At 41.9% G+C, this 126,572-nt stretch overlaps 3 protein-coding genes across 4 annotated transcripts; 1 reads left to right on the top strand and 2 right to left on the bottom strand.

The window, feature by feature from the left end:
- Positions 1-8,225: 8,225 nt before the first annotated feature.
- LOC139470264 (ras-related protein Ral-A-like) lies at positions 8,226-83,766 on the top strand. 2 transcript variants are annotated; one of them, XM_071252611.1, is made up of 6 exons: positions 8,226-8,352; positions 19,767-19,911; positions 20,763-20,971; positions 48,260-48,434; positions 75,597-75,780; positions 81,166-81,240. In XM_071252611.1, the coding sequence occupies exons 2-5, from the start codon at positions 19,804-19,806 to the stop codon at positions 75,750-75,752; spliced, it is 648 nt and encodes a 215-aa protein (XP_071108712.1). In that variant the 5' UTR covers positions 8,226-8,352; positions 19,767-19,803; the 3' UTR covers positions 75,753-75,780; positions 81,166-81,240. The 2 variants fall into 2 exon arrangements, with proteins under 2 accessions (XP_071108712.1, XP_071108713.1); XM_071252612.1 differs by lacking the exon at positions 75,597-75,780 and having other exon boundaries at positions 81,166-83,766.
- A 26,469-nt stretch (positions 83,767-110,235) lies between these two features.
- LOC139470107 (progranulin-like) lies at positions 110,236-114,629 on the bottom strand. The gene is made up of 2 exons (XM_071252401.1): positions 114,544-114,629; positions 110,236-113,003 (listed from the first exon to the last, which is right to left on the bottom strand). Exons 1-2 carry the CDS (start codon positions 114,550-114,552, stop codon positions 110,742-110,744), a joined length of 2,271 nt encoding a protein of 756 aa, XP_071108502.1. The 5' UTR covers positions 114,553-114,629; the 3' UTR covers positions 110,236-110,741.
- A 6,105-nt stretch (positions 114,630-120,734) lies between these two features.
- On the bottom strand, positions 120,735-123,596 carry LOC139470465 (calphotin-like). Its single transcript, XM_071252872.1, has one exon. The coding sequence runs from the start codon at positions 123,594-123,596 to the stop codon at positions 120,735-120,737; it is 2,862 nt and encodes a 953-aa protein (XP_071108973.1).
- Between the last annotated feature and the right edge of the window lie 2,976 nt (positions 123,597-126,572).

The raw sequence follows: 126,572 nt of genomic DNA, 5'->3' as shown, positions 1-126,572 counted from the left end.
GAGAACAAGAAGCGAGAAAACGTTCCCTCTTTAGGGACGACACGTGGCGACTCAGTGACATTCTGGAGGGACCTTTTCCTTCTTACACCCTGTGTCATCCTTCTCATCCTCACTATGATTCATTTCAAGAACGTCTGAGATCTTTTAAAACGTGGCCTAAACAGATGACCCAGACCCCGTATGACATGGCCATGGCTGGCTATTTCTATCCAGGACAAGGTGACTGTGTGACCTGTTATTGCTGCGGTGTGGCACTCCGCCAATGGGAAGCCACAGACCAACCCTGGAAAGAACATCTGAAGCACGCCAAAGTGCCCTGCGAATACTTGTGTGTGTTTTGTCCTGATGGAGAAGTGAACGAAAAATACAGACGTTTGGTGTCCCAAGAAGCACGGAAGAGAAGAGTCGAGTGTCTTGTTCACTCCAAGTGACAACGTTTCTTTTTTCAAAGTGTACAGACGTTCATACCCCCAGTGTTCACAAAAGTCACAGGGACGGCCCCCTCATCCTGTGACTTTTTGTTTTGTGGTGTTGGTTCATGTGAGCGAGGGGATTAAATTTTTTTTAAAAACTCATAGTCGTGTTCTGTGGTCTGTAGGATGAAGAAAAACAAAACAGGATCGAAATGCACACCCCGATAAAAAAAACCGGATCGAAATTGGACCAATCCGAAGCCTGGGTTGTCGACCAATCAGAGACCGTGCTCGGGTCATGCGGGACTCTGAATGGTCGAACCGGGCTTGTGCTTTCTCTCCCATGGTAAAATCCATTTCCTATGGAAAAGAAACACAGGGGTCGGTCCGTTTTGGAAAACCGAGGTGCAGACCAGGCCCCGAAACGAACCAATCGGGGGCGCGGCCTTGGGGACCAATCAGGAGGGTGGGTGTCAGTGACTCTCCTATAAAAACAAAACAAGAGCGAAGCCACTCACACACACACACACTGCATTCTATGAAACCCATCATGCCAGCTCGATACAGTTGTATGAAGTGCCAGACCGACAGTCACAGTTACCTGTACTGCCCTGAAGTGACATGTCTCGAGTGTGGCACTCAAGGTCACCGTCACTATGTCTGTCCGAAGATGAACAGTCAAGAGAAGCAGGAGAATCGGAACCTGGGTCCCTGTTACAACTGTGAAGCCATGGGTCATTTCGCTGCAGATTGCCCAGAACCCAGTCGAAAGAAGACTTCCCATCGCCTGGACCACTGTTACAACTGTCAAGCCCTGGGTCATTTCGCTGCAGATTGCCCAGAACCCAGTCGAAAGAAAACGTCAGCAACACCGTCCACGTCGACACCCGTGACACCCGTGGCACCCGTGACACCCGTGACACAAGTGGTTCATCTCATCGAAGACGTGCACGTCGATGTCCTCGACCTAAAAGAATGCCTCGCACAACTCCGGGCGGACATCACACCTCTTGTAGAGAAAAGAAAACGGGCCAGAAGCCTCTCAAGAAAGCACGCTTCAAAGCGCCGACGACACCTTCAGTCCGAGGATGAGATGGAAGTAGAGGATGAAGAAGAGAGATCATCTGAACAAAGTGACTAACGCATGGGGCCATGCTACCCCACTGTTTTTTACCAGTGTCCCATCGTTTGCAGTTTTTCCAGTGTTCCAGTGTTCCAGTGTTCCAGTGTTCCTGACGTTTCCTGTCGTTTCCAGTTTCCAGTTTCCAGTTTGTTTTCCAACGGCCCTTTTCAGGGCCACCCATCTCTCCCGAAAGACAACTTTCCTCCTTTGCTTTGACGACCCTCCCACCCACCCACCCACACCATGAACCCGTCTCCTCCTCCTCCTTTCCTTCCTCCCTCCCTTCACCACCACCACCCTCCCTCCCTCCCTCCACCACCGCCACCCCCTGGAGGCGCGCGCCACCGGACACGGAAGCGCCACCCTCTTGGAGGCGCGCGCCTCCGGACACGGAAGCGACGGCCTCTTGGAGGCGCGCGCCTCCGGACACGGAAGCGACGCCCTCTTGGAGACGCACGCCACCGGAAACGGAAGCGACGCCATCTTGGAGGCGCACGCGCAGAGTCCCATCATGCACTGCGCAGGTCACGTGACCGGAAACGGATGTGCCGCCATCTTGGTTCCAGAATCCTGAGTGGTTCCAGAATCCTGAGGGGGTTCCATACAGAGGTCCACAACTACTTAGAACCTTCGTACCCCGACGTGGATCGTTGTTCACAATATCGATCACCGGATTGACTGGTCGGACTGTTCCAGACTCGATTATCTACAAATAGCTGGAATATAGCTGAGAGCGGCGTTAAACAAACAAACAAACAATCAAACAAACAAACAAACGAACGAACATAATGCTGTCATCTTTCATTTACCACCGGCATATGTTAAAGTTAACGTGCAACGTATATAAAGTTCCGATGTGTTATATACAGTAAACTACGGCTATAACGAACTCAAAGGGACCACTAATTTTAGTTCGTTATAACCGTAGTTCGTTATAAGCATATATACAACAAATGGCCGGGACTAAAAAATAAGTTCGTTATATCGGTCAGTTCGTTATAAGCGTGTTCGTTATAACCGTAGTTTACTGTAACACGTGATGAAGATCCGGGTGAAGCCCAACAACAAGATGATATTCTTCTCATACACATCCGGGATCCGGAGCTTGCGTGGAGTTTAAATACAGATGCATCTTGATAAATAAACTCACATAGCAATGCCGTACAATGATCCGGAATGCATGCTTAGAATTCAGGAAGAAGGAATGTCAGGAATTGACAAATCTCACTTTTCTTTCAAAGCGGTGTTTTTGAAAAGTGCACAGGTTAGTGTTTCTGTCTCCATTATTGTGTTGTTGTTTGTTTGTCGTTTATCGCCGCACTTAGAAATATTCCAGCTATATTTGTTTGTTTGTTGTTTAACGCCGCACTCAGCAATATTCCAGCCATATGACGGCGGTCTGTAAATAATAGAGTCTGGACCAGACAATCAAGTGACTGATATCATGAGCATCGATCCACGCAATTGAGATACGATGACATGCATCAAAAAAGTAAGCGAGCCTTACCACCCGATCCCGTTAGTCTCCTCTTATGACAAGTTTAGTTCCCTGTTAGGGCAAGCCTTGGTGCTTAAGACCAATTCTAGCCCGCATCTTCAGGGGTCTCCAGCTATACGACGGCGGTGCATTAATTTATGTTGAATTGTATCTATTTTCCTCTCTTGCTTTACCGTATAAGGTGTAAATATAGTGCATGGTATTGTAACCAGTAAAACATGTGCATGTTATGCTAATTGGTGACATCAAGCGAAACGTTGCATTCTTGTATGCATGTATAACGCATGCATGATTGTGTTTTTTGCACAGACGCAAACACGAACAAACATTAGAAGCCTGCAGAGTGAGTGAGATTCTGTTTATCGCTACATGTACGGTAGTCCTACAGTCATCGGACGGCGATCTTATACATATACACTTCCGGGGGGCACGGGGGGCCCAGTCGTCTAAGGCGCAGCGATTCGCTGTGCAGAGTTGCGTCCCTTGGGCACGCCAGAAACCTATAATTATGGGTTCGAATCCCGGTTCGCCCCGATTATGTTTCTAGGTTTGTCAGCACCATACCCGTGCTCGTGGGTTTCACCGAAGTGGTAAACGTCTGAGACCTGCATCACTTCGGGCTTTCCTCCCACATTTAGCTGACACGCCGTGATATAACTGGAATAATGTTAAAAGCGGCGTAAAACCCAACTCACTCACTCACATATACACTTACGGGAAAAGGTAAGTACATACCCTTGTTTGATGGTGGCGAAATATGAACAAACACAAGATGGTTATTCGATGGTGATGTATTTGATACAGGTATCTTAGTTGTGTATTGGGTAAGGCCCAGTTTGCAGTGTTCGGCGTCAGTTTTCATCTTAGTTCAGTAACGTTTTGATAACATTTGTAATTTTTTGGTCAAACAAATTCAATTTTCAAGTGTTTGCTTTCCTTCGCCCGCAGTTTATATGAGGGAAAGTCTCATAAGAATGGATTTTATATTCTCTTTGCCCACCAAGTAAAGGAATTTTCTGAAAAAATAATTAAATGAAGACAGAACAGAAATAGAATATGAATCGGGCGTGTAAGATATTTTTTTTCAGGTTAATACTAGTAATACCGTACAAATAGCCGAAACGCCATATTCCAAGGTGTTGTAATTTGTGAGGGGATATTTTTCAAATGTCTCCACATAAAACTAAATATTGAAAAAAAAATGGAATTTGATATGAATGTAGTCATAATGAATAGCAAATATGAGCCGCTGATCATGAATTATTACAGTGCAGTGGTTGATAGCAACTTATGCCTGTCGTAAGAGCCGACTAAACGTAAACTAGGTTGAAAATGAATTCCATATTCTTTTCGTGTGTCCAACGTCCGAACAGTTAAGACAACGATACATTAACACGAATTTTATCTTCATCCTAACATCGATCAAATTAATATTGTGACGGGATCGGGTGGTCTGGCTCGCTGACTTGGTTGATGAATGTCATCGATCCCAATTGCGTAGATCGATGCTCATGTTGTCAATAACTGGATTGTCTGGTCCAGACTCGATTATTTACAGACCGCCGTCATATAGCTGAAATATTGCTGAGTGCGGCGTTAAACAACAAACAAACAAACAAAAAGATTTTAATGCCATCGCCACACTCTAACATTATTACAAATCTAGCAAAAATATTTGTACTATGTACATATGGAAAGAAATGTACGGTTAAGTGCAATTCTGCCTGTACCATAACGTTTGTACACAATGGCCTGAGGCCAAAAAGTACTGAATTAAATAAATTGATTGATTGAAAGAGGCGATTTAATGGATCGGGTGATCAGGCTCGCTGACTTAGCTGACGCATGTCATCGTATCCCAGTTGCGTAGATCGATCCTCATGCTGTCAATCACTGGATTGTCTGGTAATGCCTCATTTTTTTTTATAGCCCGTCAATTGCTAAGTGCGACATTAAACAAAAGAGAAAAGACCTTTCTTTTACAGATTGGGTTGCATTTCATTTTTATTGTAAGGGATCACGTCAATTTACACACTAAAATAAATCCAATGTCCGGAATTATTCTTATATGATGCATAAAGTATATAAGTTTAACCAAAAGTGTCAGTAGTGAAAATGGCGGGAAATTGTCATGTACCGATACACCAGTTTGACAGCGAGGACGTAGAGATGGCGCGAGTTGTGGCGTCACGTGACTGTCATCGCCCTCCGCAGGCAGAGACAGCTGAAAGATCGTCAGTGGGTTTGTTCGGTGAGACATATTCGTCAGGGTGGGTTGGGCATGTGTGGCCATTGGAGCGTGCATGTTACTTTGTGTGGGGAGTATAATGTTTACAGGCTGACTGACACATAGCAGTCAAAGGACATATTTGCCAGAACATTGTGAATCCGATTTCTATCGATTTACGTTGAATGGGTGTGTGTATAAAGATGGGCGTGGTTGACAGAGTGACACCGCAATACCTGACACCGCTCTGAAAACCCCACAGAAACTTGCCACAATATGTGTCTTTTCAGTGTACGTTTTTTTTCATTTGAAAAGGGTTTGTGAATTTTTCAACAAAAATGGAAAGGAGCTTGTGTTAAGAATGAATTTACAAAAGAATGAGTGAGCAAAGATAAGCACCCTCGATTATCCAGACTAATATATTTCCATTCTGTTATGATAAATATTTGCACTGTTTGATAAACTGGATAATCGAGTCATATTCCAGCATCGACATACGCGACAGTTAAAAGACAGGGTTTCACACATTGTACTCATGTGGAGATTCAGACCCGGGTCTTCAGTGTGAACGTTTGTTTGTTTGTGTGTTGTTTAACGCCGCACTCAGCAGTATTCCAGCTATATGACGGCGGTCTGTAAATAATCGAGTCTGGACCAGACAATCCAGTGATTGATATCATGAGCATCGATTCACGCAATTGGGATCGATGACATGCATCAAACAAGTCAGCGAGCCTGACCACCCGATCCTGTTAGTGGCCTCTTACGACAAGCAAAGTCGCCTTTTACGGCAAGCATGGGTTGCTGAAGACCTATTCTACCCCGGATCATCACGGGTCCTTGTACTAGTTTGGAAAAATGGCGGTTTTGCAGTGCTATCCCTCTGAGATACATATCATTTCGCAGTTTAACATGAACATCCCACATAGACACTGTATACTGACTCCGAGCCGAGCAGTTCTTGTTTTGCCCCTTAATGTCGAGCGCCAGGCGGGGTAACAACAAGTACCATCTTTTTAGTATGACTTCGACTCTCCGGTGAGCTGTTATAGCTACAGGAAGAGAAGAAAAAAATAAACAATTTGATTTCAAGATTTTGACAAAGTGTATTTCAAATTAAGTACGGGTGACCAAGTCGTCCATGGCGCTGCAAAGTGCCATGCAGAGTTGCGTCCCTTAGGCATGCCACGATCCCGTGATCGTGAGTTCTAAAACCAGATTCACATGATAATGGTCACTGGTTTGTCAGCACCATACCCCTGCATGTGCGTTTCTCCTTACTCGTGACCATCTACGACCTGTTTCACTTCTGCTTTCCTCCCACACAATCATGAGTGAGTGAGTTGGGTTTAACGCCGCTTTTAACAGTATTACAGTTATATCACGGCGTGTCAGCTTAATGTGGGAGGAAAGCCCTAAGTGATGCAGGTCCCAGACGTTTACCACTTCAGTGAAACCCTGACAAACCTGGAAACGAAATCGGGGCGAATCGAGATTTGAACCAAAAATCATAGGTTTCTGGCGGGACACAACTCTGCACAGCGAATCGCGGCGCCTCAGACGACTGGGCCACCCGTGCCCCAACGATTTGGCTAAAATACTACCGATGTGACGTAAAGCGTAAACTCACTCACTCACTCAATCCTCCCACACAAAGCTGATACGACGTGATATAAACACGCTCACTCAAAAATGAAAGTTAAAGTTTCTTAAGCTTTTTTTGCCCAGAAAAATAAGAAACTCGGAATACTGAAAGATTCGTGAATACGCTTTTGTGTTCACTTCAATTAATTTTGCTCTTTTTCTGGTATTATAATAGTTATCAAATTTCAAATATATTTGAAAAGACATGTCGTCATGGATATCTATACTGCATGAGTTAATCGATGGATTAAAATACTGATAAATTATGTCCATTTTTTTTCAATTGGAAAAAACCATTTTGTTTCATTTGGAAAATAGAAAACCTGCACGCTGACAAAGCGCTGAGGCCGTAGAACAAGGGAGCTAACTCCTACTATCGTAGAAGCCAATCATGTTGAAGCCATGTTTCACCATCGGGCTCCAACTCTTCAAATAGTCAGGGGACAATAGTTTGCAGAAGAAAACAAAATCGGAAAACAATAAATACAATTGTAAAATTGTAAAGTACACAAACAATATGTTGTTGTTTAACCGCAATTAACCGTGTTCTGTCTCATCACGTAAGAATGTTTTGAAATGAACAAAGACGCTTGTCTTCACCATTCCCAACACTAGGTCGGAGAGGCCACGTGAAAATTAACATGGAAGGATTCACCTGAGAACGAAGGGAAAAATTATCAGATGCCTTGTGCATATGTTGTATATTATCTACCATACAGCATTTCCCGTGCTCAAAGGATGTACGTACGTTTATTTAATCAAAAATCAAATAAATAATTTGCACCTGTCTAAATAATAAACACATATAGTAAGAATCTAAATTTATGAAATATCGTCATCCATATTTATCAATTATCGATTTTAATTTTAAATAACCAGTTTGATGACCAGAATTTTTTCATACATCATATAATATTTGGAAACTACACAACTGATAATTTTATTTTCGTATTTCTTTCTTTTTGTTGTTGTTATTTTGTATTTTTTATGAAAAATGAACATTCGTCATTCAGAAGGAAATACTAATAATACGTAAATATTATTTTAATCAGAAATAGTAAATATTATAACATTGTGCTAAATGTGGGGCTAAATGAATGGAAAAAACACTTTTACAACTGAATATGAGTAATACATAATTGTCCGGTCAATTCTGTAAATTTATCTCTTACGAATAACTTTACAACAAGGTGATATATCGCTTACAACCATGAAATTGTGTCGTGTAAATACGTTGTTTACAACAGACGCCTATTTGCATGAGCCACTAGATAAAAATAGCCGTGCGGTATATAGGATCCGTCCCAGCATTCAGTGGATAGTGCTCGCCATTTCCACTTCGGGAAAGTTAAAGTCTAATGAAAAGAGTTGTACACTTAAGTGATATTTTAAACCGCTCGCTGGTTATAAACAGCCTTTAAAGGTCACGAGGCTGTTCAATTTTCATGTAAGTATTTTTTGGTTAAATTAGATACAATCTGTTGCCTTTTCTTTTCGTTTTGCGAAGAAATATCAGTGTGCTGTCAAAATTTTGCGTGGGCCGTTCGCCAAGTTCCTATTTCGACCGGGACAGGAAAAAATGATAGGACCTGTAACTCAATCTGATTCGATTTAACAAAAACCTTACAGTTACTTAACTGTCAAAACATTTCATGGCTTCCTCCGATATAGCGAATCATTCACTGGATTATTTAGGTCACGTCGAATGGTTTTGGACACCGGTTCAACTTTTCAATGGAATATTTCATCAAAATCGAAAGCTTTTGTCCCAAAGCAGAAGTTTCTATCTAGCCACTGCGACAGTTCTGTCTAGTCTCGATATGATGTTCGTGCATTCCGTTAGTTGATGCAGTGCATTTAACAGTATGAGTTAATCAGGGCGTTGTCTTTGCGGTTTAGGCTGATTAGTTGATGTAGGGTAGGCCTATCACTGGTTCTCAATGAACATGATGAAGTCCAAGCTGATACATTATTTGAGAAGCTTGTTGACATGGGCTCATTTTGATCCATCTGCACACTAATTGTATTGTTAGTCATAATTATTTTAATGATTAATATTTTTATGTAGATCTAAATGTTATCAACTGTTTGGAGCAGAGCCTTTTTACAAATACGTTATTCTTACGATATATCGGACCAATTCATTTTCTAGGACATTGATTTATCGTCATTCAAAATGTCCTGCAGATATTTTTCATATGGGAAGAGATTATAGAGTAATGTCCTAGCAAAAATAGATAAAATAATAAAATATCCTACAGACATTTGTCTCCATCAAAATCCCTGCTTACAGATAATTTCAAGTAGTGTGAAACCGAAAACTACCTCTTTTGACTTGTTGACACTAATTGTCCTTCCTGCTTTCAAGTTTGTTGAAATTTGAAGGTAGATTAAATAAAGACATGACTTTGAAAATGTCATTCTGAAAAAGGGAAATAAATCGCCACTTGTCCAGAGCAATCAGCCTAGGTCATATTAATGTGTGAGTGGCTAGGTTCTTGAAGGTGTGAGATGGTATTCGTGGTTTAATAGGAATGTGATGTAATTGTTATCCAGTTTAACTTCCTCGGATGACATTTTTCATATTGGAGAGTTGAATTTTTCACACTTGCAGTATTTTCTTCACAAATGAAGCTTTTCCACTTAACACACTTTCTGTGTCCAGGTAAATATTTTACTTCTTATAACAGTATTTGCCATTTGAGAACAAGTTTATTCATCATCCCTTGAAGCTTATGTGTCATTGTATGCCCACCAATTCTCGAAAAAGTGCAGCACTTGAAATGCAGTGTAACCTTGTTAACATGGTTAGTCAGAACCCTAATAGTCCAGAAACTGCACCTTACTTCCAGTTACCATGGGAACGGTTATATTTAATTAATGGGTAATTTGTTTTCTCTTACCTGGCATGTTAACAATGGTTAAATACTTGTTTATTTGTCAGTGATGTTTTGATAACTTTCCATGTTCCCTGCTAGAGTGGTGTACAACTGGAAAACTATGCATACCCAGCATGCATTTTGCCTGTCTGTCATAAAGTGGAATGGCATCCTTTAATGTTGATATACATTGTTTGTTTGACTTTAGATGTATGTAATGCACAGAGCCTAAAGCTTTATTTGGCAATGTGGTGACTAAACAAGTCACATCGCAATTCTTCGTTTGTTTCCAAATTGTGGTAAATGATAAACATGGCAGAAAGATAAATTGGTTGTATACTTATCATGCTCATCCCTCAGGGTATAATTTGATGTACCTCTGTGTGGCAGTGGGGGGCGGTCGGGTAGCCTAGTGGTTAAAGCATGTGCTCACCACGCCGAAGACCCGGGTTCGATTTCCGACATGAGTACAATGTGTGAAGCCCATTTCTGGTGTTCCCTGCCATGAAATTGTTGGAATATTGCTAAAAGCGGTAAAAAACCTCACTCACTCACTGTGGCGTGTACACAAACCCACAACTTACAGTATCCATGATTCATTATCTGGAAATTTGTTAAACCAGATGAACTTAATAGAGCTAGTACTATCTAGAATAACTAGGCTTCAGTGTATCTTGCCCATGGCAACCAGTGTAGAGTGTGTCCCCCTCTGCATTGCTAGTTGGGAATCCCAGGTTAAATACAACCTATGCTGACCTTAAATGAAGAGTTAATGGATGAGATGGTCAGACTCGATGACTTGGTTGGTGTATTGTCAAACCCAGAATGTGTGGATAGTTGTTCATAATGAAAACACTGTTAAGATTCGGGTTAGAATAGGCCTTCAGCAACGCATGCCACTAAGAGGCCACTAACGGGATCAGGTGGTCAGACTCGCTGACTTGGTTGATGCATGTCAACATATTCCAATTGTGTAGATCGATGCTCATAATGTCAATCACTGGATTATGTGGTCCAGACTTATTTACAGACCGTCATCTTATTGCTGGAATATTGCTGAGTGTGGCGTTAAACAACAACGAACATACAAATAATAATGTAAATCACTGGATTGTCTGGTCCACTATCATATGTATATATATTTATATATAGCTGTAATATTGCTGAATGCGACATTAAAACAATATCACACACACATACTGTATCTGTTATTTACTTCAGTGTAATCAGTTCTGCATAGCCTGCTTGCAAAATCTTGCATCCATTTCCGTTTGAGATCTATTCATATATAATTCGCCGATGGTTTCAGTTAAAGGTTGTTTGTACTCTCTTGTCCCAGTCAAATATTTGGGAAATAGGTGTTAGAACCAGTTGACAAATTGCATGCGTTTCCCTGAGTGCACTTTGCCAGTCAATGATCATCTAGAATTAAACTGGGATCAGGCTGGTTTTGGATAGTGCACTATTTTGTTGTTGCTACAAGGATGAGTTTGTAACATGTCTTTGAAAGGCTTTTAGAAGTGATTCACATAAGAAGTGGATTTATGGATGTCAACTTGTTTATTATGGGGAACACAATGTTTCGGAGTTTATACTTACTCCTTCATCAGGTGAATAATTGCTATGAGGCAGAGAGCATATATATATACCTGTAGGAACAACAAAAGTAATAAGATAACAAAGGTGGAAACTTAGCAAGGGGGAGCCAGCAGATAATTGGCACTGATAGGCGATTAGCAATGGACAAATGGAAGCCAACACTTAACTTATCACTGATTGGTAATAGGCAATGGACGAACGGTGGTAACTAGCCCTCCATTTGTCCATTGTCAGTTTCATTCTATTGCCTATTATTAGAATGAAATTGACAATGGACAAATGGAGGCCATCTAAATAATTATCACAGACAAAGATCAAAGCAATAAATCCCAAGCACTAGGCACCTGATAAAGGAGTAAGTATATTCTCCAAAACATTGTGTTCCTTATAATAGCGAAGTTGACATCGATAAATTCCCATCTTCAGTTTGAAACTGCCTTGAAAATGCTGCTGCTCTATATGACTGCTGACATTGTGATTGTACATATGTCATGTATTTGTACTGTGAGTTGGTATGTCGAAATCCCAATCTTATAACAGATCATGATGAACATGTAATCCTTGACGAGTCTGATCGGAATGCCATTGGGGTAGATTTAAATTCTGGTATAAACTGTTATTGCACTCACGTCAGATGTGGCCCGGTAGTTTACGATGCTGAAGTGTTCCTTAGTCATGGCAGGATAAACTTCTCTGTGGTTCGGGGCGGTCGGGTAGCCTAGTGGTTAAAGCGTTCGATCATCGCGCCGAGCACCTGGGATTGATTCCCGACATGGGTACAATGTGTGAAGCCCATTTCTGGTGTTCCCCGCCCTGATATTGCTGGAATATTGCTAAAAGCGGCGTTAAACCTCGCTCACTCACTCACTCTCATTGGTCAAGATTTATACTGATTATGAGCATTAGTTTGTCAGCATGAAACCTATCTAACAGCTGTATCCCTAAAAACTTTCCTGTCGCATTTGTTGTACACCATTAGCTATGATAATGTTCCGATAAGAGTAAGTCCCAAATTGTTCATTGTTTATCTTGCTGAAGTGCAAGATCAATTTTGTTTTCAGATTAGGTATCTCACTTCATCAAAAAACTTAATGATACTTGTGTATGTGTACATATAAATATATATGAGTGTCCTCTTGTGGGAAGTAAGCTGACTGCTGGCGTTACTTAAAACGAAAGGTATAATGTAAATATATATATGGAAAATGTGGCACGTATACATGTAGTTGAACATATGAGCAAATATCACCATGAATGTAGTGACATAATGGCATACTATTGACCAAGCTGCACGGTGTGGCCGCATCTAGACCACCCTCTCCTAGGCATCTAAACCCACCCTCTCCTAGGCATCTAGACCCACCATCTCCTGGGCATCTAGACCCACCATCTCCTGGGCATCTAGACCCACCGTCTGCTGGGCATCTAAATGCACCCTCTCCAGGGCATCTAGACCCACCCTCTCCTTGGCATCTAGACCCACCCTCATCTGGTATCTTCAACGGGTTCATTTTCTTCTGGTTTAGGGGGTGGTGCAGTAGCCTAGTGGTTGAAGCATTTGCTTGTCACGCCGATCAATGTGTGAAACCCTTTTCTGGTGTCCCCTCCGTGATGTTGCTGAAATATTGCTAAAAGTGTAACACCATACTCCCTCACTCACTCACTCACTCACTCACTCACTCTTCTGGCTCTTGTCATTTTGAGGATCAAATTCCATTCCTTATTTTGGGGATTTGGGGATAGATAAGATTCCTAGCAACTATGCTTTTCAATTGAAGCGACAATGTGGATTTGGTGGTCAGGTTCAGTGACTTGGTTGATTGTGCACCTTAAGGGTATAGCCCATTCGGTCAGTCACCGGATTGTCTGGCCACGACTTGGTTGTTTACAGGCTATTGTCTCAAAGCTGTAATACGGCTTGTCTCACTAGCTTGATTCAGTAAAACCTCTTTAGTCTAGTAAGCTTAGCTGTGACAGTAAATCTACTAAGGTGTCACGATACACCTGCCTAATGCATTGATATCTCCCGAAGCTTACGTCATGATAGCAGCCTTCGAAATTCACACTAGTCATCTCGCCAAAGGCTACTAGGACAAATGAAAATCCAGTGATGGTAGTCACCATTGACTGGTAGCATTTGAGGGCTATAATCTGAACCAGTTCTCAATGTCAGCGGTAGAAACTAACATTTTTAGGCCTCTGGCCCTTATGATGATAACATATAACAAAACCCTTAAATATGGCAAATTTCTACTAGTCCTTTTGATAACTTAATCTTGGGCAGTTTGGCAAGACTGGTACCAATTTCTAGTGGCTGAATGTTCAATTTTGCTACAAACAGAATAAAACTGACAGAAAATGTTAGCATAGTAAACCTTTTTGTTGTGTTCAAGCAGGACTAGCTACAAACTCTGAGGACAAGTGAAATATGGTTTCTGTGAGACTTCTGGACTAATTCAGAGCACAGAACCTCTGAGGCTGAGATACATATCGCAATATTTAATTTGCACCATTCATGTTTCATGTGGCCAGGCTTGCAAGTGGTTGTTTCTGTCAACCAGGTTATTTTAAAATCATTTCCAGGGGTCCATTGGCCTGTGGCCAGTTAAAATAACAAAGGGCTTGCTAAAACGTAAAGAAGATGAACATCTGGCTAGTCAAACTTTCACCCCTTCTCCATGTAGATTTAATATTTTTAATTGGGTCATCATTGTGGAATGACAACCGGCCACCATTTTGTAATGTTGTGTACAATAACTTTATTTTCTCATAAATCATCATGGGGTCATGGGTGGCCAGGTCGTTTTATAACCCGCGATTCGCTGTGCATAGTTGTGTCCCTTGGGCACGCCAGAAACCTATGATTGTGAGTTAGAATCCCGGTTCGCCCTGATTATGTTTCTAGGTTTGTCAGCACCATACCCGTGCTTGTCTGAGACCTGCATGACTTCGGGCTTTCCTCCCACATTCAGCTGACACGCTGTGATATGTCTGGAATACTGTTAAAAGCAACGTTAAACCCAACTCACTCACTCACTCATAAATCATCATAAAATGAGGCAAATGGAAAGCAAGATTTAATCTCAAGAGTGCAGGAAAAAAACATTTTAGGGACGAGATATTTTCAGAGCCTTGCTAAGTGGCTATGGGACCTCCGGTTTGGCCACTCATGGCCTCAACCAGTTAGTTTGGAGAGGGCCAGTGACGTTTAAAAGGACCAAGGCCTGCTGGCTACAAACAAATTTGTTGGTAAATCTACCCCTGATTTCTAGTATTACAGAGCTCCAGATAAGCATTTTAAAATCACTGGGTATCAGTAATTCTATCTTGCTATTCAAATTTCTGTTACCCACTAGTTTTTACACATGTGGGTATTTAAGTTAAATATTTAAAAACACTTTTCATCTAGTCCCTGCAAACTGGTGTCGTGTGGGTTTGAGAGCTTTATAGGACTAAAAAATACCACGATACTTCCACAAGAAAGTGTCATGCCAAATGATCATGACGTAACTGTCATCGTGGAGTTTGGCAAGGTTGACGGAATGCCCGTTTATAATTTCAAAATAAGTTGCTGATTTGGTAATTGAATACGCAGAGTTACTTCATAATATTTTGTTGATACACACAAGTTTTATTTTTGTAGCGTATCTGTAATGTTCGTTGCGTACTTGATACGCTTGGATTATATTTTACTGTGTATTTCTGCATTTCTGATGCATATTTCACGCAGATACGCAGCTTATCTGGAGCTCTGGTATTAAGTATGGTATGCAATCAAATTTTGCCTTTTATTTTGTGTTGGGCAGTGGGGCAGTGTTAAAAATTGGCACTAGTCCTGTAGTCCTGGCCAAACTGCCCAATAGTTAAGGTATCATAAGGACTAGTAGAAATTTGCCATTTTTAAGGGTTTTGCTATATGTTATCATGATAAGGACTAGTGGACTAAAAATGTTAGTTTCTAACCCTGAGAGGTATAAGGATCGGCCAATAAATCGGCCTTGTGCAGAACTCCCTATCTTTTACTTGTAGAAACTTGAAACAGCCTCAAAGAAGGATTTTGTTCATGGACAAACATATCGTGTATCATCAGGTGTAAGACGGAGATGCATCGTTGAGTTGTGAGTCCTGACATCCTCAGTGAGGTAGGAGTGACTTGGTGGGGGATCACCAGGGAAGTTCATGCTGCCACCTGGCTAATTGATATGTAATTATTCCCTTACTGTAATGCATGCTTACACGGTGGTAAGTAGAAAAGATGGCCGTTCCTTTCATCACATATTACGCTGATGATCAGTGTTCTCACTGGCTTTTGAAACTGGCAGTCCCAGTGGAATGGCAATTCTGAAAATTACCAGTCCAACCCAATTTTTGTCAGTTCAAACTTTGAACAAATTAAAGTGGTATGAAATTTAACTGGTTTTAATTCTTTCAACAACAATTTTAATGTAGTATATTTCTGAAGGAACTTATTTAGATCTGCACATCATTTACACATTTTTATTTTGAATATTTCACTTTGATTGATACTTAAGTCACTACAAATAGATGTTTAACCTTGAAGCAAAGCAAAATATAAGTTTCTTGCACGAAAAATAGACAATGGGAAACCCTGATGATAATAGACAAGCTGACTTCGTTAGAAAAATATACTTATTTGATTATCGACAGTGTATTGTTCAACAACAAAGATTTACAAGATACCTTATTTGCTGGTCCACAGGGACCAGCAGTCACAAGATTTCCCTGTCCATGCCTAGTTTTACTGGTAAAAATATGGTAATTACCGGTAAACGGAAACACTGTATGATGTTGAATTGAGTTTAACCTCTTGTACCCTGGGTTGACCATGACCTCTAGTCCATTAGTTCGAGCCAAGTGAAAATCTAGAGGGACTTGTAATTTTCTCCCCACATCTAAAAAATCAGAAATGAGCTGTATTCCCGATGTGAATCTTTGACATCTCTTGTTTTGTATGCTGCTGAAGCTTAAAACCTCATTCACTCGCTCACACATACTGACTCTATCAACCGCTGGTTGTCCGGGTCAAAGTTTCATGTCACTGTGACCTATGGCATATATATCGTTGTATCTACTATCTGCGACTTCAACCATTTGTCCAAATCCCAAATGTAGTAGTAGGGTCTAGTAGTAGTAAGCTTAGCCTATGATAGATCATAATACCCGTGAAGGTCTGGGTTAGAATTGATATTCAGCAACCTCTGCTTGTTGTAAGAGGCAACTTAAGGGACAGGGTGGTCAGACTCGTCGACTTGGTTGATGCTCGGCATTGTTTCCCAATAGGTCGATGCTCATGATGTCAATCACTGTATTGTCTTTGCCAGACTGGATTATAGATGGATGACTTTCATATAGTTGGAATAATGGTGATATACAGCCGAAAAAAGTACATATAATTACACTAACTTGTACTGAAAATGATGGTAAGAGCTCTGTTAGGGCAAGTGGATATAAACGTTTTTGGCCATTTTAAGTAAGGGGGATCCTGGGGTCCTTGAAGGGCGGTTGGGTAGCCTCGTGGTTAAATGTATTCATTCGTCACACCAAAGACCCAGCTTCGATTCCCCACATGGTTACAATATGTGAAGCCCATTTTCTGGTGTCCCCCGTCGTGATGTTGCTGGAATATTGCTTAAAGCGGCGTAAAACAATACCCACTCACTGGGGTCCTTGGGGGCGTTCGGGTAGCCTAGTGGTTAAAGCGTTCGCTCGTCACGCCGAAGACCTGGGTTCAATTCCCAACATGAGTACAATGTGTGAAGCCCATTTCTGGTGTCCCCCGCCGTGATATTGCTGGAATATTGCTAAAAGCAGCGTAAAACCGTACTCACACACTCACTCACTGGGGTCTTTGAGGTTTGCTCCCATAGTATTTGAGTATATATACTGTCACACAATAGGAAAGCCCCTGCACACATGCCGTGACCTGGAGGTTAAGTTTGTCTACCATTCCAAGATTGTTGCAGATTGATGCGCATGATGTCAATCACTGGATTGTCTGGTCCAAACATGATTATTTACAGACCGCTGTCATATAGCTGGAATATTGCTGAGTGGTGTTAAACCGAACAAGAAAAAAATGGTTTGACTGGAATCATTTGATTCAAATTTCTGCTCTCTGGTCACATGATAATGTTAATCTTGATATACCATCAGCAGTAGATGGAATTCAGAATGAAATTCGATGTTGGGGAGTGTGAACTCTGATGTTAAAAATTCCAGATTTATGGGGTCTTGAGATTCAAATACTATAGAGGCAGACCACAGTGACCCCAGGAACCACTTTAATTGTGAATGCTGATCAGTGTTTGAAATTAAGCCTGAAAATCAATGGGCCCTTCCCATGACCCTAACACTGTGTTACACATTCTTCTAGATCCACATATTGACCAGTGAAGATCCGAGGTAGAATCGGTCTTCAGCAACCCATGCTTGTCGAAATAGGTGACTATGCTTGTCGAAATAGGTGACTATGCTTGTCGAAATAGGTGACTATGCTTGTCGAAATAGGTGACTGTGCTTGTAGAAATAGGTGACTATGCTTGTCGAAATAAGTGACTATGCTTGTAGAAATAGGTGACTATGCTTGTAGAAATAGGTGACTATGCTTGTAGAAACAGGTGACTATGCTTGTAGAAATAGGTGACTATGCTTGTCGAAATAAGTGACTATGCTTGTAGAAATAGGTGACTATGATTGTCGAAATAGGTGACTATGCTTGTCGAAATAGGTGACTATGCTTGTAGAAATAGGTGACTATGCTTGTAGAAATAGGTGACTATGCTTGTCGTAAGAGGTGACTAACAGGATACATATGTATTCACAAAATATGATGTTTATGACACTGAAACTTGCCTAGCTAACTGGCTAATAATCTCTGTTTAATTGCCCTGGCCTGATGTTTGTTGTAGCTTTATAGATTTGTGATCATGATCATGATGATAATTTAACGAAATTGTAATTAAATACTTTGCCCAACCGCACAAGGATCAACGATTTTATTACTAACTGGTTACAACAGTGTTCAGACTTCAGAGGGATTTGGGGGATGTGCTCCAATAATACTGGAAACTAGGGTCCCCTCAACCTGTAACAGCGGCGGTCGGGTAGACTAGTGGTTAAAGCATTCGCTCGTCACACCGAAAACCCAGGTTCGATTCCCCACATGGGTACAATGTGTGAAGCCCATTTCTGGTGTCCCCTGTCGTGATATTGCTGGAATATTGCTAAAAGCGGCGTAAAACCCAACACACTCACTCACTCACTCAACCTGTAACGTTCACGTTTCAAAATTAGGATGTCTTCAGGGTAATGCAGGGCTCAAATTAAGGGGGTGGGGGTGGGGGTGGGGGTGGTTCCTTAAGCATGTTGAGGTTTGCTACTGTAGAATTTGAATCTCATGAAAACATCTTTAACTGTTACATTGGGGTCATGAGAAGGACTTTCATGCTTGGTTCAAACACTGCTGATTTTTTAACACTGCCTGACACTGATAACAAGAATTAACAAAAAGAACTGCAACATTGCCTATTTTGATGAAGCCTGTGTTGTATGTTGTTACTGTCGCTGCTGTTGCAATGATAGTCTCTCCTGTGACTCACATATAAAATCAATAATGATTCAATGATTCAATGATTCATGCTGTATCCAAATGGAACCATATTGGAAATTCATAGCGCTACTTGGCCAACATTTCAAACAAAATGGCTGTTTTGCATCTTGGGTTACATTTTTTTTATACTGTAGATATATGCCATGTTTGTTTTTCTCTTTATGTTATGACTACTATTATCATTGTAATATGAAATTAATATTTTTTTCTTTTTTTTCTTTCTGTAAAATTGAATGTTCCAGTATTGTATTAATGATCAGTTTGTTGTCATTCACGAAAATCCTTGCTATCCATTGATGTTCTTTGTACAGATATTATGAATTGGCTAATTATAATCCAGCCATTTCTTCAACATGTTCAAGATGATTGGTTGTGCCGTAACCCCAAGGCCTTATGTCATTGCTACTGGTTCCAGAAATAGTGCTCTGTACTCTGCAGAAGTGCCGATCTGGCACTTTTTGACTGAGCCTATATGTGGAAGAAAGATATTGGCATTGTTGCTTTGCACATTATTGATTTTCTCCAAAGGTCTAGCACCATCTCTACGTTGTTCTCACAGTGACAACCAGTTGCAGGAAGACAGCCTCTACCGGCAGAGCTAAAATTATCTCATTATTTATACTAGAATGTGTATTAGATCATGCTGGATTTGTCACAGTAGGGCTGTCTCGTGTTCTCTGAGGTCTGTCTGTCTGTCCGGACCTGCATACGTTTCACAAGTCTAATTTTCCTCCCCTTTTCCACCATGTTTAGCTGTTGGCCAAAGAAAACCCGGGACAATCGAGACATCATGTCGAAGGCTAAAACGCAGCAACCGGCGGTGATACATAAAGTCATCATGGTTGGAAGTGGAGGCGTGGGAAAGTCAGCATTAACATTACAGTTTATGTATGATGAGGTAAGAGTTGAATTTTGTCATTGAAATACTACAGTTGTGAAGATCAGAGTGAAGGTACAGGGTTTATTCAGACTGCTCAGGGATGATATTCTGCTCCACATCAACCGAAATGTCATTAAAAATTCCCAAATTGAAATTTTAAAATTCCATATTCATGTTAATATATATAACTAAAAACTAATTTTATAACATGGTGGTTAATTAATAAGAGACCAAAAAATAGAGAGAGGTTTTAATGCTTTGTTCTATATAATGGCAATGCAAACTCAAAATACAATGTTAAAATACCTCTGAATTAAGGAAATAAGATCAATTCTTTTCCCAATTTTCCTACAAGGAGCACTTAATTTAAGATCCTAGATCAACCCTTGAGCTGTTACAATATGCATTGTAAGGCATTCCAGGTTTAATTGGATATGTTTCTTTAAAGGGGAGGTAATTTAAGATTCAGGGCGACAAATAAGGTTTTAGTTTTCAATTTGCATAATTAATTTTAGATATTGTCAATAGCACTGTTTTGACTTCAAAGAAAATTGTATACCAATCAGAAATAAGAGATTTTCCTGTGTATCCAATTAAAGCTGATGATGAAAGTCCTCATGGACGTGATTTGAAGTTTGCTTCCATTATGTGGAAAGAGGGGTTGTAATGAGGGAATGATAATGGCAGCTCCAGTCAACAAGGTTCTTACTAGGCTGGTCAGATTTAAAATGTTACTGTTTTGATGTGAAGCCTCGTGTCCTCCAAGTGTAATAATGGCTGGAATATTGCAGAAATTGGTCTCACACATTACTCTAGTGATAGATTCAGAAGCTGTTTTACTCAAAGTCTTGATGCTTTCTTTGCTTCAGTTTGTAGAGGATTACGAACCGACAAAAGCCGACTCGTATCGAAAGAAGGTAGTCCTGGATGGAGAGGAGGTGCAGATTGACATCCTAGACACTGCCGGACAGGAGGACTACGCAGCAATTCGGGATAATTACTTTCGTAGTGGGGAAGGTTTTCTCTGTGTCTTTTCTATCACGGAGCAAGAATCTTTTCAAGCCACGGCAGAATTTAGGTAAGAATGTTTAATATACACATTCTGCGTCATTTGAGTGTTTCAAGATAGGAAGGGAATGGGTAGTCCAGTATCTAAGGTGCTGTGCAGAGTTGCCTCCCTTAGGTGTACCAGAATCCAGATGCCTGATTATTTGCTGTCGGTTGATGTGTTTCGATAAAATGTGTTATGCTTTGAGTTATAAGTATTATCTGACCCAACAGTATACAGGTCTCTCAGTAAGTGGTGGTACGTGGTCATGTGTACAGTATACAGGTCTCTCAGTAAGTGGTGGTACGTGGTCATGTGTACAGTGAACAGGTCTCTCAGTAAGTGGTGGTACGTGGTCATGTGTACAGTGAACAGGTCTCTCAGTAAGTGGTGGTACGTGGTCATGTGTACAGTGAACAGGTCTCTCAGTAAGAGGTGGTACGTGGTCATGTGTACAGTGAACAGGTCTCTCAGTAAGTGGTGGTACGTGGTCATGTGTACAGTGAACAGGTCTCTCAATAAGAGGTGGTACGTGGTCATGTGTACAGTGAACAGGTCTCTCAGTAAGTGGTGGTACGTGGTCATGTGTACAGTGAACAGGTCTCTCAGTAAGTGGTGGTACGTGGTCATGTGTACAGTGAACAGGTCTCTCAGTAAGTGGTGGTACGTGGTCATGTGTACAGTGAACAGGTCTCTCAGTAAGTGGTGGTACGTGGTCATGTGTACAATGAACAGGTCTCTCAGTAAATGGTGGTACGTGGTCATGTGTACAGTGAACAGGTCTCTCAGTAAGTGGTGGTACGTGGTCATGTGTACAGTGAACAGGTCTCTCAGTAAGTGGTGGTACGTGGTCATGTGTACAGTGAACAGGTCTCTCAGTAAGTGGTGGTACGTGGTCATGTGTACAGTGAACAGGTCTCTCAGTAAGTGGTGGTACGTGGTCATGTGTACAGTGAACAGGTCTCTCAGTAAGTGGTGGTATGTGGTCATGTGTACAGTGAACAGGTCTCTCAGTAAGTGGTACGTGGTCATGTGTACAGTGAACAGGTCTCTCAGTAAGTGGTACGTGGTCATGTGTACAGTGAACAGGTCTCTCAGTAAGTGGTGGTACGTGGTCATGTGTACAGTGAACAGGTCTCTCAGTAAGTGGAGGTACGTGGTCATGTGTACAGTGAACAGGTCTCTCAGTAAGTGGTGGTACGTGGTCATGTGTACAGTGAACAGGTCTCTCAGTAAGTGGTACGTGGTCATGTGTACAGTGAACAGGTCTCTCAGTAAGTGGTGGTACGTGGTCATGTGTACAGTGAACAGGTCTCTCAGTAAGAGGTGGTACGTGGTCATGTGTACAGTGAACAGGTCTCTCAGTAAGTGGTGGTACGTGGTCATGTGTACAGTGAACAGGTCTCTCAGTAAGTGGTGGTACGTGGTCATGTGTACAGTGAACAGGTCTCTCAGTAAGTGGTGGTACGTGGTCATTTGTACAGTGAACAGGTCTCTCAGTAAGTGGTGGTACGTGGTCATGTGTACAGTGAACAGGTCTCTCAGTAAGTGGTGGTACGTGGTCATTTGTACAGTGAACAGGTCTCTCAGTAAGTGGTGGTACGTGGTCATGTGTACAGTGAACAGGTCTCTCAGTAAGTGGTGGTACGTGGTCATGTGTACAGTGAACAGGTCTCTCAGTAAGTGGTGGTACGTGGTCATGTGTACAGTGAACAGGTCTCTCAGTAAGTGGTGGTACGTGGTCATGTGTACAGTGAACAGGTCTCTCAGTATGTGGTGGTACGTGGTCATGTGTACAGTGAACAGGTCTCTCAGTAAATGGTGGTACATGGTTATGTGTACAGTGAACAGGTCTCTCAGTAAGTGGTGGTACGTGGTCATGTGTACAGTATACAGGTCTCTCAGTAAGTGGTGGTACGTGGTCATGTGTACAGTGAACAGGTCTCTCAGTATGTGGTGGTACGTGGTCATGTGTACAGTATACAGGTCTCTCAGTAAGTGGTGGTACGTGGTCATGTGTACAGTATACAGGTCTCTCAGTAAGTGGTGGTACGTGGTCATGTGTACAGTGAACAGGTCTCTCAGTATGTGGTGGTACGTGGTCATGTGTACAGTGAACAGGTCTCTCAGTAAATGGTGGTACATGGTCATGTGTACAGTGAACAGGTCTCTCAGTAAGTGGTGGTACGTGGTCATGTGTACAGTATACAGGTCTCTCAGTAAGTGGTGGTACGTGGTCATGTGTACAGTGAACAGGTCTCTCAGTATGTGGTGGTACGTGGTCATGTGTACAGTGAACAGGTCTCTCAGTATGTGGTGGTACGTGGTCATGTGTACAGTGAACAGGTCTCTCAGTAAGTGGTGGTACGTGGTCATGTGTACAGTGAACAGGTCTCTCAGTAAGTGGTGGTACGTGGTCATGTGTACAGTGAACAGGTCTCTCAGTAAGTGGTGGTACGTGGTCATGTGTACAGTGAACAGGTCTCTCAGTAAGTGATGGTACGTGGTCATGTGTACAGTGAACAGGTCTCTCAGTAAGTGGTGGTACGTGGTCATGTGTACAGTGAACAGGTCTCTCAGTAAGTGGTGGTACGTGGTCATGTGTACAGTGAACAGGTCTCTCAGTAAGTGGTGGTACGTGGTCATGTGTACAGTGAACAGGTCTCTCAGTAAGTGATGGTACGTGGTCATGTGTACAGTGAACAGGTCTCTCAGTAAGTGGAGGTACGTGGTCATGTGTACAGTGAACAGGTCTCTCAGTAAGTGGTGGTACGTGGTCATGTGTACAGTGAACAGGTCTCTCAGTAAGTGGTGGTACGTGGTCATGTGTACAGTGAACAGGTCTCTCAGTAAGTGATGGTACGTGGTCATGTGTACAGTGAACAGGTCTCAGTAAGTGGTGGTACGTGGTCATGTGTACAGTGAACAGGTCTCTCAGTAAGTGGTGGTACGTGGTCATGTGTACAGTGAACAGGTCTCTCAGTAAGTGGTGGTACGTGGTCATGTGTACAATGAACAGGTCTCTCAGTAAGTGGTGGTACGTGGTCATGTGTACAATGAACAGGTCTCAGTAAGTGGTGGTACATGGTCATGTGTACAATGAACAGGTCTCTCAGTAAGTGGTGGTACGTGGTCATGTGTTCAGTGAACAGGTCTCTCAGTAAGTGGTGGTACGTGGTCATGTGTACAGTGAACAGATCTCTCAGTAAGTGGTGGTACGTGGTCATGTGTACAGTGAACAGGTCTCTCAGTAAGTGGTGGTACGTGGTCATGTGTTCAGTGAACAGGTCTCTCAGTAAGTGGTGGTACGTGGTCATGTGTTCAGTGAACAGGTCTCTCAGTAAGTGGTGGTACGTGGTCATGTGTACAGTGAACAGGTCTCTCAGTAAGTGGTGGTACGTGGTCATGTGTTCAGTGAACAGGTCTCTCAGTAAGAGGTGGTACGTGGTCATGTGTACAGTGAACAGGTCTCTCAGTAAGTGGTGGTATGTGGTCATGTGTACAGTATACAGGTCTCTCAGTAAGTGGTGGTACGTGGTCATGTGTACAGTGAACAGGTCTCTCAGTAAATGGTGGTACGTGGTCATGTGTTCAGTGAACAGGTCTCTCAGTAAGTGGTGGTACGTGGTCATGTGTTCAGTGAACAGGTCTCTCAGTAAGTGGTGGTACGTGGTCATGTGTACAGTGAACAGGTCTCTCAGTAAGTGGTGGTACGTGGTCATGTGTTCAGTGAACAGGTCTCTCAGTAAGAGGTGGTACGTGGTCATGTGTACAGTGAACAGGTCTCTCAGTAAGTGGTGGTACGTGGTCGTGTACAGTAAACAGGTCTCTCAGTAAGAGGTGGTACGTGGTCATGTGTACAGTGAACAGGTCTCTCAGTAAGTGGTACGTGGTCATGTGTACAGTGAACAGGTCTCTCAGTAAGTGGTGGTACGTGGTCATAGGTACAGTGAACAGGTCTCTCAGTAAGTGGTGGTACGTGGTCATGTGTACAGTGAACAGGTCTCTCAGTAAGTGGTGGTACGTGGTCATGTGTACAGTGAACAGGTCTCTCAGTAAGTGGTGGTACGTGGTCATGTGTACAATGAACAGGTCTCTCAGTAAGTGGTGGTACGTGGTCATGTGTACAATGAACAGGTCTCAGTAAGTGGTGGTACATGGTCATGTGTACAATGAACAGGTCTCTCAGTAAGTGGTGGTACGTGGTCATGTGTACAATGAACAGGTCTCTCAGTAAGTGGTGGTACGTGGTCATGTGTACAGTGAACAGGTCTCTCAGTAAGTGGTGGTACGTGGTCATGTGTACAGTGAATAGGTCTCTCAGTAAGTGGTGGTACGTGGTCATGTGTACAATGAACAGGTCTCTCAGTAAGTGGTGGTACGTGGTCATGTGTACAATGAACAGGTCTCTCAGTAAGTGGTGGTACGTGGTCATGTGTACAGTGAACAGGTCTCTCAGTAAATGGTGGTACGTGGTCATGTGTACAGTGAACAGGTCTCTCAGTAAGTGGTGGTACGTGGTCATGTGTACAGTGAACAGGTCTCTCAGTAAGTGGTGGTACGTGGTCATGTGTACAGTGAACAGGTCTCTCAGTAAGTGGTGGTACGTGGTCATGTGTACAGTGAACAGGTCTCTCAGTAAGTGGTGGTATGTGGTCATGTGTACAGTGAACAGGTCTCTCAGTAAGTGGTGGTACGTGGTCATGTGTACAATGAACAGGTCTCTCAGTAAGTGGTGGTACGTGGTCATGTGTACAATGAACAGGTCTCTCAGTAAGTGGTGGTACGTGGTCATGTGTACAGTGAACAGGTCTCTCAGTAAGTGGTGGTACGTGGTCATGTGTACAGTGAACAGGTCTCTCAGTAAGTGGTGGTACGTGGTCATGTGTACAGTGAACAGGTCTCTCAGTAAGTGGTGGTACGTGGTCATGTGTACAGTGAACAGGTCTCTCAGTAAGTGGTGGTACGTGGTCATGTGTACAGTGAACAGGTCTCTCAGTAAGTGGTGGTACGTGGTCATGTGTACAGTGAACAGGTCTCTCAGTAAGTGGTGGTACGTGGTCATGTGTACAGTGAACAGGTCTCTCAGTAAGTGGTGGTACGTGGTCATGTGTACAGTGAACAGGTCTCTCAGTAAGTGGTGGTACGTGGTCATGTGTACAGTGAACAGGTCTCTCAGTAAGTGGTGGTACGTGGTCATGTGTACAATGAACAGGTCTCTCAGTAAGTGGTGGTACGTGGTCATGTGTACAGTGAACAGGTCTCTCAGTAAGTGGTGGTACGTGGTCATGTGTACAGTGAACAGGTCTCTCAGTAAGTGGTGGTACGTGGTCATGTGTACAGTGAACAGGTCTCTCAGTAAGTGGTGGTACGTGGTCATGTGTACAATGAACAGGTCTCTCAGTAAGTGGTGGTACGTGGTCATGTGTACAGTGAACAGGTCTCTCAGTAAGTGGTGGTACGTGGTCATGTGTACAGTGAACAGGTCTCTCAGTAAGTGGTGGTACGTGGTCATGTGTACAGTGAACAGGTCTCTCAGTAAGTGGTACGTGGTCATGTGTACAGTGAACAGGTCTCTCAGTAAGTGGTGGTACGTGGTCATGTGTACAGTGAACAGATCTCTCAGTAAGTGGTGGTACGTGGTCATGTGTACAGTGAACAGGTCTCTCAGTAAGTGGTACGTGGTCATGTGTACAGTGAACAGGTCTCTCAGTAAGTGGTGGTACGTGGTCATGTGTACAGTGAACAGGTCTCTCAGTAAGTGGTGGTATGTGGTCATGTGTACAGTGAACAGGCCTCTCAGTAAGTGGTGGTACGTGGTCATGTGTACAGTGAACAGGTCTCTCAGTAAGTGGTGGTACGTGGTCATGTGTACAGTGAACAGGTCTCTCAGTAAGTGGTGGTACGTGGTCATGTGTACAGTGAACAGGTCTCTCAGTAAGTGGTGGTACGTGGTCATGTGTACAGTGAACAGGTCTCTCAGTAAGTGGTGGTACGTGGTCATGTGTACAGTGAACAGGTCTCTCAGTAAGTGGTGGTACGTGGTCATGTGTACAGTGAACATGTTTTAAATGAGATGGTCGCAGTGTCAGATGGGTGACTTTGTGTTGGAAGCTTGACTCCTGAGAGTTTCTAGGGCTTCGGTCCTGCTCCACGCTGAAGCACATTCAGCACAAGTAGTGTCTCTTTAGTCAAGTGATTTTGTTTGAAATATTTTTCTGTTCACCAATGAATGGGTACCTGGTAGGATGAGATGGTAATGTGACTGTTAACTATCTAGTGCCTCACAGGCTGCTTGGGTTGTATTCTCCCCAGGGAGCTGAGAATGAAAGTCGAGTGCACACTGATCAAGTAATAAGGTAGTCCTTGAGCTTGCTTGATGGTGTGGATTTGGTGCATTATAATTATGCACATTGCCATTATTATTATTAGCTGAAATATAATTGTTGTAAATGGCCACTGATATATGATGAAATTGAAAGGACATTCAGCGATTTCCACTCTGAAAAGTAACATCGGTCAAATGAATTATAGTCATTCGTGTCTTTGCCTTCATTTGGAGTGTTTCATCTTTTTCACCAATGCACAGGCTTCTGCAGTGTAATCATAGGACTTGTCTGGCCAAGTCTCCATTATTTCAAGGCTACTAATATTTGGCTGGAACATTGTTGACTACAGCCTAAAAAAGATTCTCCCTTGAAACACTTCATTATATGTTTCAGGTTTTAATGTTTCATATCTGTTTTTTTTTACATGATTTGTGATAAATCATATTCTATCATGACAACCGCAATTTATTGGATAATGTTAAAAAATATCATCCAAACATCGCAGGCTTGTGATAAAACAACAAGTATAAAGTCAGATGACTTGGGTTTTGCCTTGACCTACAAAACTACAGATCCAGAGGACTCTAATTACTAATTTCAAGGTCCTTACAGGAAATATGAGGGTCCTGTAAAGTAAGGACGTGGTGTCGTGTACTGTAAGATATAATACTTACTTTTACTACAGGAGCCATATTTTTCTTGTCAAGAATTTTGTACAATGAATATTGTTGTGTGTCCCTTGGGACGCAATATATGTATATATTTTTTGCGTCCATACTATGCCTTTGTGTGCACTGGACGCACATTTCTGCATCATGTACCGGACACATATTTCTGCATCATGTAACGGACACCCATTTCTGCAGCATGTACCGGACGAACATTTCTGCGTCATGTACCGGACACACATTTCTGCATCATGTAACGGACACACATTTCTGCATCATGTACCGGACGCACATTTCTGCGTCATGTACCGGACACACATTTCTGCATCATGTAACGGACACACATTTCTGCAGCATGTAACGGACACACATTTCTGCATCATGTAACGGACACACATTTCTGCATCATGTACTGGACACACATTTTCTGCTTCATGTAACGGACACACATTTCTGCTTCATGTAACGGACACACATTTCTGCGTCATGTAACGGACACACATTTCTGCATCATGTAACGGACACACATTTCAGCATCATGTACCGGACGCACATTTCTGCGTCATGTACCGGACACACATTTCTGCATCATGTAACGGACACACATTTCTGCATCATGTACTGGACACACATTTCTGCATCATGTACTGGACACACATTTTCTGCTTCATGTATCGGACACACATTTCTGCTTCATGTAACGGACACACATTTCTGCTTCATGTAAGGGACACACATTTCTGCATCATGTACTGGACACACATTTCTGCATCATGTACTGGACACACATTTTCTGCTTCATGTATCGGACACACATTTCTGCTTCATGTAACGGACACACATTTCTGCTTCATGTAACGGACACACATTTCTGCTTCATGTACCGGACACACATTTCTGCATCATGTACAGGACACACATTTCAGCATCATGTACCGGACGCACATTTCTGCGTCATGTACCGGACACACATTTCTGCATCATGTAACGGACACACATTTCTGCATCATGTACTGGACACACATTTCTGCATCATGTACTGGACACAAATTTTCTGCTTCATGTAACGGACACACATTTCTGCGTCATGTAACGGACACACATTTCTGCATCATGTAACGGACACACATTTCAGCATCATGTACCGGACGCACATTTCTGCGTCATGTACCGGACACACATTTCTGCATCATGTAACGGACACACATTTCTGCATCATGTACTGGACACACATTTCTGCATCATGTACTGGACACACATTTTCTGCTTCATGTATCGGACACACATTTCTGCTTCATGTAACGGACACACATTTCTGCTTCATGTAAGGGACACACATTTCTGCATCATGTACTGGACACACATTTCTGCATCATGTACTGGACACACATTTTCTGCTTCATGTATCGGACACACATTTCTGCTTCATGTAACGGACACACATTTCTGCTTCATGTAACGGACACACATTTCTGCGTCATGTACCGGACACACATTTCTGCATCATGTACAGGACACACATTTCAGCATCATGTACCGGACGCTTATTTCTGCGTCATGTACCGGACACACATTTCTGCATCATGTAACGGACACACATTTCTGCATCATGTACTGGACACACATTTCTGCATCATGTACTGGACACAAATTTTCTGCTTCATGTAACGGACACACATTTCTGCTTCATGTAACGGACACACATTTCTGCATCATGTAACGGACACACATTTCTGCATCATGTGCCGGACACACATTTCTGCATCATGTGCCGGACACACATTTCTGCATCATGTACTGTACACACATTTCTGCATCATGTACCGGACTTACATTTCTGCATCATGTAACGGACACACATTTCTGCAGCATGTAACGCACACACATTTCTGCATCATGTAACGGACGCACATTTCTGCATAATGTACCGGACACACATTTCTGCGTCATGTACTGGACACACATTTCTGCATCATGTACCGGACACACTTTTCTTCAGCATGTACTGGACACACATTTCAGCAGCATGTACTGGACACACATTTCTGCATCATGTACTGGACACACATTTTTGCATCATGTAACGGACACACATTTCTGCATCATGTACCGGACACACATTTCTGCATCATGTACTGGACACACATTTCTGCATCATGTACTGGACACACATTTCTGCATCATGTACTGGACACACATTTCTGCATCATGTACCGGACACACATTTCTGCATCATGTAACGGACACACATTTCTGCTTCATGTAACGGACACACATTTCTGCTTCATGTAAGGGACACACATTTCTGCATCATGTACCGGACACACATTTCTGCATCATGTAACGGACACACATTTCTGCATCATGTACTGGACACACATTTCTGTATCATGTAACGGACACACATTTCTGCATCATGTACCGGACGCACATTTCTGCAGCATGTACTGGACACACATTTCTGCAGCATGTAACGGACACACATTTCTGCTTCATGTAACGGACACACATTTCTGCTTCATGTAACGGACACACATTTCAGCAGCATGTACTGGACACACATTTCTGCAGCATGTACTGGACACACATATATGGGGCCCTGCAAGTCTAAATCTTATCTGAACAGTTTGGATCTGTCACCTGTTCAAATGAAAAACAATGAGAACCTAATAATTGTATTTACCAATAAAATTTAGGCGAGATTTAAATATTTTTTTTTATGGATTCCTATGACCCTAAAAAAGAAAAAAATCAAGTTAGTTTTATTACCCGATTTCAAACTTACATGTTGACCAAAAAGCAATTGTACATACAAAGGTTAAACTGCACTATTTTGACTTGAGTCAATGACTTTTTGTAGAAGTTTTTGTCAACCCATTATTAGTGGAAACATGGTAAACAAATTCAATGACTAGTCTGAAAAGAATGAGGTTGCATTTCTAGCTGTCGGTTACTCACTAGTGGGCAGTACGCTATATGAACCCAGGTCTATTTTTGTCCTCGAGTCATGCTTGTGTACATGTAGACTTATCCAGTGGGAGATAATGCTGAACACTGCTGTAATAGATATCCTTGTCACTGCCTAGGGCGGTCCTTCTGATGTGAAAGGCCTTCGACTAATAAAAAGTTCTACTTTATGAGGTGTTACTCAGTGACTGGGAAAGATGTTAACAAAAGAAGAAATCAATTAACGATTGTCACTCGTGTTCTCTGGTTTGTTAGCTGTTGGTATTAAACATGTTTGTTTGTTGTTTAACGCCCACTCAGCAGTATTCCAGCTAGATGATGGCGGTCTGTAAATAATAGAGTTTGGACCAGACAATCCACGCAATTCAGATCGATGACAATTAATACATGTCACCAATTTGGTAAGATCAACAAGGTTCTAATTTTCCAGATAATGTTATAACCCTTTTGAGGGGTTCTTCATCAATTGTTTTCAAAATAGTAAAAAAACATAAGCCAACTAGCAAAACAGCACTGTTGGCTGACCCATGAACAGAAAAATAAAAAATTGGAGCATCAATCATGTCAATCAGCAAGAACTGGAAGTTTAACCTTTGCCCAAAAGGTCACAGGATGAATGTGTAAAGGTAACGGGCTTGTTAGATTCAAATGTGATTGAGGTGTTAGACTAACATCTAGTCTCTGAAAGGAACATATTTAACAGAAAAAACAGTTGTAAGTTTATAGTTTATAGTTTATAAGTTTATAATAAAACAGAGCCCAAAGACTTTCTTCTAGACTTGTGGACCTGGTGGAGATTCCAGGTTAGAATAGGCCGCTATGTTGGTTGTAAGAGGCAACAAAAGGGAACAGTTTTCCAGGCTCCGTGATTTGGTTGATGGTTGTCGTCATATACTATAGCATGCCAGGGATGTAGCTCTACAGGTGATGGTAGCATGCCAGGGATGTAGCTCTATGGGTGATGGTAGCATGCCAGGTATGTAGTTCTACAGGTGATGATAGCATTTCGGGTGTAGCTATACAGGTGATGGTAGCATGTCAGGGATGTAGCTCTACAGGTGATGGTAGCATGTCAGGGATGTAGCTCTACAGGTGATGGTAGCATGCCAGGGATGTAGCTCTACAGGTGATGGTAGCATGCCAGGGATGTAGTTCTATGGGTGATGATAGCATGTCAGGGATGTAGCTCTACAGGTGATGGTAGCATGTCAGGGATGTAGCTCTACAGGTGATGGTAGCATGCCAGGGATGTAGTTCTATGGGTGATGATAGCATGCCAGGGATGTAGCTCTACAGGCGACTGTAGCATTCCAGGGATGTAGCTCTATGGGTGATGGTAGCATGCCAGGGATGTAGCTCTACAGGTGATGGTAGCATGCCAGGGATGTAGCTCTATGGGTGATGGTAGCATGTCAGGGATGTAGCTCTACAGGTGACTGTAGCATGCCAGGGATGTATCTCTACAGGTGATGGTAGCATGCCAGGGATGTAGCTCTATGGGTGATGGTAGCATGTCAGGGATGTAGCTCTACAGGTGATGGTAGCATGTCAGGGATGTAGCTCTACAGGTAATGGTAGCATGTCAGGGATGTAGCTCTACAGGCGATGGTAGCATGCCAGGAATGCAGGTGCTTGTGTAGCTCTACAGGTGAAGGTAGCATGTCAGGGATGTAGCTCTACAGGTGATGGTAGTATGTCAGGGATGTAGCTCTACAGGTGATGGTAGCATGTCAGGGATGTAGCTTCACAGGTGATGGTAGCATGTCAGGGATGTAGCTCTACAGGTGATGGTAATATGCCCATGATGCAGGTGCTTGTGTAGCTTTACAGGTGATGGTAGCATGTCAGGGATGAAGCTCTACAGGTGATGGTAGCATGCCTGGAATGCAGGCGCTTGTGTAGCTCTGCAGGTAATGGTAGTGTGTCAGTGTTACATACCGTGCAGGAAGGACGATTACACCGAATGCTTCAGTTGCAGCATACTTCCCGCTTGTATGTTAGGTGCATTCATGGGATGTCTTCAGCTGAGTGATGATAACGCATCAGGTGTGTGAGGGTATGTGCAGTTGGTCAGTACAGTGCAGGTTAGCGTGTAGATCAACACATCACGCGTGGGATGGCATGTTGCAGATGGCTTGTGAGGTGCAATGTTTCAGCTTGGAGGAGGATGTTTGATATGATGTGGACAAGTATTGAGCTTTATTGGGGATGTGATGATGAAGACATTGAATCATGATGATGATGATGCCGATGCCGATGATGAGAGGATGTAGAAGCAGGGTGAGACACAGCCACTGGTCCACTAGTCTGACACTATTGAAAATCTAATTTAAATGGACCAGTTGTTTTCTCCTAAAATCGAATTAGTTTTTAGGAACCACTAGTCTGGAATGAGCTGTGGACAAGTATAGGTTTTGGTTTGGTTTGGTTTGTTGTTTTACGCCGCACTCAGCAATAATCCAGCTATATGACGGCGATCTGTAAATGATCGAGTCTGGACCAGATAATCCCGTGATTTACATCATGAACATCAATCCACGCAATTGGGATCGATGACATGCATCAACCAAGTCAGCGAGCCTGACCACCCGATCCCATTAGTTCCTTTTACGACAAGCATAGTCGCCTTTTATGGCAAGCATGGGTTGCTGAAGACCTGTTCTACCCCGGAATCTTCACGGGTCTAGTCTGGAATGAGCTGTGGACAAGTAAAGGACCATTGTGTCAACCCCTGAGAAGATATTGATGTATGGAGTAATGTGATGGTGCTCAAGATCCATTACATCTCCTCAACAATGTCATGTATCCCTTTTAATTATTCAGGGCCACTACCCGAAATAACTGCCTGCCCACCTGCCCGTGACTGGTAACTTTTCTGTTTGGCTGCTTGAAATATTCCTCCCCCCCGACTGTCTGGCAGATAATTTTAATTTAAGACTACTTACATATTCTGTTCTATTATAACTCCTTGTAGATTCTCAACTAATTGTTTGCATTATTTAAACTGAATCAAGACAGGATTTATCTCTTATTTTTCATGATTGTTTAATACGTAATATGTCTCAATGCGGGCAGGGAACATTTATGGGTCACCTGCCCGACTGTCTTGTTGGGCTTTCAAATTATTTCAAACAGTGTTCAGGACTGATGATTCCATGGACTTGACCAGATTCCAATGTTATTGATACCAAGAAGTATACTAACTTATTTGACCAGCACAATCTTTTTTTCAACTTTTAGGACCCGTGAAGATCCGGGGTAGAATAGGTCTTCAGCAACCCAGGCTTGTCGTAAGAGGCGACTAACAGGATGGTCAGGCTCGCTGACTTGTTGATGAATGTCATCGATCCCAATCGTGTGGATCGATGCTCATGTTGTCACTCACTGGATTGTCTGGTCCAGACTCGATTATTTACAGACCACCGTCATATGGCTGGAATATTGCTGAGTGCGGTGTTAAACAAGAAACAAACAACCTCAACTTTTAGAGTCCTGATTGCATAGTGTCGAGACAAAAGATTGACGGTATAGATGTACAGCACCACACGGAACCTTCCTATCTGACCCGAATACACAGTTTTCTCTGACTGCTGGATGAGAACCTGATATGCATATTTATGATGTTATTGGATTCTATTTATGACTGTGTAGGCTAATATACCACAGCTATTTCATAATGTTCCAGTGTACATTCTTGAGATTGTCCATAATGAATAGTTTTTCTCATTGTTTTTTTCCACATCAACATTCAAAGATAAATGTTTTTATCTTGATATGTTAAATTCCATCACACCCGCCAACAAATATTTGAAATATCAAGCCCTTGCGATGTTTACATTGTGTTTGTGTCTTAAGGCAAGGTAACAGCGTTGCTTGTGTATTAGAGGTTGGTGAGGTTTATGGGACGAGGAAAATATTTATCACTGCATCAGCAGATTCATAGCCAGTTGCAGCTAGTTATCATGGAATTTGTGAAATACACATCATGATTCAGTCTAGGTAGAAATAACTTGGTCTGTGCATTCGCAAATTTTTTTTTTGCAATATTTCAGAAATAAACAATGAGTTGTTTTTGTGAACTTAAACAGCCCATCATGGTTTATTCTCCCTCCAGTGTTTTATTGTATCATAAACAACGACCACAAGTCGTTTATGTCTTATATGAGATATCAACATTACATACCGCCTGTTTAAGGATGTTGTTAAATTGGCAAATTTTAATAATGATAGCTCTCCTGAATAGAATCTGACCTCGGCAGTGTCGGACAAATCCATTTTTATGAACAGGTGGGTTATGTTTGGTATTTCCTGCATTTTCTCTTAATCCTCACGTTGATTATCTGTACCTTTTATCTGTATTGTGATACGTATTGCGATGTTTTGTGAGCTAAATGCTTCACAGTGATTGTACATGCAGATCCTATTTTCTACATACTAAAGTCAATATTGAAGTCAACATGGTCAGTCACATCATTTCGTAGTCGTGGATAGAGGGATTGGTTGGTTGGTTTGTTGTTTTACGCCGCACTCAGCAATATTCCAGCTATATGACAGCGGTCTGTAAATAATCGTGTCTGGACCAGACAATTCGGTGATTGATATCATGAGCATCGATCCACGCAATTGGGATCGATGACATGCATCAACCAAGTCAGTGAGGCTGACCACCCGATCCCGTTAGTCGCCTCTTACGACAAGCATGGGTTGCTGAAGAACTATTCTACCCCGGATCTTCACGGGTCTGGATAGAGGCAAGATAACAACGTGAGGGAAAAATCACTTAATTGTTTCTGCTGTTTTGTCAGTCAATTTCGAAGGGAAACATCATCTATGTGTAGATTTTAGGCTAAAAGATTCAAATAATAATGAAATTTTTCCCCAACATAATGGAACACAGAACAAATATTTCAATATGTATTGTTTGAAAAGCATATTGCATCGCGCCATTATATTGGTATATCGTGCCATCCTAGAATGAACTGGAGTATCAATGAAGGGAAGGTCATTCAGGACACTGAACCGTTAGTTCAAACCTGGCCCTGTTCCAGTGATGATCATATTCCAATTATGTCAGTGTATTGCAATGAAGTTGGGGGAGATTATGAAATATAATATTCCAACTCAAGAGGCTGGTGAGGACCAAGCTGCCCAGGCCCGTGTTGCTGATGTGGTGTTACCTCATCCATGTGGGACCTTTTGTTGTACAGTATTCCAGAATAGGATCAGCAGAGTTTTGATATTTTATTGAATATTACTTAAATAGGATTCTCATTTCTCTTTCATGATTTATCCTTATAATTTTTTTTATATTTTTTATATTTTTTATAATACTTGGCCAGAGTAATAGTTTTCTTTGTTCATCCTCAGCGTTTGCTGCTAGTCCTGCTTGAATTTACATTTTCTGTCAATTTTATTCAGTTCCGATTTGTTGCAAAATTGAAGCATGGAGAACTGGTTGAGAATTCCAGCCCTCAAATTCTACTTGTCAATGAGGACTACCATCCTTTCACTGGGCATTCCACTGGGGATTTTCTATTTTCTATTTAACAGTCTGATAGGTATTAAGGGTTGATATGCATCGATCTATTAAATCTATGAAATTAGAAGCTTTCTTTGTATCAAACTACAGATAATTCTTTTAGTTTCATAACAATTGTTTTTCCTTATATTCGTTTCTGTAAGTGCGTAGGTTTGAAATTTGATTTACAAAAAGAAGTTCTTATGTTGTCAATGAAGTTAAAGCTTGAATAAGGTCAGTTCCCAAATTGAAATAAGGTAGTTTTTAGTCAGGAGCACTTGAGAGGTGTGTACACTGAGAGGGGAGTTACTGGGTGCAGCGGCAGCAGCTATTGTGATGAGAGATGGAGTAAGACACTGACCCCATTCCTGACACCTGACACCACACAGTAGCAGTACACTCATGGCCGACACTTGTGCAGGGTGGGATGGATAGGTCATATTCACGATCCTATCATGCACTGGGAACAAGGTTCTAAAACTGGGATTCATTCTCACCCAGAGCAAAGGATATTATATACGACAGGGTTAGAAGTTAATGATCTGGCCATCTACTTAATGGTGCAAGTGGTAGTCCACAAAGTCACGAGGCTGTTGAATTTTGCTTGCTCTCTCAGTCTTCAGGGGTTGTTTGGGTCCTTGACTGTAGCTGCGATAGTACTTCACTCATGGGTCCCCTTCCAGGCCTACCAAAGAAAACCAGCAGAGCAACTGACTTTGTTGATGCATGTCATCGTATCCCAATTGCGTGGATCGATGCTCATGATGTCAATGACTGGATTGTTAGGTCCAGACTTGATGATTTACATACCGCTGTCATACACCAGAATTTGCTGCTATTGTTACAAATATATCATATGGACATCATATGGACATTATGGACATTCTTTATCAAACTGAGTTTTAACCAACAGGCCAGAGCCAGGGTTTATGAAATTTATTTTCGGTCTTGTCAACTTAGTTAATAATAGTTAGGGCTAGAACGATACACCAACTGAGCGATCTGATACGTATCACGATACCTTGCTCACGACCCTATATGTATCACGATAATTGTATGTGCTCCTATATGTATCACAATACTTGCATGTGCTCCTATATGTATCACGATACTTGCATGTACTCTTGAGCCATCATTGTCATAGACAGGATGGCCAAATACCTGGTACACTCTTCCCAGCCCTAATAGGATTTGCCCTGGGGTCCAGCGTTGCCTCTGGAAACTTAGACCCTGGATCATAACATGGAAATGGTTCAGATCTTTATGCTACGTTTGTATCTAGAGAAGTACATGTTCATGCTGTCAGATTTCCCATCCACCCATTTTAAATCCTGACAGAGTCAAAATTATGAACTATTTGCAGTCTTATATACATGTGCAATGCAAATGTATATATTGTCATGATAGCGTAAATATCCAGGTGAGCGATACCGGCCCTATGGGCCTCTTGTTGGACATATATATATCATAATATTCACAGTAACCTCTACCAATATGTTTCTGGCCTACAATATGCCATCTATGATCTCTGAAATTTATTAACAAATGATTCGGGGTTGTGATTCGTCTGCAAAAAGAAAGAGTATCAACTTGTGACATAAAAGTACTGTATTGGGATACGAATCATATTGCACCCAGAGTATCTGGATACATATCTATTGACCTCGCTGTATCGTTCAACCTCTACTGGCCAATATGTTTCTGGCCTACAATATGCCATCTTTGATCTCTGAAATTTAATAACAAATGATTCAGGGTTGTGATACCCCTGCAGAAAGAAAGAATATCAACTTGTGACATAAAAGTACTGTATTTGATTTGATTTGTATTGCACCTATTGTGTCGGGATATGTATCGCGACCTGACCGTATCATTACACCTCTACATAATACATAGTCTTAGTCTGTAGTTCCATAAATGCCAGACACACCTAGAAATGTTGCAATGACTGCTGAAGTCAATTATTACACTGAAACATAATCTCATCCAGTTTCTTTGTTGTTTGGTTGTTGACTAAATGCATGAATCAGTCTTAGTCAATAATGTTCCTTTGTCACCATCTCAGCTATAAATATATGTGAGAAATGTTGAGTTAGGTGTGTGTGCTGTTGAATGTCACACTGACCTGAGTGTAGGAGACTGTTTGAATTACGTCAGCAATGTTTCAATTTGTGTATGAAGTGACCACAATCCTTTCATATTGTTTTTATACAGGATGAGGATGTTGAACAAGTGCATGATCTTAAACTTGAAATGAAACTTAAATAACTACATTGATAGCAGGATGTATTTCATGTTGACATTATTTAGTAAACTTAAAGGTCATCATCGAGTGTAACAAATAAACTTCCAGATATAAAAGTACAAATGTGTTTCAAGTGACTTTTCACAGGCAACTATGTGACGTAATTATTGATCAAGTCTTCTGTTGACAAATATGGCCAAATTTTTAAATGAATGCCTTTTAATGAATGCCTTTTAGTGAATAATTATGACTTGCTACTAAACACTGAACAGTACTGCAAATAAATTATTTTCTTCTGAAGCCTGGGGTACAGTTAACCTCCGGTTGTTGGCGGTGTTCTTTAATGTCAGATAGTTACAGACCCTTTGTGGGGATTCTGTGTTAAAATAGGTTCTTAGCACCTTATGCTGATCGTAAGAGCCTACTATATGGATTGGGTGGTCAGACTCGGGGACTTGATCGAATGTATGTCATACCCCAACAGTATTGTTCATAATACCGTATTTGACGCCCCGCTTTAATATCCGCCCATGGCGATATTTGCTTATATATTGGCTAGTGAACAATCCCAGTTAGCACCCTTTAGATTGATCAATGTACACAAGACTTATATATTTGTGTGTAATATGCACTCATGTGTTATATGCAGCCTTTATTATCGGCAGTTAAATTCTGGATAATATATCTGTCGTGTATAATACGCAAAGACCTTTCTTTTGTATCCTGTCAGACTGTCCTCATAAACCATGATATTTACAATCTTTGAACTTTTTTTTTTTTTCTCACAACATTATATTCCAATAAGAGCCCCCTATTTCTCATTTTGAGAGCACCCTGGGCGTTTATTACGTCAAATACGGTATCCTCTCTAGTTTGTTTGGACCAGACTAGATTACTCCAGCAAACAGGCTGCTGTCATGCAGCTGATGTCAGGGATAGACACAGCCACTTGTCCTTTGGTCGGAGACTAGTTAGTGAAAATCTTCGTGAACTTGTAGTTGACCCCCGCCGTAATAATGCTGGAATATTGCTAAAAGCACCGTAAAACCTCACTCACTCACTCACTCACTCGCTCATCACTGTCCAAGGGGCGGTCGGGTAGCCTAGTGGTTAAAGCGTTAGCTCGTCATGCCAAAGACCCGGGGTTGATTCCCGACATTGGTATATATATTGCTAAAACCATACTCACTCACTCACTCACTCACTCATATTGCTGAGTGTGGCTTTACAAGAAACAAATAAGAGTTCTAATAACGAACTAGATTATGGTCGGTTTGACCACGTTCTTGTCTCCAATAGCAACATTTATATGTTTGATGAACCTGTACACAACAGGGTCGATTTCATTTCTGGCCTGTTGTTGGCCTGTGGTCAGTTAAAATTACAAAGGGCTTGCTGAAACGTAACGTAGATGGCCTGCCTGGCTTGTCAAAATTTCACCCCTTCTCTGTGTATGTTTTCTTTTTTTTTAATTGGATCTTCTCGGTAGAATAACATTTTGTAAGGTATGTGTACAACAACGTCTTTTTTTGCTCTATATCGCCATGAAAATAGGCAAATGGAAGCCAAAATTTAATCTTGGAGTGAAAAAACATTTGGGTGGGGAGTATGGCCTCCACCATTTAGTTGTAGGCCAGTTCGTTTGGAGAAGGGCCTGTTACTTTTAAAAGGAGCAAGCCCTGCTGGCTACATGCAAATTTGTTGCTAGATATACCCTAGACTAACATTTAGTCTCTGAAATCTTATATTACACAATATCCTTCTTGACTCTAAAGATAAAAAAAATTCCCTATGTGGAATAGAGCTAGCTTGAGCTGGCTAGACTTGCTTTTGTATGCATTTCTAGATGATTTTTTTTCATAAATTAAATATATTCCACGGTCATGGTGCAGGACTAGATCTACCCCAGCACAATAGTGTTGGCTGCTGGGACAGGGTCAGATTGTCAGTCAGGCTGCCATGTGCTGCAGTACCTGGAGAGGATGAAGCTACCACCGTCAGTCAGCCAGCAGGAGGAGGCTGTATCATGACTCCAGACACTGCAGATCAATGACCAGCTGTCCAGCATCAGTTGCTAGGCCAGCAGTTCACTCCAGGTCACAGTGACATGGCAGGGATGCTGCCGACTGAAGACATGTGTCATCTATCATTGGAGATTTCAGATCACAAGAACATCTGTGATTGAAACAGCTGACTTGACAACTGTATCACTGCATCCGTTTCTCTGTCATTGTCAGTAGGCATTTTGAAATAATTCCATGTACAATTTGGTTTACAAAATGAAGAGGTTAGGTTACTGCAATATACAAAAGGCACTGTTCACCATGTTCACTCTTGGAATTTTCAGACATGGGCCCTTCATGTGAAAATTTCAAATATTCCAGAGATACACCCACACTTGCCTACACAGTACAGTGTTAAATTGCCACTTTGTATTTGAAAATGTGGGCCTTTTTTTCAAATTTAGGGTCTAAAAGCACAAGGCCCCTACCCTAGAATTATTCCTGTAAAGGCGATAGATGTTAGGAAGAAAACATTTGAAATCGTCGGAGAGATAATGGAAAGGCAACCTATGCTTGTTGTAAGAGGCGACTAACAGGATAGGGTGGTCAGGCTCGCTGACTTGGTTGATGCATGTCATGGTATCTTAATTGGGTGGATCGATGCTCATGTTGTCAATCACTGGATTGTCTGGTCCATACTCGATTATTTACAGACCACCGTCTTAAAGCTTGGATATTGCTGAGTGCGGAGTTAAACCAGAAAGAAACAAACGTTATTATTGTATTATTTTGTCTTGTCTCGATATGGCTGAAATTTTGCCAGTGAGGTTAAATTGTTACACTCTCTCTCACTCTCACTCACTCACTCACTCACTCACTCACTCACTCACTCACTCACTCACTCACTCTTTCCTGTCCAACAAATAGTTGTTATTGTGTCAGTAGATACCTATCTAAGACTGGAAGTGTAGCGGATGTACGACTGTACGACTGATGTGAGCGTGGGCGTCAGAAGGAAATCCATGTCTATACACACACTAGCTCCAGTCTCTTTAACAGGAGGTAATATTGCTTGTTCGACTTCTGTAGTGAGGTCATGGTCATGAGTGAGTGAATGTTGTTAAGGGGCACAGTCAGCAGTATTCCACCTGTATCTTGGTGTCCTGTTAATCAAATCAGGGCCTTGCACACCAGTGACTGGAAGCACAAGCAACTACACATGCAATCAGGGTACATTGAAAATCAAAAGGACAAATCACAGAGCCTGACCAAGACAAACCCTTTGTGTCTGAAAATGTATAATTTTGATAAAAACATGCAGCTGCATTTAAATTGAAAAGGAGCCCGGGTGAGATGGGAAATTCAGGAAAATGTAGACATGCTTCATTTAGGGTTATAGTATTGCAGTAAGGACTGGGTGGAAGGAGACATGATATGGTTCAGGGACTAGTGTGTCCATCCTTTACACATTTGTGGGCCCTTACAACAAGCATGAGGTACAGGGGTCCTATTCCACCTGGAATCCCTACAGGGGATGAGAATTACGGAAACAATACCAACAGTGACCCGTTGAGGGTTCATGTTAGCCTCCTCCATCATCGTCCAAAGGTTTAACACAGAACACATCCTCTTCGCAGTGTGTACTAGCCCCGCAGCAAGTACACTAACCCAAGGACCACTTTCAACATGCAATATTGCCCACAATACACAACTTGAGTTCAAGATGTTCCTGTTGTGTAGAAATAGTTACAGAAGCATTACCTGCTGAAACAACAATAATTCAGAATTTGGTTGCAAGATGCTAAACGACCTCAGTGGCCTTGTACCAAAATTTGATAGTGCCTCAATGGGGGAAAGGTTGTTTGTGTAGCTGTATCAGGGTAAAGGTTGGGGCAGGGTCGGTGTGGAGGAGGAAGGGGGGGACGGTACACAGACAAGAGAAATTCTAGCTACCGAGTCGCTTCCCTTCCTCTCTGCCCGATAAACAAGCCCTTCTGTTGATACCATAGCCATAAACCGCATCTAAATACTGGAACTCAAGCCTCTCTCTCCTCTTAAATATTCAGATCGTTAATGCCTTTGTTTTTCTTTGGGACACTCATGATTTAGATTGTGGGTCTTTTACTCATAAATAGTTTGTGTATTGAGATATATTGGGGTAAACTGTCTTTGTGTTGAATATAGCTGAGTTTACTGGTCCGCCTATAAACCTGGTTAGCTTGGATGAAGATTCGTCTAAAGGATGCTGGTTATGTTATCTGGTCGCTATCTCTTAATTCAGTTTGTGGGTGAAGTATGGAGCATGCAGTGAGTTAGGCCTACACTATGCTCCTGCCAGGTCAGAATGAGATCAGTTGTAGGCAAGTAGCACATTGGCTTTATTTGGAATGGCTGTGCTGATTAAGGCTTTAAATAGGAAGTTTAGGTGTATCATGTTTACAGGTATCTATGTTGTGTGGACATTCATCACCTATGGGCAGGGGAAAACTAGTGGTGCGAACTTCGCTGGTGATGGGAGCCCCTGGTGGGGCAGGATACACTCACCTTTTCTTGAACATGTATCATCACTATTTGATAGTGATTCATGAACACATGTCTATCATATAGTTGGAATCGTACTATGGATTCTACGTTTTACAAAGTCTTCTGGGGGCACGGGTGGCCCAGTCGTCGAAGGCGCCGTGATTCGCTGTGCAGAAACCTATGATTGTGGGTTCGAATCCTGATTCGCCCCGATTATGTTTCTAGGTTTGTCAGCACCATACCCGTGCTCGTGGGTTTCACCGAAGTGGTAAACGTCTAAGACCTGCATCACTTCGGGCTTTCCTCCCGCATTAAGCTGACACGCCGCAATATAACTGTAATAATGTTAAAAGTGACGTTAAACCCAACTCACTCTCTCACTCACAAAGTCTTCTAATGATTGTGGAAATGGTTTTGTTGCTTGGTATATATTTTCATGTGTCTACCACTGAAAAAAACATGATACTTCTGTGGAATTGACCTCTATTAACTGCTGGAAAAATATTTTTGTTGAAGTCTGAAGCACTGGGTTCGCCACATTGGTACACTTTCCAACTGAATTCATTGTTGTGGGTTGGAACCTACACCCTTCCGTACTGTTGAATGGTTCCTGACTAGACAAGGCTTTGATTCCAAGCTACACAGGAAACTGTATAATTAGGAGCCAGTGTGCCTGGTTATCTCTGCAAGGGGGCCTCCTGGCCACAGGTGAGACGATCCCCCCTCGATCCCCCCTCGATCCCCCTTAGTTTGCGTCACACCTTGATTCGGCTCCCTTCCACCTGTTGATTTTTGAATCTCCCTGGGGTCACCTGGGATTAATTGTCTGTCAGTCGGGGATGAATTGTTTCAGTTGCTAGGCGATCTGGGAGTGCTCAGATCTATACTGTCTGTATTGAGTCAATCATTGAGGATGTTCTTCAACTGGTCCTCATGTTAAAGGGGTAGTTCATTGATAAGAGGATGTTGACGCATCAGTGACCAAAATGATGTCCAGTGCAATTCCCTATTTTGACTTAAACCATATGTTCCCATGTTTTTTCAGGTTAACAATTGACTTGATTTTGCATGTGTTTGTGATGGGTACAACTGGTGGGGCAGGATACGCTTTCCTTTTCGCGAACACCTGATATCATTACTATTTGATTGTGATTCATGATATAGTCGGAATTTTACAATCAACTCTGCTTTATGCAGAGATTTCTATTGGATCTTGGGTCTTGTCGCTTTGTTTCTGGTAGTCGCGTTTAAGGCGTAGGTCATTGATATATATGATATGATGTTGGAATCTCTCTCTCTCTCTCTCTCTCTCTCTCTCTCTCTCTCTCTCTCTCTCTCTCTCATTTTAAAGCATTCGCGCACAGACACACACCGTCCAAAAGATTTAGAGCTCTTATTACAGCAAATACGGTAGCAGAAGTATTCTTTACAAAGGTATTAATGGAACCGTGGGGTTGCACAGTGGTTAAAGCGTTTGCTCATCACGCCTAGGACCTGGGTTTGCTTCCCCACATGGGTACAATTTGGGAAGCCCATTTCTGGTGATGGAGTATTGCTGAAATTGGCATTAAATCATATTCACTCACTCACTAAGGCACCCTCTGGAGTTACTGACCCATACTCACTTTAATGAAATCAGATATCTGATCGTCCAGTTGTTTCATGGTGATCTGTTTTGTTGTAATCAGAAGGTCAAGGTTGCAGTTAGTTATCAGGAAGTACATTACTGATTTAACCTTTGTGAAATTCATTGTTTCTGTTGCTGTGTTCATGTCATGATAACCGGATTTTGTGTGAATCAGTGTAACCAGTTATTCACTACTCCATTTGAACTTCATTTGCAATAGCCTGGACTCGTACTTCAATATTCAGGCTTTGCTGGCGTGCGCGTTGTGTGTTCTTCAAATCTATATTACAATATTTTGTACATTGGTGGCATCAACACAATGACAAATCAGGTTGACATCAGGTGTTCACACATCTGTTGCTGCAGATAATATAGGTTGAATGCAGAGCTCCAGATAAGCTGTGTATCTGCGTAAAATACGCATCAGAAATTCAGAAATACGCAGTAAAATAAAATCCAAGCGTATCAAATACGCTACGAACATTACAGATACGCTACAAAAATAAAACTTGTGCGTATCATCAAAATATTGTGAAGTAACCCTGCGTATTCGATTAGCAAATCAGCAACTTATTTTGAAATTATAAACGGGCATTCCGTCAACCTTGCCAAATTCCACGATGACAGTTACCACGGAGCTAATTTCTGAAACACAGTTACGAGCTAATTTACTCTCTGAAGTCAAGCCTATATTTAGAACCGTACATCTAACACATTTTTTTATATTTTTTTTAAATCTGAAAATGTCATTTTGGGAAAAACCCAATAGAGTGATGAATAGATGAGTGAAAAGATATTGGTTACCCAATGAAAAATGTAATGACCCAATTAAAATAAGTAAAAACTCATTTTAAATATAAAATCACGAAAATGAAAATGTCTTTGTCTCCTAGAGAATCACTGCAATTTCACAATCATGTGAAAGAATAATCACTCATAACACATCATTCCTGCACCATCCTTCCTGCACCAACCATCAGCAGCTGAGATGGGATGTATACCATGGACATAAACAGATTACATTCAATCATGCAGACAAATTTTTCACCCCTGGGAAAGACCAAATCTGTCATACCTTCCTGTAACAGCAAAAAAATGTCCTTTGTTAAAAGATCATGCTGGCAAGCAAGTAAACTTGCAGCCAATGTTAAAACACCTGGGAAGGAAACAACCTGTTACCATGGTTACAGTTTAAAATAGATAAGGCCAAACATGTCCAGTCTGGTATGTATCCTCTGCAGAAGGGTTGCTCCGCCTTCCTGATTTGTAAACAAAAGTCAACATGGACACACACAGAAAACATGAGGTATATAAGGGTTAAGGTGAGAAAGTTGGGTGTAACGCTGCTTTGAACAGTATTCCATTTGGATCAGGGTGTGTCAACTCAATGTGGGAGGAAATTGCGAAGCGATGCAGGTCCCTGATATTTACCACTTTGGTGAAACCCACGAGCATGGGTATGATGCTGACAGATTTAGAAACGTAATCAGAGTAATTCTGGACTGAACCCACAATTACAGCAGATTGCGGCAACTTAGATGTGTTTGTTTGTTGTTTAACTCAGCAATATTCTAGCTATATGACAGCGGTCTGTAAATAATTGAGTCTGGACCAGATAATCCAGTGACTGACATCATTAGCATTGATCCACGCAGGGATCGATGACATGCATCAACCAAGTCAATGAGCCTGACCACCCAATCCCGTTTGTCCTATCCTATCCTACCCCGGATCTTCACAGGTCGAGGCACCTTAGACAACTGGGCCATTCGTACCCCAAGAAGAGTTTAGAACAGCTCCAGACAACTTTTTGAGCAATGGAACTTTTTATTGGGTATTCTGTTTTGTCATTACAGAGTTTGAAAAATATTTTTAGGAGTTTTGAAAAAATGAAAATCAGCAGGGGGTGGTGGGGTAGTCTTTCAGTTAAAGTGTTTGCTCGTCACACTGAGGACCCGGGTTCGATTCCTGACATGTGTACAATGTGATATTGCTGGAATATTGCTAAAAGTGGCGTAAAACCTCACTCACTCACTCACTCACTCACTCACTCACTCACTCACTCGCTCACCCATCCACCCACTGCAGGCTCGCTCGCTCACTCACTCACTCACTCACTCACTCACTCACCCACCCACTGCAGGCTCGCTCACTCACTCACTCACTCACTCACTCACTCACTCACTCACTCACTCACTCACTCACTCACTCACTCACCCACCCACCCACCCACTCACTCATTCACTCACTCACCCACCCACCCACCCACCCACTGTAGGCTTATAGCCTGAATGTGTCAGACCTTATAGACATCAACTTTGTGGGGCAGTGGGCCTTGTGAACTCCTCAAACTGGAGTCCTGGGTTCGATTCCGGGCAGTGGTGTGGCAATACAGTATTACATCCAGGTACGAGGCCCACGATACAATACTTTGATTTACAATCCCTTTGTGAGTTAGACAATAAATTATGTTTGAAACAAGAGATCATGATTTCATGAAGATTTGATTTAGCCAGCAGGCTGGTGCCTTTTTCATGCCACTACTTTTGAAACTTGATTTGCCTGGGCTTGCAGGCAAGCATGAATACTTAATATGTCAAAATGTTTGAGCTGACTGGGGGGTGGTCGGATAGCCTAGTGGTTAAAACGTTCGCTCGTCCTGCTGAAGATCCGCGTTCGATTCCCGATATGGGTACAATGTGTGAAGTCCATTTCTGGTGTCCCCCGTCGTGATATTGCTCGAATATTGCTAAAAGCGGTGTACATCTATACTCACTCACTTGAGCTGACTGGTCCGATTTGGGTCTCAGCATCACTTTCAGTAGATTTTAGTCTTGATATATGGACTATTATTAGCTGAGCTTACTAGACCAATTAGACTTTTATTAGACTCAGGCTTCAGACTAGTGGCTTAGCCACAGACTGCTCTCATGAGACTGTGTCTGAAGACATTTCTGAGAGATAGCATTTCCTAATTGACACTCAACTAGAAATAAAGAAGAAACAGAATCTTATCGCTGTACAGCTTCATGTATTGCAAGAAAAGAGGAAGATTCATGGTAAATAGAGCTTGGAATATATTTGGTATAATTTCCAAGTTTATATCACAGAGACAGACACTGAAGATGAGCTTCAGCATCATATGGGAAAAAACTTTGCTTCATCGGCTCTCGGGAGGAGATACACAAAATTTAATTAATTTATCAACTTTGTCTTGAGTGTAACCATGGCAACAAGACAAACACTTACTGAACTTGAATTCTTGATCATGTCATCAGATAGAGCTTCTAGGATTTATGGGTGACATGAAGATTGTGACATAGTAAAATAATCACTTGTTTGTTGCAGTGGGAATTAAGGGAACAAATTCAATATTTTTTTGTCCTCAATGTGGATGAGACATGCAAGTATGTGTTTAATTATCTTTGTTTCTTTCAGAGAACAAATTTTACGAGTGAAAAATGACGAAAACATTCCATTCCTGTTGGTTGGGAACAAGTGTGACTTAGAGGAGAAGCGACAAGTTAGTAACGATGAAGCCACAAAGCGGGCCCAGGAATGGAAAGTGGTGTACGTGGAAACCTCAGCAAAGACAAGGACAAACGTAGACAAGGTAAAATATTCTATCAAGTCATGGTTTTCATCGTTAACATTTTGTTGGCTGATTTTAGGTACTAAGTTTTGTTATCTTTTGGGTTTTGATGGTGTTGCATTCTGGGAAGAATGTCGGCCATTTTGAATATTTTCACTTTATGTGTCTTGCATGTAATTTGGCTAACAGTGTTAATAATATGTTTTCATTTGATCCTGATTTATTTGAGTAGCTTCGTTATCTTTCTGTTTCACCCCGGAAAATATCAATAACATATTCTGTTTCAGTAAGGGATGAGCTTGTTACATGCTCTCCGTTTGCACGCAGAAACGCATTGGTGTCTGCAAGACGCAGAACGAGATACACTTGTGATCCATTTTCAGTAATCGCATATACCAACCTGGAAGTGGTTATATCCTTGGTGTTTATCTAATTATGATACCGGACACATCATGTAAAGACTGAAGCTGATGTATTATGGTTGCAGCCACTTGTTGTATAATTGATGAGTCGGGAGAACTCCCTAAGCTGCTAGTCCAGTGCTTGTGTGGCACCCTCTCCTTATCTCATTAAGACAGTGACATGACCCACAACTTAATTAAGCGTCTAGTTAGTCGGAATACCTGGCATGACCCATGACCAGTTACTGATCGTCTTAGAAGTGGCGTTAATGCTCTTACCGGGCTCCTGGGTTAATATACCAGAGTGGGGTTGTATTGTCACTGGTAGGATTGATAGTATTTCAAAAGATTACGGACAACATGGTCATTGCCTTTTTTTGTCCATATTTGTTTATTTTTTTCTTTAATCTTGTGTAATGTTCCAAACCGTTTGGATACGATGACACACAATCAACAAGGTTACCGACCTGACCACCCATCCTTTTAGGATCAGTATTGGATGCTGGGGATCGATTAAAAAACATTTTACCTGGAGGTGTCATTGATTGGAAATTTTAGTATTGATATTGATTAATAATAAAAGTGATCATTTTAAATGTTTGGATGTATGGTTATGTGGTCCTGCTATTAATCAATTAAATGCTAAATATGAACTAGGCTGACCGATTATATGCATAAAGCCTTCTCATTGTCCATGAAAGTTGGTACTTAAAATAAATGTAAACGTTTCTCTGGCAGTTAGTTAGTAATTTAGTATTGATATTCATAAATTTGTATCGATATAGTATCGACATCAGTGATTTATGGATATCGTGAAATATGATGACATCTCTTGTGCTGCCTCATAGAAATACTGGAAGTAGGACACAATTGTAGTGGCTTTCTCATTGTTGTGAATAGCTGCTAAGTTGACATAAAACATCGTTGGCTCGCACAGCTTCGAGCTGAAGTAGTTCCTGATTAGCTCTCTCAGGATAACTTGTGATGATGAGGAAGAGCAACTTCCGCCTGTCAGGCCAGCCTGCATTCACATGCACACTTTCACATCAACTGCTGAAGGCCATGGGGTTAAAGATGCTCCTTGAAGCTTCCTATATAGGATTTGTATTCTTTCAATATTTAGGTAAAAAGAGTCGCCAGAGTTGGAATTAAGCAGAAAATTGAAGGTGTCCATGTCATGACTCTAATGTTAAAAAGTTGAAGATTTAGGGGGTCCTGCAATTCAAATATTATAGCAGATATATATCAAGAAGCCCTGGACCCTCCTTAGTTTGGGACACTGCCAGTTACCATGTTGACAGACATGCATGCAATGTGTCTGTCTTTCTGTCTGTCCAGACTTATGCCGGTATTATGGTTCTATCCCATTGAAACCCTAGCCACAGTTTAACATGGATAGGCACAGTGTACTTCGGCCTCGGAGCAGACCAATCCTTTTTTTATCCCGTCAATTCCAAATGCAAGGCATGGTAACAAGTACCATCTTTTACCTTTTTTTGGTACGATGCAACCAAGGTTTGAACCACTAACCTTCCACTCACTGGGCAGCTGGTCTATCCACTAGACCACAGAGACTGTCTACCAGCCAGGAGATAGTTAGTTATGTGAGACATATCTTTCCTTCTGACGCCCACACATCCAAGTCATACATCTGCTACACTTCCAATGTAAAAGATAGATATCTACTGACGCATTAACAACTATTTGTTGGACCATGGCACGGCCTGGGGATGGAACCACTGACCTTCCACTCTCTGGGAAGATGCTCTATTCACTCGACCGTGAGTGATGAACTGTAGCAGTATGAAAGAATCAGTGCCCACTTGCACAAAGTGATCTTAGCGCTACAACTATTGTAAGCCTATGTTAAAGTATGGGAGTTACGACCATCTTAGCGCTACAACTATTGTAAGCCTATGATAAAGTATGGGAGTTACGACCATCTTAGCACTACAACTATTGTAAGCCTATGTTAAAGTATGGGAGTTACGATCATCTTAGCGCTAAGATTGCTTTGTGCAAGTGGGTCCTGGTGTTCTTTTACTTCTCTTTAGTAGAATATTTAGGGATTAGGGATTTTTTTCACTCCATTGAGGTACAAATTGAAAAAACGATGTTGAAACGTTTGTAAGAATCCAAACAGTTTGTAAGAATCAGTTTTTCAGTTCATAATTCAAGGAACTGAAATTCCAATGAACACACCAAAAATTTAATTGTATTCCAATGGTAGCACTGTGGTAAGATGAATATTTTCACTAAACCGTGAGTATTTGACATGCCACTGGTATGGTCGACAGTCCAGCTACCTTCTAGGCAGTTTAATTGGTAGCCTATCAGGAGAGCTGTGGCTTCCACAGGCTTATCACTGCTAGTCTATATGCTCCTGGAGTGAGGCTTTCAAATCCAAGGTTTTTGTAATTGTGCCCATTAAATCTATGATGGATCCGTAGATCAGGACGGTGGGATTGCAGTTGAAGTAGGGCTGTTTGAAGTGATGGAGATGGTACCAGAGAAGTAGTAGATACGAGTTTCATATCAAGATGTGTTTTTCCAAGATGTCATTTTCAGTGCAGTTTGTGCCAAAAACTTTGAAACTACTGGTCTGAACCTGGCTGTGTCATTTTCAGTGGAATTTGGTGTTATTGTATGGATTATTATTATCTGCGCTTACGAGACAAACAGAATTTTACTTGACGCAGGCTTCAGCATGTTCAGCTGAGTGGCTAACGTCTCAGACTGTTAATGTATGTACAGGACTTGCACTAACCTGGATTTGGAATTTTTCTTGAAAGTGGATGATGTGCTTTGAAAAAGTTTTGAATTTGGATTCTTCTCAAAAAGCTTCATAAAGCCCCTGAATTTTCCAAACCAATGTAGTTTATCTGATGTAAATTACACACACAAAAAAAAATTACAAAAAATATATGTTGAAATATGTTAAACATATCATCACCTGTTTGAAGTTGGGGAAGGGAGCCTTGTGTTGTGTTACTGGTATTATAAGCCTGAATTCTGTATGAACCCTGAATTACAAATCCTGCTTTTGTGAGTCCCTTGTGGTGGCCGTGTGGGTCAAGTGTCTGCCTATCTGAAGGGAATGCCTCCGTGGTCTAGTGGGTAGAAACTCTGCCCGGAAAGGAGAAGGTTTGGGGTTTGATCCCTGGCCGTGTCGTACCAAAACGTGTTAAATGATTATACTTGATGTTCCCCTGCTTGATACTCGGCATTAAGGGGCTAAAGCAAGGACTGGTCGGCATGGGGTCAGAATAAGCAGCCACACGCACACACATATACGCACGCACGTGCATGCTCATCACTATGGAAGTGCAATAATCTTGAACGCAACATTAAACCCCATTTCACATCATCTCTCACTAAAGGCCAGACCCGTGAAGATCCGGGGTAGAATAGGTCTTCAGCAACCCATGCTTGCCATGAAAGGCGACTATACTTGCTGTAAGATGCGACTAACGGGACCAGGTGGTGAAGTTGCTGACTTGGTTGATTCATGTCATCGATCCCAATTGCGTGGATTGATGCTCATGATGCCAATCACTGTATTGTCTGGTCCATAATTTACAGACCACCATCATATAGCTGGATTATTGCCGAGTGTGGCGATAAACAACAAACAAACACACAAACTAATGTAGTTGCCGTACATATCATATTGTGGTATACTGGTAATACTGCACAAGTCTAGTTAATGAAGACCAATTCTAACAAGGATCTTCAAGGGTGTGTTAATGTATAGACAGTGATGAACATTTTACTTGGACTTGGGCTTTGGACAACTGGCTAAAGACGCAGACTGGCAAACTGGGTTTCACCGAAGTGGTAAACGTCTGAAACCTGCATCACTTTCCTCCCACATTAAGCTGACACGCCGTGATATAACTGGAATACTGTTAAAAGTGGCGTTAAAACCAACTCACTCTAATGAATCAAATAACTGCCTACCTTGGGGATATTTACATCAGGAAGCAACTGATTATGACTTTGAGACGGATTTAAGATTCTTCAAGATATTTTCAACTTTACAACTATACTACCCCGAAAACAAGGCTTGTGTATGTTGACCACAGACGTTGCTAAAAGTTATTTCAGTGATCACATTACTGGACTGACTGACGTACATGGGAGCAGAGATTACATACCAGATGCTGGATATACACTTGTAGGAACTGGTCTTATGTTTTCGTAATGTGGCCTTAAAGAGTTCCCGGGGATGGGTTGGCAAGGTCAACATGCCACTCACTCACCTGTTACAACAAAGCGGCACCAGACAATTTGCCACTCTGCGTCTTTAGCCAGTAGTCCAAAGCCCGAGTCCAAGTAAGATGTCTTCCAGTCTGGTATAACAGCTCATCACTGTCTAAGGGGCGGTCGTGTAGCCTAGTGGTTAAAGCGTTCACTCGTCACGCCAAAGACCCGGGTTTGATTCCCGACATGGGTTCAAGACCTATTTGTACCGAGTTCTTCACAGGGTTCTCAGTTGTAATGATCCACGATACAGGGGTTCTGGACTAATAGGGTTTCAGTGTAGATGGGACCCGTGAAGATGCGGGGTAGAATAGGTCTTCAGCAACCCATGCTTGCTGTAAAAGGTGACTATGCTTGTCGTAAAAGGCGACTAGCGGGATCGGGTAGTGAGGCTCGCTGACATGGTTGAAGCCTTTCATTGTATCGCAATTCGTAGATCGATTCTCACTCACTCACTCATCACTGTCTATACATTAACACACCCTTAAAGATCCATGTCAGAATTGGTCTTCATTAACTCGAGGTGTGTAGTATTGCCATTATACCCCGATATGAAATACTGATGAATAAGTACCCTATATGTTGGGGAAATAACAGCATAGGGTTTGTCTAATTCATGCATATTCATGCATATCTTGCAGTGTTCCCGTTTCCTGCTAATTACCAGCTTTTTGCCAGTAATATTTGGCTTGGTTTGGTAATTCATGTGACTGCCAGTGACAATCAGGCCAAAACCCATTACTGTCATTAACCCATTCTTGTCATAAGAGGCGACTAAAAGGGGCAGGTGGTCAGGCTCGCTGACTTGGCTGATGCATGTCATTGTATCCCAATTGCTTAGATTGTCAATCACTAGACTGTCTGGTCCAGACATAATTATTTTTGGAGCCGGGCGGTCGGGTAGCCTAGTGGTTAAAGCGTTCACGCGTTATGCCGAAGACCCGGGTTCGATTCCTAACATGGATACAATGTGTGAAGCCCATTTCTGGTGTCCCCCGCAGTGATATTGCTGGAATATTGCTAAAAGCGGCGTAAAACCATACTCCCTATTTTCGGACCGGTGTTATATGGCTTGAATATTGCCGAGTACGGCGTGAAACAAACAGATGAAAAACTATACCTTAATACTAAAACCTAAGGAAATGATACAAAGAAATGTATTTGGGCTAAAGGGCACTGAAGTATTTGGCACAGATAGCTTTGGATGAAATATGAACGGTATGTTCCGAATAATGTCAACATTTATTGACAAGTTCAGCAATCCTGTACCTGTGGCTGTTTATTCCACGCCCTGGTTGGGGAGGTCTGGAAAATAGACAACCGGCAGTGTTGAGCTGGGGAAGGGATTTGTAGAAACAATCAACATTCTTCCATTTGCTATAGTTATTTTGTTTTGGAAGACATTGAGCTGTCAAATTACCAGAGACAAATGAGAAACGAATGATCCACTCCTTTCCTGGTGCATTGCATTGCCTCACAGGTAGCCTCGAGGACAGATTCAGCAAGTCCGAAAGAATATTGAATTTATGTTAGAATGAATAATAATTCCGTTGGTTTCATTGTATATCTTGCCATATTTTGGACTTTGCATTAGCATATTTATGTAGCTGTCTGCAAGTTCCTGGTACCTTGAACGAGGTCAGCATGAAGGGGGTTGTAATATGCGCAGGTAGATCTTGCATTTTTTTTACTAGCTGTTTCGGGTTCGCATTTTGACCGTCATAATTATTTTTCGAAATATACTCTTGTCTGATTTTCTACAAATAAGGTTATTTACCAATAGTTTCATAGTTCAGGGTTTCTGGTTTAACAGGGTTTCTGGTTTAACAGGGTTTCAATGTAGATGAATAACGCCCCAGAAGTCGCTTGTCATGCAGCCAGCACAGTGTGGACATTCCCTGTTGTTTTGTTTGTTTGTTGTTTTACGCCGCACTCAGCAATATTCCAGCTATATGGTGGCGGTCTGCAAATGATCAATTCTTGAACATAAACCAGTGACTGATATCATGAGCAAATGGGATAAAATGACATGCATCAACCAAGTCAGCGAGTCTGAACACTGATCCCGTTAGTCGCCCCTTTCGACAGACATGAGTTGCTGAAGACCTATTTGTACCCAGTCCTTCACAGGGTTCTCAGTTGTAATGATCCACAATACAGGGGTTCTGGAGTAACAGGGTTTCAGTGTAGACGGGACCAGTGAAGATCCGAGGTAGAATAGGTCTCCAGCAACCAATGCTTGCAGTAAAAGGAGATTATGCTTGTCATAAGAGGTGACCAACGGGATCGGGTCGCTGACTTGGTTGGAGCATGTCATCGATCCCAATTGTGTGGATCGATGCTCATGATATCAATCACTGGATTGTCTGCTCCGGACTGGATTCTTTACAGACTGCTGCATATGGCTGGAATATTGCTGAGTGCGGTGTAAAACAACAAACCAACCAACCACATCAGTGTAGATGAAAAACCTCCCAGAAGTCGCTTGATGTCGGCCATGCTCCTGCTGCCAGCAGAGGCTGTGTAGGCAATAGAGATAGCTGTGGCAGGCAGCATGTCAGGAATGCCTCCTCAGCTGTGATAGGCAAACCACTTCAGTCTCCACAGATCAATCCTTGATGTACTTCCACATGGACTAGTCTGAATGGTAGCAGTGATAGTGCATCTGTTGGAAGTGAGCCTCACGTCTCTGTGGTGATCTGTTGCTCCAAGCTGACCCTACACCCTTGTTTTTCAGGGGACACTTGCATTAAGCTCTACACCTGACACTTTTGGTAGGGCTCTATCCATGCAGTGTGGGCTTAATAGTCACAGCAAGGGCTGTAACTTCAAACATTCCCCAAATGCACTGAGGTGCATGTTAATACTTGTGACCCTTGCTGAGGGAATTCTTCAGAAGTTTGATGTCAGATTAAAAAAACATGATTGTTGAGGGGGTGCAGGTCTGCAAGATTTCCACCAAGTCAACTTTGTGTCAATAATATCTTAGAACATCATTGGACTCATTGAACAGCTACATCACGCTTGCTAAAAAGTTTGAAAAACTATTTGGCCAAGACGAAGCTTACCAAACCTGAAGATTCCAAACTATTTCTCCTTGACAGGCCATTTGTGGAAATGAATAGTTATTTTGCTCAGGTTGGTCAGTTTTTCCTGAGAAACCTTAAACTAAGGAAGTAGTATTTAGCATGAATTGGGAAATTTGTAATGCCAATTTGGGAAGTTTTGCTGACATTTGCCTAAATTTTGGGCCGAATATCGGGCTCTGTAAATCTCTGCAAGCTTTGTCAGCTTTGAAATTAATGAACGTCAAGGGCACAAGTCCTATAGTCCTTACCAAACTGCCCAATAGTTAGGTATCCCTAGTATAAATTTGCCCTTTTTGATGGTTTTGTGATATATTATCATTATAAGGACTAGTGGGCTGAAACTGTTAGTTTCTATAGCTGTAAGGGTTCCTTGTGAGAATCCTAATGTTAAAAATTGAAGATTTAGGGAGTCCCTATAGCCACAACAACTAAGGACCCCCTTAACTCTTTCATCACTGGCTGCCCCAGAGTTATGTCCCTTGAAACCCTGCAGTCCCTGACACTGACAAGGCCTGTACACTGGCCTCCCTGGCAGTATTATTGGAAAATCACACCATCATTTTTGATGCACTTTTTCTACCAGAAACTTGCTTTTAATATACATTGATCATATACCATTGTAAAGAGGATTAAGTATACTTTAATATTCTTTGTTGTTATTGTCTCTAACCTTTGTCATTATCTAATTACAGGTGTTTACAAGTGAAATAAAACTTGAAAACACTGAAAAAATGAAAACAGACAATGAATTTTGGCTCAAATTGTATTAAAAATCACAAAACTAAATCACAGATACAAGGTAAACATAACACAGTGGTCTTGTCATCTTGGACGGCACAGGTAATCGCAGGTGTTACAGGTAAATTCTCTTCATGCACATCTGTAAACAAATAAACAAGTTTACAACTCTTGGTACTGACTTTGTTTTCTATACTGATGTCACATATTACTTATGATACACCTACAGCCTCTTAGGTAAACTCGTTAACACAGGTAAACTTGTTAACGCAGGTAAACTCGTTAACACAGGTAAAAACAAATATTTGATTTATTTTGTTCTTTTTCAGGATTTGAAACAAAAATTAAGTATTTAAGTTTTTAAAAAGTAATTTATCACATTACATGAACATTGAACCACAGCTACTATGAGAATGACATCACAGGGAAGATATCACAGATTGATCTGAAGAGGGAAAGATTGTAAAAGGACAGAAAGATTGTAAATTCAAGTTCTGCAAATATAAAAGTTGTGATAACATATTTACAATACACTGCTATTTACAACTGCATAATAAATTAAATCAGTACTTTATTAAATCAATTAATAAATAAATAATTTATACAGTTACTAAAATTTAAATTAAGATGTAAAAAAACAAGAGAACAAACATGATTATAGAAATAAATTTTATTCAAATTGAGCGAAATATAAGGACATACGACAAACCGGCAAACTACAATTCGGATTGCGATCAGAAAAATAAATTTAAAAAAAAAGAAACAAATACGTCATGCCACTCACCTTTGTTGTTGTTGTGATCGCTCGTTCACGTGTAGGCTGCATTCTCATTGGTCGCACTGATAATCTGTTCAAACACAGAATCATTGTAAAACAGTTGGAAAAAATCAATAGCATGACTCTTCACTCACCGTACGTGTCAATATATATATATTCTTGAGTCCGGTCGCCTCTTCAAAATCCCTCATGTCTCCACTGTTGTGGTCCCTCTGCCACTCCCATTCTTGAAAGTTGGCGGGGGGGACACCTCGTCGAAACCGTCAAAATCTTCACCAAAATATTCGCGAAATTCCCTCTCCCCTTCGCTTAAATTATTCAATTCAAACACATTATTATTCCCGATAGAGTCGTTGTTAATCATCTGATCGCTATCCGAATCGTAGTTGGCCGCCATTACGCTTGATTTACGATTCAAGCGAGAAAAATACCTGTCGCGAAAACAGGTGCCATCCGCGATTTTCGCGCCAAAAAGACGGGGAAATTCCATAGAATGACGTGTCAATCACGTGTAGATCTCGTTTCCATATTTAGAACGAGATTACACACGAGAAAGGAAGTAGAAAGAGCGATTTTGTAAACACGGTCGCGCCGCCCGATTTATCGGGCAGCCGGGTGTGGGGCTTGGACAGTTCTCGCCCGATTTTTCGGGCAGCCGGGTTCTGGGACACGGTTAATGCTGCCCGATAAATCGGGCAGTCGGGGCGAAAGGGTTAATATTGGAGGTGGTTGGGTAGCCTAGTGGTTAAAGTGTTCGCTCGTCACGCTGAAGACCCGGGTTCTATTGTCAACATGGGTACAATGTGAGAAGCCCATTTCTGGTGTCCCCCGCCGTGATATTGCTGGAATGTTGCTAAAAGCGGTGTTAAATCAAACTCACTCACTAATATCGGACACTGAGTAGGGAAGTGAATATTGTTTTATCTGCAATTTTACATCTGAAGTCAATGTCACATGAAAAGTGTATATGTGATGATAGCATGATGCAGTTTATCATATTATAACAGTTCTGGGATATGTTTTCTTGAACAAAGTGGAAATAATTATTTTTGAGGATCATATATGAGTTGACTCCCTGTTCTGTTACTCATTATTTGTTCTTTCCCACTGCAACACGCTGTCCCCTCAAGCATCTTGTTTCAGATGTAGAAGCTCTTGGGCACATTATGTAACTTGATGTCTGTAGACTAGAGTTGTGGAAGGGTGGGGGCTCAAAGGTGTTTGTTTAACACTGAGAAATATTAGGCTTACATCTTTGGAATGTTTTCAGTGTGTTAGAACCAATTCCAGTATCCGTGATACTGCCTTTCATTAGTGGGGAATAATTGTGTGAAATGCCTTCAGACCATTGTCCCACCCTCCCAAATGTCCTGTAAGATGGCAGAGAAGGAGCAGTGGCCATACCTGAAGCTTATTAGAAGAGAGTGAGGCCAGTGCTTGACATTGTCAGGACTCAGAAAAAGATACATGATCCTCCAGACTACCCTTTATCTCGGAAAATTTGAAATTTTGATAGAAACAAGCAACTACATTTAAATTAATAAGGAACCTCAGTGAGATGGGAGATTTGTACCTTTGTAAAATCTAGACTTCCTTCATTTGGAGCTATAACATTTCAGTAAGGGCTGGGTGGAATGGTAAATAATATTGTTCAGAGACTGAGACTGGCTAGTGCTGCGCCATTGGGGAAAATATGCATGCAAGTCAAGGGATCCTTGTCATAACCGAGGTGATAATTTTTTTTTTCCAGGTTTAGGTGAGGCGAAATGGGTTTTAACGTCGCATTCAAGATTATTGCACTTATATAGCCACATGTGTGGTTGGGTGGTTGCTTGTAATAGGACTAATACCAATTTCATTATGCTAGCCCACTGAGACGCCATGCCACAGTTTAACATGAATACCCTACTCAGACATAGTATAGGGACTCTAAGCCGACCAGTCCTAGTTTAAGCCCCTGAATGCCGAGCGCCAGGCAGTGTTGCAACAAGTTACAAGTACCAATTGACATCTTTTGGTATGACCCGGGCAGGGCTCGAACCTCGGACCTACCATTCTTCAGGCAGACACTCTACCACTAGACCACGGAGGCGGTCTCCAGATTTAGGGATCCTTTGATAAATACTGAAGCAGAAAGCCCTTGGACCCCCTTTTGTTATAACACTTCCCACAATCCTAAGTTCGTATAATTTGGAACTTTTCTGGCATAGACTCTACTGGTCACTTCAAACACAGCTCACTTTTCACCAATCATGTAATTATGATGTTGAATTCTTGCTCTTTCCCCTGTGACGGAATATCTGTCAACGAGAGAGATATTGCATGTTATCTTTTGCCAGTCCAGACTGCACATGGATCTGCTCCCAGACACTTCATCGTGCTGTTCCCAGCTCATCATTTAAAATTTGTTGAATCTGTTTCTTCTTGTATATTCAGTCAGAAAAAAAGACAAATGGTTCGTATGAGTTGTGGTTTAGTGTTAACTTAACTGTGTACACAAATAACCAACTTCTTTCCGGAAAAAAATCCAGATATGCTCCTCATGCAATCTTCATGATTCATTTTATAGCAGAAAAAATGTGCGTCTTTATCGTTACCATGCAGAAATAAACAGAGAGTCATTTGATGCCTGGAACATCTGATAGCTTTTAGAACAGGGAGGACCCCGGCGTGCCAAGCCGTGATGTTGATAAATGTAATGCGTTCACTGAAGCTACTTTCTTTGAATTTCCTATCAACTGTATGTATGTGCCATTGTTCCTCATTAAAATGTCAATTTCTCAGATAGCTCAAGAGAATTTAGAATTTTAATATTGGAATTAATGCTTGAGTAAAATGGGCTTTATTCTAATGTAAGTGCCAAGAATAAAGAGGCAGTATGTTCTGCTTAATGAATGTTCTGTACATTCAGTATATAGACAGTAAATGTGAAGCCTGTTAAAACTTTGACGTGGAAGAAAGTTTGACTTGGGTGAGAGTTTGGGCTGGGACGAGTCCAAATTTATTACCAGGTTACCAAACCCCCTATTACCCGACCCTACCCGAGCACCCGCTGTAGGCCTCAGGAGATTGCCCGATTGGGAATAGTTTCACCATAGCCCTGGCAAAATATGTTTAGATTTATGTATAAAAGGATCTAGTCATGCATACAATGAAGTTGACTGAAGTTTTGTCTTTATTCAAACAAACATATGAAAGTCAACTGGAATGTGTGCATAGTCAGAAAGAAACATCAGTGACTTGTAACCATGGAGTTCCAGATAAGTTTGGTCATTAAACAATATGTCACGTGACTAACCACGGGTTCGGGTAGTCCTGTGGGTACCCAGGTCCTACTCAGTACCCACCCGATCCGAGTACCCGAGTTCCCCGTCCCAGCCCTAGTGGAGTGTCTACTTCATGGTGGCCGTGTGGCGATGTAGGGTATGAGTCTAATGGTGATGGGTTCAGAGTGACTACTGACCGCTGGGCGGTCACAAGGCTGGGCTGGGCAGTTTCGCATACCCTGGTGGTGTGGAATGTGCTCGTGCTATCAACTGCTAGTTTAGCTGCCTGAGGTTTGATTATTTGCAGGCAACTGCATTAAAGTGTGAATGTAAAGTGCAACAGTGTTGCGAACAGATGGGTGCCATTTGATAGTGCTATCAACAGCTAGTTTGCTGAAATGAAACTGGATTATTTTGCACCGCGCTAAAGTAGCTGCTGTGTTCAAAATAATGGGGACTACTGCATCCTTAAAGTTCGCTCCTGTAGAACTTGGTTTCTGAGACTGTGAACATCTACAGGGGTAACTCTAGGGTTGGTCCTTGTGCCTAGTGGGTTAGCCCCTAAATTTCAAAAAGGGCTCCCATTTTCAAATACAATGGGGCATTTTAACATTGTGCCTCTGGAATATTTGAAATTTTCACATAAAGGGCCCATGTTAGAAAACACCTACAGTGAACCCTGCATTCAACATTAGGGTCATGACAAGTTCCCTGTGACTTAATTTCAAACACTGTGACTGACTGGCGTAAAACAACATTCTTTTGCCCATATCAAGAACATGAAAATACAACAGGCTGTCAACGTCTGTCTTTAAGGACATGCTTTGTCATGATATTGATATGGTTGGTATGAAGACTTACTTACATCATTTCTGCTTTACAAAATAAATTCAATTTACTTTTGGTGCATCTGTTAGTCTCTGGAGTGTTTCCTCTTGTTAGAGGAACTTGGCATGAGCTAGTTGTGTATGTTCTGCACGCCGTAACACAGGCAGTATTCATCTAATGACTTCCTCATTTGTGGAGGCACAGACAGTATACAATGTAGCATGTGGTGGCTAACTCGGCCTAATTGTTGATACTCTATATAAACTTGGGCGCTAGGATGTTCCAGCTTTGATGAACTGGTGCCATTGAATGTAGTAGATGGCCGAGTTAATTCAAGGATGATCCCAGTGGCACACTGGTGCAAGGTGCCATATTGTGTTTGGCACAGTTATGTCCCTTGGCAGGACAGATGGATGTGAGTCTGAGGATTGCCACTGATTATGATCCCTGGTCGGTCCACACCATACAATATTGAGTTTGACCGAGGTACAACGTTATGACCAGCTTCCAGCCTTTGAAATTCTTCTTTTTTTTTTCAAAATGCTTGTCTTCCCGACTTTGTAGCTTGTCCTACTTGAACGAGGGAAAATGTTTTACTATGTGTACATTTCCTGTCAGTTCTGTTTCAGAATAATAGGACTTAACTGCTACTAGTCAATGAGGACTGCTATCATTAATTTCTTTTTGTCTTTCGGCACAATTTAGTAGTCATGACTGGCATGAATTCGAAGACTGGCACCATTTTGAGCTTTCTTCCCCAATTAAGGAGATGTGATGTTAATGAAACTATGGCATCTCACTTGTTTTGCTTCGATTGTGTGGACCCACACTGGTAAGGTTTAGGTGTGGCCAAGGGACACAACTCTGTGCAATTCGCTGTGCAGAGTTGTGTCCGTTATGTTTGTTTGTTGTTTAACACCGCACTCAGCAATATTCCAGCTATTTAAGGGCATTTCTATCAGTGGTAGGTTCCTGAAATCTCATTTGCAGTTTGTAAATAATACTCCCCTACAGCTGTCAAAATGTCTGGCTTGCATAGGATAATGGTTGTATGTTCTTGTACAGCAAGATCCAGTATAGTTCACTCGATATGTTCCTTCCTTGCACTGAATGTGCTGGCGTCCCTTGGGCACGCCAGAAACCTATGATTGTGGGTTCGAATCCCGGTTCGCCCCGATTATGTTTCTAGGTTTGTCAGCACCATACCCGTGCTCGTGGGTTTCACCGAAGTGGTAAACGTCTGAGACCTGCATCACTTCGGGCTTTCCTCCCACATTAAGCTGACACGCCGTGATATAACTGTAATACTGTTAAAAGCGGCGTAAAACCTAACTCACTCACTCACTCACTGAATGTGCTGGAAGGTGACTTGAGCTAAAATGTGGTTTAACATCGTGTTCAAGATATTGCACATGCATGGGTGTGTGTTTTTGTGGCTGCTGGTACTAGTCCTGACTAATAGTTTTATAGTGCTAGGTGACCGCCTCTGTGGTCTAGTGGTAGAACATCGGCCTGGAAAGCAGAAGGTCCGTGGTTCGATCCCCGGCCGCGTCATACCATAAGTTGTAAAAGATAATACTTGTTGTTACCCTGTCTGGCGCTCGGCATTAAGGGGCTAAAACAAGGACTGGTCGGCTCGGAGTCAGTATACTGTGTCTGAGTGGGGTATTCATGTTAAACTGCGGCATGGTACTAGGTACCATGAGATACCATGACACAGTTTAAAATGAATACCCCACTCAGACACAGTATAAGGTGTCTATGCTTGTCGTAGGAGACTAACGGGATCGGGTGGTCAGACTCGCTTACTTGGTTGATGCATGTCATCGATCCCAATTCCATGGATCAATTCTCATGCTGTCAATCACTGGATTATCTGGTCAAGACTTTATTATTTACAGTCTTCATATAATTGGAATATTGCTGAGTGTGGCGTTAAACAACAAACAAACAAACAAACAAACAAACAAACAGATAGAGTATAATGTCTGTGAGCCGAGCAGTCCTTGTTTTTTTTCCCTCTATGCCAAGCGCTATTACTTGCCTGAAGCTGACACAGAACAAACAGCTATTTTATTTAAATATGCTTTCAGTTGAAGATGTTTTGTGGGCAGATGCAACACATTACTGCAGTGATGCCTGCTGTCATTGTGCCCATGTTTCCTCAGGAAGGAGGGGAGACATTAAACTTCCTGATAGCAGAGGGAGTCAGTCATGATAGGAATGCTTCAGCACATGTGGGAGATAATTGATTTTGTTGAGTATTGATTTTCTCGTGCCAGAAAATGCCACCAGTTGTGTTGAGGTGCTGGTTTGCTTTGCAGAGTTGTGTCCCTTAGGCCTGCCACAAGCTGATGATCATGGGTTCAAATCCCAAATTTGCCCTGATGATTCTGTGAACACCAATTGATGCTTGTACTTCACCAAATAGATAAACTTAATGGATCTTTCCTCATGAAGATCCGGGTTGGGACAGACAAATTGATGATATTCAAGGGCGAGGGGATTTTATTGAAGAAAATATATTGTCCCCGAAAATTCCCAAATATCTCCAGAAAAATCCCCAGAATATCCCAGCCCAGCCCCCTGGCTATCAAATGGTCAGTCCCTTAGAATTGGTCCAGCAACCCATGCATGTGGGAGAGGTGATTAACAGGATTTATAGGTCAGGCTCGCTGACTTGGTTGATGCATGTCATCATATCCAAATTGTGAAAAAACGATGCTCATGATGTCAATCACTGGATTGTCTAGTCCAGACACGATTATTTACAGACTACTATCTTTTAGAGAGTCGGTCGGGTAGCCTATTGGTTAAAGTGTTCGCACGGGTTCGATTCCTGACATGGGTACAATGTGTGAAGCCAATTTCTGGTGTTCCCCGCCATGATATAGCTGGAATATTGCTAAAAGCGGCATAAAACCATATTCACTCACTCACTTATTTTTGATATTGCTGAGTGTGGCTTGAAACAAATAAACAGACTTTCTATACAGCAGTGTTATGGCTCACTTACTCCCAGTGTTATCTCTGTAACACATAGAGGGGAAACTTCCCCTGGATCACAGGCAGGGACCAGCTTCCTCACCAGGGATCTCTGACTCACAATACTCAAAACCTCGTCTCTGTCCAACTTCCTTCCTAGAACAAGATTAACACAGGCCACCTTTCCACTGGCTGGGGTTCCCCTGTGATAAAGAGCACACATGTTTCGGCTGCAGGAAGAAGCTTCACTGGTGATGACAGCATGATCTGCGAGACACACCTGTGACGGAGCCTCCACAGGCACTGTAGCTTTCTTTGTTACCATGGAACTAGGCTTAGGTTAGGTTTGTTGTTTAACGCTGCCCTCAGGAATATTCCAGCTATATGACAGCGGTCTGTTAATAATCGAGTCTGGACCAGACAATCCAGTGATCGATATCATGAGTATCGATCCATGCAATTGGGATCGATGACATGCACCAACCAAGTCAGCGAGCCTGACCACCCGATCCCGTTAGTCGCCTGTTACGACAAGCATAGTCGCCTTTTACGGCAAGCATGGGTTGCGGAAGATCTATTCTACCCCGCATCTTCACGGATTCATGGAACTAGGCAGAAACTTAACCCTGTCTGTCAATATTTCTGCCATGGAACTAGGGAGAAATATTGACAGACAGGGTTAAGTTTGAACATTGTTTCTGGATTTTGATCTAAAAGATAGGGAATAGTGATATACTGTGGTAGAATGTTAGATGAGTATTCCATTCCTGTCTCACCGTTTCATTCAGTGGAGATCTTCTGAAAAAAAGTCTAAAACTTAAGTTTACAAACAATGGTAAATTTTTAACATTTTGTGTCAAGTAGTCTTTGTGATGATTTCTTCATTTTTTATCCCTTTTGAATGTAAAAGAACCTGTCAGGCTCTGTGAATGATCGCTTGTCATTGTGGCCCAATAATTGCTACTGCTTTAAGTCACTGGTTTTCCTCAGGCAGACATAGATTTCCGAGGCTCCCTTGATATTACTTGAATACTCCTTGTTCATGCTAATAACCTGGTCACCGTTTCACAACGAGATCGTAGCACTCAGACGATCGTAACTCCGATACTTAACATAGACTTACGACTGTCATAGCCCTACAATCACTCTGTGGAACAGGGCACAGAGACCCAGTAGAGCCGATATCTTTGATGTTGATATGGGATGGCATCATAGGTCATCTTGCTCTCTCCTCTTATCAGAGAAAGAATACAAGGTCAGTCTGCTCCTTTTTCGTTACAGGTAAAAAAAATAAACTGAAAAGGCTGCGTCACTGTTTGTTCTGGGGTGTATTGATTGTTCCACAGAGTGGTCTGAGTATCATCCGCCAAGACTTCTTCAGACCACGCTGATTAATGGCACTATTGTGGATATTTTCAGGCCAGTCTTTTGTTGCATTTCTTTGTTTCTGCAACCACCAGGTGTTTTTGCTGATGAGCAGATTGCTGAGTGAGGCAACAAAGATTGACCTGTTGGGGATTCCGGTTTGAATAGGTCTTCAGCAACCTATGCTGGTCATAAAAGGCGGGGGGCACAGGTGGCCCAGTCGTCTAAGGCACCGCAATTCGCTGTGCAGAGTTGCATCCCTTGGGCATGCTAGAAACCTATGATTGTGGGTTCGAATCCCGGTTGGCCCCGATTATGTTTCTAGGTTTGTCAGCACCATACCCGTGCTTGTGTTTTTCACCGAAGTGGTAAACGTCTGAGACCTGCATCACTTCGGGCTTTCCTCCCACATTAAGCTGACACGCCGCGATATAACTGGAATATTGTTAAAAGCGTCGTTAAACCAGACTCACTCACTCACTCACTCACTCACTCACTCACTCATAAAAGGCGACCAACTTGATCAGTTGTCAGGCTTGTTGACTTGCTTGTTGACGTGCTTGTTGACGTGCTTGTTGACATGTCCTAGTACCCCGGCAGCATTGATTGTTGCCACACTATCAATCACTGGATTGTTTGGTTCAGACTCAGTTATTTTCAGGCTGCTGTCATATAGCTGAAATATTGTTGAGTTTGGCGTTAAGCTACAAACAGGAATGAATTGTTTGATAGGCATTACTTAGAAGTTGACAGATGACAACGTAGGGATAATTTATGGATAACAACTTTTTTATTTACTCTAAAGAATGATTGTGTAGACAGTGAATATAAAATATTTTTCATGGATTAAAGTTTCAAATTCAAGTCATTCATCTGTCACATATCTAGAAATTGTTCAAAATTCAAGATGATCTTAAAAGGAATATTATACTCATGTTAGAGATTATAAAATATGGGGATTAAAATACTCAAAACCCTGCTTTGTTATAATCACAATATTGAGCTAAGTGTACATGCAAATGCATTGATTTTTTTATTTTAGATTGATTTAATTGAAGTGTAGTCGTTGGACCTCAGGGAGTTTTTCGATCAATCTTGTGTTTATTTGACACACAATATGACAAAGACGCTTAAGTTGGTTATTTATCACATAGTTCTAGGCTAGTCAAGCATTTCTACTGAGTGGTAAAATAGCTAGAAGACTTAAGGCTTATATCGATCATTATGTGTCATTAGCTGTTGCCTAATATTGAGGATCGATTATGATTCCTAACCCTAGTCATATATTGAAGCTGCTTCTGTCAAAGGCTTTCCGTTCAGCTAATAGGAATTGGTTGACTAAATAGATTGCGTAGTCGGTGACTTGGTTAAAGGCATGTAATATATCCCAGTGGCATGGACCGCTGTTCATAATGTCGATCTCTGGATTGTCTGGTCTAAACTTGACTATTCACAGGCGTCTATCATATTAATGGAGTGTTCCTGAGTATGGTGTTAAGCAATAAAGACCTTTCCAGCTTCCATTGTTTCGTGGAAAGAGTGGCTGCCTGAACAGTACAAGGTTTGTGGTTCGATCCCCAGCCATGTCATTCCAAAAGATGTAGAAGATGGTGCTTGTTACCCAGCCTGGCACTTGCCATTAAGGGGGTATAACAAGGACTAGTAGACTCACTCAGTATGCTTTGTGTGGGGTATTCATGTTAAACTGCAGCATGGTATCCCAGGTTAGTGGGACAGCTCTGTAAAACAGTCATCTGTCTGAACTAGTAGAAGCAGCCTCACACACAGACGTGCTAGCATGTTGCTATGTGATATTATAAGTGCAATAGCCGTAAACGTAATGTTAAACCCCAGTTCTACTTCTCCCCAAGTCACACTTGTTGGCCAGTACATAGCTGAGAACTATTGTGTGCTAGCTACTATGCACTGTAGGGGGCACGGGTGGCCCAGTTGTCTAAGGCGCCGTGATTCGCTGTGCGGAGTTGCGTCCCTTGGGCACGCCAGAAACCTATGATTGTGGGTTCGAATCCCGGTTCACCCCGATTATGTTTCTAGGTTTGTCAGCACCGTACCTGTGCTCGTGGGTTTCACTGAAGTGGTAAACGTCTGAGACCTGCATCACTTCGGGCTTTCCTCCCACATTACATAGGGACATGCTGTGATATACCTGGAATAATGTTAAAAGCGGCGTTAAACCCAACTCGCCCCAAGTCACACTTGTTGGTCAGTACACAGCTGGGAACTATAGTGTGCTAGCTACTACGCACTGTAATACTCCACTGTGTACGCATGAGTAAGGAGGATTGATGAAAGACCATGCCCCACTTCTTGGCTCTGCCATTCATTTCTTGCGGCTGTTCTGTTCCTGTACAAGCTGTCAATTGCTTGTCGGTATTCTGCCCCGATTCGCCTCAGCCCCAGACTCCAAAGATTGCTGTTAAGATTTGGCTGAGGATATATTTTCATTAAATTGCTCTACAGTGTCGAGTTGTGATGACAAATTGGAAACTGTTGGAGCTGTTTGTGTAGGGAACTTGTTGTTAGAAGAATATCAGGTGCGAGCTATTATTGTGAACATTAATGTCGGCTTTAATCCCACCAACTTACCTATGTAGCAAGCGTGTATGGATTAGTTTTGCTGAAAACCTAAGCCATTTTGTCAGCCCAGTTCACTCAGCCTGCCCAAGTGTTTTCATTAACAAATTGTCCAGAAAAGATGGAATAGTTTTATATTGCTCTGTGGAAATTGAATGAAGTGAAATGGAAAATTATTTTGAGGGTGAATCTTTACAAATATCCCAGATGAGATAACCTACATAAGCCCATTGTCCCTATGTGTCATTGTATGGCGATGTGTCTGAACTTGTGAGTGGTTGATTGTGTGTCATCGTATGGCGATGTGTCTGAACTTGTGAGTTGTTGATTGTGTGTCATCGTATGGCGATGTGTCTGAACTTGTGAGTGGTTGATTGTGTGTCATTGTATGGCAATGTGTCTGAACTTGTGAGTGGTTGATTGTATGTCATCGTATGACAATGTGTCAGAACTTGTGAGTGGTTGATTGTATGTCATCATATGGCGATGTGTCTGAACTTGTGAATGGTTGATTGTATGTCATCATATGGCGATGTGTCTGAACTTGTGAATGGTTGATTGTGTGTCATTGTATGGCAATGTGTCTGAACTTGTGAGTGGTTGATTGTATGTCATCATATGGCGATGTGTCTGAACTTGTGAATGGTTGATTGTGTGTCATCGTATGGTGATGTGTCTGAACTTGTGAGTGGTTGATTGTGTGTCATCGTATGGCGATGTCTGAACTTGTGAGTGGTTGATTGTGTGTCACCGTATGGCGATTTGTCTGAACTTGTGAGTGGTTGATTGTGTGTCATTGTATGGCAATGTGTCTGAACTTGTGAGTGGTTGATTGTGTGTCATCGTATGGCGATGTGTCTGAACTTGTGAGTGGTTGATTGTGTGTCATCGTATGGCGATGTGTCTGAACTTGTGAGTGGTTGATTGTGTGTCATCGTATGGCGATGTGTCTGAACTTGTGAGTGGTTGATTGTGTGTCACTTATGGCGATACATAAGAACTTGTGAGTGGTTGATTTTGTGTCATTGTATGGCGATGTGTCTGAACTTGTGAGTGGTTGATTGTGTGTCATTGTATGGCAATGTGTCTGAACTTGTGAATGGTTGATTGTATGTCATCGTATGGCGATGTGTCTGAACTTGTGAGTGGTTGATTGTGTGTCATCGTATGGCGATGTGTCTGAACTTGTGAGTGGTTGATTGTGTGTCACTTATGGCGATACATCAGAACTTGTGAGTGGTTGATTGTGTGTCATTGTATGGCGATGTGTCTGAACTTGTGAGTGGTTGATTGTGTGTCATTGTATGGCAATGTGTCTGAACTTGTGAGTGGTTGATTGTGTGTCATCGAATGGCGATGTGTCTGAACTTGTGAGTGGTTGATTGTGTGTCATCGTATGGCGATGTGTCTGAACTTGTGAGTGGTTGATTGTGTGTCATCGTATGGCGATGTGTCTGAACTTGTGAGTGGTTGATTGTGTGTCACTTATGGCGATACATCAGAACTTGTGAGTGGTTGATTTTGTGTCATTGTATGGCGATGTGTCTGAACTTGTGAGTGGTTGATTGTGTGTCATCGTATGGCGAAACCATGGGATGTTCACCATTTCAGACACTGGTTTGCCTGGTCCAGGGGCAGTGCTGGTCACCCAGATATTGCTGGAATATACAACTACATTGTTAAACAACATTAGTTAATTAATTATGGAGTTTAACTGTTTCAGTATATGAAAATGCTGACTTGATATTGGGTCAACGTTGTGTAGTAGGTCGACATATGACGTGTGTTATACACTCTCATCCTTACAACATGCTGTGAGTCTGAGCGTTTGGTATGCACGGGAATAAAAACACATGCATCTTTGACTTTTCAAAAGTGTTTTTCCACACTTTTCAGCTTCATAGAAAGAATCAGCATATTTCCGTATGTAGTTTTCTGTTGAAGGTATTAAAAAAATATTTGAGTTATTCATGAAGTAAAAAGCTGTGACCTCTTATTTTTTGTAATTTTGTATCAATTGTCAGTATAATGTGTCTGAGTGGGGTACCCATGCTAAACTGTGGCATTATGTCTCAGTGGGTTAGCATTAATGAGATGGACGAAGGACAAAAGTCCGGGTTACTTCATGTCCTGGAGTGTGCATCCTTGCGTATTTATTTTTTGAATGAGTAAACATTAAGCTGTTCTTGTACCTTGTTTTTTTTTTCCATTCATGAACTACTGGTACAATTCCTGCATTGATGTTTCAAATCGCTTGTGATTTCACAATTTTGAATGATACAATATATTGTGATACGTTTTGCAATACTGCCTTATGCATTGTAAAATATATATTGTGTATACTTTATTGTGATATACTTTAAACATCAAATACCAATCTCTAGTATCTATATCTCTGGTGACACTGACTCCATGATGTGTGTATATATAGAGTAATTAGCTAGTGGTGTCATGTTTCTTGTGAGTAGTGTCATGTTTTTCGCTAGTACCTGTCACACTGTTGACTAAGGAAGCATTCTCCACATGCTTCTCATCCCTCCTGACTCACTCAATCACTGGGCTGATAACGCAGTGCTCCGATTCACCACATCCAAGCCTCCATGTAGATTACATTCAATATAATCGTGTGAGTAGCCTCCCCCTACAGGTTTGGCTTCTGTTAGGTAAATGTCCATTTGTGTAGCTCACCCGAATGAAAGTGTAATGTGGGTAACCCCTTCGGAATCAGGGTTAGAACAGGTCCCCGGCAACCTATGCTTGACATATGTCATGGATCGGGTGGTTAGGTGTGGTGGCTTGGTTGATTGCGACTTGGTCGTAGCTGACGATCCGAGTTAGAATAGGTCTTCAGCAACCAATGCTTGTCGTAAGAGGCTGGATCGGGTGGTCAGGCTCATTCGTCGCCACTCACCCCTTTCCGTAATCTGCAAGAAGACTCGTCCCCCTATCGATGTATGTTATGTGAGTAAACATGACAAACCAATCAGAATGCGCGTATGACTGCAAGTTGTTCGTCAAAGAATCCCTCAGAAATAATTGTGATTTTACATATGTCTTGCATCTAAAAATATACTCTAGACACTGTTAAATGTGTTCAATTATACTGTATAATTCCGGATTTCCATATGTGCTTTAAATTGCATCTGAATAAATATACTATAAAGGGGAAATATATGTGAACCATTACGCAACGAGTTGACAATTGTTTTAGGTATGCCCATTTGCGCTAAGACGGAACCCGGTCGCTAAAATTGCCACGAGAGGGGCACAAGTCGCTATTCGGCTTGTCCTGGAATAACACGAGTTGGTAACGAATGGGTCAGACTCGCTGACTTGGTTGATGCATATCATAGTTTCCCAGTTGCGTGGACTGATGCTCATGATATCAATCACTGGATTGTTTGGTCCAGACCCGATTATTTACAGACTACCTTCATATGGCGGGAATATTGTTGAGTGTGGCGTTAAACAACAAACAAACAATCTGGGCTGAGGAATGGGACGTTGCTCCTAACCTCGACCGCTGGTGTGTCTGGCCATGACATGATTACTTGCAGGCTGGGTTGGTTCAGCTTCGGTGTTGCTAGCGGCAACATTAAACAACAAACACTGCAGTCAGAGAAGACAATGTCTTCTTTATTTGTGAGTTTTGGCAGGACACAGTTATGCTTTAAATAACCTCTACAAATGTATATATGTACTTTAAATCTGGTTGTATGCAGATTGTCCAATGCATTCAAAATGACTGTGGGCCCCAAATGTTATATTTATCTTTAGACTGAAGTACAAAAAAGTAGAGGCTTACTTTTAATATTAACATGCATGCATAGGGATGGTATGAATCCTGGTCCCTGATAGAACAAGCTGATGAAGTCCTGGCACCGACAGTTACCTAATGTTCCTGGGAATGGAAAAATCTGCTGTTTTTGTACTAAAACCCAGCTGATGTTGGATAAGGCGCAGTACCATGGGAAGACATGCTGTTAGTACACTCAAGCCTGGACTGAGGTGAACAGGGACTCTGCATCTCTAGCCTTGCTCCAAGGCTGTACTTACTGAAAGAAATGTCCAAGGATTTGTAGTAGTTCTGTTCTCCTAATCGGCAAGTCTAATTCAAGCCTGGAATAGGGTGAACAGGGACTCTGCATCTCTAGCCTTGCTCCAAGGCTAAACTGAGAGAAAAGTCCAAGGATTTGTTGTAGTTCTATTCTCCTAATCGGCAAGTCTAGATGTTGACAGAACAACTCCAGTCTCTTATAGGGACAACTTGTTCTTATTATTTACATAATCTAGAAATTATTATTTAAACTTATAATTATTTCCTCAGAGACATGTGCAAGACTAACACATCTCTAGCCTTGCTCCAAGGCTGTACTGAACGAAAAATCCATGGATGTGTAGTTATTCAATCCTCCTAATCGGGAAGTCTTGGACTCCAGTCTCTTATAGGGACAACTTGTTCTTATTATTTACATAATCTAGAAATTATTTAAACTAATACTTATTGCCTTAGAGACTTGGGCAAGTCTAAGGCATCTCATGTGCTTGGTGTTGGTTATCTACCTTGTAGATACTCGCCCCAAACCTGCTGATTTCAAAGGGCAAGGTTGGGGAGTGGAGGTCTGCTAGGAGGGAGTAATTACATTAACAGCCACTAGCCCGCAGACATGGTCTTGTCAAATGTCTTCGGTCTAGTGAGCTTAGTGAAATAAAATTCCTTACATCAACACTATATCTACTGAAAAGGATGTCAGGTGACAAGTACAGGCCACTTGACTCCAAGAATTTGGCCTACTTTTCGTACACTCTCCTGTCATTCCATTTGACATGGTTTGGCTGCTGGTAGGTAGGGCCCACTTAAACAGTAGTGTAACAGTCTGTGCCTAAAGCTTTTGACTCTCCCAGCCCGATCCTGTCACTCTACATCATTTTCAGTATACAGTCAAGTCATGTTAATCTGACACTCGTTAATCTGACAATCGGCTTTATCCTACACTAATGATGGGAACTGATTAAATGAGTGCTATTTAGACCCGTTTATCTGACACTCTCGCACTCCGACTCCGACTCCGATGCATCTAATTTGGAATGAATTTCCAAAATCACTCATTAATGAGTCTCGTTAATCTGAGACACAGTATACCGACTCAAAGCTGACCAATCCCTGTGTTATCCCCTTAGTGCCGAGTGAGGCCCGTGAAGATCTGGGTTAGAATAGGTCTTCAGAAACCATGCGTGCTGTAAAAGGCAACTTTGCTTGTCGTAAGAAGCGACTATCGGGATCGGGTGGTCAGACTTGCTGATGTGGTTGAAGCATGTCATCGTATCCCAATTGCGTGGATCGATGTTCATGATGTCAATCACTGGACTGACTGGTCCAGACTCGGTTATTTACAGACCATCGTCATATAGATGGAATATTGCTGAGTGCGGCATCATACAACAAACAAATAATGCAGAGTGCCGGGCTGGGTAACAACAAGTACCATCTTTTAACATCTGTTGGTATGAAATGGGCGGGGATTGAACCACTGACCTCCCGCTCTCCTTGCAGACGCCCTATCCCCTAGACTACAGAGGTGGTTATACAGTTGTCATTAAACAAGGCCCCTCCTTCATGTTTAACACTGTTATCTGTGTGCTAACAGACATCCCAGGTTAATTGCGGTCCCTGTGAGCGCTATCTGTTGTGTATGGCTGAGGGTTAGCCAAGGGATCTCTCTCAAGCCCTAAAGTGGAGGAAAAAATCTGGAAATCGTGTATGTGTCTGTAGTTTGCAGTCTCTTGAGCCAGAACACTTTCAGGTCTCAGTGACTAGGTTCATTTCTAGATAATTTATTTTTTTTATTTACAGGTATAGAAAGCTACATAGAGATTATTAGCCAAGTTTTTCTGTGTTTTAAATATACATTAGAAATAAAGACTGTATTTTGCAATCCTTTATCGTATCATGTAATTCTTTGATTAATGGATGTTGAAGATGTAATTTTATTCAATGAAAGAGCTTCAGAAACTGGGTATGAATACAATGGCGTACAGTGCAAAATGTCTTGCAACCATGTTTGTCTGTAGAAACACAGCATCACATTGGCAAACCCCTGTCTAACAATATTTGAAATTCTGTCAATAGTTTACTGGTAAAGAATGCATTGCACGGCTGTTTGGAGCTTGAAAGTAGTTCCTGCTAGCTTCCTCATTTGCATATTGATTGGATCGGATTATCACATTGATTACATAAAGCATTATGCGATAAAAATATTTGTTAGTCATTTTCACCAAGCTCATCCAGCTCTGGGAATCCTCGATGTTTAATAGGCCTCCAGCATCTTGTGCTTGGTGTATGATGCGACTGTGTAGATTGGGGTGAGGATCACTGAGTTTGTTGATTGCATGTCATCCTTCCTTAGTGGCAAGGAACGATGCTTATTTTATCAACCACTGGTTTGTTTAGTCCATGTGTGACCTCCATCATACATCTTAAATATTGCATTTAACAACAACAAAAACTTTGATAGTTAAAACTATGTGAGTGTTACAATGGTTCCGTCTTGGAGCATTAATAAGAATTGTTTTTGGAAGTGATGAAAAGTCCCAAACTTTTGAAGCAAGTTTCTTGTGTGAATTTCGGACATTGTAATTTAAGGCATGATCATCAACTGCTAGCTTGATGTACATCAACATTTTGAAGTTGGCAATAAGAGTGGTGTTTGAACTTCTTGAATCAGACTTGCCTCTTCTGCCAAGTTCCTAATCTTCGTCCCCATTGAAGGTGGAAACTGGCATTGTCTCTCATCATTATTGATCAGCTTTTTTGTTTTATCTCCAGTGTAACCTTTAATCCAGATTGCAGATATATTGTGACAGTTCTCTTCCAGACGTTTTATGACCTACTGCGCACGATGAACAAGTTCAAACAAGAAAAGCGATCTGGTAAAAGTAGTTCTGGGCCCACTAAACAGAAGGCCGAGAAAAAGACCGGTGACAAAAAGAAAACTAAGAAACAGAAGAAAAAGAAATGTGTTCTTATGTAACACTGTTCCACTTTTGGACCGACGCCATGTAACTCCTGTTTTGGTTTCCCTTAAACTCACCCTATCCCAAATTCTGCATACCCCTCACAAGTAGTTAAGTCGGTGACTCTTTTCTTAAGAACCATTCTCAATAAGTGTTAAATTGTAACTTGGTATCACAGTCATATTGAATTAAATGGTCAATATAAGATAACGTATTTTATTTTTCATATTCAGAAAATGTTCAATTTTAGCTCCTTGAATATGAAATTGTTTGAGAACTTGATACTGTTTAAGTTCTAAACAGTGATGATATAGAAGCACTTACCATACCAACCACAGAACTGACTTAACCAGTAATAACTTCAACTGGTGTCAGGTTTTCCTTAACAACTTTAATCCTGGTTAACTAAAAACACCCCCACCGATTTACCTTGCACACTAACGAAATGTATGCTATAAGACAGCACTTTGTTTTTCAGCTGGTATTAGGACTTGCCGATTCATGTTTTTTTTTAATTTGATTATCCACATTTGGAAAAGAAATATATTTATGGAATATTTTACATTATTTTTTTGCAGGCTGAATGGCATTTCAGTATGCTGGAGATGTGGTTTCATGCTCCACAGCCATGTTAAAGTTGGCTCTGTCAAATTAATTCTTAAGGAAACTTAGTTCTTTAGTTTTGTCGTATGAGTTGTTTCCTTCTCAAATTGTTCGGAAGGAGGAAGATGTCAGGGTATTATGCATATTTGATGTATAGTACCCAAAAGTTTTAAAAAACAGCCGATTCTTTTTTCATTTTTCTTATGACTAGAATTAATCTGGCACACTATGACAGTTTAAGCGTAATTTGAGTGGTTGTGTTTAATACCACTTGGAACAACTTTCCATTTATATCATGGAGTATCAACTTGATGTGGAGGAAAGCTCAAAGTGATGCAGGTCTTGACGAATAGTAAAATAAAAGAATCGGTTGTTCTTTAACTTCTTATGAGTAGTATGTTTCAACTATCTTTCAGGATAGGTTTTTAGATGTTTTGCAGGGGAAGGCCTGAAAATGGCAACTTAGATATATATCATAACCATTTTGTGGACACAGGTAGCCCAATCATCAAGGTTGCCACAATTTGGTGTGAAGAGTTGTGTCCCTTATGTGTTCCAGGATCCAACATTTGTGGGTTTGAATCTGAAATTGGCCCAGTTTGGGATCCCTATGCTTGTGTGTCTCACTGAAGTGGTAAATGTCTAGGCCCGGAAAGACATTGTTTCAAGTGGCATGAACCACCTCATTCACTCAATACCATTTTGACCAGTGCAAACTTGTGTGTTAAAATATCTTCCTTACAGTTTTGTATAATTTTCAAAAAAAGTTTCTTTTTAATTAGTGATTCTGATTTAATAAAAGAAAATTCTTTCATCTTGCAAAAGAATTCACAATAAAGTAACTTAAAAAGGAAAATTCTATTCTCATTAAGGGTCGGTGGGGTAGTCTAGTGATTTAAGTGTTCTCTCGTCCCGTGTTCAATTCCCCACATGGGTTCGATGTGTGAAGCCCATTTCTGGTGTCCACCGCCGTGATATTGCTGGAATATTGCTAAAAGGGGTGTAAAACCATACTCACACACTATTCTCAATTATCTTTTTGTGTAGTTTAATAATTTTAGTTACAATATTCAGGTAGAAGATTAACAGTTTCAAATGTTTTGAAAGAGTATGTAGTCACCGATACAAAGCGAAACAGTTCTCTAAGTTCAAGATGTGTTTCTTGTGGTAATAAATAACTTAAGTGTGCTTCTAAAGCCTGAAGCCTTTAATCTTTGTCCTGCTTCCAGAATTATAAGTTCAAGTTCGATCTAGATCAGGGCAGCCATATTGATTGCCAGGTTGGAAATAGCCTATTTGTGGTCGATAGCAATTACCCTGAGCTAACATTTCACATCTTGCAGTGAAGGAAGCCGTTTCCGGGCCGATCCAAGTCCCGATCCAAGTCCCGATCCTCGTATGTCTTGGTTTATTGTGTTCACTGGTTCTCTTGAAGCCGACTTAACACTTTCCTTGAAAATATGACCATATTGACCGTCACCTTTGTGCTTGTTGATTCTGGACCTCATTTGGGAAGCACAACCGTCCAAATTCAATTGACTTTTATCTTGGGAAACCATTGCGTGTTGACTGCGTGGTATTTGTCTCCTAAGAAATGTTACCCTGTAATTGTAGGCATTGGAGGCAATCAAAGTGGTCCATTGATGTTTTTTATTTTTTAGTTAATTTGTCTTCTCTGAATATATATACTACTCAAAATATGTTAAGGACCAGTTTTTTCATATTACTATAGTTAGTCTGACAGGAACACTTATTTTTCATTTTACTATAGTTTGAAAAGTATATTTGAGTAAATACTTTTTTAAAAGTTATATGTTATCAATTATACTTTTATGCAAAACTGTTAACACAGTGGTTTCTTGTATGCCTCTATGGTTAAATGTGAATTTGGTATGGTATTTTATAAAAGTGCCAAGCACAATACATGCTCTACAAACTAACATGCCTGTTGACAAGAGAATATGCAAAATATGTAGCTTAACAAGATATGAAAAACACTTCCTTTTGTAGTCATAAAGACCGTTACTTCTTCAAACACTGGGTTTATTAAACTGCCAAAATGATAAGAAAACTTTTGCAAGTATCTTAAATCCCTGTTCTGAAAAAGCAAAATATGTTACGCAAATTATCTCTGACATGGTTATTGATAGAAAATCTTATAGACAACATCTAGATATGTTGTTAAAGCTTTACTGCAACTATTGTGGACCCGTGAAGGTCCGGGATGGAATAGGTCTTCGGCAACCCATGCTTGTCGTAAAAGGCGACTAACGGGATCGGGTGGTCAGGCTTGCTGGCTTGGTTGATGCTTATCTTCGATCCCAATTGCATGGATCGATGCTCATGATGTTAATCACTGGATTGTCTGGTCAAGAGTCGATTATTTACAGACCGCAGTCATATAGCTGGAATATTGCTGAGTGCTGCGTTAAACAACAAACAACAACTATTGTGACTTATTGTGTATGCTATAAATTTATTCCCATATGTAGATATTAGATTGAAGTTGGCACCGGATTTTAAGAAGAGAATGTTTTCATAATCTGTAAAACTGTTTGAATCATCAGAACAAAATTTTAAGTTTAGAAAAGGAGCATTGATTCAGAATATTTTCATTGATTTCATAAAAAGAGTTAGTGAGTTGGGTTTTACACCGTTTTTAACCGTATTCCAGTTATATCATGGCGTGTCAGCTTAATGTGGGAGGAAAGCCCGAAGTGATGTAGGTCTCAGACGTTTACCACTTTGATGAAACCCACGAGCACGGTATGGTGCTGAAAAACCTAGGAACATAATCAAGGCAAACTGGGATTCGAACCCACAATTATAGGTTTCTGGCGTGCCAAGGGGACGCAACTCTGAATCGTGGCGCCTTAGACGACTGGGCCACTGGTGCCCCCTTCATAAAAAGAAATATCACCAGTTTGTCATCTGGATACATTTGAAGCTTGCACTGAAACTCCCCTTCCTGAAAAGAGGAGATAACTAAGAATGAGGTTACCTCTCTTTATCAAGTATCCTCTGTGTTGATGTGTCCAGTGGCAGGTTGGACTATCTCAGTATCTCTGCTATCGGCAGTAGTGTGAATTGATGTACTAGCCCCAGAAAGGGGAGATAACCAATAATGTGCTTCCTTCCTTCTTGCCTGGGTCTTGTCGTGTCAGGCTGGACGATCTGTGAGCGTTCCCGCTGCCAGCAGTAGGATGTACTGAAAGCTACCATCAGTGTATTCAATCTCTCCAGCTGTTCCTCCAAGATTCCCTGAGCCTATCAGTACACTACCTGCCAGTGGCACTGGATTTGACCCTTCTTTGTCACACACCTCCCATTGCACTTGATAAATAAGTCACAGGCAGCTGCAATGCGTATATGAACTGTCCTGTGATATTCAAATACTCCATACACTTTCATTATTGTGATATATATGCGCTTACTGCAATATTAATGCTGTATCAAATGAGCAGTAGAAACTAACATTTTTAGTCAACTAGTCCTTATGATCATAACATATAGCAAAACCCTTAAAAATGGCAAATTTCTACTAGTCCTTATGATACCTTAAGTATTGGGCAGTTTGGCAAGGACTAGTGCCAATTTCTAATGCTCCAAATTGTTTTTATTGTCTTTGTGACTGTTGATTTATGAAGTAATTATTTCAAGTCTTTGGAGAAAATTGTCTTTGATGAAACCATTTGTAGTTTTTGTAGTTTTGAGAATAGAGGTTGCAAGATGCCTTTTCGTAATGACCTGATTGTAACGGTCACGACAGTAGGTGGTTTTAAGCCGTCAGAGATTACACTTCCGTTTTGTCTTGGCCAGTGCTTTTAATATACTCAGAAATAGAAAACAAATTGTTGACTCAGAATTGTGTGTGCACTTTGGCTTTTTGGCTCATGGGACCTGCATAAAATATATGTTTGATTCACTTAATTTGTACAGATTTCTTTTAGTGATACAAAAGTAAATATAGTGTGTCATTATCCCTGACTATCTATAATTACAGGATACTAATTCATTGATCTATTGTAATTGTCTGATATCTATTGTTGGGAAAATTTTGTTTGATATGATGTATAATTCAAGATTGAAACAATTGATTAAATCTGCTTGTTAACATGTCAAAAAAGGACATTTTGAAAATTTAAAATTATAATAAAAGCAGGTGCTTTGTAAATTTCCTAGAAAGTGGTTCTCGTTTCTTGAGTCTGAAACAAGTTTGATCAATGATAGGTGATCAGCTTTCAATTGATTTCAATTCTTGTACACATGTTGACCTGTGAAGATCTGGGATAAAAATAGTCTTCAGCAGCTTGGCGCGGGTCACAGTTAATCCGGCGTGCAACCTGCCTTACGGGCATCTCTGCATCACTCATACCTTTAATCATGTGAAGATCCGGGTTAGAATAGGTCTTCAGCAACCCGTGCTTGTCTTAAGAGGCGACTAACGGGATCGGGAGGTCAGGCTCACTGACTTTGTTGATGAATGTCATCGTATCCAAATTGTGTAGATTGATGCTCATGATGTCAATCACTAGATTGTCTGGTCTAGATTCAATTATTTCCCGACCGCTGTCACATAGCTGGAATATTGCTGAGTGAGGTGTAAACAGCAATCAACAAACAACTTAGTGCATATTTCAATCCTTTATCAGAACATATCAAGTAATATTCAGTCTTTGTTGTGCCTGTAGTAGACTTCTGTGATTGTGGGTTTGTGATTATAGTTGTCAGTATGAAGACCATGTTGGGTTCACCATGAGGTTTGGGAATATTAAGGAGGTGTTTTTAAGTCTTCTCAATTGTTAATGATGGCTTTTTATGTTTCAGGTATTCTACGATTTGATGAGGGAGATTCGCTCACGGAAGATGGAAGCAAGTCGACAGAATAATGGCAAACAGAAGAAAAAGAAAGACAGTCGCAAAAAGAAATGTGTAATTTTGTAACCAACACCCCTCGTTATAACTCTCCCCAACTGTGCAAAAGACATCTCCACATCAACGCCCAAACTAGGGGCTCGGAAATCAGCCACACTGTGTCCAGGCAAGTTTTCTGGACCTGGGGTTAGTGAAAGACCTAGGATGGCTGTCAACAGTTGGCGTATGTCCTAGGACTGTCCCTAACCCGGGCATCTGTTCACAGACACAGCGTCACTTTTTCAGGAACAGTTTCTGAACATTTGATTGGAAACAACGATGTGTTTTGATAATTAGAGAAATGCTGAGGGGACATTGGAAACAGCATGTCAGGATTCGTGCTAACTTGTATGTTTTAATAATGTTTTAAACAAAATTTGAATGTAAAGATCCGAATATTTTCAAGTTTGAAATTGTTACATTTGTTTTCGTGTGTTGATAATTACCGAGTAATGAATAGAAGGATTGAAATGTAAAGTGGAAAATCTGAAGGACCTTTTGTATGCTTCATTATATTTGATAGGACCAAAAGTGTACTTTTCAATATCAAATGTACGCGACTTGTTGAATCATTGTGCTGCTTGCATGGGAAGCAATGTATTGCTTATAGTATAAGGGAGGTAACTCTTCATGCAGAGCTACTGCCAGTCACGGCAACAAGGCTTTTGAAATCCTTCAACACAGAAGATTCCTTTTTAAAAATCTTTTTGGAGAACCTGATGCCTTGTGTTAATCTAATTGTACAAATATTCTTGTATTAAAATATATATGAAAGTTTGAGAATTGAACTTAAATGACCCTTTTTTTCTCGTAATGAAGCGGAGTAAATTCAGACACCTGTTTCTGCTTCGTGGTATCTTGTTGCATGTACAGCCTCATTGTGTTGAATAAATTACCATATGTCCACGTCCAGTCACAAGGAACATTCAGAATACTGTGTCCGAGTGGACTTTGAATAGATTGAGTTGACTCCACTGTTGAATTCATATTTTGATATAAACTTGTAAGATGTATCTCTTTTGTTGTCTGTGAGCATCAAGGCAAAAGTGTCAGATCCATGTTACAGGTGATACGGGCTTGTCACATTATCATCAGCATTGGTTCTTATATTTGTCGGTGATTCTATGTGAAACAATTACAACAATGTTCAATTTACCGTATTTGACGTAATAAGCGCCCAGGAAGCTCTCAAAATTAGAAATAGGAGGCTCTTATAAGAATATTATTTCGTCAAAAAATACAGAGTTGAAAGATAAATTTTGTGGTTTATGCTGACAGCCTGAAATGTTTATATACGAGAGATATATTTTTCCAGAATTTAATTGCCCATAATTAAGGGTGCATATAACACACAGGTGCGTATTATACGCGAATGAATTAGTATTGTGTACATTGATCAATCGAAGGGTGCTATTTGGGATTGTTCACAAGCCAATATATTAGCAAATATCGCTGTGGGCGCTTATTAGAGCGGGGCGCTTATTACGTTGAATACGGTAAGTAAAGAGTTCCTTGTCATAACCTGAAATTTAAAAGTTTTAGAGTTAGGGGTCCCGAGGTTCAAATACAGCAGACAACCTCAAGAACCCCCTTAACTTCAAACACTGCGTCAATATGATCTGATTGATAAGATTATATACTGCTCAAAAGAAGTACGAAAACAGACAATGTGTTCATATGACTATCGTTAAGCTGTCATATGGGTGTTCCTTAACTTGTTTTGAGTAGTATACATGTGATTTTCTTCTGAAAGCACTGTTGATTTACGAATGATCTCTGAACTCGCTCGATCTCTGTTACTGTTCGACAGAGCCAAAACACATTTTATTGTCAATAGCAAGTGTTTACTAGAATTCAAAGCGTATTATTTTTGGTTTTGAGCAGAGCTAGTTTTTTTAATCAGCATCATATGAGTATTTATCTGCTTAAAAAGATTACCTAGTTGTTAAAATATATTGTTGTATTTCGCTGATATTAAGGTATCTTTGAGCAATGTCTTTGGACACAGTAAATTAGTCATGCCATTTTCGTTCATTGTTTATTTGTCAAATGAGGTATATTTAATGAGTCATTCAGGGTGAAACTTCAGTTAATAAAGAATATTGAGGGTAGGCTAGTTGTTAAAAGTCTGAAGGGGGGCACGGGTGGCCCAGTCGTCTAAGGCGCCGTGATTCGCTGTGCAGCAAGGGTGGAAACTGGACTTAATAGTCGGTTAACTCCCTTGCCTCAGGAAGATGCAGCTCTGAAGATGACACTGAACTTGAATCTTTGATTTATTCAGAAATTAAACATCAAATTAAACCTCACAATATAATTTTAATGTTTATACATTTCCTTCTTCTATCTTGAGGAAAGAAATAAGCAAGAAAAATTATATAACAAGGAAATAAGTTGGTCTTGCCCAAAGTAATAATATTACATTTTGATGTTTAGTCTATGAAACTCTCTAACACAGGTCTGGCAAATAGGACATCAGATTGATATCGTGATGCGAGGATGGATGACGACATGACCTTAACCTCTAGGTTCCTTGTTCAAAAGATGAAACGTGTCTTATTGGAAGTCAATGGTATTTGGATACCATTAAGATGGGCCGTGGTGACTGTGATTTGGAATATGATCTGCTGGTATTCAGTGGGACATTTGGCATTCTTGTCATAAATGTTATTTATTAGTCGGATGTAAATTTCTCTACAGTCAATAGACTAGCATCTTGTACCAATTGTATTTAGACCAGTGCTCACTTTGTATAAACTTGTATAAACCTTCCCGTTAGCATGCTGTTGATAGGACTTGAACTTGATGATTGTGTTCACAAGCAGACATCCTTGATCATTCAGGATGTTTTATCTCCGTTCTATGATGATAATACCCTGGACCCATCCCAAATGATAGTGCTCAGAAGTGATGTCACATCTAAATCTCTCCTATCTCACACTTCACACAGAATTTATTTTCCTCATCACTGATTTGATTTGATTGCTATTTTTAGCATCGTGCCATTTCAAATCGGTAGTGAGTGAGTGGTCTTACACCGCTTTTAGCAATATTCCATCAATATATCGGCAGGGGACACCAGAAATGGGCTTCACGCATTGTACCCATGTCGGGAATCGAACCCAGGTCTTTGGCGTGACGAGCTAATGCTTTAACCACTAGGCTACCCAACCGCCCCCAAATCGGTAGTGAATGGTCTATGGTACTTACCATAGAATGGAGATGTGGTACACTGGATAATCGTGGGTGACAAGCAAGTGGTTCACTGAGAACTGTATCATGGGGGGGGTTGCTTGGAGTTGTCTCCCCTCGAGCCATAATGTTCGTCAGTACAATGTGGATGTAGACAGGAAAATTAGGATGTACATTCAGCATAGCCGGAGGTAGTTTCTCCAAGGAGAATAAAATGACTTGGTAGGTAGTCTATCAGCAAGTAGAAAACATTCTGAAGTGAAGGATGGTATGTATCTTACAGATCAGTATTGAAGTAGGGTTTGCCCAGATATTTCAAGAAATAAATCTATGACTGGTGTTAAAAAACAAACTCTCATGTTATCATGTTTGACCTAATGTTACCATATTTGACATGTGCCTAGCATATACAAAACTTTCCAATGTGCTTCTCAAAGATCACCAGTCCCCTTTGATCATATGACATTCAGCTTTCGACTAAATTTTGCCGTGCAGAGTTGCGTCCCTTGAGCATGCCAGAAACCTATGATTGTGGGTTCGAATCCTGGTTCGCCCTGATTATGTTTCTAGGTTTGTCAGCACCATACCTGTGCTCGTGGGTTTCACCAAAGTGGTAAACATCCAAGACCTGCATCACTTCGGGCTTTCCTCCCACATTGAGCTGACATGCCGTGATATAACTTGAATAATGTTAAAAGCGGCGTTAACCCAACTCACGCCCTCACTCACTAAAAATATATAAATAATAGAAATTTGTACTTGCTGCCTTCATAGAAGACCATTCCCTAAACATGAGGTTCTGAACCAGGGCATTAAGTGTTGACTCAAATGTCTGGTAAGCAATATTTTAAACCGGACATTTGAGATTCCCAGTCGGACATGACCAGCGCATATGACGGTTTCCGGACCCCGTGTTGAGTATGATGGGTCAGTGAATGAACTGCTGAAGCATTTGTAAACCACTGCATGAGACCCATGGTCCTACACGACCCACGATAACTGAGAGCCTAGTTCAGCCAGGGTGGAAACTGGACTTTTATGGTCAATCTGGAGTTCCTTCAACAGTTAGTATTACGACTGGTCCAATTGTTAAGATAAGTCAGTTGTAAAAGTGTCAGCTTACTCTGCTGACTGGTAAGATTCTCATATAAAGGATTGGATGATAAGTAGGCTTTCTGACTGATATGATACAGGAACTTAACATGGTTGCAAGGTCTTTCACACACAGCAGACATTTAATTTGTGTGGTCTTACAAACAGCAACTAAGGGATTAACTCTAATAAGAGATGATGTAAATTCAATATTTTCTTGATAAAATTATTTCCGAATTATTCATCTAGGGATATAACATTCTGAATGACTGAACATTTTAATCTGCTTTTGTCATTATTTGCTAATCCAGTGAATTCAGTGTGTACAGATGAATTGTATGATGCTCCCCAATTGTATAGTTGAGCTGTGTGTACTCGGCTTCCAGCATGTGTACACTTGCATCACCTGCCTCTTCAGTGTTTCAGCCAACATGTCTGTGATGTTTAGGCACTGGTGAGCAGTTAGTGTGCATGTTTAGGCCATGATAAATTAATTATTAGATTTTCATCCTCACCTGCCTCCGTACCCAACACCCCGCTTCACATCTGTTTATTGTCCCAAGTCCCTACCGATGAAGAAAATCAGTGTCCCGCCTCCCTTTCCGGGTGAAATACACTTTACGTGTAGTCCTACCAAACATTTATGCGAGCCACATACGTTTACAGTTAATTTACACACATGCCTAGGTTACTTTGTTTGTTATACATAACATACAAAATTAAATGTTTCAACGTTTTTAAGAATTGGGATGAAAATTTAATTATGTATTGTGGCTTATTTCCCTTTCTGTACATTTTCTTTTACAAATCACATTTTCTTTGCGCTATGACAATTATAATGAATACTCATACATTTATCTGTATTTATGGTACGTGGTGCTGAGATCAACGTGGGTCTTGGCAAATCTTTTTGATAGTTTAGGTCATTCAAGTGAATTAGTTATTTTTTTATAAAAACAATTTTTTCATGTACGAACAGAACATCTCTCTTGCTCCGTGTATCAATTATGGGATGCTAATATTCCGACTTTTAATATTGCCAGTCAAGTTGACTCATTGAGAGATGCTAGATATTTGAAACATGGTGGACTAACGCACCCTGTTGAGATTCTTAGGCAGAATTAGATCCAGGTACTGTCTTTACATTGTCAACTATAGTGACATGTGGGTGACGCACCCTGTGGAGATTGTGAGGCAGAATTAGATCCAGATACTGTCTTTACATTGTCAACTATAGTGACATGTGGGTGACGCACCCTGTGGAGATTGTGAGGCAGAATTAGATCCAGGTACTGTCTTTACATTGTCAACTATAGTGACATGTGGGTGACGCACCCTGTGGAGATTGTGAGGCAGAATAAGATCCAGATACTGTCTTTACATTGTCAACTATAGTGAGATCAGGGTGACCAGAAACGACCAATTCTCACCAGTGACGTCCCTGGCTGATTTCGCATTTGGTCTGGAGCAACTGGATTGTTGCTCCCATCATTGACCACCTGTTTAGAGAGGGAGGGCGGGGGGCGTGATATGGCTGAGGATGACCCGAAAACGTCATGTACTTTTTTAGTAACTTCATGAATATCTCTTCATTTGAAGTGTGAAATGTGAATTTCATAGGAACATTAAATAAAGCAGTCAGTTCATACATTTTTCACAGCTATTTTGCCCTTAACGCCACATGGAATCTGTTTTGGCGTAGTCAAGACTGGTTATTCACTTGCATTGACATTTTGTATTTAGTTAATACTTCCCCTCTGCTCAGTCTGGAGTGATTGCACCACAGTTCAGAATATGTATGCAAATTGTCTTTTCAAATTGAAATTCAAATCCAGATTGCATGATTTATTTATGTCAAGTGCTACTAGATTGTTCTCACTGAAGGGTTCAGTGAGTGTTGTATTCATAATTAATAGCCATAGCCAGTGTAGTGTATTTTGTGGAAGGATTTCAGTTTGAAGAGACAGCACTACACTTCATGTTGACAAGGAGCCACTGTGTCCTTGAGGGATTAGATGTTACAATTGGTCAATTATGCCATTTGTTTTATACAACTTTTAACATTTGTTTGTCAACTGAAACTGTTTCTATTTAAACATGTATCAATTATTGCCTTTGTCAATGCCCAGTAATTTCATTAAATACTGCATCTTTTTTCACGCTTGTTGTGTTCTTTTTAATAATAATAATCATAATAATAAGAATATAGCTGCAAAGCAGCAATGGCGGGCTCCAAGTTACACTGTGCACAAACGTCCATGTTCGAATCCTTAAAGGGTTTCCTTGTACCAAATCCGTCACATGTAGGCACAACTTGCAGGGTATTGCCGCTACGAAATTGGCGTGTGCTAAGTCTGTTCTAAACCCATTTCTGACATCAAACATGTTCGAATCCTCAAAGAGTTTGTTTGTACCAACTCTGTCAAAAGATAGTCACCGTGTTCAGGACATTGGCGTGTTCCAGGGGTGTCCCAAATTTTAATCAAATATTACCACCAAGTGTTGTTACTTTTTCCATGCACCCAAGAACAGAAAATAAGATGCATATGATACACTAACTTCATGTAAACTTGCAATAGTTTCTGTCAACAAGCTAACAAGATATGATCGTTAAAGTACAATTTCGGTATTTTTTTTTATCAAAATCAAAATCCAATACAACCGCAACTAAAACAGATATCCAAAAACGGCTATTAGAATTTGCTGTGTTGTGTGTGGAGACAATTCTCAAAATATTTGGAAGCATTTCATGCAGTGGACTCGGAGTTGTTTGCGTTTGAACACAGGTACCCAAAAGACACTGTGAAAACCTTGAATCTAATATGGCTGCCAAACCATGTGACCAATGACCAAAGTAAAAGAACAAAAAATGTCAAGCAGCTCAAGCAGCAGATACATGCAAGTTTTCAAAGTAATCGGATAAGCGGTTGCGGAGCAATAGGGCGAAATACATCTTTTAAAAAGTCTTGATTTGTAGTTATCTGCCCTTGGCCTTTGGGCCTACCGCCTTGGGTTTTTAGCGGGCACTAGTACCCAACGGTCTTCATACACAGACATAATTTGAACAAAATCGAGCCAGTGGTTATTTTGCTAGCTCTGGTACAAAAATCGGCGGAATAATAATAATATTAAATCGAACGATAACACTGGGGCTCTTTAGCCTTTCGGCCTGGTGACTCTTAAACAGGCTGTAACTTCTTTGTCAATTGGGCTCCAGTCAAACGGATTAGCGTTCTGCGTTTGTCCGGACCCCGGGTTCCTGTCGCATTGCTGAGATAAAGTGCTAAACTTGTTTCCGACCTCGTTCATATTCGAATCCTCAAAGGGTTTACCTGTACCAACGCCGTCAAATGTAAGGAACCTCTTATGAGACATCACCACTACTAAATTGACATGTGCCTGGGTGTCCCAGGATGTTTTAACCAATTTCCAACTTCGACCATGTTCGAATCCTTAAATGGTTTGCTTGTACCAACGCCATCAAATGTAAGGAACCGCTTGCAAGACATCACCACACGTGTCCTAGTGTGTTCTTAACCCATGTTTGACTTTGACCATGTTCGAATCCGCATATGGTTTGCTTGTACCAACTCCATCAAATGTAATGAACCGCTTGTGAGACATCACCACACGTGTCCCAGCGTGTTCTTAACCCATGTTTGACTTCGGCCATGTTCGAATCCCCAAATGGTTTGGTTGTACCAATGCCGTTAAATGTAACTAACCGCTTGTGAGACATCATGACATGTGTCCCAGTGTATTCTTAACCCAAGTTTGACTTCGACCATGTTCGAATTCGCACATGGTTTGGTTGTACCAACTCCGTCAAAAGATAGTCACCGTTTGCAGGACATTGCCGCTACCAAATTGGCGTGTGCCACAGTTTCCCATAATCTAATCCGCAATTGGTTTGCTTTTAACAACGCCGTCAAAAATAAGGTACTGTAGTAATTGGCAATTGAGAAATGAAGAATCAAGTCAGCAAGTCTGACCACCCGATCCGATTAGTCGCCTCCTGTGACAAGCATAATTGCCTCTTAGGACAAGCATCGGTTGAAAAAGGCCAATTCTAACTCTGGTCGTCAAGGGTAGTACACATAATATTGAACAAGACTGTGGAGAACGCTTGAGTATCTGCAAAGCCAGTGAATGGGGGTTTATAGTAGATTTATGAGGCGCTTCCTTCAGTATTTGTACTCAAGTCAATTTGTACTCAATAACTTTTACTAAAATGAAGTAATACCACCAAGCGGTGGTGCTTTCAGTATGCAACCCAGAAAAAAATGAGGTACATATAGTATCAAAACTTCATGCAAACTTTCAATAGTTTCTGTGGAGAACCTTACAAGATATGATCTTTTAAGTAAAATTTTGGTGAAAAAAATTATCAAAATCAAAATCCAATATGGCCGCAACTAAAAAAGATATAAAAAAACGGCTATGCTAATTTGTTGTGTTCTGTATGGAGACAATTCTCAGAAAGTTTGAAATCATTTCATGCAGTGGATTCAGAGGAGATAGTATTTGAAGACAGGTGCCCAAAAAACCTTGGCAAAACCTTGAATCCAATATTGCTGCCAAACCACGTGACCAATGACCAAAGTCAAAGAACAAAAAATATTAAAGAACTGAAGCAGCAGATACATGCAAGGTTTGAAAGTAAACGGACATACGGTTGTGGAGCAGCAGGGCAAAATATATCGTCAAAAAATACTTGTTTTTCAGTTATCCGCCCTTGGCCTTTGGGCCTATGGCCTTGGATTTTTGGCGGGCACTAGTACCCAACGGTCCACATACACATACAAAATTTGAACACAATCAGGCAAGTGGTTATTTTGCTAGGCCTGGTACAAAAATCGGCGGAATAATAAATAATAATAATAATAATTAAAGCTGCAAGCAGCAATGGCGGGCTCCAAGTAACACTGTGCCCAAACGTCCATGTTCGAATCCTCAAAGGGTTTCCTTGAACCAAATCCATCAAATGTAGGCACCACTTGCAGGGTATCGTCGCAAGGAAATTGGTGTGTGCCAGGGTGTCCAGGTCAGTTCTCAAACCATTACCGACCTCGAACATGTTCGAATCCATAAGAGGTTGGCTTGTGCCAACTCTCTCAAAAGATAGTCACCCGAAATCGCCGCTACGAAATTGGCGTGTTCCAGGGGTGTCCCAAATATTAATCAAATATTACCACCAAGCAGTGTTACTTTTTGCATACAACCAATAACAATAAATGAGATGCATATGGCACACTAACTTCATGTAAACTTGCAATAGTTTCTGTGGAGAACCTTACAAGATATGATCTTTAAAGCAAAATTTCGTTGAAAAAAATGATCGAAATCAAAATTCAATACGGCCGTAACTAAAAGAGATATCCAAAATCGGCTATTAACGTTTGATGTGTTATGTATGGAGACAATTATCAGAAAGTTTGAAAGCATTTCATGCAGTGGACTCAAAGTTGTTTGCATTTGATGACAGGTACCCAAAAGACACTGTGGAAACCTTGAATCCAAAATGGCTGCCAAACCACGTAACCAATGACCAAAGTCAAAGAACAAAAAATGTCAAGCAGCTCAAGCAGCAGATACATGCAAGGTTTCAAAGTAATCGGATAAGCGGTTGCGGAGCAATAGGGCGAAACACATCTTCCAAATATTATGTTCTTTTAGTTATCTGCCCTTGGCCTTTGGGCCTACAGCCTTGGGTTTATGGCGGGCACTAGTACCTCACGGTCTACATACACACACTAAATTTGAACGAAATCGAGCCAGTGGATATTTTTCTAGCTCTGGTACAAAAATTGGCGGAATAATAATAATATTAAATCAAACGCTACAAGGGGACTCTAGAGCCTTTCGGCTTGGTGACTTTAACAGGCTGTAACTTCTTTGTCAGTTTGGCTCCAGTCAAACGGATTAGCGTTCTGCGTTCGTCCGGGCCCCGGATTCCTGTCGCATTGCTGAGATAAAGTGCTAAACCTGTTTCCCACCTCGTTCATAAATTCGAATCTTCAAAGGGTTTACCTGTACCAACACCGTCAAATGTAAAGAACCTCTTATGAGACATCACCAATACTAAATTGACATGTGCCTGGGTGTCCCAGGATGTTTTAACCAATTTCCAACTTCGACCATGTTCGAATCCTCAAATGGTTTGTTTGTACCAACGCCATCAAATGTAAGGAACTGCTTGCAAGACATCAGCACGTGTGTCTTAAAGTGTTCTTAACCCATGTTTGACTTCGACCATGTTCGAATCCGCATATGGTTTGCTTGTACCAACGCCGTCAAATGTAATAAACCGCTTGTGGGACATCACCACACGTGTCCTAGGGTGTTCTTACCCCAAATTTGACTTCGACCATGTTCGAATCCCCATTGGTTTGCTTGTACCAACGCCATCAAATGTGAGTGAGTGAGTGAGTGAGTTGGATTTAACGCCGCTTTTAACAGTATTACAGTTATATCGCGGCGTGTCAGCTTATTGTGGGAGGAAAGCCCGAAGTGATGCAGGTCTCGGACGTTTACCACTTCGGTGAAACCCACGAGCACGGGTATGGTGCTGACAAACCTAGAAACATAATCGGGGCGAACTGGGATTCGAACCCACAATCATAGGTTTCTGGCGTGCCCAAGGGACGCAACTCTGCACAGCGAATCGCGGCGCCTTAGACGACTGGGCCACCCGTGCCCCCCATCAAATGTAATGAACCGCTTGTGAGACATCACAACAAGTGTCCCAGTGTGTTCTTAACCAATGTTTGACTTCGACCATGTTCGAATCCGCATATGGTTTGCTTGTACCAACTCCGTCAAAAGATAGTCACCGTTTGCAGGACATTACCGCTACCAAATTGGCGTGTGCCACAGTTTCTCAGAGTGTACTAAACCAATTTCCGACCTCGACCATATTCTAATCAGCAAATGGTTTGCTTTAAACAACGCCGTCAAAAATAAGGTACCCTAGCAATTGGCAATTGAGAAATGAACAATCAAGCCAGCGAGTCTGACCACCCGATGCGATTAGTCGCCTCCTGTGACAAGCCTAGTTGCCTCTTGAGACAAGCATCGGTTGAAAAAGGCCAATTCTAATCCTGGTCGTCAAGGGTAGTACACATAATACTGAACAATACTGTGGAGAACGCTTGCAAAGCCAGTGAATGGGGGTGTATGGTAGATTTATGAGGCGCTTCCTTCAGTATTTGTACTCAAGTCTGATTTTTTAACTTAAATCAAATAATACCACACCAAGCAGTGGTGCTTTCAGTATGCAAACCAGAACAAAATGAGCTACATATAGTCTCAAAGCTTCATGCAAACTTTCAATAGTTTATGTTAAGAACCTTACAAGCTATGATCTTAAGAGTAAAATTTCGGTGAAAAAAATGATCAAAATCAAAATCCAATATTGCCGCAACTAAAAAAGATATCGGAAAATGGCTATGCTAATTTGTTGTGTTCTGTATGGAGACAATTCTCAAAAAGTTTGAAAGCATTTCGTGCAGTGGATTCAGAGGAGATAGTATTTGAAGACAGGTACCCCAAAAACCCTGTGAAAACCTTGAATCCAATATAGCTGCCAAACCACGTGATCAATGACCAAAGTCAAAGAACAAAAAATATGAAAGAACTGAAGCAGCAGATACATGCAAGGTTTCAAAGTAATCGGATAAGCGGTTGCGGAGCAATAGGGCGAAATACACCTTCAAAAAATTCTTGTTTTTCAGTTATCTGCCCTTGGCCTTTAGGCCTACGGCCTTGGGCTTTTGGCGGGCACTAGTACCCAACGGTCTTCAAACACACACAAAATTTGAACAAAATCGAGCTGGTGGTTATTTTGCTAGGGCAGGTACAAAAATCGGCGGAATAATAAATAATAATAATAATAATAATAAATAATTAAAGCTGCAAGCAGCAATGGCGGGCTCCAAGAAACACTGTGCCCAAACATCCCTGTTCGAATCCTCAAACGGTTTCCTTGAACCAAATCCGTCAAATGTAGGCACCACTTGCAGGGTATCGTCGCAAGGAAAATGGCGTGTGCCAGGGTGTCCAGGTCTGTTCTAAAACCATTTCCGACCTCGAACATGTTCGAATCCATAATAGGTTGGCTTGTTCCAACTCAAAAGATAGTCACCGGAAATCGCCGCTACAAAATTGGCGTGTTCCAGGGGTGTCCCAAATATAAATCAAATATTACCACCATGCGGTGTTACTTTTAGCATACAACCAATAACAATAAATGAGATGCATATTGCACACTAACTTCATGTAAACTTGCAATAGTTTCTGTGGAGAACCTTACAAAATTTCGTTGAAAAAAATGATCAAAATCAAAATTCAATACGTCCGTAACTAAAAAAGAATTCCAAAATCGGCTATTAAAGTTTGATGTGTTATGTATGGAGACAATTATCAAAAAGTTTGAAAGCATTTCATGCTGTGGACTCGGAGTTGTTTGCGTTTAAAGACAGGTACCCAATAAACACTGCGGAAACCTTGAATCCATAATGGCTGCCAAACCACGAGACCAATGACCAAAGTCAAAGAACAAAAAATGTCAAGCAGCTCAAGCATCAGATACATGCAAGGTTTCAAAGTAATCGGATAAGCGGTTGCTGAGCAATAGGGCGAAATACATCTTCAAAATATTCTGTTCTTTTAGTTATCTGCCCTTGGCTTTTGGGCCTACGGCCTTGGATTTTTGGCGGGCACTAGTACCCAAAGATCCACATACACACACAAAATGTGAACAAAATCGAGCCAGTGGTTATTTTTCTAGCTCTGGTACAAAAATCAGCGGAATAATAATAATATTAAATCAAACGCTAACACTGGGACTCTTCAGCCTTTCGGCTTGGTGACTCTTTAACAGGCCGTAACTTCTTTGTCAGTTGGGCTCCAGTCAAACAGATTAGCGTTCTGCGTTCGTCCGGGCCCCGGGTTCCTGTCGCATTGCTGAGATAAAGTGCTAAATCTGTTTCCCACCTCGTTCATATATTCGAATCCTCAAAGGGTTTACCTGTACCAACGCCGTCAAATGTAAAGAACCTCTTGTGAGACATCACCACTACTAAATTGACCTGGGTGTCCCAGGATGTTTTAACCAATTTCCAACTTCGACCATGTTCGAATCCTGAAATGGTTTGTTAGTACAAACGCCATCAAATGTAATGAACCGCTTGTGAGACATCGCCACATGTGTCTTAGTGTGTTCTTAACCCATGTTTGACTTCGACAATGTTCGAATCCGCATATGGTTTGTTTGTACCAACGCCATCAAATGTAATGAACCGCTTGTGAGACATCACCACACGTGTCCCAGTGTGTTCTTAACCCATGTTTGACTTCGACCATGTTCGAATCCCCAAATGGTTTGCTTGTACCAACGTCATCAAATGTAAAGAACCTCTTGTGAGACATCACCACTACTAAATTGACCTGGGTGTCCCAGGATGTTTTAACCAATTTCCAACTTCGACCATGTTCGAATCCTCAAATGGTTTGTTTGTTCAACCACCATCAAATGTAAGGAACCACTTGCAAGACATCGCCACATGTGTCCCAATGTGTTCTTAACCCATGTTTGACTTCGACCATGTTCGAATCCGCATATGGTTTGCTTGTACCAACGCCATCAAAAGATAGTCACCGTTTGCAGGACATTACCAAATTGGCGTGTGCCACAGTTTCCCAGTGTGTACTAAACCAATTTCCGACCTCGACCATATTCTAATCCGCAAATGGTTTGCTTTAAACAACGCCGTCAAAAATAAGGTACCCTAGCAATTGGCAATTGAGAAATGAAGAATCAAGCCAGCCAGTCTGACCACCCAATCGGATTTGTCGCCTCCTGTGACAAGCATAGTTGCCTCTTGAGACAAGCATCGGTTGAAAAAGGCCAATTCTGATCCTGGTCGTCAAGGGTAGTACACACAATATTGAACAAGGCTGTGGAGAACGCTTGGATATCTGCAAAGCCAGTGAATGGGGGTGTATGGTAGATTTATGAGGCGCTTCCTTCAGTATTTGTACTCAAGTCTGATTTTTTTACTTAAATCAAATAATACCACACCAAGCAGTGGTGCTTTCAGTATGCAACCCAGCACAAAATGAGCTACATATTGTCTCAAAACTTCATGCAATCTTTCAATAGTTTCTGTTAAGAACCTTACAAGCTATGATCTTAAAGGTAAAATTTCGGTGAAAAAAATGATCAAAATCAAAATCCAATATGGCCGCAACTACAAAAGATATCGAAAAACGGCTATGCTGATTTGTTGTGTTCTGTATGGAGACAATTCTCAGAAAGTTTGAAAGCTTTTCATGCAGTGGATTCAGAGGAGATAGTATTTGAAGACAGGTACCCAATACACCCTTTGAAAACCTTGAATCCAATATGGTTGCCTAACCACGTGTCCAATGACCAAAGTCAAAGAACATAACATGTCAAGCAGCTCAAGCATCAGATACATGCAAGGTTTCAAAGTAAACGGACAAACGGTTGTGGAGCAACAGGGCAAAATATATCGTCAAAAAATACTTGTTTTTCAGTTATCTGCCCTTGGTCTTTGGGCCTATGGTCTTGGCTTTTTGGCGGGCACTAGTACCCAACGGTCTACAAACACGCACAAAATTTGAACAAAATCGAGCTAGTGGTTATTTTGCTAGGGCAGGTACAAAAATCGGCGGAATAATAAATAATAATAATAATAATAATAATAAATAATAATAATAATAATAATAAATCGAACGATTACAATAGGGCTCTACAGCCTTTCGGCTTGGAGCCCTAATAATAATAAATCGAACGATTACAATAGGGCTCTACAGCCTTTCGGCTTGGAGCCCTAATAAATATAGCTGCAAAGCAGCAATGGCGGGCTCCAAGTTACACTGTGCACAAACGTCCATGTTCGAATCCTTAAAGGGTTTCCTTGTACCAAATCCGTCACATGTAGGCACAACTTGCAGGGTATTGCCGCTACGAAATTGGCGTGTGCTAAGTCTGTTCTAAACCCATTTCTGACATCAAACATGTTCGAATCCTCAAAGAGTTTGTTTGTACCAACTCTGTCAAAAATTAGTCACCGTGTTCAGGACATTGGCGTGTTCCAGGGGTGTCCCAAATTTTAATCAAATATTACCACCAAGTGTTGTTACTTTTTCCATGCACCCAAGAACAGAAAATAAGATGCATATGATACACTAACTTCATGTAAACTTGCAATAGTTTCTGTCAACAAGCGAACAAGATATGATCGTTAAAGTACAATTTCGGTAATTTTTTTTATCAAAGTCAAAATCCAATACAACCGCAACTAAAACAGATATCCAAAAACGGCTATTAGAATTTGCTGTGTTGTGTGTGGAGACAATTCTCCAAAAATTTGGAAGCATTTCATGCAGTGGACTCGGAGTTGTTTGCGTTTGAACACACGTACCCAAAAGACACTGTGAAAACCTTGAATCTAATATGGCTGCCAAACCATGTGACCAATGACCAAAGTAAAAGAACAAAAAATATCAAGCAGCTCAAGCAGCAGATACATGCAAGTTTTCAAAGTAATCGGATTAGCGGTTGCGGAGCAATAGGGCGAAATACATCTTTTAAAAAGTCTTGATTTGTAGTTATCTGCCCTTGGCCTTTGGGCCTACGGCCTTGGGTTTTTAGAGGGCACTAGTACCCAACGGTCTTCATACACATACACAATTTGAACAAAATCGAGCCAGTGGTTATTTTGCTAGCTCTGGTACAAAAATCGGCGGAATAATAATAATATTAAATCAAACGATAACACTGGGGCTCTTTAGCCTTTCGGCTTGGTGACTCTTAAACAGGCTGTAACTTCTTTGTCATTTGGGCTCCAGTCAAACAGATTAGCGTTCTGCGTTTGTCCGGACCCCGGGTTCCTGTCGCATTGCTGAGATAAAGTGCTAAACTTGTTTCCGACCTCGTTCATATTCGAATCCTCAAAGGGTTTACCTGTACCAACGCCGTCAAATGTAAGGAACCTCTTATGAGACATCACCACTACTAAATTGACATGTGCCTGGGTGTCCCAGGATGTTTTAACCAATTTCCAACTTCGACCATGATCGAATCCTGAAATGGTTTGCTTGTACCAACTCCATCAAATGTAATGAACCGCTTGTGAGACATCACCACACGTGTCCCAGCGTGTTCTTAACCCATGTTTGACTTCGGCCATGTTCGAATCCCCAAATGGTTTGGTTGTACCAATGCCGTTAAATGTAATTAACCGCTTGTGAGACATCATGACATGTGTCCCAGTGTATTCTTAACCCAAGTTTGACTTCGACCATGTTCGAATCCGCACATGGTTTGGTTGTACCAACTCCGTCAAAAGATAGTCACCGTTTGCAGGACATTGCCGCTACCAAATTGGCGTGTGCCACAGTTTCCCATATTCTAATCCGCAAATGGTTTGCTTTTAACAACGCCGTCAAAAATAAGGTACTGTAGTAATTGGCAATTGAGAAATGAAGAATCAAGTCTGCAAGTCTGACCACCCGATCCGATTAGTCGCCTCCTGTGACAAGCATAGTTGCCTCTTAGGACAAGCATCGGTTGAAAAAGGCCAATTCTAACTCTGGTCGTCAAGGGTAGTACACATAATATTGAACAAGACTGTGGAGAACGCTTGAGTATCTGCAAAGCCAGTGAATGGGGGTTTATAGTAGATTTATGAGGCGCTTCCTTCAGTATTTGTACTCAAGTCAATTTGTACTCAATAACTTTTACTAAAATCAAGTAATACCACCAAGCGGTGGTGCTTTCAGTATGCAACCCAGAAAAAAAATGAGGTACATATAGTATCAAAACTTCATGCAAACTTTCAATAGTTTCTGTGGAGAACCTTACAAGATATGATCTTTAAAGTAAAATTTTGGTGAAAAAAATTATCAAAATCAAAATCCAATATGGCCGCAACTAAAAAAGATATAAAAAAACGGCTATGCTGATTTGTTGTGTTCTGTATGGAGACAATTCTCAGAAAGTTTGAAATCATTTCATGCAGTGGATTCAGAGGAGATAGTATTTGAAGACAGGTGCCCAAAAAACCTTGGCAAAACCTTGAATCCAATATTGCTGCCAAACCACGTGACCAATGACCAAAGTCAAAGAACAAAAAATATCAAAGAACTGAAGCAGCAGATACATGCAAGGTTTGAAAGTAAACGGACAAACGGTTGTGGAGCAACAGGGCAAAATATATCGTCAAAAAATACTTGTTTTTCAGTTATCTGCCCTTGGCCTTTGGGCCTATGGCCTTGGATTTTTGGCGGGCACCAGTACCCAACGGTCCACATACACATACAAAATTTGAACACAATCAGGCAAGTGGTTATTTTGCTAGGCCTGGTACAAAAATCGGCGGAATAATAAATAATAATAATAATAATAATAATAAATAATAATAATAAATCGAACGATTACAATAGGGCTCTACAGCCTTTCGGCTTGGAGCCCTAATAATAATAAATAATAATAATAAATCGAACGATTACAATAGGGCTCTACAGCCTTTCGGCTTGGAGCCCTAATAATAATAAGTGTGTACCTGTATTGTGCTAGCCTCCATGCACTCTGTGCATGCTCAAGGTGCTAACATTTTTACCTCAGTCAATGGAAAGTATGCACTCGATTTTCATTCTCAGCTCCATTGGGAACATACAACAAAAGCTGCCTTGTCAGGTGCTGGAAGGTGGACGGTCACTTTACCCATCGAGGTACCCATCTTTTCTGCTGGCTGAACAGAGACTTGTGTTTTTGAGGGCTTGCTTATGAATGAAGGTTGGTTAAAATGTCAGTGTGTATGTGTGCAAACTGAGTAGTTAGTTACTTATGCTTTCAACCACTGGTTTGACTGGCTCATGCTCAGATAGATACAGGCTGCTGATTAATAACACAACCAAGTCAGCCTGACCACCCTATCCTCGTTCGACCCCCCTGAGTATAGGTGGAGACACGAGTAGCCCAGTTGTCAATTCGCTGCACAGATATGCACGAAATCTGTGAATCCTTTTTGCTCCAGTTATGATTCATAGGCTTGTGAGCACCATGTGTGGGTTTCACCGAAGTGGGAAAAAAACTCACACCGCACCAGGATACCCAAGGACCATAAAGGGCTGCTTACCTTAAGGATCTTAAAGGGCTGCTTACCCAAATGATCATAAAGGAGTGCTTACCTTAAGGATAATAAAGGAGAGCTTATCCAAGGACCACAAAGGGCTGCTTACCTTAAGGATCTTAAAGGGCTGCTTACCCAAATGATCATAAAGGAGTGCTTACCTTAAGGATAATAAAGGAGAGCTTATCCAAGGATCATAAAGGGCTGCTTACCCTAATGAGTGCTTACCTTAAAGATCACAAAAGAGTGCTTACTTTAAAGATCTTAAAGGACTGCTTACCCAAGGACTAGAAAGGGATGCTTACCAAAGGACCAGAAAGGGCTGCTTACCTCAAGGATCATAAAGGGCTGCTTACCCTAATGAGTGCTTACCTTAAAGATCACTAAAGAGTGCTTACCTTAAAGATCATAAAGGACTGCTTACCCAAGGACCAGAAAGGGGTGCTTACCTTAAGGATCATAAAGGGGTGCTTACGTTAATGATAATATAGGAGTGGTTACCTTAAGGATCATAAAAGAGTGCTTACGTTAATGATAATATAGGAGTGGTTACCTTAAGGATCATAAAGGAGTGCTTACGTTAATGATAATATAGGAGTGGTTACCTTAAGGATCATAAAGGAGTGCTTACCTTAAGGTTGATGATAATATTGGGGTGTTTACATTTAGGAGTGAGTGAGTTGGGTTTAGCGCCGCTTTTCACATTATTCCAGTTATATTACGGCGTGTCAGCTTAATGTTGGAGGAAAGTCCGAAGTGATGCAGGTCTCATACGTTAACCACTTCGGTGAAACCCACGAGCACGGGTATGGTGCTGACAAACCTAGAAAGATAATCGGGGCGAACCAGGATTCGAACCCACAATCATAGGTTTCTGGCGTGCCCAAGGGACGCAACTCTGCACAGCTAATCGCGGCGCCCTAGACGACTGGGCCACCCGTGCCCCCTTATATTTAGGATCATAAAGGGGTGCTTACCTTAAGGGGTATTCAAGTATTCCGTGTAATGTATACCTCAATAAGATGCATGTAAAGGGTAGTTATAGTGTGAAGTTACCACACGCAGTGTATAGATATAAGAAGCATAAGACATTATCTATTTTATTGCCCTGTTTTGCCTTTTCGGTTTCGCTTCATCAGTTAACACCGTCTCCGTGGTCTATTGGTAGAGCGTCCGCCCGGAGAGCGGAAGGTCTGGGGTTCGATCCCCAGCCGCGTCATACCAAACGACGTTAAAAGATGGTACTTGTTGTTACCCTGTCTGGCGCTCGGCATTAAGGGGCTAAAACAAGGACTGTTCGGCTCGGAGTCAGTATACTGTGTCTGAGTATTCATGGGGTATTCATGTTAAACTGCGGCATGGTATCTCAGTGTGCTAGCACTATAAATCGGCATCAGTCCAGACTAGTACAAGCAGCCACACACACACATACACGTGCATGCACGTCGCTATATAAGTGCAATAATCTTGGACGCGACGTTAAACCCCATTTCACCTCGCCTCACTTCATCAGTTAACATCCGTGATAATTATAGGAATATTGTTCTGTATGGTGTTGACGTTATGAATTATTTGAGGCTGTTAGCTATATTCAGATGTTGTTGGTTGGTTGGTTGTTCATGTAACGCCGCACTCAGCAATATTCCAGCTATATGACGGCGGTCTGAAAATAATCGAATCTGGACCAGACAAACCAGTGATTGATATCATGAGCATTGATCCACGCACTTGGGATCGATGACATGCATCAACCAAGTCAGCGAGCCTGACCAACCGATCCCGTTAGTCGCCTTTTACGACAAGCATAGTCGCCTTTTACGGCAAGCATGGGTTGCTGAAGACCTATTCTACCCCGGATATATTCCTTAGTAACTGTTTCTAAGTTTTTCAGGCGTCATTTATGTCGCCTCGCTAAAATAACTGTCGCGTGCGGCTTTATTAGTAGCATGAAGCAAACATGACGGATAGGTGACCGACATAAGGCATGTGTACCACGCCGAAAGAAACAGTACCAGTTCGGGAAAAATACACCTCTAGAAAGGTTTTCTGTACTACAGTGAGAGCTTTATGCATACCATTCGCAATGGATATTATTGTAAAATAGGCCTGTTGAATCTACACAAACTATTAATCATCAAAGTTAGTAGATAATATGTCTTCGAAACATTTAGCGAATATTTCGATAGTTGGAGATATGTTTTAAATTATATATTTATGGAAACATTTATCAGTATTCAGTTCGTTCCACAACTTTCACGTTTGTAGGCTTGAACAATAAAAACACTTCCGCGCTCATTTACATAATCGAAGGTCAAGGACAAGGCAGGTCACTGTCAAAGGTATCTTGAAAAACGGACCCTCGTCTCTTCGAATGGATATTATCTATTTCCTCCGCTGATCGTCTGCCTTGGGGAAAGCGTGAAAGCTGATATTGGCTTCGTTGCGCGAATCGCTTGACCATTGCGGGACACAACAGTGAAAGTTACTCGAAGATCGTTTAAACTCGCTGTTCCTGGGACCCGTTCCACAAAGCGATCTTAGCGCTACGACTGTCGTAAGTCAGTGTTAAAGAATGGGAGCTACGACCGACTAAGCGCTAAAATCGCTTTGTGGAACGGGGCCCAGGTGGTCGACAGATAGCCGGGTCTGCCTCGATTGCTAGAAGAATTTTGTTGATGTATCGTTGAGCCGTACGTTTGCCCTGGATATGGACCAAACCTGCCATGATGAGAGATAACCGCCCACATCATAACGCTACCCCCACGAAACCTGTCCACTTCCTCTACGCAGTTTTCGGCGTAACGTTCTCCCCGACGTCTGTAGACCCGTGCTCTTCGATCCCCTCGACGGAGAAGAAATCTTGATTCGTCGCTGAACCAGACATCTCTCCATCGCAGTTGAGGCCATACCCTGTGTTGACGATACCAATACAGTAGCTGTTGACGATGTTGTCGACTGGATATGACGTGTCGAACATGAAATCTTGCTCGTAGACCTGCTGCTCTTAAACATTTTCGCACGGTCTGGTCGGAGATTCTGCGCAGTCGCGGTATTTGGGATGCGATTGAGATGGCTGTGGTCGTCCTTTCACATAGGTGGCGCAGTCGGATGTAGCAACCTTGGGCGGGGTGGTTACTCTTGGTCGACCCGTCCTTCTCCGATCACATGTTGACCCATGCTGCTGAAACCGATCCCGCAGCTTTGTGATGGTGCTGGGCGCTACATTGAAAACCCTGGCTACAGCTGATCGGGATTCCCCTGCCTGCAAGCGGCCCATGGCGTTGTTTCTTTGCACTTCTGTTGATCATGGCATGTTGTTGAACTGTCACTGTTCGATTGACGCAGATGCCAGGCTGTCAAAAACACTGCACTTAAATACCGTTCATATTGCTGCTGCACGTGCAGTGCGTGCAGCTCCATGGCCCTTTTGTTGACGAGTACGTCTTTTCCGAATCGTACGTGTTTCCCGACTAAAGGTTTGCATGTCCTTGTCGTGATCATTTTGATCAAGAAAATTTGTCACTGACACTTACACATTAAACCTCTTTATTTTGCACCTCTTGGTCCGCTAATTTTGCTTTTTATGGCAATACTTACAAACATGTTGAAGCGAATGTGTACATTTTAACTGGAACACATTGAGATAACAATCAACATCATTAATACATTTACACACATTCATCATAAAAAAAATATCTCGCATGTATTTCTGTATGGACAATCCACTTTTGATATATTTACAAAACTTTAAAAGTAATGGCTGATATTGACAATTCATGAGATAGGTAAATTTGTCTATAGTAGATATTGACAAAAATAGTTGGGTAATAGAGATTTCCGGAGATCCTATAATTCATTACAGCATAATACAAAATGAAGTTCATCCCCAATTTCATTGTTACAAAGTGAGCACAGTCTGTCATTTCTATATACATTATTCGATCTTCCAATTTCAATTGGGCGGTCGGGTATACGTAGCCAAGTGGTTAAAGCGTTCGCTGGTCACGCCAAAGACCCGGGTTCGATTCCCGACATGGGTACAATGTGTCAAGCCCATTTCTGGTGTCCCCCGCCGTGATATTGCTGGAATATTGCTAAAAGCGGCGTAAGACCATACTCACTCACTCACTCACTCCGGTTTTAATTGCTAGCCTGTGATTTGTTGTTCTTTACCGAGTTAACCAAGTGCAGAGATAATAGGGAAGTGATAATAGATATGGTTCTAAAACAAGATCATGTTTAAATAGTAAATAAGTATCCAGTTTTGAAGAAATTCTAATAGACATAATCCAGTATTGTTTAAACTGGTCCAGTAAAACGAGCTTAACTTGTTCTTTTACCCATAATGTATTTGGTATAGTCTGTAATAACCATAATTAATACAAACCGGCTTCTTGCAGGATTTCCTTTGCCATATGTATTAGCGGAAAGGAGACGTGGTCACTGTTATTCGTCATCGACAGCATAATAGAACATAAAGTATGGGGGAGTGGTTTCCTTGTAGTAATTAATTAACACCTGTACGATAATATTCTAATTTTACCTGTTATACTTATTGGATGTCTACCAAGTTCGCCATAAACCATATAATCTGGAGTTGTCTGCTTAACGTTAAGGATATATTTACAATATCTTAAAAGTACTCTCTCTGGGATACCTCATCTTTCAAAGCCCCAAACTTCAGAGCCATACAACAATATTGGTAGGATTAAGTTATCAAACAACTTCAGCTGACAATCAACTGGGATTTCTAGTTGTCGAATGAGTTTAAAAACTGCAAACATGCTCTACTTGCTTGGTCATTGAGTGACTTGTTAGCGCTACAAAACCTTCCATTGCCTGAAAATAATACACCCAAGTAGAGATACTGTTTAACAATCTCAATCTCACAAACTTGCAGTGTAGGCTTAAGTCTTTTCCTCACGTATCCTTTTGAAAATATCACAACCTTTGTTTATTTATATTGACTTTTAGCTTCCGTGCTTCACAATACATTCCAAAAGTATTTAAAGCTTTCTGTAAGTCTGAAGCAGTCTCCGACAGTAAAACGGTGCCATCTGCGTAAAGAAGCAGGAATAACGTCATAAGAACACCAAGATGACTCTCGATATAATTGGACCGCCTCCGTGGTCTAGTGGTAGAGCGTCCGCCCGGAGAGCGGAAGGTCCGTGGTTCGATCCCCAGCCGCGTCATACCAAAAGACGTTAAAAGATGGTACTTGTTGTTACCCTGTCTGAAGCTCGGCATTAAGGGGTTAAAACAAGGACTGTTCGGCTCAGAGTCAGTATACTGTGTCTGAGTGGGGTATCCATGTTAAACTGCAGCATGGTATCTCAGTGTGCTAGCACTAAAAATCAGCATCAGTCCGGACTAGTACAAGCAGCCACACACACACATACACGTGCATGCACGTCGCTATATAAGTGCAATAATCTTGGACGCGACGTTAAACCCCATTTCACCTCATCTCGATATAATTATTAACAAAATCCAAACCCTTGACCTCATTTTTTTTCTCAGAAAGCATTCCAAAGCGTTAATATAAAGCGCAAACAGAAAAGGAGACAGATTTTCACCTTGGCGAACTCCGGCATTGCATGACACACGACTTAATTTTCTGATACATGTTGTAAATTAACCTAAAACATTTCCCACTAATATCACTTTTAATCATTTTAAGCCATAAACCAGTTCTCCATACTGTGTCGAAAGCTTTTCTAAAATCAATGAAAGCACAAAATAACTTTTTACCAGATGATTGATAGATATCGATAAGGGACTTGAGGACGTATGTGTGATCAATAGTCGAATGTTTTTTTCCAGAAGCCGGCTTGTGTTTCCGCAATTAGACCCCTGACCCATCCAACCATCCATCCATCCTCTAACAGAAACACACTAATAACTTCCGGCGCGGTCACGGTCCAGTCGTTTGCAACAAATGCATTTTGTACCTGTTGTCATAGCACAGACAAGGGTGCTTATTCAAGCTTTGTAATCGTTCACCGAGATATTTAGAGAAGAAGAAGACGAAGAAGAAGACGAAGAAGAAGACGACGAAGAAGAAGAAGACGAAGAAGAAGAAGACGACGACGAAGAAGAAGAGGAAGAAGACGAAGAAGAAGAAGAAGGAGAAGAAGAAGAAGAAGAAGAAGAAAATTGTTTTATTAGAGTGTCACATGCTGCAGTACAAAATATATGGACATATAAACATTTCATTAAAAAAACAGCACCCGCCCAGTTGGCCCACGAGACACTAATTACATAATGGTACATTTAAAATATTAAAAAGAAAAAAGAAAAGAAAAATGAGTTATAACTTTGTATATTACTACACCCACACCCGCACCCACACCCACACCCACACCCGCACCCATACACCCACACCCACATCCGCATTAAAATCCCGCTCAAAGCATACAAACAGGTAAGCATACAGGACGCTCACAGCAATCTCATACAAAATACTCAATCTCATGAAAGACAGATGCTTTATTTGAGTCTCACCTCGTTACATTAATAATACATTGGAAATAATCTCTTTACAAATATCTTAGTAAAAAAAGCATATGAAGTAACGAGCCACTCCCTACGGAGTTATGAGAGATTATATGACATTGGTACAAAGATATATACATTTTCACATGTATTACACACGATACAAATGACAGGCTATTCACAAAAGAGAATAATCTATAGTACTACATGGTGTAGAGCATCCGATCTGGTTGTTAAAATATTCTTGCAGGTCTTGGCAGTTGTAATAATCAATTCTGGGCTGGACAGCATCAAACCTACTTTCCGTAGATCATTAAAACTATCAAAATCAGAACATACGTGACCATATTTGGAAATAAGATAAGATAAGACCTTCATAGTGTGGACAATATAATAAAACATGCTTTTCATCTTCTATTTCATCCGTACAAAACGGGCAGGTTCTCTCCATTGTATTGGTATAGCGTCCGGCCTCGACTTTTAGCGGTGCTCCACCACATCTGAACCTTGACAGGGCGCTTCTTAGAGTTCTAGGGTGACTTTTGCGTACAGATGCTTCAACATTGTAATTATCCTGAAAGGTGCAGTAAGTTCTCAATTTATTGCCACCTGTCCCACGTTTGCTGTTCGTTAATTCCATAGCTGTCCCCCACTCTTCTTTAAATTCTTCAAACATTCTGCATTGCACTTCCGATGACACATATTTACTGCCGTATCTGTTGTCAATGGTTGGTTGGTTGGTTTGTCGTTTAACGCCGCACTCAGCAATATTCCAGCTATGTGACGGCGGTCTGTAAATATTCGAGTCTGGACCAGACAATCCAGTGATTGACATCATGAGCACTGATCCATGCAATTGGGATTGATGACTTGCATCAACCAAGTCAGTGAGCCTGACCACCCGATCCCGTTAGTCGCCTTTTACGACAAGCATAGTCGCCTTTTACAGCAAGCATGGGTTGCTGAAGACCTTTTCTACCCCGGATCTTCACGGGTCTGTTGGATGATGTGTGTCATGCAAAGTGTTGCTAATTTCCCGATTTCTACATGCCATCTTCCAATCTTGAATATTTAGCTTGGTTTACAATTCTGTCTTTTAACTAAGAGACACAAATACGGATATATAATGTCAAATGAAACATGTGTTTCAACCTTGACAAAAGTAGTCTACCATATGTTTTCTCACTGTCCCGGGACCGCCTCCGTGGTCTAATGGTAGAGCGTCCGCCCGGAGAGCGGAATGTCCGAGGTTCGATCTCCGGCCGCGTCATACCAAAAGACGTTAAAAGGTGGTACTTGTTGTTACCCTGTCTGGCGCTCGGTATTAAGGGGCTAAAACAAGGACTGGTCGGCTCGGAGTCAGTAGTGGGGTATTCACGTTCAACTGCGGCATGGTATCTCAGTGAGCTAGCACTATAAATCGGCATCAGTCCGGACTAGTAAAAGCAGCCGCAGACACAAACACACGTGCATGCACGTCGCTATTTCAGTGCAATGATCTTGGACGCGACGTTAAACCCCATTTCACCTCACCCCTCACCCTCCCGCTTTTGTTTGTATTATTGGTTAAAATGGTATCTGGTGCCTTATAGATTCGGTGAATTTTATACGTCCATATTTTAAACGGATATATTTTTAAATTTCATGTGAAAAAAGGTATTGTTTCATATTGTATATACTTTTCTCTGGCTATTTACATTTGTATATGTTTTAACCTGTTTATATTATAGCTGTACTTTAAATGTAGACTTAGATAAACTCTCGGTCTGTTTGCCATAATTACAACTTAAAACAAGAAAATAGTTCAGCACACAGTTGATCTCATTTCACTTCTACGCCATGAATTTAATTTGGTAATATATTTTTCTCATCTTGACCATGTTTTTCTTTTACTTTATAATAGATACACATACACACATTACTGTTCCAACGTCTAAATGTCTCTCAAAGACATAAACCTGCTCTTTCACATGTACGAGCCGTGAAGATCCGGGGTAGAATAGGTCTTCAGCAACCCATGCTTGCCGTGAAAGGCGACTATGCTTGTCGAAGGGGCGACTAACGGGGTCGGGTGGTCAGGCTCTCTGACTTTGTAGATGATGCATGCCATCGTATCCCGATTGCGTGGATCGATGCTCATGGTGTCGATCACTGGATTGTCTGGTCAAGACTCGGTTATTTTCAGACCGCTATCATATAGCTGGAATATTGCTGAGTGCGGCGTTAAATAAACAAGCAAGCAAACAAACAAACCAGTTGTCGGACTTTCATTGTGGAAGCCTCGGTTGCTGAGTGCGTTAGATCGCTGACTTTGTGTCCTGTCGATTACGAAATGGAAACTATAAAGTCAAACCATTTTCGTCCCGAGACACCCATTTGTCCCCAAATACGATAATATTTTAATTTTGGTTTTGAATTTATCATGTTTACAGTTAATTATTGACCTGCGCCTCTTATATTCTTAAAGATGTTTATTACCATTAGCTATGGTGGGTCGCCTAAAACAACAACAAACAAATGCATTACCCTGATTGTGGGGGCGGTCGGGTAGCCTGGTGTTTAAAACATTCACTCATCACCCGAAGACCCGGGTTCGATTCCCGACATGGGTACAATGTGTGAAGCCCATTTCAGGTGTTCCCCGCCGTGATATTGCTGGAATATTGCAAAAAGCGGCGTAAAACCAAACTCCCTCACTCACCCACCCTGATTGTGATAGTGTATTTCACAACATTCTTGAGAACATTATTTACCACAATATCTATGACATATTCCGCACTCCAAATTTCCCAATTTTGATGGAAATTATTTCCAATGAATTTGTTCAAAGACTAAGAAGAAAACTAAATGTTGCACTATACTTCAATGGAGTGTGTCCATGTTCCTCTCTTGATCATGACGATAAGAATGTTTTTCTTAATGTTATTTCAAATGACATAGAAATGAAATTTTGTGATTTTAAGTTGACATTGGTCTCTGTGAATGGTTGACTTTGTATTTTAATTGTTTCTTGCAGTTCCCTTTTGAGTGAGTGAGTGAGTGAGTGAGTGAGTGAGTTGGGTTTAACGCCGCGTTTAACAGTATTACAGTTATATTGCGGCGTGTCAGCTTTATGTGGAAGGAAAACCCGAAGTGATGCAGGTCTCAGAAGTTTACCACTTCGTTGAAACCCACGAGCACGGGTATGATGCTGACAAACCTAGAAACATAACTGGGGCGAACCGGCATTCGAACCCACAATCATAGGTTTCTGGCGTGCCCAAGGAACGCAACTCTACACAGCGAATCGTGGCGCCTTAGACGACTGGGCCTCCCGTGCCCCCAGTTCCCTTTTGGCCAGTGATTGATGTCGGTATGGGGAACTTTAGTTTGTTGCCAGCAAATATCGTAGTCAGGGTGGCAATAATGTTGTTATTTTTGTACATTAATCCAACCTTGTGTTTGTTTGTTAACGCCGCACTCAACAATATTCCAGCTATATGACGGCGGTCTGTAAATAATCGACTCTGGATCAGACAATCCAGTGATTTACCTCATGAAGCAACAACCAAGTCTGGCCACCCGATCCCTTTAGTCGCCTTTTACGACAAACATGGGTCGCTGAAGACCTATTCTGACCCCAACTTTTTGTAAACATATGAGCATGTACATATAAACTCAATAAATGATTTTGTTGTTTAATGTCGTAGTCATTAGTCTTTCAACCATATGACGCCAGCCTGTCTGTAAACAACGTCTGGACCAAACGATCCAGTGACTGATGTTGTGAACATCAACCAAGTCACCGAGCCAAACCACCCGATCCATTAGGGGACCCGGAATCCGATACCCGTGCTCGTGGGTTTCACAAAGGTGGTAAACCTCTGAGACTGCATCACTTCGGGCTTTCCTCCTTCATTAAGCTGACACGCTGTGATAAAACTTGAATACTGTTAAAAGCGGCGTTAAACCCAACTCACTCATCCACTCCAACCCGGAATCCCAGGTAAAAATAAACTCTAAAAGACATAAGAAGACTCAACATTTTATGAGCGTTTCACTCAATTTGCTGCTACTAACAATAATCTGCTGCAACATAACAATATGAATATGAAATAAAAGGTGATAAAATAAGCACATCGATATGACAGCGGGGATCCATTAGTACTTGGCTCAGGGGGTCAAGTGTAGGGTAAAATGAAGCTGCTATACAGAAACACATCTCGCAACACATAATAGACATTTAAGCTGGTAGGGTTGTGTGACTGATTTAATACAACACCTGGGCCCACTTGCACAAAGCGATCTTAGCGCTAAGATGATCGTAACTCCCATACTTTAACATAGGTTTACAATAGTCGTAGGGATAAGATCGCTTTGTGCAAGGGGGCCCTGGTTTAAATGGTCTATCATTGGCGATGGTACATTAACTAATCATTGCATGATGAAATACAGTTATCTATGAGTTTTTAATATTAAATTTTTTTTTTTTTGTTACAGGTTGAACCATAAGGCTTACAAAGGGTATTTTGGGAAAGCAATATTTTCATTCGATAGTTCTGTTTGACAGGTTTATGGTTCTTTCTTCAGAGCACGATGCTTGAGAGACCAGTCCGGGTTTTTTCCATTTTTGGAGCATGAGCTCTTGGATTGGTCACACGTGTAACCATTTGGACAACAGTGGAGTCCGTCTTGGCAGCACACAGCATTTTGGTACGAGCAGCATCCCCATCCTCCAGTCGACAGCCAACAGCAGGTCTGATTCTGGTCACAAGACACGGTGGCATTGCATGATACCAAGCCATCACCAGGTGATGAGGCACCGGATTGTTTTCCAGATCCAAATCCTGGTCCCGACTGCCCTGCAGCTACATATCTGGCTCTTGCTATATTTCTGGTTCTGGTTCTGGGTCTGGTTCTTGTTAGGACTTGTTGATTGAAGAAAAAGACAGTTGAGGATGGAAATCCTGAGAGCTTGGTCTCCGAGTCTGGAAGACTTGAGAATAATGTAGATGGCCGACACGTGTTGTTCACGCAGCGGAATCCAGCCCTACAGCAGTGGAGCCCATTTATGCAGCATGAAGCATGGGGCAGCGGGCAGCATCTCACTCCGCTTGGTGAACGACAGGCTGTCAGTCCAGGTGGACAAAGGCCAGCATCGTCTTGGGTAACGTATTGTAAGTTGGCTTCACCTTTCTTGCCCAACGACGTCGGTCCAGCTCTCTGTTGTGGAGCGTCAGTCATTTGTCGTTCGTGTCTCTGGTCTCCAACTTTGAGACCTGGTTGAAGAATGCCCTGGGGCACTGACTGCTCTCCCACGGGTCCTCTGTAATCAGTTCGTTCCTTGTCAAAGTTCGGAATCTTGGTCAGTAAGGGCGTCGCAAAAACGTTTCCCTTGCAGGTCATGGGTGTCGGGCCACAGGTCATCCCCGGCGGGCAACAGAAATAGGCGGCAGCGAATTTACAGCAGGTGAAGCTGTCTGGGCAGACAAACGAAGCGTCACACCTGACCGTGACTGGAGGACTGTCCTGAGAGAGGACTTCATTCTTGGAGGATTTGTCCAGATCCTTGAACAAGCTATGGCGCTGAGGAGAAACCTTTGTCAGCAAGGGCGTCGCAAAAACGTTTCCATTGCAGGTCATGGGTGTCGCGCCACAGGTCATCCCCGACGGGCAACAGAAATAGCCGACAGCAGATTTACAGCAGATGAAGCCGTCTGGGCAGACAAATGTATCGTCGCATCTGACCGTGTCTGGAGGACTGTCCTGGGAGAGGACTTCATTCTTGGTGGATTTGTCCAGATCCTTGAACAAGCTACGGCGCTGAGGAGAAACCTTTGTCAGCAAGGGCGTCGCAAAAACGTTTCCATTGCAGGTCATGGGTGTCGCGCCACAGGTCATCCCCGACGGGCAACAGAAATAGCCGACAGCAGATTTACAGCAGGTGAAGCCGTCTGGGCAGACAAATGTATCGTCGCATCTGACCGTGTCTGGAGGACTGTCCTGGGAGAGGACTTCATTCTTGGTGGATTTGTCCAGATCCTTGAACAAGCTACGGCGCTGAGGAGAAACCTTTGTCAGCAAGGGCGTCGCAAAAACGTTTCCATTGCAGGTCATGGGTGTCGCGCCACAGGTCATCCCCGACGGGCAACAGAAATAGCCGACAGCAGATTTACAGCAGGTGAAGCCGTCTGGGCAGACAAATGTATCGTTGCATCTGACCGTGTCTGGAGGACTGTCCTGGGAGAGGACTTCATTCTTGGTGGATTTGTCCAGATCCTTGAACAAGCTACGGCGCTGAGGAGAAACCTTTGTCAGCAAGGGCGTCGCAAAAACGTTTCCATTGCAGGTCATGGGTGTCGCGCCACAGGTCATCCACGACGGGCAACAGAAATAGCCGACAGCAGATTTACAGCAGGTGAAGCCGTCTGGGCAGACAAATGTACCGTCGCATCTGACCGTGTCTGGAGGACTGTCCTGGGAGAGGACTTCATTCTTGGTGGATTTGTCCAGATCCTTGAACAAGCTACGGCGCTGAGGAGAAACCTTTGTCAGCAAGGGCGTCGCAAAAACGTTTCCATTGCAGGTCATGGGTGTCGCCCCGCAGGTCATCCCCGACGGGCAACAGAAATAGCCGATAGCGAATTTACAGCAGGTGAAGCCGTCTGGGCAGACAAATGTATCGTCGCATCTGACCGTGTCTGGAGGACTGTCCCGAGAAAGGACTTCATTCTTGGTGGATTTTTCAAGATGTTCGAGCAGCGACAACCAGAAAGTCTTGCCACATCCTTCTACGGCCACGCCCACTATCACCAACACCAACAGCAGATGGAACTATGGACAAAACAACAGCAATATAGTTTCGAATCAAAGTAATCCACGCAATAAGATGTAACGATGACTCATTCTAGTTTTACTAATCACGTGACATATTATACAGTTTTAACACCGTTGTGTCGAAGTGGGTGTGACCTACATAAATACTTCGAGTTATCCGAGGTAAGACACAATCGAAAACTCAGCATGCATTTACCGAAACACGAGTTATCCGAGTAGAATTATGCTTGAAGTACGCGATTAGGACTGGAAAATCACTTCAAGACAAGGGTAACTTCGACACATCCGATTCGACACATTAGAGGTTAAAAAATGATGAATAAAGAAGGAAAACGCCGGGACCATGTATGTTCGATATATTAAAGTTCGACACAACGGTGTTTGACTATATATGATTAATTTGTTTCTTTGGTTTGTTTCAGGTAAGTTAAAGTCTTGGATCCGGTTGTATTAAACCTTCATTAACTAATGGGTTTATTAAACCCTGACGATTAACTAACTTCCTCATTTGTTAATTGCGGCATTAAAATGGGCTGCACAAAGCTGTCATTATACTAACATCAAATAACGATACTCTTGTAAGAGGCGACTAACGGGATCAGGTGGTCAGGCTCACTGACTCGGGTAGCCTAGTGATTAAAGCGTTCGCTCGTCACGCCGAAGACCCGGGTTCAATGTGTGAAGCCCATTTCTGGTGTCCCCTGCCGTGATATTGCTGGAATATTGCTAAAAGCGGCGTAAAACCATACTCACTCACTCACTCACTCGACTTCATAGTTTGGTATAAAGTTAAAATTGGCACTGATGTTCATTTTGTGATGTACTTCACCTGTTTGGGTATCAATGCGAAACCACAAAGCTTTCATCAAATCCCTCCCTTTTATCAACGTAGCGCACATTGTCAGGCACTCGCACACTGGTCGGTCAAAGTTCGCGAAAGGTCGTTCTGACGTGACCCGGAATCGGATGATGTCTTCAGATGTTTGTTTAGCAGCAGCGAGAACATAGATTTGATTTAAATGAAATTGAAACTAATAGTTGTGCGCTATTCCAGCTGTGTGACGGCGGTCTGTAAATAATCGAGTCTGGACCAGACAATCCAGTGATTAATATTATGAGTATCGAACCACGCAATTGGGATCGATGACATGCATCAACCAAGTCAGCGAGCCTGACCACCCGATCTCGTCAGTCGCCTCTTACGACAAGCATGGTAAGGTACGGAATAAGCCAAGTGGATCCATATGTTTTAGTTCCTTACGACGAACATATTGACATATTGTTGCGTTTATATAATACATAATATGCAATAATAATTGATTCTTCTTTAAATTCAAGTTCCTTCAAAATTCACATCGAACACTTTTGATTTGTAAAAGGCCAAAGCTGGCAGCTTGGAATATAAAACAATGATTTGGCTACAGGCGTTAAAAAAATATTAATCGCTGCACATGTCCTAAAATAATGTTTTGAGAAAAATAAAATGTGCGGCTTTTTTCCGAGACAAATGCGCTGGTACAAAACAAGGCATACTCACCAGTAGCATCCTAGAGGATCATTGCTCCTAGAGAACCAGTGCCCCACCGAGACGGTTCTCACGACATCTTCCTTTTATACCCTTTCTGTGTCCTGCCACGCGCAATCGTCATGCCATTCTCTTTATTTCGTTCCTTTTTCGTAAATGTTTCCTCATGATTTTTCCTAAAAGTTTTATTTCCTGCTGTATTTATTTTGTAGTTTTCCTTCCATGTTTGTATAGTAAGGGTTTAGATCTCGTTATCGCATCATGTTACATCGGCATTTATAGCAGAATTTCCTTATGTTTGGACGATTTAAACAATGATAATTTAATATGAGAAGAAGTCATTTTCGTTCGATTACACACATGATGGCTTCCAATGGTCACGTGTTGGATCACCTTGCCATCGTCAATGCGAGCTTATGTCATGGGTGAGTGAGCGAGTATGGTTTTACTTCAAGCAATATTCCAGCAATAGCACAGCAGGGGAAACCAAAAATGGGGCTTTGAACGTTAAATCCACGATGGGAACCGAAGCTGGGTCTTCGTGACGAGCGAACGCTTCATCAGTGCTCCCTCACTGCCCCCTTTGTTATCAAGGGTCTTCGCCCATTATCCATCTGTCCATCCGACCGTCCGTCAGCACTGAAATTAAAACTCTTCTCCATAACTTCAATATAATTATTTTACATGTTCTACATGTTTCTGGCTGGAACTTAGAAGACTTTTAATTCTGAAAACGCCTCCGCATCCGTAGCATTTTTGGATCCAATCAGCAACCATATGTTTTCAAATGTTAGATGGTCACTGGATCTTCCTGATGATGAAGCATAGTTTGCTTAAAATCCATTGGTTTTCCAGTTTTGTCATCAGAAGAATGTGTATACTTTGCTCAACCCTAATATAGGGGCGGTCGGGTAGCCTAGTGGTTAAGGCGTTCGCTCGACACGCCGAAGACCCGGGTTCGATTTCCGACATGGGTACAATGTGTGTAGCCCATTTCTGGTGTCCCCCGCCGTGATATTGCTGGAATATTGCTAGAAGCGGCGTAAAACCATACTCACTTACTCACTCAACCCTAATATATATTTTGGGGAATATTCCGTCACATTATAAACTGATTTGAAGGTCAAGGTCACTACTAAAAAAATATGAATGCACGGTAGCCCGTGATCCCAATAATTTGAGATTTTAGGAAGGTCAGTTAATTAGTAATGCCTGACCTCTCAGACAAGACCCTAGATAATACACGTTTTTTTGTGAAAGGTCAGGGTCACAGAAAACAGGGCAATTGACCAGTGATCTTCCGACTGTCGAAAACCGTCGCCTCAAGTCTGAACTCCCTGACTATGATTGATATAATGCTATATGATGATTCTGTTATTTTGAACCCATAGCCACCAGGGCATATTCGCAAAACTGTTCTACCCAGGAAAAGTAGATAAGTAGATCCTCGTCGCAGCCGCTCTTTCCTTATAGCTATTGTGTAGTGTTTCATTTCCACCTCCACCACCATGTGAACCAGACTCCCCTCCCCCTCTCCCCCCCTCCCCTCTCCCCCTCACTCCCCCCCTCCCTCCCTCCCTCCCTCCCTCCCTCTCCCCCTCCCTCTCCCCCTCCCCCCTACCCAAGTCACACTAATTATCTAGTTCCCTATTACAGTGGTGCGAGGGTAAACTCTCAAGTCGGTGTAATATACCCTCACTCTGTTCTGATAAATACAGCCGGCCTCAGACCACAATACATTTCCTTCATGGCTTTCTACCGTGACACGACAGCACATACACAGAGTGAGTGAGTGAGTGAGCCGCTTTTAGCAATATTCCAGCAATATCACGCCGGGGGACACCAGAAATGGGCTTAACACGTTGTACCCATGTCGGGAATCGAACCCGGGTCTTCGGCGTGACGAGCGAACGCTTTAACCACTAGGTTACCCGACCGCCCCATCTCAACAAAATACAATGTCTAATCTTTTATTAAGTCATTTAAGTCACTCCAAACATTTGTCTCCCTCTCGGGTCGTTGTACACTTAAGGGGATGGGGTGGGGTTGGGTGGGGTTGTATTGTGGTCTGAGGGCAGCTTCATTAAGGAGGTAACCTCAGAGTTTCCGATGCGCTACTTCGCACATACTTTCTTCAGGACGTGAGTGGTTTGTGATTGGATGGCTGTATTAGCGTCGGCTATTTCGACTCGGACTCACGGTGGCTTATAGGTGAAGTGTATTTATCATACATACAGAATGGAGACATAATACACTGTTGTTTGTTTGTTTGTTTGTTCTTTAGCGCCGCACTCAGCAATATTCCAGCTACATGACATCCTGGATGTGTCTTCCACGTTGGGCAAATTTTATTTGCCGGAAAAGGAAATAGTCGCTGGGGGCTAAGTCTGGGCTGTGTGGTGGGTGATTTAACTGTACAGCCCAGACTGCCCCCCGAAGACGCTTCCAGGATGACGAGGACATAAAGGCTGCCACACAGGCGTGGTGAGAGGGCCAATCTGCGGATTTCTATAAAAGTGGTATTTAAAGTGTGGGTGTCTTCCATCTGTATCGGGGGGCACGGGTGGCCCAGTCGTCTAAGGCGCCGCGATTCGCTGTGCAGAGTTGCGTCCCCTGGACGCGCCAGAAACCTATGATTGTGGGTTCGAATCCCTGTTCACCCCGATTATGTTTCTAGGTTTGTCAGCACCATACCCGTGCTCGTGGGTTTCACCGAAGTGGTAAACGTCTGAGACCTGCATCACTTCGGGCTTTCCTCCCACATTAAGCTGACACGCCGTGATATAACTGGAATACTGTTAAAAGCGGCGTTAAACCCAACTCACTCACTCACTCTTTCTGTATCACATTCAGGGCCCACTACCGATGTTCTGTGGGTTTTTTTCCCTTCAGCGTGAGTGTCTGACATGCCGTCTTTATATACCCTCATTGCACGTTTAGTTTCAGCTGCCCAAACTGCACGTGTTTCTTACTTTCAAAAAACGTGCCGTGCACGTGTATCACTTTCTGGACCAGACTTAGACGACTGGGCCACCCGTGCCCCCTTCTGCAAAGAACACTGTGTTTTGACGATGTTCATTGTTTTTAGCATTGATTTAGTTTGAACTTGTGTTTTCAAATTTTGCAATTTCATATTTAAAGTGGTAAAGTTTCTTTAGGCCGTCTGTTTATATGAGGACAATACGACCCGTAAAGCATATCCACACACAAGTATTAGTTCAACCAAAACAAAGATATGCTTCAGTACCTGTCGTACTCTGGTTTAATTTGTTGTTTTTATTTTTTCGAATATCATCCTCGGATGTATACACCCACCTATTACTTAATGTCTATCGTCGTTCATGACCTGTTGTAATTCAAACCTTTAATGCGCTTAACAAGCTGTCAATTGGTTTCTGAACCGTAATATGTTTTGGGTGGCGAGTTAATGCGTAAATTATCAAATAGAGTTCCTGGTTATTCTAACAATTCTGGTTATTGGCAAACTTAGAAGCCCAAACTCCTATAGGCTTGTTCATGATGATCTGAAAAATGCAATCTATTCATAATAATTCATGTGCCGAAAATTCAATCTATTCATAATAATTCATGTGCCGAAAATTCAATCTATTCATAATAATTCATGTGCCGAAAATTCAATCTATTCATAATTACTCATGTGCCGAAAATTCAATCTATTCATAATAATTCATGTGCCGAAAATTCAATCTATTCATAATAATTCATGTGCCGAAAAATCAATCTATTCATAATAATTCATGTGCCGAAAAATCAATCTATTCATAATAATTCATGTGCCGAAAATTCAATCTATTCATAATAATTCATGTGCCGAAAATTCAATCTATTCATAATATTTCATGTGCCGAAAATTCAATCTATTCATAATAATTCATGTGCCGAAAATTCAATCTATTCATGATAATTCATGTGCCGAAAATGAAATCTATTCATGACGGGATTGATCGTTCAAGAAGTTTCTGGATGGGGCGATTTAAAATACACTGTGACAAGAGGCCTTTTTCGGCCTCATTTGTTTCTAATCTACTTGCCACGTGCGAATTGGATACGTATTTGAAAACATGGACGTTCAACAGTCACAATAATCTAAACATTCGTGAATGCACTAAGGGTCTGCCACTTATTGCTGCTGACGCTAATTTGACCACTGTATTTTTAATAATTTTCAAACCTAAAACAGTGTGTATATGTATTTTTCATTGATCTTGTTTGGCCATTTAGTGATTTGAGTGAGTGAGTGAGCCGCTTTTAGCAATATTCCAGCAATATCACGGCGGGGGACACCAGAAATGGGCTTAACACATTGTACCCATGTCGGGAATCGAACTCGGGTCTTCGGCGTGACGAGCGAACGCTTTAACCACTAGGCTACCCGACCACCCCCTCTCAACGAAATACAATGTTTAATCTTTTATTAAGTCATTAAAGTCACTCCAAACATTTGTCTCCCTCTCGGGTCGTTGTACACTTAAGGGGATGGGGCGGGGTTGGGTGGGGTTGTATTGTGGTCTGAGGGCAGCTTTATTAAGTAGGTAACCTCAGAGTTTCCGATGGGCTTCTTCGCACATACTTTCTTCAGGTCGTGAGGGAAATGTATGTACCGATTTCCGGGTTAACCCCTGCCTTACAATTTGGAAATCACCACGTAACAGTTTTTTAGGCTCTGAACCGAACTTCCCGTCGCTGGTGACTTCAAACGTGTACACTTGGCACATCTGACGTCGCAATGGCGGATGACGTCCCGTCAAATCAACACCTCTGACATCCCATCTTTAGCTCGGAGACCTGCCCCACGAAGATGATTATCCTTCGCAATCTTGGATTGGCTACTGTTGTAGATGTTGCTGTGGCACACCTATACCTATCCTGCAAATGACGTAGTCGTATGAGGACGTGCTGGGCTGCCTTTGTAACATGATTGGCCTTAGTAGGTCAAGTGAGGTTTCATGCTTTTAGTTCCGATACTAAAATCTGTGGTGAGGTGAAATGGGGTTTAACGTCGCGTCCAAGATTATTGCACTTCTATAGCGACGTGCATGCACGTGTATGTGTGTGTGTGTGTGGCTACTTGTACTAGTCCGGACTGATGCCGATTTATAGTGCTAGCTCACTGAGATACCATGCCGCAGTTTAACATGAATACCCCACTCAGACACAGTATACTGACTCCGAGCCGACCAGTCCTTGTTTTAGCCCCTTAATGCCGAGCGCCAGTCAGGGTAACAACAAGTACCATCTTTTAACGTCTTTTGGTATGACGCGGCTGGGGATCGAACCACGGACGTTCCGCACTCCGGGCGGACGCTCTACCATTAAACCACGGAGGCGGTCCTAAAATCTGTAGTTGGTGCCCCGGGGCACATTGAAAACCATCTCATCTGCGATTCTCATTTTTCTCGTTGCTAACTTGCCAGGCTCGGCGACTTTCGCGTCATATTACCCGATTTAATCGGACGTTGTTCACATTATCAACCATTGGTGTATTTGGCCCAGACTCGACTTTTGTACAGGTCACCGTCCTATATATCATACAAGCTTTGCTTTCGTACGCTACCTTTTCACTCAAATACATAATTGAAAATATATCCATATTATGACATGACCTACAGATGGTAACTCGTGGCAACAAGCTTTCATTGTCCTCTTATCATTTACAGTGACGGTTCTATATTGAAAGTGCGGCACAAATTTAAAAGGAAACTTAAAAAAACCCTCTGCGTCAAAGTACAGATGTGTGATGATTTACTGCCTCTGTTATACGGAAGATATTATTTATTAATAACTAAACCTGCTTTCATGTGCAAAAAATGTGAAACTAAACCGCCATTGTTTGTTAAATGGTCGCATCTAAAACCAATTCCTAGCTTTTCGGGTAAAAGATTGATACATTAACGAGCCAGAGAAACGATATCAAAATTAAGTTTATTAAAATTTGGATTCGAACACGTATAAAGTTCCCAAATCACGTAAAATCAAGTGCAAAAGTCACGGATCCAACAAGAAATCCTAAGTGTAATGACGGACTAAATAGTATAAATTATACTCACAGCACGATGACAGGTTAGCGTATGTAAACATGCCACTCAGACACAGTATACTGACTACGAGCCGATCAATCCTTGTTTAGCCCCTCAATGCCAAGCGCCAGGCAGGGTAACAATAAGTGCCATCTTTCAACGTCTTTAGGTATGACGGTGTAGAAGGGCATGCAGTGTAGACAGGACAGGCAGTGTAGACAGGGCAGACAGGACAGGCAGTGTAGACAGGGCAGACAGTACAGGCAGTATAGACAGGACAGACAGGACAGGCAGTACAGACAGGACAGGCAGTGTAGACAGGGCAGTCAGGACAGGCAGTGTAGACAGGACAGGCAGTATAGACAGGACAGACAGGACAGGCAGTACAGACAGGACAGGCAGTATAGACAGGACAGACAGTACAGGCAGTATAGACAGGACAGACAGGACAGGCAGTACAGACAGGACAGGCAGTATAGACAGGGCAGACAGTACAGGCAGTGTAGACAGGGCAGTCAGGACAGGCAGTGTAGACAGGACAGGCAGTATAGACAGGACAGACAGGACAGGCAGGACAGGCAGTACAGACAGGACAGGCAGTATAGACAGGGCAGACAGGACAGACAGGACAGGCAGTACAGACAGGACAGGCAGTATAGACAGGGCAGACAGTACAGGCAGTATAGACAGGACAGACAGTACAGGCAGTATAGACAGGGCAGACAGTACAGGCAGTGTAGACAGGGCAGACAGGACAGGCAGTGTAGACAGGGCAGTCAGGACAGGCAGTGTAGACAGGGCAGACCGGACAGGCAGGGGAGACATGGGAGATAGGACAGGCAGTGTAGACAGGGCAGACAGTACAGGCAGTGTAGACAGGGCAGACAGTACAGGCAGTGTAGACAGGGCAGACAGTACAGGCAGTGTAGACAGGGCAGACAGTACAGGCAGTGTAGACAGGACAGACAGTACAGGCAGTGTAGACAGGGCAGACAGGACAGGCAGTGTAGACAGGGCAGACAGTACAGGCAGTGTAGACAGGGCAGTCAGGACAGGCAGTGTAGACAGGACAGACAGGACAGGCAGTGTAGACAGGGCAGACAGGACAGGCAGTGTAGACAGGGCAGTCAGGACAGGCAGTGTAGACAGGGCAGTCAGGACAGGCAGTGTAGACAGGACAGACAGGACAGGCAGTGTAGACAGGGCAGTCAGGACAGGCAGTGTAGACAGGGCAGACAGGACAGGCAGGGGAGACAGGACAGACAGGACAGGCAGTGTAGACAGGACAGGCAGGACAGGCAGTGTAGACAGGACAGACAGGACAGGCAGTGTAGACAGGACAGACAGGACAGGCAGTGTAGACAGGACAGGCAGGACAGACAGGGGAGACAGGGCAGTCAGGACAGGCAGTGTAGACAGGACAGACAGGACAGGCAGGGGAGACAGGGCAGGCAGGACAGGCAGTGTAGACAGGACAGACAGGACAGGCAGGGGAGACAGGACAGACAGGACAGGCAGTGTAGACAGGACAGACAGGACAGGCAGGGGAGACAGGGCAGTCAGGACAGGCAGTGTAGACAGGACAGACAGGACAGGCAGTGTAGACAGGACAGGCAGGACAGGCAGGGGAGACAGGACAGGCAGGACAGGCAGTGTAGACAGGACAGTCAGGACAGGCAGTGTAGACAGGGCAGACAGGACAGGCAGTGTAGACAGGACAGACAGGACAGGCAGTGTAGACAGGACAGACAGGACAGGCAGTGTAGACAGGGCAGTCAGGACAGACAGTGTAGACAGGGCAGTCAGGACAGGCAGTGTAGACAGGGCAGACAGGACAGGCAGTGTAGACAGGGCAGTCAGGACAGACAGTGTAGACAGGGCAGACCGGACAGGCAGGGGAGACATGGGAGATAGGACAGGCAGTGTAGACAGGACAGACAGGACAGGCAGGGGAGACAGGACAGACAGGACAGGCAGTGTAGACAGGACAGGCAGGACAGGCAGGGGAGACATGGGAGATAGGACAGGCAGTGTAGACAGGACAGACAGGACAGGCAGTGTAGACAGGACAGACAGGACAGGCAGTGTAGACAGGACAGACAGGACAGGCAGGGGAGACATGGGAGATAGGACAGGCAGTGTAGACAGGACAGACAGGACAGGCAGTGTAGACAGGACAGGCAGGACAGGCAGGGGAGACATGGGAGATAGGACAGGCAGTGTAGACAGGGCAGACAGGACAGGCAGTGTAGACAGGGCAGTCAGGACAGACAGTGTAGACAGGGCAGTCAGGACAGGCAGTGTAGACAGGGCAGACAGGACAGGCAGGGGAGACATGGGAGATAGGACAGGCAGTGTAGACAGGACAGACAGGACAGGCAGGGGAGACAGGACAGACAGGACAGGCAGTGTAGACAGGACAGACAGGACAGGCAGTGTAGACAGGACAGGCAGGACAGGCAGGGGAGACATGGGAGATAGGACAGGCAGTGTAGACAGGACAGACAGGACAGGCAGTGTAGACAGGACAGGCAGGACAGGCAGGGGAGACATGGGAGATAGGACAGGCAGTGTAGACAGGACAGACAGGACAGGCAGTGTAGACAGGGCAGACAGGACAGGCAGTGTAGACAGGGCAGACAGGACAGGCAGTGTAGACAGGGCAGTCAGGACAGGCAGTGTAGACAGGGCAGACAGTACAGGCAGTGTAGACAGGACAGACAGTACAGGCAGTGTAGACAGGACAGACAGGACAGGCAGTGTAGACAGGGCAGACAGGACAGGCAGTGTAGACAGGGCAGTCAGGACAGGCAGTGTAGACAGGACAGGCAGGACAGGCAGGGGAGACATGGGAGATAGGACAGGCAGTGTAGACAGGGCAGACCGGACAGGCAGGGGAGACATGGGAGATAGGACAGGCAGTGTAGACAGGGCCGACAGGACAGGCAGGGGAGACATGGGAGATAGGACAGGCAGTGTAGACAGGGCAGACCGGACAGGCAGGGGAGACAGGACAGGACAAAACATTTATTCTAGTGAATTACAGTCCAATGCAGTCACTGGCATTAAATGTATTTACTTATTCTTTCAGCTTTAAAGATCTTGCTTGGTACTATATGGTGTTGTTTTAATGGGTATTTTTATTACGATAACCGACAATATGTTCTCAAAGATCCTTTAAATAACGAAATGAAAATATAACATTTACCTCCATAGTCTTGGATGTGTCACGTGATCAGACTGAAATCATATGAAGCGCCTGTAAAATATCTCTGAGAACGTGCCAAAACATAAATGGATTTCTGCCACCTCTTTTGCAGTCGCTATGCGCCCAATACGTTGATAAGGCTGACTTGTCTAAAAAAACCAAATATATTTGTTTCAGTTGAATAGCCATGTCTACCGAAGATAAAATCTTCATTCCGGCCTAAATTAATGTGTATGTACTCTTTACGAGAAAGGAAGCATTTTTTATGTACACAGATAGAAACAAGAGCGACAATGTTTGATGTGGTCTAGCCGAAAGTCTACACGTCTCTCGTGCATTTTCGAGGTATACGGCTGTTTTTCGTCTATCTGTATTATCTAAAAAGCAAGTTCTGTTGCTAGGATACTGACAGTTTGAAAGTTTGTAATATTTATGATAAAAAAAACCGTTAAATAATAAAACAAGAAATTCAAAGAACTCAGTAATAATGCGATACATATCCATATTGATATTTGACAATTTGGGGTAAGAACCGGTCCGTAGTATTTGTTTTGTTTTGTATTTGTTTGTACCAGCCGATCCCGTTAGTCACCTTTTACGACAAGCATGGGTTGCTGAAGACCTATTCTAACCCGGATCTTCACGGCTCTTGTGATTAAGCAGGTTTATGTCTTTGAGAGACAGTTGGAACAGTTATGTGTGTATGTGTATATATTATCTAGTAAAAAACCCAACATGGTTAAATAAAAAAATATATTAACTGACCTGACCTGACCACCCGACCCCGTTAGTCGCCTCTTACGACAAGCATGTCTCCTTTTACGGCAAGCATGGGTTGCTGAAGACCTACATGTATTCTACCCGGCTCTTCACAGGTAGCATTGCTCAAAGAAAAGGATTGAAATGTTCTTACTATTTATAGCGGAATTTGACAAAATAATAATAGTTAGGATGAGTGAATGCTTGATTTTTCTTTTAAAAAAATACGAAAAAACCCCCGACACTTGATGGCCTGATACAGTATAACATTTAACTTCATCTGTGCGCAGGAACGGGTCATGACGGGGTTATGCCCCTTGTGGATTGCTGGTGATTTCAAGGATCACGACAAATTATTACTAAAATCGATGTAACTTGCCACGGGTTTTGACGTGACTCGATTGTAGTATTAGATTCTGGTTGGAGTCTGGTCACAGGGGGCGTAATGTGTTTTTCGGGCCCTGGTGCCCCTCCTTATTGGATCAGTCAAGTGTAATTGAATAAGTCCACACGTAGACGACTTTACTGAAAGATGCGTTCATAACTATCGAACTGCAACTCGCCATGTGAACTCTGCTGAACATTGCTGATGTGATATGAAATTGTGAGCTTGTGAGGTGAAGATATCTAGTTAAACAATAACCCTACCCCAATCCCCAAAACAACAACAACAACAACAACAACAACAACAACAACAATATAATATAATATAATATAATATAAAATAATATATAATATAATATAATATAATATAATATAATATAATATAATATAATATAATATAATATAACATGATATAATAATAATAATAATGATGACACAACAACTACTACTACTGCTGCTGCAGCTGCTGCTACTACTATTACTGCGTGGATCGATGTTCATGATGGCAATCACAATATTGTCTGGTCCAGACTCGATTAATTACAGACCGCCGTCATATAGCTGGGATATTGATGAGTGCAGCGTAAAACAACAAACAACAACAACAACATCTACTACTACTACTACTACTACTACTACTACTACTACTAAAAATATAATGATGATGATAAATATACAAGTCAGACAAACCAGTGGTTGATATTTGGAATGATCATAGGCAATAAAGTCACTGAGTGTGGCCACCTAATCCACTTTATGGTCTCTCACGGCAACAGTGTTGGAGGCCTATTCTAACACGGGTCCTTTGGGGCCTTGCTTGAGGGCGGTGTGTCAGATCCGCGATAGCATGCAATCTCATTCGCCGCGCCTTATTTGTCGTGGGTTTGAGATTATTTCATAGGGACATGGGTCAGGGGATGAATGATCGTTGGAAAGATGTAAACAAACTTTTAAAAACAACTAGCTCTATCGGACCTATTTCCCCATACAGCATTTCTCTGCGGGGAAACGTTGACCCATTTCCGTAAAGCGGGTCTGTCTGTACAGAGGGCCGAAGACAGGCCTGCAGCATATCGCTATGCGGGAAACGTTGACCCAGTTTCCGTGTAGCGAGATATTAGCACTTTTGGACAATGTGAATAATTTATGGTTACAAATAACAAACGCACTCACAACGTTGTGGGTTTCAATTTTAACAATATCTGCACGTCTCCATCTGCAGATCCATTTTAACGACTCACAAGAAGTCAACATAAGCCAATCAGAAAGCACCTCTCTCGAGCGACACGGGACCAGTTTCAAAGATGACTTCTATTCCAGTCTATGCTCAGAAAAAATATTTTGACGAAGTTCTCGATTAAAATTTGAAAACTGAACAAACGGACATTCTGGAATATCTAATGGGTGGCATCAAAGTCTTTTCCGTTCAAATATTTATCCCATTGAGGCGAGAGATAGACGATGATTTTTGACAGATTCATTCGGACATCCCATAACTGTCGTTCGGAATATCCCGTGTTAACCTTTTCGAGGTTGCATTATTAGAAAACACATTCCGACTGTCACTTTCCTGATCTGGAAAGCGACGCTCTGATTGGTCGTGTGAAAGATTGTTCTCACGTGACCGTAATGGGATGTCCTCAGATCTTTTT

The sequence above is a fragment of the Haliotis cracherodii genome, unplaced genomic scaffold, assembly GCF_022045235.1.
Source record: "Haliotis cracherodii isolate W230 unplaced genomic scaffold, xgHalCrac1.p SCAF_20, whole genome shotgun sequence".
In the NCBI taxonomy this organism is placed as follows: domain Eukaryota; kingdom Metazoa; phylum Mollusca; class Gastropoda; order Lepetellida; family Haliotidae; genus Haliotis; species Haliotis cracherodii.
The sequence above is the reverse complement of the archived record's forward strand: the minus strand, read 5'-3'. Positions and strand labels throughout refer to the sequence as shown.

What these genes read in the sequence shown, in the direction of transcription:
- LOC139470264 (XM_071252611.1), top strand. Translation starts at nt 19,804, where the DNA reads ATGTCGAAGGCTAAAACGCAGCAACCGGCGGTGATACATAAAGTCATC. An exon ending in TACAGTTTATGTATGATGAG is followed by an intron (nt 19,912 to 20,762) that starts GTAAGAGTTGAA and finishes TCTTTGCTTCAG; the next exon opens with TTTGTAGAGGATTACGAACC. An exon ending in CAAGGACAAACGTAGACAAG is followed by an intron (nt 48,435 to 75,596) that starts GTAAAATATTCT and finishes GTTCTCTTCCAG; the next exon opens with ACGTTTTATGACCTACTGCG.
- LOC139470465 (XM_071252872.1), bottom strand. Translation starts at nt 123,596, where the DNA reads ATGTTTTGTCCTGTCCTGTCTCCCCTGCCTGTCCGGTCTGCCCTGTCT.